The sequence below is a fragment of the Thermobia domestica genome, chromosome 9 (assembly GCF_964235325.1).
Source record: "Thermobia domestica chromosome 9, izTheDome1.hap1.1, whole genome shotgun sequence".
Classification (NCBI taxonomy): Eukaryota; Metazoa; Arthropoda; class Insecta; order Zygentoma; family Lepismatidae; genus Thermobia; species Thermobia domestica.
This window is the reverse complement of record NC_137462.1, coordinates 237673807-237817985: the sequence shown is the minus strand read 5'-3', so window position 1 is coordinate 237817985 and position 144179 is coordinate 237673807. Positions and strand designations below refer to the sequence as shown.

The 144179-nt window shown below is 35.2% G+C and overlaps 1 protein-coding gene across 1 annotated transcript; it reads left to right on the top strand.

The window, feature by feature from the left end:
- Window positions 1-80180: 80180 nt before the first annotated feature.
- Window positions 80181-125688, top strand: LOC145694238 (uncharacterized). The gene is made up of 3 exons (XM_081770343.1): window positions 80181-80319; window positions 103156-103365; window positions 121358-125688. The coding sequence occupies exons 1-3, from the start codon at window positions 80299-80301 to the stop codon at window positions 121559-121561; spliced, it is 435 nt and encodes a 144-aa protein (XP_081626469.1). The 5' UTR covers window positions 80181-80298; the 3' UTR covers window positions 121562-125688.
- The last annotated feature ends 18491 nt before the right edge of the window (window positions 125689-144179 follow it).

Below are 144179 nucleotides of genomic sequence, written 5' to 3'. Positions count from 1 at the left end.
CGGAATCGGAAAATTTACTTTCCGGAATTCGGAAAAATTCCGGAATTCAGAAAAATTCCGGAATTCGGAAAAATTCCGGAATTCAGAAAATATCCTGAATTCGGAAAAATTCCGGATTTCGGAAAAATTCCGACATTCGGAAAAAATCCGGAATTTAGAAAAAATCGGAATTTTTCCGAGATCCGGAATTTTTCCGATTTTACTTTCCGGATTGCGGAAAGTAAAAATTCTGGAATTGCCCATCCTTAGCTAGTAGCTGTTAAAAGGAAACACAATAATGAATAGGCTATATATACTGTATTAATTTCTTGTAGTTGGATATGTCTTTATCATTTACGTAGACAATTGCTACTGCAGTTATTTACTACTTCATGAGAAAGGTCTTATTTTCACACACAAAAAAGTCGCCGGTATGTCTCAAACATTATCGCGTTCCCACCTGCAGCTGCTCCAAAGGACTGCAAACTACTTTTTAACCAGGCGAAAGGCAGTGAAGGAAAATAAATCTCAACAAATGTTCTAATAACATTCGCTTATTGTCAACATACCTACAGTGAGCGCAGAAAGTGTTCGTACACCGTGCATACTTTATATTGAAAACAGCTAGCATGAGAACGGGAGGTGGAAAATGTATATATAACCAGAATTAAGACTACACATTCATACATTTTATTTCTATATACAAGAGAAAGGCCAAACAAACACAATCACTGTTTTGTTCAGAAGAAAAGAGAGAATTCCTTTTTTGTAAACGCAAAAAGTCACCGTACACTTCTGCTTGAATTAATGCTTATAAAGTATATTACGTTATTTAATATTTTGTGGGATTACCCTGTGCGTTAATGATTGTCTGTAGTCTTCGTGGCATTGATTTCACCTGTAGTAGTTCGTAGTTCTGTAGTTTCGGGACTGATTATGTCCCATTCTTCTTGAATAGCTTTTCTTAGGCCTTCTTTAGTAGACAAGCTGTGCCTTCTGATTCTTGTCTCCAGAACAGATCATAAATGTTCTATGGGGTTCATGTCTGGGGATTGGGGAGGTGTGCGAAGCTGTTTCAAGGTATGATAGAGTCAGGGGCGGATCCAGAGGGGGGCGATCGGAGCGATCGCCCCCCCCCCCACAAGAGGAAACTTTCTTATTTTATATATAAATAAACCCATCCATAACAAGTTTGGAGCTCTTAAAAGTAGCAGTATTACCGCCGACTGCCCCCCCCTAGAAGTCCGTCCAGGATCCGCCCCTGGCAAACCTTGCAGACAGGCCTCGTTTAACAGTACAAACAATAATTGCGATGTATAATGTTTCTATCACTGTGCGAAACCATAAAAAAAATAATTAAAAAAAAATAATAATAAAAGAACTGGAAGACCAAGAGTGTTGAGTGAACAAGGTAAACGTTACATTATTAGGGAAAGAAAAAAGGTTCCAAAAAGTAGTGCTGTGCAATTGGCAACGGATCTGGAAACACGCGGTGTTAAAGTATCAGCCAGTACAGTGCGGAATATTTGCAGGGTATCATGGTCGGATAGCCAGGAAAATGTTCTGGGTGAACAAGACAAATCGTATAAAGGGACTAAAGTTTGAAATAGAGTATAAAGATAAGGGATCAGGCTTCTTTCTGGAATAGGGTCATATATTCGGACGAAAGTAAATTTAATTTTATCGAGTCCAATGGGAGGCGTATGGTATGGCGCAAGGTGAATACAGAGATGAATCCACAAAATCTCGTCCCTAAAGTAAGACACGGAGGAGGGTCCTTGCTCGTCTGGGGTTGTATGAGTGCCTCAGGAGTGGGTCGTCTCCACCTTATCGATGGAGTGATGATCCACAAGGTGTATATTAACATATTAAAGGAATATCTCCATACTAGTGCGCAGAAGATGGTTCTTGAAAACAATTTATTGTTCAGCAAGACAACGACTCCAAACATACAGCGGAAAATACTCGACTGTGGCTACTCTATACAGGGGCGGATCCAGGACGGACTTCTGGGGAAGGGGCGGTCGGCAGTAATACTGCTACTTTTAAGAGCTCCAAACTTGTTATGGATGGGTTTATTTATATATAAAATAAGAAAGTTTCCTCTTGTGGGGGGGGCGATGGCCCCGATCGCCCCCCTCTGGATCTGCCTCTGAGGTTTGCTATCTTTCTCAAAGACTTACCCTTCTTATGCACTTTAATAATTACTTTTCTTGTCTCCTCATTTGTTTCTGTTCGGTTGCTTCCCATTTCGACAGCCCACCGTGCAGTTTTTTCACTCCTATTCACAACTAAACTCATTCTGTTACTCGTCATGCTATACAGAGGTGTATACTCAGGTGAACCCCAGTTGTAGTATCTTTGTTTCGTATTCGTACGTCAGGTGTACGATCACTTTTTGCGTCTACTCTATACATTTTCTACGGAATTTATTTACTTTCTGACCATTAAACTTGTCTTTGTGGTTCTTTATTGATATATTCATAAAGCTTAGTTTTCATTATTCATATTGTGTGTGTTATTACACTTCTTAAATTTTCTGTTTCTTTTTCGCAGGCATTCTCGTTTCAATAGCATAGGTGTACGAACACTTTCTGCGCTCACTGTATGTACAGTAAATACAAATTTATAATTTTTGACTTTACGAAGTATACAATGTCATCATCATAGGTATTCTGCCTTTATTGGCAGGTCACTTGCCGCAGCTGAGAACCTTCCATGCTCCACGGTCCTCCGGTAACCTTTTCGTCTTCGCGTATGATCTTTCTGTTTTAATATCATCCATTAATTGTAGTCTCCTTCGCCCCTCCCTCTCTTTCCCGGCACCATACCCTCTAGGATGTCCCTCATGATACAATCTCTTCTTAGGCAATGTCCCAACCAGTTTCTCTTCCTCTTCCTAATAATATCTAGAAGTGTTCTTTTCTCACCCACCATTTCTAACACTCTCTCATTCGTTTTCCGCTCGACCCAACTAATTCTTTCCATTCTTCTCCACACCCACATTTCGAAGGCTTCCAGTCGATTTTCGTCACCTTTACGTAATGTCCACGTTTCCGCCCCATACAGTACAACACTCCACACGAAGCATTTTATGAGTCTTTTTCTCAACCCTTTGTTCAAGGTCCCACAAAACAGACTTTTCTTTCTTTTAAAGGCTTCTTTCGCCATTCCTATCCTTGCTTTTATTTCACGTTCGCATTTCATGTCATTACTAAGAATTCTACCCAGGTATCGAAAACTATTCACTTGTTCTATTTTCTCCTCTCCTACTTTTATATTTGACACAGACCCCTTCGTTCCAATCACCATGGCTTTTGTCTTTCTAACATTTATTTTCATCCCATATTCTTCAAAGCCCTTTCTCATTTTTTCTAACATTTTATTGATTTTCTTTTCAGATTCTGCAACAAGCGCCATATCGTCTGCAAATCTTATACATCTAATCATTCTACCTCCTACCGAAATGCCATTATCATCATGTAGGCTCTTTTTCACTATCTCTTCTAGATAGACATTAAATAGTGTTGGCGAGAGGCAGCATCCTTGTCGAACTCCCCTTCCAATTGCACTCTCTTCCGTCAGTTCTTCCCCTATCCTAACACTTACTTGTTGGTTCATGTATAAGTTTCTTATTAGTCTTCTATCTTTCCATTCCAACCCTATCTTCGTTAGAACTCCCAACAACAATTCCCAATTCACGCGGTCAAAAGCCTTTTCAAGATCAATAAATATAACATACACCTCTTTCCCTTTTTCTATAAATCTTTCACCGATCGCCCTTAATAATCCAATTGCATCTCTTGTGCCCTTGCCTCTTCTGAGCCCGACCTGCTCCTCCTCAACCTCTTTATTTGTTCTTTCATATAACCTTCTGTTCAGTATTCGGAGCAGAATTTTAGCTGCATGAGATATGAGACTAATAGTTCTATAATGCTCACATCTGTTTGGGTTCGATTTCTTAGCCATCGGTATCATGATCGTTTTTAGAAAGTCTCTTGGCCATTCTCCTGTTTCATATATTTCATTGCATAGTCGCCACAATTCTTTCTTTCCCTTGTCTCCTATATTTTTAATGAATTCTATTGGTATGTTATCTATTCCTGTTGCCTTTCCATTCCTAATCTCGGATATAGCCTTTTCAAACTCATCCCGAAGAATACTAAATCCTTTATCATTATGTAATTGTTCAATAATCAACATAAGCAGGCATTCATTAATTTATATTAATATAATAATTAACAAAACTAATAAGCGGGTGATTGATGACTCAGTGGTAGAGTTTTCATCTATGGTATTCTAACCCAGGACATGTGGGTTTTCGATGGCTAATTTTGTGTTCGAAAATTTTCCCGGTGGTACTCTTGGTTCCCTTTCTTATATTTGTTCCATCGTCACTCATTAACGAATTTAGTTTATCAAAACTCTATAGCCATATATTCATTCTGTCCGTCAGTGAAACAAACAGTCTCAAGAACTATCTGATGGATTACCAATCAATTTTGGCCATGATGTACAGAGTCAATAGTTAAGAATCGAGTTCCCTGATGAATGTAATATTCAAACCGGAAGCGGTACGAATCAACCATTTCCGGTTTTAACGTTAATCATTATATAGTAAATATGGTAATAGATAGCGAGAAGCGGTTTCCAGTAATCGACATATATAACATTCGTGTAGATAGAATGTTACCCAGTTTGTGCATCGGCTGAAAATAATGAGCTTAGGTATTTAGAGAGCATTTTCCGCTTTAGAAAATGTGTGCTTGGTAAAGAATGTAGAGAATTAGCTGAGTCAGGCACGTAGCTAGAATATGGTAATAGGAAGGGGGGGGTCTGTCACGAAATACTGTGGTTATTTACCAGGGGCTCAATCATTCTAAACTATTTTATTGGCAACATATATTGGTTCGTTTAGCCAAGATTTCTAATGGGGGCATGATATGAAATACTGTGGTTACACACAAGAGGCTCGATCAATCTAAATATTTTACTGACAACATACCCATATTGATTGGTTAGGACAATAAAATGAGGATATATTAGTAAGTATTTTAATAAGAAGCTATGAAGAAATCTCGAGTAAAAGAATATAAAAAAAAAAGTATTGAAAAAGATATCGTCTTCCGAGGTCATTCGAACGGTGTCGAGAATTTTGCGTCTGGGAAATTTGCGCCCTACCTCAAGAACAGGGAAAATTGCGCCTGCGATGTACCTCCACCGGGAAGTTTGAGCCCTGCGAAATAAAAGAACCTATTGGAGCTTACGCATTTGCTCGGAGGGGCTGACATTACAGCATAAACAATCCTCCCCCCACAACCATGCCATTTGTGATTTATTTTCATTGTGGCTACATAAGGGGAGAATAAACTTCAATATAAGCCAAAAGAACACAACGGATCAACGCAATCACTGCTTCTTCCAGAGATGATTTTGGGGGAACACTGGCTTCCCCAGAGCTCTCAGAGTGCCCCCTCGGAGGAGACCAAAATAATACGTCTATAATATAATAATAAATAGAATAGTACCAGCAGTGACCCCCCTCCGGAATACTAAATGTGCCCCCGGTACATTTTTCCTGAAAGAACGACTGAACGCAATTGTGTGTTTGAAGTGTAATTCCAGCAAGTAAACACACTGTACATAGTTTTCTTGATAATATTACTGAACTGATTTTACATTCACTTTACATTTTCTTTTCTATATTTTGTGTCCTGAAAAGCCAAACAACTCGCAAGGATTGTGAACAGAGATATCTGGGTAGAGCCAAACAGCCTTTTGTAGATTAAATTATACTCTTTGATTATATTAATAAATAATTATATATCAGTCATTTATACGTTTATTGTAAATTTTGTAGTATAATGAAAAATTGTATTTGTATGGATTGCCCTTTAGTGAACTAAAATTGTATTTTTGTCATTTGTTCGGAATATTATAACGGATGGAGTAACTCACTGAGACGATGAGAGGCAAGCCTAGTTCAAGTGCGAGTGGAAGTTACTTTACACAATACAATAATAAGTTGAATTGTAGGGCGCTAACATCCCAGTGCAAATATATAGCCGGTGCATTTTCCCCTCTTTTTGGGGTAGGGCGCAAACATCCCAGTGCAAATATATTGCGAGCGCATTTTTTCCTATTTTTGTGGTAGGGCGCAAATTTCCCGGGCGCAAAATTCTCGCATTCAAGGAAAATATAATGTCCGTGAAGTTGACAAGCCACTTATGTCAGACTCCAATTTCGACTTTAAACGTCGCTAGTGCTACTTTAGTGTTCGATAGTGACGCAAATCGTTAGTACTCCAACTGCATGCCAACACGCCCACTTCTAAGAATCATCTCAAAAATGAGGTTAACCGTTAGAGCAAGTAAGTGCTCATTGGTGCCATTAACATTAACGTTAATGCCTCCATCGTACGGCCCTTTGAGTAATAATAACACCACGTTTTTTGCTAGTCTCAATGCGTCCCTATATTCTCGCGAACATTCTGACGTGCCCAAGTTAGTTACTTTTTCTTTTTTTGGGGGGGGGGAACTATTGTTTATCTGTTATTGTTTATTGTATATTGCTAGTCTGCAGAGTAGTCCTTACATTAATATGCCATTGTCCTTGATAATCATTGCGTATTTACAAGCAATTTGTTATTACTGTTAGAAAATATCAAAAAACAACAGATAAAATCTACTACTTAACGGTTCATATTTTTCTTTTACAGTACATAAACGATTAATAATAATAATAATAATAATAATAATAATAATAATAATAATAATAATAATAATAATAATAATAATAATAATAATAATAATAATAATAATAATAATAAGAAGAAGAAGAATATTCCAGCATAAAAGTTATCAATTGCATTACACTGGCAACAAGCGACGCATATTTTAACTTCATAAAAACTCGTTTCTCACGATTTTCTGGAAAACTACGTATGATAACATCTTCATTATGTCAAGTTGTTTATCTCAGTGTGATATATGTCTTACCTCTGGACAATATCACAGTAAAACAAAAATTAAATATTAGGAGTACATCGTACTTTTGGACTACATCTCTTAACCATGGGAAGATTGAGTAGTGTATACTTTAGGATGTAAGTTTCAGCTTAACTTGCATCATACATTCTTAGGATTACAAAAAGGAAATTTGTTCGTTTGCATTTGAACAAAATTCTTAGGATTACAAAAAGAAAAAATAATTTTTCCGAATTCCGGAATTTTTCCGAAATCCGGAATTTTTCCGAATTCCGGATTTTTTCCGAATTCCGGATTTTTTCTGAATTCCGGATTTTTTCCGAAAACCGGAATTTTTCCGAATTCCGGATTTTTTCCGAAATCCGGAATTTTTCCGAAATCCGGAATTTTTCCGAAATCCGGAATTTTTCTGAATTCCGGATTTTTTCCGAAATCCGAAATTTTCCGATTTTACTTTCCGGATTCCGGAAAGTAAAAATTCCGGAATTGGCCATCCCTATCGTACACTAACACCATCTGGTGCGATAAATACTCAACACCTTTCAAACTATCTGATGGATTATTTATAAATAGAAACAATTTAAGTTATGTGTTATGGGTACAGAGGTGACAGAGGTGAAACCAGGCCTGAATACAAACTGATGTTCTGGTAGTAGTAAATTATCAGTTAGATCCAATGATATGTTCGTTAAAGAAGTCTTAGGATGACCTTGCTTGATGTCTAATCAGGCTGATTTGTAATTGGTGCCTTTTAGAAACAGATAGTATGGTATCTCGACCTGTTGCCTTGCTGGGTGGCATTTACTTGATGATCTTGCACATTTCTTTTGAAGAAGTAATGAGTGATTCCGTGGTCGAAAGCCTGCAATTGTTTTATTTTACAGAGAAAGCAATGAACTAATGAAGTGTCCATACATTGTTATCATCGTATTTTTCACTATTGTTATTGAATTGCTCTTCAAGCATGTCAGCGAATACTTCTGCATATTCATCTGGGATAAAGTACTCGTACAGTCCTTGCTTTCCATTGAACTGCTGTGAGTACGCAAATGAATATTTCGATAGATTGCTTAGTAAGCGTACGTACTCGTAGTAAGGCGTTCCAAGTGGCCAACTCATTATCCCAAACGATGATCTTGATTTGCCGGAGTCTATTCTTGATTCTGGATGTCAGCAAGCTGTATAATGCTTTCAGTTGCGGGTGGTGTATGGTTTTACTTCCTTTCCTGGCGTTTAGTTGTATTATAAGTCGAGTCGGGACATATTTACTAGCGGAAAGAGAAGATGGATGAAGTGTAACTGTTGTAGAAATTGATAAGCGTTTTGAACGTTAGCAGTAAGTTCTAAAATCAAGGTGTTAGAAACTCTAGTCGTCGAAATCGGAGCTCGGAATTTAATGATGTCATATGGCGGAACTGCTCACAATTGCTGGTTTTCAGTGGCGGAAGATTTAATTCTAGTAGTGTATGAACATAATAATTTCCTGCTGTCACTTGATTTTAATCCTAATCTACTGCAGTGAAGGATGTAGATAGTTCCATAATGTTGAAGTTAGAGAAAATAATCATGTCAGCAATATCAAACCTTCCTACATCTTTCGAAAGTATGTTTGTTTTAGCAGAGTTGCAACTGTAAATTGGAAATGCAGCATGTAGTGGAGTACGCTCTTTTCTTGACTTTGCGACATTAATTTGCGTATTTGAAATTTAGCTCTCCGGCTATGCATTCGCGTTGTTTGATTTTCTTGATCTTGATTATATCTTCTGGACGGAATGTTGCAATCAGTAATTAGTAAACAGCAATGATGTTGAGTTCGGTGAAACAGGAGTGATTGTAGTTCTTTCTATGGTATGAAGTATAGATGTGGGTGTGGGTATGGAATTGCGATTATGAAAGATGACATTTCACAAAAATTACGGTCCCTTTTTTCGGTGCTGCCGATTGTGTGTATAATGACAGTTTCATATTTTGAATTTAAGATGTACTTTCAAGTGGATTTGTTTCACAAGTATGAAACCAATGCTTTTTTTCTGTGAGAAATTGTGCGAAAGTGTCTTTTTAGATTCCAAATTCCGCCATATCCATAGCGTATACTTAGATGGCGTACTGGTCTATTATTCTAACCGATCATCGATAATGTTTGTAATGGTATCCAATAGACTGAGAATTTAGTTACCGTGTTCGTGGCCGGACGGAGTATTTTCAATCAAGTACGTACTTTCTGCATAATACCCTGTGGATTGAAGCGTTTGAAGAAATCCAGAAATTATCTGATTCTCGAGGAGACCATGCTGTAGGTGTTCTCCGATGTAGTAAACGAGAGTTTGAGAGGAGTTGATTGGCATATAATGGGGAAGATGATGTTGTAATTGAGGCATATTTTACTGGAGCTGGAGCTCATAAAGGAAAATTGGATTGGATGCTTTGTTTAAGAAAGGACTTTGGTATTGACTCTGTTGTTCTATTTCACCAGCTTTAAACAAAAACTTAGATTCTCAGTTCGAATAGTACACCTTCATATATTTTGGATGTGTTCAAATATTTTGGATAGGATTTCGCTTTAACTTGGACATAGGTGCACTGATTTTGATTATGCTTTTCTTGTTTGAAAGAGCATGCTTCTCCAATGGTCCAGTGTAAGTTTTATCAAGATCTGATAATAGAATTTGGAGCTAGACCATGAGACTCCTCAACGGGGGACCCCCTTATTATTCCATATGTTCGCTCATAGCTTCGACATAAGTACATCGATTTTGAAGGACTTTATTTTTGAAAGCGTATAATTTGCCGTTGATCCCCTCTAAACGCTATAAGAATCTGATGATAGTCTTTTGAGCTAAACCATGAATCCGTTCTACCGCTGCCAGTGTTAATATCATAATCATCAATTTCTTCACACATAATCTCAACATAGATCTCTTGATATTGGTGGCCCATTCATTGTTTGAAAGACTACCCCTAAAAGGGAATCCCAAGTAAATATCGTTAGAATCTGATGATAGTCTTCGGTGCTAGACTATAAAACTCTTCAGCGACTAACAGAACTCTTTTAGTATCGTAATTATTCCGTGTATGTTCACTCATAACTTCGAGATAGTTGTGCTGATTTTGAATCTTTGTCGTGTTTGAAAGAGTATATTTCTTGATGGTCCTACTGAAATCTTATCAGGATATAATAGTAGTTTCCAGAACTACACTATCAAACTCATCAACAGCTGACAGTGGTAATACCGTAATTGAGTATCTTAACATATAATTCCGTAAATGCGTGCACCAATTTGCAAAATAAATATTTGTTTACGTATATTTCGCAGGCACATCCATTTTATTTGAAGCTAGCGTTCTATTTCTACTTTAAGTACGGATCTAAAATACTGTGATAACGAAAACCTAAAAAATAAATAAAACATCTTAAAGATATATATATATATTTACCGAGTTCAAAATAAAGCACTAAAAAGCATAAAATAACTGTAGAAAATAATAACAGAGATCAAAAAAGCGCTAAATAATAAAACAGGAAAGAACGAAAAAGCTTTGAAAGAAGAATTTCTTAATATATATATATAAACAAGTACTGAAAGCAGAAAAAATAAAAACTAAAGATTTTCAAGAAAATACTATCAATAATAGAATTATTTCTGTGTCAAGGCAAACAATCAATGTTTCATAAAACTATTATTTGATCTATAATTTTGTATTAGACAATAATATGTTTAGTTTACTACAGTTTTCAATCTTATATTCTCTAATATTCACAGGAGGAATCAAAAGTCCTTGCAACCTCTTATTAAATGAAAACGAATGTAGAAAGCTGTAATTGGTAATTGTAGCAACAAGTGAGGGCCAAGGGAACCATTATAGTGCGTGTGAGGGGAACGACCATTATCTTGCTGTACGCTATTTTGTATCTTCCTCCTAAAAACTTTAAATAGGAAGGGTGTTCTCTGATATATGAAACAGGGCTACAATCTGAAGAGAAATTCAATGGTGTAACCAAATATAACATAATTGTAATAACTATGAAGTTGTAATCACGTGGAAGTCAGATTTCCTCTAATAAAATGTGTATTGCTCTATTTATGTTTGCATACATGTCTAGCAATCTGCGTGAGCACGAATCAGTGTCTCAGATGTGATTTGTGCACATGCATCCTGTATCCGATGCTCCCTGCCTATACCATAATTTCCCTACATTAACCATTTTACACGAAGCTATCCATTTTGGGTTATCTGGAGATCAATAGCGAATATTTTCTTTATTTACCTCCAATGTGATATAAAAATTTACTTTATCGTTGCATAAAAATAGCATTGCATAGTTGAGGTCCTGGTGCAATTGTTCCACTGTGCACTCATAATATTATGCTCTTCGATCTGGGTCATCTATGGAAAGATGTTGCTGTAGCTGCAACTTGTAACACCCAGCAAATAGAGGTATGGCTGGCGTCGCATTCCAGTCATAATCAGCGTGGAGACTTAACAAACGATTTGAGCATTTCCATAGCTGTTCCTTTGTCAGTAGCACTTCTGGACACGTATGGCAAGATAGCCCCCCCACTTTAGAAAATTGAAACAATGACTACGTCATTCGTTTGTACTACGTTTGTACCGTTTGTACCGAAAATATTTTCGTTTGTACCATTTTCCTTATAGGGTTACTTGAGAGGTCAACTGGGGGGGGCTATCTTGGCGCCAAGATAGCCCCCCCGTATCACAGCACAAAAAATTGGAATATACCATTCGAAAGCAAATCGTTTGTACCGAAAAAAGTTTTGTTTGTACCCTGATAGTTTTCGAGAAACAGGGGATGACATTTGGGGGGGCTATCTTGGCGCCAAGATAGCCCCCCCGTATCACAGCACAAAAATTTGAAATACACCATTCGAAAGCAAATCGTTTGTACCGTTTGTACCGAAAAAAGTTTTGTTTGTACCCTGATAGTTTTCGAGGAACAGGGGATGACATTTGGGGGGGCTATCTTGGCGCCAAGATAGCCCCCCGTATCGCAGCACAAAAATTTGAAATACACCATTCGAAAGCAAATCGTTTGTACCGTTTGTACCGAAAAAAGTTTTGTTTGTACCCTGATAGTTTTCGAGAAACAGGGGATGACATTTTGGGCGGGGGGCTATCTTGGCGCCAAGATAGCCCCCCCGTATCACAGCACAAAAATTTGAAATACACCATTCGAAAGCAAATCGTTTGTACCGTTTGTACTAGGGATGGCCAATTCCGGAATTTTTACTTTCCGGAATCCGGAAAGTAAAATCGGAAAATTCCGGAATTCGGAAAAATTCCGGATTTCGGAAAAATTCCGGAATTCAGAAAAATTCCGGATTTCGGAAAAATTCCGGAATTCAGAAAAATTCCGGATTTCGGAAAAATTCCGGATTTCGGAAAAATTCCGGAATTCAGAAAAATTCCGGATTTCGGAAAAAATCCGGAATTCAGAAAAATTCCGGATTTCGGAAAAATTCCGGAATTCGGAAAAATTCCGGATTTCGGAAAAATTCCGGAATTCAGAAAAATTCCGGATTTCGGAAAAATTCCGGAATTCAGAAAAAATCGGATTTCGGAAAAATTCCGGAATTCAGAAAAAATCCGGATTTTAGAAAAAATCCGGAATTCGGAAAAAATCCGGATTTCGGAAAAATTCCGGAATTCAGAAAAATTCCGGAATTCGGAAAAATTATTTTTTCTTCTTGTAATCCTAAGAATTTTGTTCAAATGCAAACGAACAAATTTCCTTTTTGTAATCCTAAGAATGTATGATGCAAGTTAAGCTGAAACTTACATCCTAAAGTATACACTACTCAATCTTCCCATGGTTAATGAGATGTAGTCCAAAAGTACGATGCACTCCTAATATTTAATTTTTGTTTTACTGTGATATTGTCCCGAGGTAATACATATATCACACTGAGATAAACAACTTGACAGAATGAAGATATCATACGTAGTTTTCCAGAAAATCGTGAGAAACGAATTTTTATGAAGTTAAAATATGCGTCGCTTGTTGCCAGTGTGATGCAATTGATAACTTTTATGCTGGAATAGTCTTATTATTATTATTATTATTATTATTATTATTATTATTATTATTATTATTATTATTATTATTATTATTATTATTAATCGTTTGTGTACTGTAAAAGAAAAATATGAACAGTTAAGTAGTAGATTTTATCTGTTGTTTTTTGATATCTTCTAACAGTAATAACAAACTGCTTGTAAATACGCAATGATTATCAAGGACAATGGCATATTAATGTAAGGACTACTCTGCAGACTAGCAATAAACAATAAACAATAAACAATAACAGATAAGCAATAGTTCCAAAAAAAAAAAAAAGTAACTAACTTGGGCACGTCAGAATGTTCGCGAGAATATAGGGACCCATTGAGACTATACGTGGTGTAATTATTACTCAAAGGGCCGTACAATGGAGGCATTAACGTTAATGTTAATGGTACTAATGAGCACTTACTTGCTCTAACGGTTAACCTCATTTTTGAGATGATTCTTAGAAGTGGGCGTGTTGGCATGCAGTTAGAAGACATATCCATTATTTAAAAAGCATATATCCACTATTTATCTGTGGAGTGCTAACGATTTGCGTCACTATCGAACACTAACATAGCACTAGCGACGTTTAAAGTCGAAATTGGAGTCTGACATAAGTGGCTTGTCAACTTCACGGACATTATATTTCCCTTGAATGCGAGAATTTTGCGCCCAGGAAATTTGCGCCCTACCACAAAAATAGGAAAAAATGTGCTAGCAATATATTTGCACTGGGATGTTTGCGCCCTACCGCAAAAAGAGGGGAAAATGCGCCGGCTATATATTTGCACTGGGATGTTAGCGCCCTACAATTCAACTTATTTTTGTACTGTGTAAAGTAACTTCCACTCACACTTGAACTAGGCTTGCCTCTCATCGTCTCAGTGAGTTACTCCATCCGTTATAATATTCCGAACAAATGAAAAAAAAAATACAATTTTAGTTCACTGAAGGGCAATCCATACAAATACAATTTTTCATTATACTACAAAATTTACAATAAAACTATAAATGACTGATATATAATTATTTATTAATATAATCAAAGAGTATAATTTAATCTACAAAAGGCTGTTTGGCTCTACCCAGATATCTCTGTTCACAAACCTTGCGAGTTGTTTGGCTTTTTAGGACACAAAATATAGAAAAGAAAATGTAAAGTGAATGTAAAATCAGTTCAGTAATATTATCAAGAAAACTATGTACAGTGTGTTTACTTGCTGGAATTACACTTTAAACACACAATTGCGTTCAGTCGTTCTTTCAGAAAAAATGTTCCGGGGGGCACACTTAGTATTCCGGAGGGGGTCACTGCTGGTACTATTCTATTTATTATTATATTATAGACGTATTATTTTGGTCTCCTCCGAGGGGGCACTTTGAGAGCTCTGGGGAGGCCAGTGTTCCCCCAAAATCATCTCTGGAAGAATCAGTGATTGCGTTGATCCGTTGTGTTCTTTTGGCTTATATTGAAGTTTATTCTCCCCTTATATAACCACAATGAAAATAAATCACAAATGGCATGGTTGTGGGGGGAGGATTGTTTATGCTGTAATGTCAGCCCTTCCGAGCAAATGCGTAAGCTCGAATAGGTTCTTTTATTTCGCAGGGCTCAAACTTCCCGGTGGAGGTACATTGCAGGCGCAATTTTCCTTGTTCTTGAGGTAGGGCGCAAATTTCCCAGACGCAAAATTTCGACACCGTTCGAATGACCTCGGAAGACTATATTTTTTCAATACTTTTTTATAATTTTTTACTCGAGATATCTTCATAGCTTCTTATTAAAATACTTACTAATATATCCTCATTTTATTGTCCTAACCAATCAATATGGGTATGTTGTCAGTAAAATATTTAGATTCATCGAGCCTCTGGTGTGTAACCACAGTATTTCATATCATCCCTCCATTAGAAATCTTGGCTAAACGAACCAATATATGTTGCCAATAAAATAATTTAGAATGATTGAGCCCTTGGTAAATAACCACAGTATTTCGTGACAGACCCCCCCTTCCTATTACCATATTCTAGCTACGTGCCTGACTCAGCTAATTCTCTACATTCTTTACCAAGCACACATTTTCTAAAGCGGAAAATGCTCTCTAAATACCTAAGCTCATTATTTTCAGCATATGCACAAATTGGGTAACATTCTATCTACATGAATGTTATATATGTCGATTACTGAAAACCGTTTCTCGCTATCTATTACCATATTTACTATATAATGATTAACGTTAAAACCGGAAATGGTTGATTTGTACCGCTTCCGGTTTGAATATTACATTCATCAGGGAACTCGATTCTTAACTATTGACTCTGTACATCGTGGCCAAAATTGATGGTAATCCATCAGATAGTACTTGAGACTGTTTGTTTCACTGACGGACAGAATGAATATATGGCTATAGAGTTTTGATAAACTAAATTCCTTAATGAGTGATGATGGAACAAATATAAGAAAGGGAACCAAGAGTAGGCCTACCACCGGAAAAATTTTCGAACACAAAATTAGCCATCGAAAACCTACATGTCCTGGGTTAGAATACCATAGATGAAAACTCTACCACTGAGTCATCAATCACCCGCTTATTAGTTTTATTAATTATTATATTAATATAAATTAATGAATGCCTGCTTATGTTAATTATTGAACAATTACATTGTATACTTCGTAAAGTCAAAAATTATAAATTTGTATTTACTGTACATACAGTGAGCGCAGAAAGTGTTCGTACACCTATGCTATTGAAACGAAAATGCTTGCGAAAAAGAAACAGAAAATTTAAGAAGTGTAATAACACACACAATATGAATAATGAAAACTAAGCTTCTATATCAATAAAGAACCACGAAGACAAGTTTAATGGTCAGAAAGTAAATAAATTCCGTAGAAAGTGTATAGAGTAGACGCAAAAAGAGATCGTACACCTGACGTACGAATACGAAACAAAGATACTAGTGCTGTCGAAATCGGTTTTTGAAAAAAGTGAAATTTCATAAAACCGAAATGTCGGTTTTGAAAATCGGTTTTGCGGTTTCGGTTTTGAAAACCGCTTTTTCGGTTTCGGTTTTGAAAACCGCTTTTTCGGTTTCGGTTTTGAAAACCGCATTTGCGGTTTCGGTTTTGAAAACCGCTTTTGCGGTTTCGGTTTTAAAAACCGCTTTTGCGGTTTCGGTTTCCAAAACCGCAAATGTCACAAAAATTCGACAGCACTAATAACAAGTAACGACAAGAAAACAGCAAAGAATCTTTCCCCACTCCGGCAGTCACAGTTACGAGATGGAGGGTAATTTCCCTCGGCGTAGGGAAAAAATGATCAAAATTTGCAGAAGGAAAAGAAGGTATTTTTTAAAACAATGTTTTAAAGTGTAGAAAAATTCTTGGTGAATATACTTTTACAATTGGCAGAATAAAAAAAATAAGTTGCAATTTCTCAAAGAGGCACGGCTATCGTTATTGGGAAGTAAAAAGATACAGAGTAAAATATGATCGGTGTTTCCTTCACGTATAAACTACTGCAGGTGTCTGGGACTTGCGATAAGAAGCCAGTCAACACATGCAAAACCACAACATTCACATTTATCGGAGTGGCAACAAATCAACAATAAAATTGTGTATTGAGATAGAGATTTTCTTTCTTTCTTTTCTCTTTCTTTTTTATTAAGAAAGGGAAGTGGTGCCTTTTTGTTAACAAAAGAAAGAGTGGCAGTACTATTTTTAAAAACAAGGGGAAAGAGTAATAATAATAATGTGTGTGAACCTGGCAGAACCCATTTTCGGAAATTGAAAATAAAACATGTAGATCGTTTGTTCATCGTTTGTTCACGATTGTTCACATAAAATTTTCGTTTGTTCACAACTTATAAACATTTTATACGAAAAACAAAATGGGCGGTGCCAACTTCACGCAGCAGAACCCATTTTCAGAAATCGAAAATAAACCATGCAGATCGTTTGTTCATCGTTTGTTCACGATTGTTCACATAAAATTTTCGTTTGTTCACGATTTATAAACAATTTATACGAAAAACAAAATGGGCGGTGCCAACTTCACGCAGCTGAACCCATTTTCAGAAATCGAAAATAAACCATGCAGATCGTTTGTTCATCGTTTGTTCACGATTGTTCACATAAAATTTTCGTTTGTTCACGATTTATAAACAATTTATACGAAAAACAAAATGGGCGGTGCCAACTTCACGTACCTGAAAATTATTGGAAATCGAAAATTAACCATGCAGATCGTTTGTTTATCGTTTGTTCACGATTGTTCACATAAAATTTTCGTTTGTTCACGATTTATAAACAATTTATACGAAAAACAAAATGGGCGGTGCCAACTTCACGCAGCAGAACCCATTTTCAGAAATCGAAAATAAACCATGCAGATCGTTTGTTCATCGTTTGTTCACGATTGTTCACATAAAATTTTCGTTTGTTCACGATTTATAAACAATTTATACGAAAAACAAAATGGGCGGTGCCAACTTCACGCAGCAGAACCCATTTTCAGAAATCGAAAATAAACCATGCAGATCGTTTGTTCATCGTTTGTTCACGATTGTTCATATAAAATTTTCGTTTGTTCACGATTTATAAACAATTTATACGAAAAACAAAATGGGCGGTGCCAACTTCACGCAGCAGAACCCATTTTCAGAAATCGAAAATAAACCATGCAGATCGTTTGTTCATCGTTTGTTCACGATTGTTCACATAAAATTTTCGTTTGTTCACGATTTATAAACAATTTATACGAAAAACAAAATGGGCGGTGCCAACTTCACGTACCTGAAAATTATTGGAAATCGAAAATAAACCATGCAGATCGTTTGTTTATCGTTTGTTCACGATTATTCACATAAAATTTTCGTTTGTTCACGATTTATAAACAATTTATACGAAAAACAAAATGGGCGGTGCCAACTTCACGTATCTGAAAATTATTGGAAATCGAAAATAAACCATGCAGATCGTTTGTTCATCATTTGTTCACGATTGTTCACATAAAATTTTCGTTTGTTCACGATTTGTAAAGAATTTATACGAAAATCAAAATGGGCGGTGCCAACTTCACGCAGCAGAACCCATTTTCAGAAATCGAAAAAAAACCATGCAGATCGTTTGTTCATCGTTTGTTCACGATTGTTCACATAAAATTTTCGTTTGTTCACGATTTATAAACAATTTATACGAAAAACAAAATGGGCGGTGCCAACTTCACGTACCTGAAAATTATCGCAAATCGAAAATTAACCATGCAGATCGTTTGTTCATCGTTTGTTCACGATTGTTCACAAAAAATTTTCGTTTGTTCACGATTTATAAACAATTTATACGAAAAACAAAATGGGCGGTGCCAACTTCACGCAGCAGAACCCATTTTCAGAAATCGAAAATAAACCATGCAGATCGTTTGTTCATCGTTTGTTCACGATTGTTCACATAAAATTTTCGTTTGTTCACGATTTATAAACAATTTATACGAAAAACAAAATGGGCGGTGCCAACTTCACGCAGCAGAACCCATTTTCAGAAATCGAAAATAAACCATGCAGATCGTTTGTTCATCGTTTGTTCACGATTGTTCACATAAAATTTTCGTTTGTTCACGATTTATAAACAATTTATACGAAAAACAAAATGGGCGGTGCCAACTTCACGTACCTGAAAATTATTGGAAATCGAAAATTAACCATGCAGATCGTTTGTTCATCGTTTGTTCACGATTGTTCACAAAAATTTTCGTTTGTTCACGATTTATAAACAATTTATACGAAAAACAAAATGGGCGGTGCCAACTTCACGTACCTGAAAATTATCGCAAATCGAAAATTAGCCATGCAGATCGTTTGTTCATCGTTTGTTTACGATTGTTCACATAAAATTTTCGTTTGTTCACGATTTATAAACAATTTATACGAAAAACAAAATGGGCGGTGCCAACTTCACGCAGCAGAACCCATTTTCAGAAATCGAAAATAAACCATGCAGATCGTTTGTTCATCGTTTGTTCACGATTGTTCACATAAAATTTTCGTTTGTTCACGATTTATAAACAATTTATACGAAAAACAAAATGGGCGGTGCCAAGTTCACGCAGCAGAACCCATTTTCAGAAATCGAAAATAAACCATGCAGATAGTTTGTTCATCGTTTGTTCACGATTGTTCACATAAAATTTTCGTTTGTTCACGATTTATAAACAATTTATACGAAAAACAAAATGGGCGGTGCCAACTTCACGTATCTGAAAATTATCGCAAATCGAAAATTAACCATGTAGATCGTTTGTTCACGATTGTTCACAAAAAATTTTCGTTTGTTCACGATTTATAAACAATTTATACGAAAAAGAAAATGGGCGGTGCCAACTTCACGTACCTGAAAATTATCGCAAATCGAAAATTAACCATGCAGATCGTTTGTTCATCGTTTGTTCACGATTGTTCACAAAAAAGTTTCGTTTGTTCACGATTTATAAAGAATTTATACGAAAAACAAAATGGGCGGTGCCAAGTTCACGCAGCAGAACCCATTTTCAGAAATCGAAAATAAACCATGCAGATCGTTTGTTCATCGTTTGTTCACGATTGTTCACATAAAATTTTCGTTTGTTCACGATTTATAAACAATTTATACGAAAAACAAAATGGGCGGTGCCAACTTCACGCAGCAGAACCCATTTTCAGAAATCGAAAATAAACCATGCAGATCGTTTGTTCATCGTTTGTTCACGATTGTTCACATAAAATTTTCGTTTGTTCACGATTTATAAACAATTTATACGAAAAACAAAATGGGCGGTGCCAACTTCACGTACCTGAAAATTATTGGAAATCGAAAATTAACCATGCAGATCGTTTGTTCATCGTTTGTTCACGATTGTTCACAAAAATTTTCGTTTGTTCACGATTTATAAACAATTTATACGAAAAACAAAATGGGCGGTGCCAACTTCACGTACCTGAAAATTATCGCAAATCGAAAATTAGCCATGCAGATCGTTTGTTCATCGTTTGTTTACGATTGTTCACATAAAATTTTCGTTTGTTCACGATTTATAAACAATTTATACGAAAAACAAAATGGGCGGTGCCAACTTCACGCAGCAGAACCCATTTTCAGAAATCGAAAATAAACCATGCAGATCGTTTGTTCATCGTTTGTTCACGATTGTTCACATAAAATTTTCGTTTGTTCACGATTTATAAACAATTTATACGAAAAACAAAATGGGCGGTGCCAAGTTCACGCAGCAGAACCCATTTTCAGAAATCGAAAATAAACCATGCAGATAGTTTGTTCATCGTTTGTTCACGATTGTTCACATAAAATTTTCGTTTGTTCACGATTTATAAACAATTTATACGAAAAACAAAATGGGCGGTGCCAACTTCACGTATCTGAAAATTATCGCAAATCGAAAATTAACCATGTAGATCGTTTGTTCATCGTTTGTTCACGATTGTTCACAAAAAATTTTCGTTTGTTCACGATTTATAAACAATTTATACGAAAAAGAAAATGGGCGGTGCCAACTTCACGTACCTGAAAATTATCGCAAATCGAAAATTAACCATGCAGATCGTTTGTTCATCGTTTGTTCACGATTGTTCACAAAAAAGTTTCGTTTGTTCACGATTTATAAAGAATTTATACGAAAAACAAAATGGGCGGTGCCAAGTTCACGCAGCAGAACCCATTTTCAGAAATCGAAAATAAACCATGCAGATCGTTTGTTCATCGTTTGTTCACGATTGTTCATATAAAATTTTCGTTTGTTCACGATTTATAAGCAATTTATACGAAAAACAAAATGGGCGGTGCCAACTTCACGCAGCAGAACCCATTTTCAGAAATCGAAAATAAACCATGCAGATCGTTTGTTCATCGTTTGTTCACGATTGTTCACATAAAATTTTCGTTTGTTCACGATTTATAAACAATTTATACGAAAAACAAAATGGGCGGTGCCAACTTCACGCAGCAGAACCCATTTTCAGAAATCGAAAATAAACCATGCAGATCGTTTGTTCATCGTTTGTTCACGATTGTTCATATAAAATTTTCGTTTGTTCACGATTTATAAGCAATTTATACGAAAAACAAAATGGGCGGTGCCAACTTCACGCAGCAGAACCCATTTTCAGAAATCGAAAATAAACCATGCAGATCGTTTGTTCATCGTTTGTTCACGATTGTTCACATAAAATTTTCGTTTGTTCACGATTTATAAACAATTTATACGAAAAACAAAATGGGCGGTGCCAACTTCACGTACCTGAAAATTATTGGAAATCGAAAATAAACCATGCAGATCGTTTGTTTATCGTTTGTTCACGATTATTCACATAAAATTTTCGTTTGTTCACGATTTATAAACAATTTATACGAAAAACAAAATGGGCGGTGCCAACTTCACGTACCTGAAAATTATTGGAAATCGAAAATTAACCATGCAGATCGTTTGTTCATCGTTTGTTCACGATTGTTCACAAAAAATTTTCGTTTGTTCACGATTTATAAACAATTTATACGAAAAACAAAATGGGCGGTGCCAACTTCACGCAGCAGAACCCATTTTCAGAAATCGAAAATAAACCATGCAGATCGTTTGTTCATCGTTTGTTCACGATTGTTCACATAAAATTTTCGTTTGTTCACGATTTATAAACAATTTATACGAAAAACAAAATGGACGGTGCCAACTTCACGCAGCAGAACCCATTTTCAGAAATCGAAAATAAACCATGCAGATCGTTTGTTCATCGTTTGTTCACGATTGTTCACATAAAATTTTCGTTTGTTCACGATTTATAAACAATTTATACGAAAAACAAAATGGGCGGTGCCAACTTCACGTACCTGAAAATTATTGGAAATCGAAAATTAACCATGCAGATCGTTTGTTCATCGTTTGTTCACGATTGTTCACAAAAAATTTTCGTTTGTTCACGATTTATAAACAATTTATACGAAAAACAAAATGGGCGGTGCCAACTTCACGCAGCAGAACCCATTTTCAGAAATCGAAAATAAACCATGCAGATCGTTTGTTCATCGTTTGTTCACGATTGTTCACATAAAATTTTCGTTTGTTCACGATTTATAAACAATTTATACGAAAAACAAAATGGGCGGTGCCAACTTCACGCAGCAGAACCCATTTTCAGAAATCGAAAATAAACCATGCAGATAGTTTGTTCATTGTTTGTTCACGATTGTTCACATAAAATTTTCGTTTGTTCACGATTTATAAACAATTTATACGAAAAACAAAATGGGCGGTGCCAACTTCACGTATCTGAAAATTATCGCAAATCGAAAATTAACCATGCAGATCGTTTGTTCATCGTTTGTTCACGATTGTTCACAAAAAATTTTCGTTTGTTCACGATTTATAAACAATTTATACGAAAAACAAAATGGGCGGTGCCAACTTCACGTACCTGAAAATTATCGCAAATCGAAAATTAACCATGCAGATCGTTTGTTCATCGTTTGTTCACGATTGTTCACAAAAAAGTTTCGTTTGTTCACGATTTATAAAGAATTTATACGAAAAACAAAATGGGCGGTGCCAACTTCACGTACCTGAAAATTATTGGAAATCGAAAATTAACCATGCAGATCGTTTGTTCATCGTTTGTTCACGATTGTTCACAAAAAATTTTCGTTTGTTCACGATTTATAAACAATTTATACGAAAAACAAAATGGGCGGTGCCAACTTCACGCAGCAGAACCCATTTTCAGAAATCGAAAATAAACCATGCAGATCGTTTGTTCATCGTTTGTTCACGATTGTTCACATAAAATTTTCGTTTGTTCACGATTTATAAACAATTTATACGAAAAACAAAATGGGCGGTGCCAACTTCACGCAGCAGAACCCATTTTCAGAAATCGAAAATAAACCATGCAGATCGTTTGTTCATCGTTTGTTCACGATTGTTCATATAAAATTTTCGTTTGTTCACGATTTATAAGCAATTTATACGAAAAACAAAATGGGCGGTGCCAACTTCACGCAGCAGAACCCATTTTCAGAAATCGAAAATAAACCATGCAGATCGTTTGTTCATCGTTTGTTCACGATTGTTCACATAAAATTTTCGTTTGTTCACGATTTATAAACAATTTATACGAAAAACAAAATGGGCGGTGCCAACTTCACGTACCTGAAAATTATTGGAAATCGAAAATAAACCATGCAGATCGTTTGTTTATCGTTTGTTCACGATTATTCACATAAAATTTTCGTTTGTTCACGATTTATAAACAATTTATACGAAAAACAAAATGGGCGGTGCCAACTTCACGTACCTGAAAATTATTGGAAATCGAAAATAAACCATGCAGATCGTTTGTTCATCGTTTGTTCACGATTGTTCACATAAAATTTTCGTTTGTTCACGATTTGTAAAGAATTTATACCAAAATCAAAATGGGCGGTTCCAACTTCACGCAGCAGAACCCATTTTCAGAAATCGAAAAAAAAAAACCATGCAGATCGTTTGTTCATCGTTTGTTCACGATTGTTCACATAAAATTTTCGTTTGTTCACGATTTATAAACAATTTATACGAAAAACAAAATGGGCGGTGCCAACTTCACGTACCTGAAAATTATTGGAAATCGAAAATTAACCATGCAGATCGTTTGTTCGTCGTTTGTTCACGATTGTTCACAAAAATTTTCGTTTGTTCACGATTTATAAACAATTTATACGAAAAACAAAATGGGCGGTGCCAACTTCACGTACCTGAAAATTATTGGAAATCGAAAATAAACCATGCAGATCGTTTGTTTATCGTTTGTTCACGATTATTCACATAAAATTTTCGTTTGTTCACGATTTATAAACAATTTATACGAAAAACAAAATGGGCGGTGCCAACTTCACGTACCTGAAAATTATTGGAAATCGAAAATAAACCATGCAGATCGTTTGTTCATCGTTTGTTCACGATTGTTCACATAAAATTTTCGTTTGTTCACGATTTGTAAAGAATTTATACCAAAATCAAAATGGGCGGTGCCAACTTCACGCAGCAGAACCCATTTTCAGAAATCGAAAAAAAAAACCATGCAGATCGTTTGTTCATCGTTTGTTCACGATTGTTCACATAAAATTTTCGTTTGTTCACGATTTATAAACAATTTATACGAAAAACAAAATGGGCGGTGCCAACTTCACGTACCTGAAAATTATTGGAAATCGAAAATTAACCATGCAGATCGTTTGTTCGTCGTTTGTTCACGATTGTTCACAAAAATTTTCGTTTGTTCACGATTTATAAGCAATTTATACGAAAATCAAAATGGGCAATGCCAACTTCACGTACCTGAAAATTATTGGAAATCGAAAATAAACCATGTAGATCGCTTGTTGATCGTTTGTTCAAGATTGTTAACTTAAAGTTCTTTTTTTGTAGGGAAATTTTCTATGAGCGAAATTCACTCAAGCAAACTTTACGTACGGGGTATAGGCATAGTTGTTTGTCCTCGAAGCAGGCCCGGAACTAGACGGAGGGCTAGGAGGAGCCTGGCCCAGACCTAAATTTTTGGCTGCAACACGTAAGAATGATATTAGCTTAAATCACTTATACAATGCCTTATCTTTAATTTGGCAGCAGAACGAAGTTTGTATCTCAGTTCCGTGATGAGATATTACCGCATAAGCATAAGTAGTCGTAGTTGCGTGGCCGCCATATTGATGACGTAATTTCAGGCGGTTGCCCACGTGGGACTTTTTAGGACTTTTGTGTGGAGTATCAGGGGAGTCCATAGAATGTGTTGAAATGAAAATTTGATTTCTCATTTTTTTTCCGTCTCCAGCCCTAATTTTCCTACACTATAACGGATTTTGTACCTCAAGAATTTCTGTAGCCCACTGTACACAGAACCTATCTACATAAGGCTAATTTTCTTTGAAATTTTACTCCATTTCTCTAAGATTTCCTGACCAAAATATTTATTATTCATGACTGAAAATCACAATAATTATTTTATTAATAGCCAAATCTCAGTTCATGTTCAGTAAGGACCAGTAAAAAATTTAACTTACGTCAAGTTGGCGACCACACTTGTAGCCACCACACTAATATTAACAAATCTTTTTGTGCTCAATTTGTGCTAATTTATGCTGCAGTTATCAGAATTTGTGCTACAATAGTTACGGAACTAAGTGAAAAAGAAAGTTGGTCGCCAATTTGATGTCAAGATAGCGACCACATTGTGAAAAACAATTCATACCATAGAGATATTAACAAATAATTTTGTGCTCAATTTGTGCTGATTCATCCAGCAGTTATTAACATTTTTTTGCTGCAATAATTACAAAAGGAAGAAAAAACAAAACAGGTTGGTCGCCAAACTGACGACCAGTTAGCTACCACATCGCGGAAAAACAATCCCAAACGCACTATACCAACAACTTATTTCGTGCTCAATTTGTGCTAATATATCTGCAAATTTTCGAATGTGTCCCGCAATAGTTACACAATAAAATAGAAAAGAAAGTTGGTGGCCAAATTGACGTCAAGTTAGCGACCACATTGTGAAAACCAACCCCTACAGTACAGATATTAACAAAAAAATTTTGTGCTCAATTTATGCTGGTTTATGCTGCAGTTATTAGAAGTTTTTGCTGCAATAATTACAGAATGAAGAAAAAACGAAACCGGTCGGACACCAAGATGACGTCCGGCTAGGAAGGGAAATATTAAAATTTCAGCACCACCCATTCTACACTTGAAAGATGAAATTAATGCTTCCGATGGAAGTGTCTCCCGATGCTTGTATTTGTGCAGCACAAAGCAGAATTTGTGCTCGCACAGTTAATTAGATACAAGGTATTAATAAAAAGTAGAGGGAAATATTAAAATTTCAGCGACCACCCTTTCTACACTTGAAAGAGGAAATTAATGCTTCCGATGTAAGTGTCTCCCGATGCTTGTATTTGTGCAGCACAAAGCAGAATTTGTGCTCGCACAGTTAATTAGATACAACGCATTAATAAAAAGTAGAGGGAAGTATACAATTTCTGCGACCACCTTTCTACACTTGAAAGAGGAAATTAATGCTTGCGATGTAAGTGTCTTCCGATGCTTGTATTTGTGCAGCACACAGCAGAATTTGAGCTCGCAAAGTCAATTAGATACAAAGCATTAATAAAAATAGAATGAAATATTAAAATTTCTGCGACCACCTTTCTACACTTGAAAGAGAAAATTAATGCTTGCGATGGAAGTGTCTTCCGATGCTTGTATTTGTGCAGCACTAAGCTGAATTTTTGCTCGCACAGTTAATTAGATACAAGGCATTAATAAAAAGTAGAGGGAAATATTAAAATTTAAGCGACAACCCTTTCTACACTTGGAGGAAATTAATGCTTGCGATGCATCGAGAGACACTTCCATCACAGTGGCGACCAACCTGTTTTGTTTTTTCTTCATTTTGTAATTATTGCAGCAAAAAATGTTCATAACTGAAGTCTCATATAGCTTCGATGCTGAAACTAAAATATATTAGTATCCCCTAAAAATTATTTTAATTTGATTTGAGTTCAGCATCCCTTTCAGCATCGAAGCTATATGAGACTTGGATCTACAGCTTAATGTGGGATCCCAACCACATAAGCTCCCGCCGGCAATCGAACCCGGGTCTCCCACGCCAAAGTCGCATATACTAACCGAATAGCCACGAGGAGCTCCAGGAAAAAGGCGAATGTGTATTGTATTGAATTGTCAATAATACTCAAATATAATCTTGTTCGCTTTCTTTTACTGCGGAGCTCCCTCGTGGCTAAGCGGTAAGCGTACGTGCCTTTTGCATGGGACACCCGTGTTCAATTTCCGGCGGTAGCTCATGTAGTTCGGATCCCACGTAAAGCCACAGGTCCAAATCTCACGTAGCCTCGCTGCTGAAAAGGATGCTGAACTCAAATCAAATTAAAATAATTTTTAGGGGATACTAATATATTTTCATTATTGCTATTATTATTTCGAATATAACTTCCAGTAGACCCGCGTAGCGTAGCCACTAATGCTCTCGTCTTCGATGCGTGCGGTCCCAGGTTCGATTCCTGGTGAGGCACTCGGTAGAAAAAGCTTTTCCAGGCCAGCAATCCACAATGAGGGTTTCCTGGGTTTTCCCATTCACACCAGGCAAACGCCGGGGTAGTCCTATCTTACAGATTCCTTTCTTCCTTCCCTTTCTCCGGGTAGTGTGCTCGTCGAGGGACGTCATCCTTCTTACGTAATGAGCTAAATGGCCAAAGCCCAGAAATCTAAATCCTACATCCCTAAATATAACTTCCCTTTTCCACTTCGAAATCCAATGAGAAGTTAGTTATCTTACAGTGCAATTAGAATTTTAACCGAATTCTTGCACAAAGAACGTAAGAATCTGCACTGGGTAATATTTTCCTTCTCTTTTTGTGTTACATTGTTTTTTGTATGTATTGTCATCGGTGATTTCAAATTTGAAATCCGTTTTCCTGTAATGCTAGAGTTTTCATGCAATTTCAAACTTGTAATCTTTCCGGAGAAACTTTGGCATGTTGCGTAAATGTTTTTACTTCTGTGTCAGTAGTTTATCAATTTGTACTGTAATCTGAAGTAATCCTGTCATTGCTCTCAACAGCCAAAACCAACAACTACTAGTAGTAGTACTATAATAATAATAATAATAATAATAATAATAATAATAATAATAATAATAATAATAATAATAATAATAATAATAATAATAATATCAACAATGGTTAAAGTAATTTATTGACGTTAACTAGGAAGAATAATCTTTTAAGACGTGCCTGAAGTTGGCCCCCTCACTTCTCCCAAATTACACCAAACGTCGCACATCGTTAGTGCATCGTTAGTGCACTAAGAACTAACGTTAGTGCTATCGATTTTACGAGTTATTGAAGATTTTGGTGCAAGGCCTAACTTCATATTAAATTAATTCTCCCGCCCATCGTTATGAAGACAGATTTTCACCAAACTTATCACACCGTTAGTGCATCATTAGTGCACTAAAACGCACTAAGAACTAACGTTAATGTTACCATATTTTGGGATTTATTTGAGATTTTTGGTGGAGGTCAACTTCAGAAATATTACATTGCATACAAATTGATGTAGAAACATGGGGTTAATTTCAATTGTTAGACCATCGTTAGTACACTTAAACGCACTAAACAATGTTAGTGTTACCACATTTTGGATTTTTTGCAAGATTTTTGGTGGGGCACACCTTCAGAATTATCAATTCCATACAAACTGTTAGTGTTTTCTAGAAGCACTAACAGTAAGAATGCACTAACGAATTGCACTAAATTTTTCGTTATCGCTTGAAGTGGGACAAGTTCAAGCTGACCACCAAAAATATTTTACTTGTAGCACCTACACTAATGAAGCACTAACGTTAGGGGTTGGTGCACAAAGAAGCACTAACGATTGCACCAGAAGAGATCATTATTGCCTTGAATTTTGCGAAAATTTGATGCAGTGAAAAATTCACCATAAATTTCTTATGTGAGTTTCGTGTCATGTAATTCGTCATAACTACACTAATAGTGAAGCATTAACGAACTTTAGTGTTTTCTAGGACCACTATTTCCTTTAGTACTTAAAGTTGGAACCAAGTTCACGCTGGCCCCCAAAGGTTTTCTAACTGTAGCACTTACACCCATCAAGTACTAGCGATAGGTGTTGGCGCAGTAAGAATCACTAAGGATGCACTAACGAATGGCACTAATTTTTTCGTTAGTGCTTGAAGTAGCTGGGGCAGCGTAAACTTGGCCTCCCAAAAGGTTTCTATTTGTAACACGTACACTAATGAAGAACTAACTTTAGTCGTTGATGCACTAAGAAGCACTAACGATTCACTAACGATTGACATTAAATTATCGTTAGTGCATCATGTGGGGGCCAAGTTCGTGGACGTCGTTAATACTTCATTAGTGTAGGTGCTACCAGTGAAAATCGTTTGTGGGAACAATTTCACGCTGGCCCAGCCTCTTAAAGCACTAACGAAAAAATTAGTGCCATTCGTTAATGCATCGTTAGTGCTCCTAGATATCACTAGCAGTTTTGATAGTGCTTCACTATTAATGCAGTTATGGCCAATTACATATTATGAAACTCTCAAAAGAAATTTATGGGATATTTTTCATTGCGCAAATTTCCGCCAAATTCAAAAGCACTAATGACCTCTTCTAGTGCAATCGTTAGTGCATCGTTAGTACTTCTTTGTGCACAAACTCCTAACGTTAGTGCTTTATTAGTGTAGGTGCTACAAGGAAAATATCTTTGGTAGTCAGCGTGAACCCGATCCCCACTTCAAGCATTCACGAAACAATTAATGCTATTCATTAGTATAAAAAATTAGTGCTATTATACATCGTTAGTACTTGTAGAAAACACTAACAGTTTGTATGAAATTTGATATTTCTGAAGTTGTACCCCAACCAAAAATCTTGAATAAATCCCAAAATGTGATAACACTAACGTTAGTGCTTACTGCGTGTACTAACGATGAACTAACGGTTGCTGTTAACCCCAAGCTCCTACGTATATTTGTATGGAATGTGATATTTCATATCCCTCCTCCAAATCTTAAATAAATCCCAAAATATGGTAACAAAAACGTTAGTGCTTAGTGCGTTTAAGTGCACAAATGATACACTGGCGGTTGCCGTTAACTCCATGTTTCTACGTTAATTTGTATGGAATGTGATATTTCATATCCCTCACTCCAAATCTTAAATACATCCCAAAATATGGTAACAATAACGTTAGTGCTTAGTGCGTTTTAGTATAATAATGATGCACTAACGATGTGATAGGTTTGGTGCAGATCTGTCTGCATATTGATGGGTATTCAATCTTAAATAAAAAAAACTCTGCAATAACTCGTAAAGTGCGATAGCACTAATGATAGTTCTTGCACTAACGTCCATTAACGATACACTAACGATGTGCGACATTTGGCGTAGTTTGAGAGAAGTGGGGAGGCCAACTTCAGACCCCCGTGAAGTTAGCGACCAAAAGTTTAATAAATCGATATTTTTTTTAGAGTTCTGAGTAGCACTCAAAGAGTTCTAGAGTTCTTGCTAGGTCAGACCAATAGTTCTGGGTAAATAAAGATTTTATAGCGATTTTAAAGTTTCGCTGCTAACTTCACGGAAAACCAAAAATCTTAAAATATAAATATATACATACATTTTTTTTAGAGTTCTGAATAGCAAAGAGTTCTTGCTAGGTCAGACCAATAGTTCTGGGTAAATAAAGATTTTATAGCGATTTTAAAGTTTCGGTGCTAACTTCACGGAAAACCAAAAATCTTAAAATATCTATATATTTTTAAAGTTCTGAGTAGCACTCAAAGAGTTCTAGAGTTCTTGCTAGGTTAGACCAATAGTTCTGGGTAAATAAAGATTTTATACCGATTTGAAAGTTTCGCTGGTAACTTCACGGAAAACCAAAAATCTTAAAATATAAATATATACATACATTTTTTTTTTTTAGAGTTCTGAATAGCAAAGAGTTCTTGCTAGGTTAGACCAATAGTTCTGGGTAAATAAAGATTTTATAGCGATTTTAAAGTTTCGGTGCTAACTTCACGCAACACCAAAAATCTTAAAATGTCTATATTTTTTTAGAGTTCTGAGTAGCACTCAAAGAGTTCTAGAGTTCTTGCTAGGTTAGACCAATAGTTCTGCGTAAATAAAGATTTTATAGCGATTTTAAAGTTTCGGTGCTAACTTCACGCAAAACCGAAAATCTTAAAATGTCTATATAAGAGAGTATAAAAAGTTAACGGACTGATTTCATTTTGTTAGAATAAAAAATAATTAAATTTTCATTGGGCTTAATTCAACCATTCTTCAGTGTAGTATGTAAAAATATTTTTAGACAACACTACTTGCATTTAATATGCGATAATTTTGTATAAAAATAATAATTGTACCTTTTACTAGAATGAGATAATTTCTAAGGCGGAACTATGTGGACCACTTGATGGTCACCTTAAGCTACTACTTCCGCTACGTATACAATTTCAGCTGAAAACAATTTATTTTATTATATTCTCAATGTAAATTTCATTTTTTTATATAAAAGGAATAAACAATAAACTGAAACAATATATATAGTATTTTTTATGGTATTTGCTGCAGAGTTCTTGTTGACATTGTTAAACACAAGGATTATTGTTGACATTGTTAACAAAAAAAGTCGGGCGGAAAAATTTCTTTTTTAAAATTATAAACAGGTCACAAAATATACGATAATGCCCATTAGTCAATACTCGAAGATTATGCTGTTTCCTATCCGGGAATGGTTAACTTTTTATTTTATAGCAACTTAAATCAACAACTGAGGAGCTTGTTTCTAAAATGTACTATATCACAGTTAGGAATTTTTAAAGGAAATAGAAAAAACAAATATGATCATTAAATTTTGCTGTAGAATGGTGATTCAGTTTCATGTAGGTAGAATATTTTACAATTTATTTTTATGATACATAATTCGGTGAATACATGTAATTAGTAATACTTAATAAAATATTTAAAATTTTAGAAATTATGGATATGGTACCTTCTGGTTTTATATGTGGATGTAGTACATTTTGGTACTGTACATTTTGGTGCTGGGTAAGACAAGGTGACCAGACGTCCCGTTTTAGCCGGGACAGTCCCTTTTCTCTAACCGTTGCCCCGTTTTTTCTGATTCTCGAACGGGGCGCCTAAATGTCCCATTTTTAAGTAAAAATGACCTAGGTGTCCCGTAATTATTATTCAAAATATAAATCGTAAATGGAAATTCTACTCTCTTCCGTACCAACACTCGTTGCCAAGGTTGAGTCGTGTGTAGAACTTCTGAATTTTGAAATGGGAATTGAGTATTCGTGGTTCAAGTGGGAATTCTGAGTGTTCAAGTAGTTAAAAGAATTGTTGGGTAGAACTTGCAATCGGGAACCATTATTTGTTGTGTGGTACACGTAAAGTTAGAAACGGTGTGTTATCACTCTTATTTGTGTATTTTGTAAATTGAGAACACTGCTGAGTCCCAAAATGCAATCTGGAAGTCAGATATCCCTCGTCCCCCGTAACCGATTCGTATGTGTCCCGTTTTCGGAAGTGAAAATTCTGGTCACCTTGGGGTAAGAGTTCCGAGTAGCACTCGTAAAGTTCTACAGGGTTCTGTTGGTAGAATGGTTAAATATTTATTTCTAACAATTTAAATTAACAATTTATGCGCCACTCGCAAACAGACTCTGAACAAGGTGATAGAACTCTTTTATTTCGCAATGAAATAGAGTTCCGATGAGAGTTCTCACTAGCACTACTCAAGCTCTATTAAAACATTCTATAAGAATTTAGATTAACAATTTATGGGACGCTCGCAAGCCGACTGTGAGCAAGGTGTTAGAACTCTTTTATTTCGTGATGAAATAGAGTTCTGATGAGAGTTTTGAGTAGCACTTGTCGATTCCTATGTTTTGGGTAACATTGTTTAAATTTTATTAGGCACGTGTTATATACTTGTTAATCATTTGCACCGAATGCATGTGTGGTAAGTACATTACGACGAAACATTTATTGGTCTAACCTAGCAAGAACTCTAGAACTCTTTGAGTGCTACTCAGAACTCTAAAAAGTATAGACATTTTAAGATTTTTGGTTTTCCGTGAAGTTAGCAGCGAAACTTTAAAATCGCTATAAAATCTTTATTTACCCAGAACTATTGATCTAACCTACCAAGAACTCTTAGAACTCTTTGAGTGCTACTCAGAACTCTAAAAAAATTTAGACATTTTAAGATTTTTGGTGTTGCGTGAAGTTAGTAGCGAAACTTTAAAATCGCTATAAAATCTTTATTTACCCAGAACTATTGGTCTAACCTAGCAAGAACCCTAGAACACTTTGAGTGCTACTCAGAACTCTAAAAAAATATTGATTTATTAAACTTTTGGTCGCTAACTTCACTGGGGTCAATTACCGGCACGTTCTTTTACCTTGTCAAATGCATCTCATATTTGCCAGATGGTGATTGTTGTTTTTATTTTCTCAAATAACTTTTAACAGGACTAAATGATGTAATTAAAAATATATGGTTTCACAAGAACTGAGAAAGTTGTTTAATTTTTTCTTCTTAAATATGATTCGTCTGTATACGTTCTTAACACACTCATTTTCCAGTCTTCCAATTGGATCACGGCTTCTTCAACTAAATACAGATGCATAACTAAGCCTGATGTCTTCTGCTACATATGTGGCTGTATCAAACTTCCCGTCAAAACCGGAATCTGGTTTGTCAAAGTTTATATATAAAAATAATTTTAAATTCTCCTGGAGACTTTATTTGCAACATCCACCATATTTCTAGGTACGTGAAGATGTTACTATCCATTCTCTTTTTGGTATGAATTGTTTATAAATCGTGAACAAACGAAAATTTTATGTGAACAATCATGAACAAACGATCTGCATGGTTAATTTTCGATTTCCAATAATTTTCAGGTACGTGAAGTTGGCACCGCCCATTTTGTTTTTCGTATAAATTGTTTATAAATCGTGAACAAACGAAAATTTTATGTGAACAATCGTGAACAAACGATGAACAAACGATCTGCATGGTTTATTTTCGATTTCTGAAAATGGGTTCTGCTGCGTGAAGTTGGCACCGCCCATTTTGTTTTTCGTATAAATTGTTTATAAATCGTGAACAAACGAAAATTTTTTGTGAACAATCGTGAACAAACGATGAACAAACGATCTGCATGGTTTATTTTCGATTTCTGAAAATGGGTTCTGCTGCGTGAAGTTGGCACCGCCCATTTTGTTTTTCGTATAAATTGTTTATAAATCGTGAACAAACGAAAATTTCATATGAACAATCGTGAACAAACGACGAACAAACGATCTGCATGGTTTATTTTCGATTTCTGAAAATGGGTTCTGCTGCGTGAAGTTGGCACCGCCCATTTTGTTTTTCGTATAAATTGTTTATAAATCGTGAACAAACGAAAATTTTTTGTGAACAATCGTGAACAAACGACGAACAAACGATCTGCATGGTTAATTTTCGATTTCCAATAATTTTCAGGTACGTGAAGTTGGCACCGCCCATTTTGTTTTTCGTATAAATTGTTTATAAATCGTGAACAAACGAAAATTTTATGTGAACAATCGTGAACAAACGATGAACAAACTATCTGCATGGTTTATTTTCGATTTCTGCAAATGGGTTCTGCTGCGTGAAGTTGGCACCGCCCATTTTGTTTTTCGTATAAATTGTTTATAAATCGTGAACAAACGAAAATTTCATGTGAACAATCGTGAACAAACGATGAACAAACGATCTGCATGGTTTATTTTCGATTTCCAATAATTTTCAGGTACGTGAAGTTGGCACCGCCCATTTTGTTTTTCGTATAAATTGTTTATAAATCGTGAACAAACGAAAATTTTTGTGAACAATCGTGAACAAACGATGAACAAACGATCTGCATGGTTAATTTTCGATTTCCAATAATTTTCAGGTACGTGAAGTTGGCACCGCCCATTTTGTTTTTCGTATAAATTGTTTATAAATCGTGAACAAACGAAAATTTTATGTGAACAATCGTGAACAAACGATGAACAAACGATCTGCATGGTTTATTTTCGATTTCTGAAAATGGGTTCTGCTGCGTGAAGTTGGCACCGCCCATTTTGTTTTTCGTATAAATTGTTTATAAATCGTGAACAAACGAAAATTTTATGTGAACAATCGTGAACAAACGATGAAGAAACGATCTGCATGGTTTATTTTCGATTTCTGAAAATGGGTTCTGCTGCGTGAAGTTGGCACCGCCCATTTTGTTTTTCGTATAAATTGTTTATAAATCGTGAACAAACGAAAATTTCATATGAACAATCGTGAACAAACGACGAACAAACGATCTGCATGGTTTATTTTCGATTTCTGAAAATGGGTTCTGCTGCGTGAAGTTGGCACCGCCCATTTTGTTTTTCGTATAAATTGTTTATAAATCGTGAACAAACGAAAATTTTTTGTGAACAATCGTGAACAAACGACGAACAAACGATCTGCATGGTTAATTTTCGATTTCCAATAATTTTCAGGTACGTGAAGTTGGCACCGCCCATTTTGTTTTTCGTATAAATTGTTTATAAATCGTGAACAAACGAAAATTTTATGTGAACAATCGTGAACAAACGATGAACAAACTATCTGCATGGTTTATTTTCGATTTCTGCAAATGGGTTCTGCTGCGTGAAGTTGGCACCGCCCATTTTGTTTTTCGTATAAATTGTTTATAAATCGTGAACAAACGAAAATTTCATGTGAACAATCGTGAACAAACGATGAACAAACGATCTGCATGGTTTATTTTCGATTTCCAATAATTTTCAGGTACGTGAAGTTGGCACCGCCCATTTTGTTTTTCGTATAAATTGTTTATAAATCGTGAACAAACGAAAATTTTTGTGAACAATCGTGAACAAACGATGAACAAACGATCTGCATGGTTAATTTTCGATTTCCAATAATTTTCAGGTACGTGAAGTTGGCACCGCCCATTTTGTTTTTCGTATAAATTGTTTATAAATCGTGAACAAACGAAAATTTTATGTGAACAATCGTGAACAAACGATGAACAAACGATCTGCATGGTTTATTTTCGATTTCTGAAAATGGGTTCTGCTGCGTGAAGTTGGCACCGCCCATTTTGTTTTTCGTATAAATTGTTTATAAATCGTGAACAAACGAAAATTTTTGTGAACAATCGTGAACAAACGATGAACAAACGATCTGCATGGTTAATTTTCGATTTCCAATAATTTTCAGGTACGTGAAGTTGGCACCGCCCATTTTGTTTTTCGTATAAATTGTTTATAAATCGTGAACAAACGAAAATTTTATGTGAACAATCGTGAACAAACGATGAAGAAACGATCTGCATGGTTTATTTTCGATTTCTGAAAATGGGTTCTGCTGCGTGAAGTTGGCACCGCCCATTTTGTTTTTCCTATAAATTGTTTATAAATCGTGAACAAACGAAAATTTTATGTGAACAATCGTGAACAAACGATGAACAAACGATCTGCATGGTTTATTTTCCATTTCTGAAAATGGATTCTGCTGCGTGAAGTTGGCACCGCCCATTTTGTTTTTTCTATAAATTGTTTATAAATCGTGAACAAACGAAAATTTTTTGTGAAAAATCGTGAACAAACGATGAACAAACGATCTGCATGGTTAATTTTCGATTTGCGATAATTTTCAGGTACGTGAAGTTGGCACCGCCCATTTTGTTTTTCGTATAAATTGTTTATAAATCGTGAACAAACGAAAATTTTATGTGAACAATCGTGAACAAACGATGAACAAACTATCTGCATGGTTTATTTTCGATTTCTGAAAATGGGTTCTGCTGCGTGAAGTTGGCACCGCCCATTTTGTTTTTCGTTTAAATTGTTTATAAATCGTGAACAAACGAAACTTTTTTGTGAACAATCGTGAACAAACGATGAACAAACGATCTGCATGGTTAATTTTCGATTTGCGATAATTTTCAGGTACGTGAACAGCACCGCCCATTTTGTTTTTCGTATAAATTGTTTATAAATCGTGAACAAACGAAACTTTTTTGTGAACAATCGTGAACAAACGATGAACAAACGATCTGCATGGTTAATTTTCGATTTGCGATAATTTTCAGGTACGTGAAGTTAGCACCGCCCATTTTGTTTTTCGTATAAATTGTTTATAAATCGTGAACAAACGAAAATTTTATGTGAACAATCGTGAACAAACGATGAACAAACTATCTGCATGGTTTATTTTCGATTTCTGCAAATGGGTTCTGCTGCGTGAAGTTGGCACCGCCCATTTTGTTTTTCGTATAAATTGTTTATAAATCGTGAACAAACGAAAATTTCATGTGAACAATCGTGAACAAACGATGAACAAACGATCTGCATGGTTTATTTTCGATTTCCAATAATTTTCAGGTACGTGAAGTTGGCACCGCCCATTTTGTTTTTCGTATAAATATTTTATAATTCGTGAACAAACGAAAATTGTATGTGAACAATCGTGAACAAACGATGAACAAACGATCTGCATGGTTTATTTTCGATTTCTGAAAATGGGTTCTGCTGCGTGAAGTTGGCACCGCCCATTTTGTTTTTCGTATAAATTGTTTATAAATCGTGAACAAACGAAAATTTTATGTGAACAATCGTGAACAAACGATGAACAAACGATCTGCATGGTTTATTTTCGATTTCTGAAAATGGGTTCTGCTGCGTGAAGTTGGCACCGCCCATTTTGTTTTTCGTATAAATTGTTTATAAATCGTGAACAAACGAAAATTTTATGTGAACAATCGTGAACAAACGATAAACAAACGATCTGCATGGTTTATTTTCGATTTCCAATAATTTTCAGGTACGTGAAGTTGGCACCGCCCATTTTGTTTTTCGTATAAATTGTTTATAAATCGTGAACAAACGAAAATTTTATGTGAACAATCGTGAACAAACGATGAACAAACGATCTGCATGGTTTATTTTCGATTTCTGAAAATGGGTTCTGCTGCGTGAAGTTGGCACCGCCCATTTTGTTTTTCCTATAAATTGTTTATAAATCGTGAACAAACGAAAATTTTATGTGAACAATCGTGAACAAAGGATGAACAAACGATCTGCATGGTTTATTTTCGATTTCTTAAAATGGGTTCTGCTGCGTGAAGTTGGCACCGCCCATTTTGTTTTTCGAATAAATTGTTTATAAATCGTGAACAAACGAAAATTTTATGTGAACAATCGTGAACAAACGATGAACAAACGATCTGCATGGTTTATTTTCGATTTCTGAAAATGGGTTCTGCTGCGTGAAGTTGGCACCGCCCATTTTGTTTTTCATATAAATTGTTTATAAATCGTGAACAAACGAAAATTTTATGTGAACAATCGTGAACAAACGATGAACAAACGATCTGCATGGTTTATTTTCGATTTCTGAAAATGGGTTCTGCTGCGTGAAGTTGGCACCGCCCATTTTGTTTTTCGTATAAATTGTTTATAAATCGTGAACAAACGAAAATTTTATGTGAACAATCGTGAACAAACGATGAACAAACGATCTGCATGGTTTATTTTCGATTTCTGAAAATGGGTTCTGCTGCGTGAAGTTGGCACCGCCCATTTTGTTTTTCGTATAAATTGTTTATAAATCGTGAACAAACGAAACTTTTATGTGAACAATCGTGAACAAACGATGAACAAACGATCTGCATGGTTTATTTTCGATTTCTGAAAATGGGTTCTGCTGCGTGAAGTTGGCACCGCCCATTTTGTTTTTCCTATAAATTGTTTATAAATCGTGAACAAACGAAAATTTTATGTGAACAATCGTGAACAAACGATGAACAAACGATCTGCATGGTTTATTTTCGATTTCTGAAAATGGGTTCTGCTGCGTGAAGTTGGCACCGCCCATTTTGTTTTTCGTATAAATTGTTTATAAATCGTGAACAAACGAAAATTTTATGTGAACAATCGTGAACAAACGATGAACAAACGATCTGCATGGTTTATTTTCGATTTCTGAAAATGGGTTCTGCTGCGTGAAGTTGGCACCGCCCATTTTGTTTTTCGTATAAAATGTTTATAAATTGTGAACAAACGAAAATTTTATGTGAACAATCGTGAACAAACGATGAACAAACGATCTACATGTTTTATTTTCAATTTCCGAAAATGGGTTCTGCCAGGTTCACACACATATAATAATAATATAAAAGATGTCAGTCTAAGTGGATGATATTTCAAATTGAATTTCATGAGTTGCATGTGTACTGATCTTAAATAGGGATATACCTTATTTTTATTGAGCTTAGTGTTGGCTTATTACCCTAGTTTAGCGGGTACCACCCGATTTTCAGGTTCTATATTCGTCCCCCGCTTAAACATATCTTAATCACTAAAAACCACCTGCTTTTTGGGATTGGAGAAAAATCTACAGGACTTAGTTAATAAAGTGTTTGTATGGTATATTCAACGTAAACCGGTACACCTCTGACAATCTCAATCGCGATTGAGTTAAATTTGGACTCGCGCTCAGGCTCAGGCTCTGGGCTATCTGAGCAGTGCGCGTGTGCAGAATCATTTGTTAATAAGAGATCTGCTCTAATGCACAATGGTTTTCTTTGTGTAGTTCATGTGTTTTTAATGTAATGTATTGGAGGTTCTATACGAATGAATATTCGTTTGTAGATGTAACAAAATACTTGAATTATTCATGCCTTCACAAGCTACAAAGAATGCCGAACGACAATTTCAAGTGTAACTTTAAAGACTCTTATAGAAGCGAATTTACGGTTCTTAGCCAGGGCAGAACTCAGTTTGAAGCAACATATTATGTCCTGTGAGATATATAAAGGTAACCAAGAAAGTTCTGTCGCTTTTTGTGAAGGTCTGTGTTCAATTGACCCTCCAGCTAGAATGAACCGGGACACCATCCTACGCTTTGGATGGGAAACACTATTGCATCCGCCAGACTGTCCGGACATTGTACCGTCCTGTTATCACCTGTTCCTTTCCTTGAACACTTACTTTAGAGGACTCCAGTTCAACTCCGTAGTAGAGGTGCTAAATGCACTTGATACCTTCTTCGCTTCACGGCAAACCAAGTTCTACAGCGAAGGAATCCATGCGCATCCCGAACGTTGGCAGAAGGTCATTGATACTGATGGGTACTATTTTTGATCTTCCAGGTACGTCTTAGGTGACATATCGATGCTCTAAGTGATAGTTCAAAAAGCGACAGAACTTTCTTCGTTACTTGTATACATATTTCATAAAACTACTGTATAAGTTCTAGTATCTCGAGTTCGGGAAGTCGGAATGTCAAAATTCGTTCAGATTCGAGTTCCTCGTGGTTTAGTTTACAAAATATATAAAAATCAGTTGGGGTCTAGTTTGCTTCCGTGTTCATTTTATGTTCGAATATCTCGAGTTCCGAAATTCGGAATGTCAAAATTCCTTCAGATACGTGTTCCTTGTGGTCTACTTTACAAAATATATAAAAATCAGGTGGGGTCCAGTTTGCTTCCATGGTCAATTTATGTTCGAATATCTCGAGTTCCGACATTCGAAATGTCAAAATTTCTTCAGATTCGTGTTCCTTGTGATCTAATTTACAGCATATATGAAAATCAGGTGGGGTCCAGTTTGCTTCCCTGCAGCCGAAAAGTACATTGGAAGTGTCATCAAAGAAATAACTTTAAAAAAAAAAAGGTACTAAGGATCGCAGGTCAGTATTTGTAACACAGAAGTTAACATCAATACTTACGGTTTAGAACCCCTCACTTTTCTGATTTTAAAATATGGTAACACTAATTTAGCTGTGATTTGTACAACCATCGAACTATCTCTTTCGCACTGTACTGCACATATTACCATAATAGCCTTAGAGCAAATAAAAAAAAGTTAAAACACATATAAATCAATGCATTTGTCTCGATCGATAGATGCTTTCACAATTGTTAAAAGGTGTAATTAAAAACAACAAACAATGTTTCTGCTTTGAAAAGGACAATCCCTTATAAAACCGCAAACACGGTTTCGGGCGGTTTTCACTTTCGAAAAGAGTTTTGCGGTTTCAGTTTCGAAAACCGCATTTGCGGTTTCGGTTTTGAAAACCGCTTTTGCGGTTTCGGTTTTGAAAACCGCTTTTGCGGTTTCGGTTTTGAAAACCGCATTTGCGGTTTCGGTTTTGAAAACCGCATTTGCGGTTTTCGGTTTTCAGAAAACCGGTTTTCTCAAAAACCGAAAACCGCAAATGTCACAAAAATTCAACAGCACTAAAAGATACCACAACTGGGGTTCACTAGTATTCACCTGATTATACACCTCTGTTTATAGCATGACGAATAACAGAATGAGTTTAGTTGTGAATAGGAGTGAAAAAACTGCACGGTGGGCTGTAAAACTGGGAAGCAACCGAACAGAAACAAATGAGGAGACAAGAAAAGTAATTATTAAATTGCATAAGAAGGGTAAATCTTTGAGAAAGATAGCAAACCTTGCAGACAGACCTCGTTCAACAGTACAAACAATAATTGCGATGTATAATGTTTCTATCACTATGCGAAAAAAAAAAAAAAAAACAACTGGAAGACCAAGAGTGTTGAGTGAACAAGATAAACGTTACATTATTAGGGAAAGAAAAAAGGTTCCGAAAAGTAGTGCTGTGCAATTGGCAACGGATCTGGAAACACGCGGTGTTAAAGTATCAGCCAGTACAGTGCGGAATATTTGCAGGGTATCATGCTCGGATAGCCAGGAAAATGTTATGGGTGAACAAGACAAATCGTATAAAGAGACTAAAGTTTGAAAAAGAGTATAAAGATAAGGGATCAGGCTTCTTTCTGGAATAGGGTCATATTTTCGGACGAAAGTAAATTTAATCTTATCGAATGCAATGGGAGGCGTATGGTATGACGCAAGGTGAATACAGAGATGAATCCTCAAAATCTCGTCCCTAAAGTAAGACACGGAGGAGGGTCCGTGCTCGTCTGGGGTTGTATGAGTGCCTCAGGAGTGGGTCGTCTCCACTTTATCGATGGAGTGATGATCCACAAAGTGTATATTAACATATTAAAGGAAAATCTCCATACTAGTGCGCAGAAAACAATTTATTGTTCAGCAAGGCAACAACTCCAAACATACAGTGGAAAATACTCGATTGTGGCTACTCTATAATACCTTGAAACAGCTTCGCACACCTCCCCAATCCCCAGACATGAACCCCATAGAACATCTATGGTCTGTTCTGGTGACAAGAATCAGAAGGCACAGCTTCTCTACTAAAGAAGGCCTGAGAAAAGCTATTCAAGAAGAATGGGACATAATCAGTCCCGAAGCTACTAACTAACTAACTAACTCTATGGCCTATGGAACCCGGAGGTTCAATGCCGCGTTCACAAAAGCTCTCCACTGACTTCTATAGTCCCGAAGCTACAGAACTACGAACTACTACAGGTGAAATCAATGCCACGAAGACTACAGACAATCATTAACGCACAGGGTAATCCCACAAAATAATAAATAACGTAATATACTTTATAAGCATTAATTCAATCATAAGTGTACGGTGACTTTTTGCGTTTACAAAAAAGGAATTCTCTCTTTTCTTCTGAGCAAAACAGTGATTGTCTTTGTTTGGCCTTTCTCTTGTATATAGAAATAAAATGTATGAATGTGTAGTCTTAATTCTGGTTATATATATATTTTCCACCTCCCGTTCTCATGCTAGCTGTTTTCAATATAAAGTATGCATGGTGTACGAGCACCTTCTGCGCTCACTGTAGGTATGTTGACAATAAGCGAATGTTATTAGAATATTTGTTGAGATTTCTTTTCCTTCACTGCCTTTCGCCTGATTAAAAAGTAGTTTGCAGTGCTTTGGAGCAGCTGCAGGTGGGAACGCGATAATGTTTGAGACATACCGGCGACTTTTTTGTGTGTGAAAATAAGACCTCATAAAGCAGTAAATAACTGCAGTAGCAATAGCAATTGTCTACGTAAGTGATAAAGACATATCCAACTACTGTACAAGAAACTAATACAGTATATATATTCATTATTGTGTTTCTCTTTTAACAGCTACTAGCTAGGGATAGCCAATTCCAGAATTTTTACTTTCCGGAATCCGGAAAGTAAAATCGGAAAAATTCCGGATCTCGGAAAAATTCCGGAATTTTTCCGAAATCCGGAATTTTTCTGAATTCCGGATTTTTTCTGAATTCCGGATTTTTTCCGAATTCCGGAATTTTTCCGAAATCCGGAATTTTTCCGAATTCCGGAATTTTTCCGAATTCCGGAATTTTTCCGAATTCCGGATTTTTTCTGAATTCCGGAATTTTTCCGAAATCCGGAATTTTTCCGAATTCCGGAAAGTAAATTTTCCGATTCCGGAAAACAAAATTTCCGGAATCCGGATTCCGGAAAATTTTGGCCATCCCTAGTTTGTACCGAAAAATGTTTTGTTTGTACCCTGATAGTTTTCAAGAAAGAGTGGATAGCATTTGGGAGGCTATCTTGTACAAGATAGGCCCCCTAATATGTACTTTTTCCATGCCCATTAATAAGTATTATGTGCCTATTCATGTGAATTTATGTGTATTTAGAACTCTTGTTGTACATATTCAAATAATAATAAAAAAAAAGGACTTGTTGGGAATAACGCAACGTTAAAATTGAATCGGCGAGTAGGAAAACAATGTGAGTTCAAAATAAGCCATTTTGAGTTAAAGGCGAAAATAACACTAAATATGTAGAACTACACGTTGTAATGAAGAGCAGTACAATTTGGAAGACCTCGCACGTTATTGCAGATTGCTATAATGTCGACTGTACATTTGTGACATTAACAAACGAAAGTTCTTTCTTCAAATATCTCAAAATGCGTTTTGTGGACTAGTACTGTTTTTCCGCTCAACGATTCAATTAAATTTTCTCTGTTTGTGCCCTTTTCCGTAAAGAAATACCGTAAAAAGAATAACAAAGTGTGTACAAATTCAGAAAGAAACTGGATTTACAGAAATAATCTTAAACAAAGAAAACTAAAAGATGAAATGTTTGCTCACCTAAACTGCGTCCTTCCACGTTTCAGCTTTACACCAACTGAAGAAATTAACTGTTTACATCTGTCACATTAACGGCTCGAGAAGTTTGCCGCTTTCATAGACAATAGACGAAAGCAAATAGGCCATTGCTGAATAATACGTATTTACTTAAGGAAAAGAGCAGAAATAGAGAAAATTTAATTGAATCGGTGAGTGGAAAACCACTACTTTAGTCCACAAAACGCATTTTGAGATATTTGAAAAAATAACTTTCTTTTGTTAATGCCACAAATGTACAGTCGACATTATAGCATTCTGTTATAACGTGCAAGGTCTTGCAAATTGCACTGCTCTTCATTACAACTTGTAGTTCTATATCTTTAGTGTTATTTTTGGCTTTACTTCAAAATGATTTACTTTGGACTCACACTGTTTTCCCACTCGTGGATTCAATTCTAACGTTGAGTTATTACTGAAAAACTCATTTTTTATTTTGATATGCACAACCAGAATTCTAAACACATCAATTCACATGGATAAACATATAATACTTATTAATGGACATGGAAAAACTACACATTAAGGGGCCTATCTTGCGTACAAGATAGCCCTCAAATTTCATCTCCTGCTTCTCGAAAACTAACAGGGTACAAACAAAACTTTTTTCGGTACAAACGGTACAAACGATTTGCTTTCGAATGGTGTATTTCAAATTTTTGTGCTGTGATACGGGGAAGCTATCTTGGCGCCAATTTAGCCCCCCGCCCCAAATATCATCCCATGTTTCTGGAAAACTATCAGGGTACAAACAAAACTTTTTTCGGTACAAACGGTACAAACGATTTGCTTTAGAATGGTGTATTCCAATTTTTTGTGCTGAGATACGGGGGGGGGGCTATCTTGGCGCCAAGATAGCCCCCCGCCCCAAATGTCATCCCCTGTTCCTCGAAAACTATCAGGGTACAAACAAAACTTTTTTCGGTACAAACGGTACAAACGATTTGCTTTCGAATGGTGTATTTAAAATTTTTGTGCTGTGATACGGGGGGCTATCTTGGCGCCAAGATAGCCCCCCAAATGTCATCCCCTGTTTCTCGAAAACTATCAGGGTACAAATAAAACTTTTCTCGGTACAAACGGTACAAACGATTTGATTTCGAATGGTATATTCCAATTTTTTGTGCTGTGATACGAGGGGGCTATCTTGGCGCCAAGATAGCCCCCCCAGTTGACCTCTCAAGTAACCCTATAAGGAAAATGGTACAAACGAAAATATTTTCGGTACCAACGTAGTACAAACGAATGACGTAGTCATTGTTTCAATTTTCTAAAGTGGGGGGGCTATCTTGCCATACGTCTTCTGGACTTACCTCAGTGTGACCTGTCCTCGACTACACCTGTTTCTTCGAAATTGGTGCCACTCCAACGTGCGAAACTGGAGCATGTTGAGGGTGATTTTCACCGAAATCACGAACTACAGAACGGGTACTTTTATCAATCCATACTTTGACGATGCGATCAGTTTTGACTAATGGCATAGTTCAGCACCTGGAAATAAGAGATAAATTTGAGTTTCGTGTGATTATAACTTCAAAGTTATTACGGGTATATTAAATCTCAATACACAACTAAGTTTCTCTTAAAATTCTAGCCCCGTTTAATATATCACATGACCGTCGTTCTATTTAAACTTTTGCAGCAAGATTCAACATAGTGGGCAGCAAGATGGGATGTTCACCTGAAACACACCATAAAAGTTCAGTCTCGGTCTAACGTGTCTATAATTACTAATTTGGTCCATCTACATTCGCTTAAATTTTATTAGAGTTGCTAAGGGAATTTTGACTCCCTAGTACATATATTCTTTCTTTAAAAGATCTTGTGTGAACCTTCTTGACAGTTGCAACAATGCATCAAATCAATGCAGTTCTTATCGCTGCAGTTGTTAAGTGCTATTATGGAAATTTGACACGTTCAATATATAACTGAATCAAGTCCGTTTTGCTCCTTTTGGACATATTTCATTTTTAAGATCTCTTCTGAAGCTTTTTTCAAAACATAGAATATTCATGTCCAGATACTGTAAATAACTTCTACAATTTAGAAAATAGTGTTAACTTTTACATGTAGAATACTTAAGCAAATTGTACAAAGTTGATGTCTCTTTTTCGCACAACTTTGGTAATTGAATTTGAGTCTCTTGTGCTCTGAACGCTCCATTTAAGACAATGAGGAAAATCATTGTGAGTGTCCTATTCTCGGATAGAGGAAACAATAGAAATTTTCGAGGCTGAAATTTTCCAATTGTACTGCTTGTTCATAACACGTCTTTAATTTAAACACGATATTACATCACGCTGTAAGATATCCTGTATAAGCCATGGGTTTGTACTATGTCGTCGCCTGAGATTTAACACCGCGTATCTCCAATTTTGGCGAATTTGAGTTTTTGATACCATTAGAATCAGCATATGATGGCGCACAATCTGATTACGTAATACACCTATATCACGACAAATGGTTCTGTTATTCCCTTAAAATTAATACCGCGTATAATGAGGCTAAAGCTACTTATCAAACAGTTTTTTGTCTCTCCTGTAAATTTGTTGAAATGTTACTTACGCGGTGTTGAATCTCAGGCGACGATGTACGACATTCCTGCAAATATGCAATCAGAAGAAAGTAGAGTAACTTCTTTCGGAAGGGCTATAAAGTGATGTTTCTGTGCTAAACAGTTGGAAATGCCTTTACTTAACCGAGTTGAGCAGTTATCTGAAACAAGTTGTTCATATAGATCACTTACGTTAGATACAGTTGCTATGTTCCAGCCACATCATATATATATATATATATACATTAAACTGAAGCCTTAAGAAAAGGAGTGAATTTTTCATTTTGTATATATAAAAATATACTAATCTGTTTTTCATAAATACTTCATAACAATTTGAAACCATATATCAGTATTTAAAACTTTGTTCAATAACAAAGCAAATCCTTACAAAAAGCTCTTTTGGATTAGTTTTTCTTCTTCCTTTTACAATGAAAGAGATAAAAGGCAACTAAGTGGAGTACAGAAAAGGTAAAAACAAAAGGCTTCAAGCTAAAGAAGTTCCTCTTTGAAGGATTATTCATCTCAAACAAAGAAATCTTTTGCTTCATCCATCCTTTATGTTTCTCATATCCCCCATTCAAAATGTCTCATATTACTTAAAGTAACTTGTAAGCAGTTGCCTGAAATGTTTGTCCATAATATATGGCTATGTAAACAGCAAAGCCATATATTTTGGACATGTTAGAATACTTAGTGTATATCATTTTTATTAAATAAATTAAATAGCCACAATACTTCAGTAATAATAAAGAAGCAATAGTAGAACATAATATGCATGTTCAACTAGTGTTCATTCTTTGTTTCTACGAGAACAATACTTTACCACAGAAAAGATGTATGACTACTTTTTACGTCAATCATACTGTAAGTGAAAATTGCAACACCAAGAAAGACAAGTATGAGAAATTAAATCTATATTACTATACACAATTAGTACAAAAATATTACATAGGAAATATGTCCAACAATAAAATGATGAACATACGATTTTAAAATAAACAAAACATTAATGTAGGCTTCTCAATTAACACATTCCCTTGTTAAAATATAATGTTCACAAAACAAGCCCAAATGTTTTATTCCATCGATTTTGACGAAAGCTGCTTCGTTGACATATTTTATCGAAAGCATGAATCCCTGGCTATATTTTCCTTTTAAACAGGGAAAATCTCTGGGGCTTTTGATACCATATGATATATCATAGTTCATTATCTAACGAAACAAAAATTATCATTAACTTGTATAGCTGTAATTAGAGCCTCTAACCATGACTTTCCAACTACAAGTTATCTTGGAGCAAAGCTGTCAAGGCTTTTATTAACAGTATTGGCTTCTTCACTTAACGTCACGCACAGTTGCTCGATCGAAAGTTAACTATACGTTTGCTTGAGGTGGCTAATTTTTCTTAAATAATAATAACAATAATTTCACCTTTCTGTTCTGAACAGACACGCTCATACTTTGTGAGTAATAAGCTGCGCAATGTTCATCCTTCGCACAGGAAAATAATAATAATAATAATAATAAAAGGAAAACATTTAAGATGAAACGAAATACATGGAAGTTAGTCGAGATCGTAATACAGCAAATCACGGATGCGCAAAAATATCAAATAATACTGTTGATAAAGTGCATACTTTAAAATATCTAGGATCAATATTAAGGGACGAAAACCACACTCACGAAGAAATTAAATGTTGACTAAAAGCTGGGAATTCTTGTTATCATTCAGTTCGAAGTCTCTTGTCCTCGCGAATACTGTCGAGGAATTTGAAGCTTAAAATGTATACGATACGTAAAACGATAATCTTGTATGTTATTCTCCATGGTTGCGAAACATGGCCGCTTAGTCTGAGGGAAGAATGTAGACTGAAAGGATTTGAGAACAAGATCCTGAGACAAATATTCGGACCCAAGAGGAACGGGAATGGGGGAATGGTGGATACTGCATAACGAGAAACTACATAATTTATACGGTTTACCAAATGTTGTTAGGATGATCAAATCTAGGAGGTTCAGATGGGCAGGTCATGTAGTCAGGATGGAAGAAAGTAGGAATGTTTTCAAAGTCTTAACTAGAAGACCAATTGGAAAACGACCATTAGGAAAAATGGATCTCGCAGAAATAGGAATACCAAGTAGAAACTGGATCCAATTGACTAAAGATAGAAGTGAGTGGAGAGCTTTTGCGAATGCGACATTGAACCTTCAGGCCCCATAGACAATAGAGTTAGTTATTAGTTTTTATTTAAGCCTTCTTCCCGCATTGGGCACGCATTTCAATCACATTGTGATGATAAAAACCCGTTAAATGCTCCACTTTTGGGATAAATTTTGTACTCTTCCATTCTATTAGAATGTTCCTTTAATCAAAGTAACATCATGAAAACTCTGCTTGAGGTAGATGGTATGTTCCAAAATTCATTTAAAACGGTTCAACCATTTCTCTGTGGTGTGATTACAATTAACAAAAAACATTGAATTTAGTGTGGCGAAAGCGATTACAAGAATCATTCTCTTCCCCATTAAAAGCAGAATTTTTGGAAACTCCGGAATATCTGTACACATATCGTTGTATTCGACTAAATCTTGGCCGTAATGGTATCGGGGTTTTCACCTATGAGTTTAGCGACCCTAAAAACAATTAATTTGAGAGTAATCTCTGTCATTTTTATTGTTGTTTTTACAATTTCTCATGTCCCATCACAATGAGGGTTGAACTTGTTCTTATACAGCATCTGGAGTATCACTATTCATCTCAGCGACCCTGAAAACTACGTACTCGACACTAACATGGTCGTTTCCGAATGTTTCTGTCATCCTTCCCATCCCTATCCTAAAAAAGTCTCGCTCCATGCCAAAAGGGGCTGAACTTGGACTTAAACAGTATCGAGAGTATCACTATTCATCTCAGTGGCCTAGAAAAGTATGTATTCGATAGTAATAGTGGACGCTTTTGTTTATTTTATATGTCATCTTCTTCCCGCTTTCACCTATAGGGATGCTAGGAGTGTCTTACCTGACAATATTTTATACAGATTGTAAGACATACGTGTACTACGATTGGTTGAGATTGCTGCAGGTGTTCCAGAGTTATGGAACATACATATACACATAAACACAAACACACACACACACACACACACATATATATATATATATATATATGTGTGTGTGTGTGTGTGTGTGTGTGTGTGTGTGTGTGTGGTGTTTGGGACATTTTAGACTTTTACGTGCATAACAGAAAAGAAGTTTCTCAGAATTATTTGCTTAACCGAAGATCGTTCGGAAAGTAAGTTCTGTTTGGTAATAAAAAATAATTCGAGTACAGATAAAGAAAGCAATTGATTGCACAAAAATCAATAACACTTATACAAAATAAATATCAATTCCCATAGTTCCAGTAATTTTCCAGGCATTTTTCATAGCGTGGTATAAGTTTATGTATTCCTGCGTCATAGAATGTTGCCACCTGTGTTGTCAACCATGTGGGAACATGTTTTTTTTTTAATTCTTCATCGTTGTTAAAGCGCTTATCACGAAGGAAATACTTCAGACGCAGAAAGAGATGATAGTCGCTAGAAGTGTGGTCAAGACTACACGGAGGATGACAAGAAACGTCCCAGCCGAGCTTTCAAGGAGTGTTTAGTTAGGTCTACATTCGCAGTGTGTGGTCGGGAGTTGTCGTGTTCTGCATTGCACAGCACAGTTTCTTAAGCATCTCGTAATAAACATCTTTATTAATTGTTGTACCTCGTGGTACAAATTCAATCAGTAAAATGCCTTGTCTGTCCTCAAACTCTGTGCACATGACTTTTCGAGGTGTCAAGAATTGCTTTTGTTTAACCTTTGTGGGGGACGAAGTGTGCCTACATTCCATGGATTGCCGTTTCGTTTCAGAATTGTCATAAGCAACCCAAATTTCATCCCCCGTGAATATCTGCAATAAAAAGCTCTCGCCATCATCATGATAACGTGTCAAAAAATCAAGTGCACTGCCCATTCGTTGTTCTTTTGTGTTCTTCAGTAAGAAGTTTAGGCACCCAACGTGAGCAAAGTTTACGACAACCCAGTTTTTCAGTAACAATCTCGTAAAGTACTGTTCGTGAAATTTGTGGAAATTCAAGACTAAGAGCATTAATCGTAAACTTACTGTTGTTCTTAATCCTTTCTTCGACTGCACTCACTAGGTCATCAGAAACCACAGGTGGACGCTAATATCACTCTTCGTCATGTACTTGATCACGCCCTTCCTTAAATTGTCAGACCCATCTTCTCACCATTAAATCATTTATTTCATTTTCTCCGTAAACCTCGCAGAGCTGTCGATGAATATCACTTGGTTTTACGTTTTTCGCATTCAGAAAACGAATCACAGATCTAATTTCACAAGCGGCGGGATTTTTTAATCAACTTTGCGATTGTAAACAATCACTACGAACGACACCTAACACAGGGTGATCTCAAAATGACTTCATTTCGTTCTGCTTGGATCAGAGTAACTAGTGCGCATGAGCGAAACTGCGGAGAAAAATTGAAACGACACTTACTATACGAACTTCCTATCGTATATATATATATATATATATATATATATATATAGATAGATAGATAGATAGATAGATAGATATACAGAGAGAGTTAAGTGAACGTATTTTCAATTTAATTTAAAGGACTGTAATATGGTCTCCCATAAAACTAGTATCTATAGGCCTACATATGTTTTGCCGTCATCGTATAGAAATATTAAACCTTCTCTTCCCCTTAAAGTACGCGTTTTAATCAAATGAGTTATGGAAACCTAAGTCAAGACAAATACTAACTATTCTCAAACACTCATTTAAAACCGTTCAGGCTTTTCTCTGCTCAGATCCAACCGATAATTTCGATTACATTTTCGTCCCCCATTTAATTTTCCTAAAATACAGGGACTACATCTGTGCAACGATAAGAAAATATAATACGGGTATTTTAAAAGAGGATAAAATTACAACTTTTGAATTAAATAGTAAACTACTTTCAATTCACTGGTGAAAACGAAATATACAAAGGGAGCCATTTACCTTGATACAATTTTGTAATGTTTAAAGTAACAGAGAAAATAGTGAAATTTTGTATAATGAACATGAAGGGTGTGAGGCAAGAACATGGTAACCCACAATTTTGCAATTACTGCAGTTTCCAGTATCTGATAGAGAGCAACGCATACCACTTCGGTTAACCTTGTCCGTTTAATCCTTCATGTATAGTCTTCTGTGAAAAATCAGCTTTCCGACTTTGAAAATGAATTGTGTAGCAGAAAACCTCTAATCTCTTAAGATAATAAAATTGTGGGTTAACATGTTCTTGCCTCACAGCCTTCAAGTAGTGGTAGGGAGACATTGTCTGGCACACTATGTTACCACAGGATTGTGTTAAAAACCAAACACTATTCACGTCAGAATATTACATATTTCAATTGTGCATATGAAACGAAAACGAACCATACGAAGGAGTACCATTCAGTTCCATACCATATACCTTGCTTAAATCCTTGGAGGCTACCATGAGCTAAGGGGACTCCTAATTACGATCTGAACCTCTGGATGCTGCTATGAGCTAAGGAGGTTACCTAAGTACCGTAACCCGAAGTCGCTGCAAGGTGCTCTGAAGGCTACTATGAGCTAAAGGGGATCCCATATAGAACATTTCCTTCCGTCACCTCTCTTGTTATAAGGAAGATTTTGATATATTCTCTTTGTAGATACAAATATTGTTTTGTAATATTTTTATAAAATAAATTTACGTGAAGGGCTAAAATCTCAGACTGTTACTGTCTCTACCTAATGGATATGACTCATTCCCGTTTAGATTATTTCCGTTTTTCTCCAACAAGATATATATCATTTTCTCAATCCCATCTTAGATCAGGTCAAATGGGTATTCCCGTTTAGTCTACACTCACTCGACAAGGTATATTTAGTGTCTGAGGGATTCTTTTTTCTTTTTCTTTTCTTTTTCTTTCTTTTCTTTTTTTCTTTTTCTTTTCTTTTTTTTTTTACAAAGATTTATGAACAAGTTTATTTCTCAACGTCAGGAACATCTCTGACGTGTTTGACTGTGACGTACCTTCCCATTACTGGAATGGGAGAGCCAAGTACATGCCGTCTCATTAGTAGTTCCAAAGATCACCATTTCAAAAATGTTCTTTTAAAAGTGACTTTCCTTGAAAATGCTAAATTTACTTTTCAGATATACTTTTTACTAGCTAAAAACAGTCATTGTAAAAAGATTCATTAATATCCATTTTTCAACATAAGCAAAAGCAGGAATAAGTAGGGAAAGTGGGTTACACTTCTAACAAAGAACGACGATTCTTAGGATTCGTATAATACTTACAAATAGAATTCACAAGAGACCTTTATTAAAATATAACCTTCATAATATGCTCTACTACGTCACTATTTATAATATGTAATGCTCACAAGTATCTTTACCTCAACAAATTTTAAGTTTCCAAATGTAAGCAGCAGTAGCGGCTCGTGGTCTGTACTACTATGAGCAAAATAAATGACGCGTCTCTTTATTTTGAAGTTTTTTGAAAATATCTCCGTTTTCTTTATATGTTCGAAATTTCGGAAGGTTTCCCCAGCAGGACAGGTTAATAACAAACCCGTTTTTAATATTTGTGTTAGATATTAGCTTAAAATAAAGAAATTAGAAGCAAAAAACATTAAATCGACAGAAATCTCGAGAATTACCAACTCTGCTAAAGTGGGAAATTTTCAAGAACGCGAGGGAATTCTGCAGTTCAACACGAAGCAGCGACATCTATGTCATTGAGAGAAGCGTGGATTAGATCTACAAACGAAAATTTTAACGAAATATTTCTAGTATGTCTTATTATATGCATTATCAGCGAACTCCAAATATATGAATCTATGCTAAGTATTAACGTATAGATAGTGCAAATAGTGGAAATTACCTATGGAAAAAGACGAATTGTTAGCCCAATCGTAATGAAAAATCGTCTTTACTGTAGAACAGGTTCAGCTTACGTAAGAAAGCAAATAGCTCAGTTAGATAAAGCAACGAGTTTGTATACCGAAGGTAGACGGTTCGAATCCCGTGGAAGTACTGTTGTCATTTTTATCACTAAGGTTATTTTATTTATTTTTTATTTGGGAAAGAATCAAAATGTAACATATGTGTAAAACTCATGATGATACCAAAAAAAAAAAAAGTTTGGATATTTTGATAACAGATTTCCCTATTAAATGTTTAATTTTCTCTATAAATATTTGTCTTAAATTGAAATTGTTTTGAATTTACTACATAAGCAAAGTTGCCCGAAGGAGGAGAGCTCAAGTAATAGATATTCTACGTAAAAGCAATTTATTGTAGAATGATGATGCTTCTTACCTTCAGCACATAATCTTAACGTTAGAGAGTCAGAGAGAGAAAAATCCTGTTTTTCCTCCCCTATGACCACTCATCTTAAAGCTCTATCTATAATGATTCGTGTCACATAATTTCGGCTCTCCAAAGACATTCATATTTATTATTATTATTATTATTATTATTATTATTATTATTATTATTATTATTATTATTATTATTATTATTATTATTATTATTCCTGAATATGAGCCAGAGCCCACTCTGAAAAGTTGCATCTGGCGTTCTGAGTGAAAGTTCTATGGGACTATTAGAAAAATATATTCCCGTTTCCACGCTGATGGTAGAATTTCTTAAACAGTTATTGAATTACGTTCGAAAGCTAGGCGTAAATAGCGCCCCCGCAACAATGTGGCGTGGGGACCGCACAAGCTGCAAGGCCAAAAAATATACAGAAAGTACGCCGGGGCGGAGCAGGCCAAATTTTCACACGGGCCAAGTGACTTTTTGGCGTCCTTCCCCTAGTAGTAGCCTATATTTTACATTTTATCATAGTGTTTTTAATAGTTTAAACCAGGAGCGTCATTTCAGATTTTGCTTTGGGGGGGGGGCAAGACCTCTTGATATAAGTAAAATTTCGCGTTTTTCACTGATTTACTACTATTCTAATGATAAAATCTATATACATCTCAAACTCAGGGGGGGGGCAAATGCCCCTCCCTGCCCTCCCTAAATGACGCCCCTGTTTTAAACCCATTTTCAAAAAGAAATCCATTATCTAGGAAAACTTCACAAAGAATATGGCCCGCTATAAACAATACCAACTCCATCCCCTCTGGTCTAGTGGCTAGCACACCTGCCCTCTGTGGTACCGGGTCCAATTCCCGTTGGATTACTGTTGAACGATAAAAGTGGTTCGGATTCCACTATAATTAGTATCCACATCTCCCTTGCCCATTAAGGCATAACCGTGGAACGCTAAACTCAAGCAAACAAACAAACAATACTTAATTCCCGGCACTCTTTATTCTACATGCCATCTCTCAATTTTTCGATACAGCCCCCTTAGTACTATGAAACTCTCTTCTTCCATAGTGAAATGTAAAAAGATCATATAATTGCCACTACTTTACAAGAATATAAACCAAAAACGTCAGTAGAAAGCACATTGTAAAATTTACTTTTTGAGGCTCGTTTTGGTGCCCTTCTTTCTCTGGCACCCCGGGCAGTCGCCCGGCCCTTAGTCCGCCCTTGAAAGTACGGACGCATAACTAAGGACTGCGGAGGAGAGGTTAACCTTCATGTTATGCCACTGGTTTGACGTGTTTGAAATGTTCAGTAAGTGATCGGTTAGTGAAATAATTTCGACGGTTACTGATGTTTAAAGTTTAGGTAAGACAAAGCTACCTAATCAAATACATTTGATATCGCGATGTCACAATTTGATTTTTCCTCACATAAAAAAGATAAAAACAATAGTAATAAAAACCCTTACTCGTACTGGGCTCCTAACTAACTAACAACCTAATTCTTACAGTCTAGTTGCTCTGACCAACTGAGTTTCGATTTCTTACGCGAAAGAAGTCTGTTATATTAAGAGGCATGCTTTTCATTATCAAAACTGTTCGAAGTAATACGAACATGGCTTAAGAACAGAGACGGAACTGAATTACCACTCGATTGACCTTGAGGGCAAATCACCAAAGCGTAGCTATAAACGTAAGTTCCAGCATGCATTTCTCTGGAGTTGCGTTCAGTATTCCTATCTGCCAGTCATGCTTGTTCGTAGGAGTAATATGTTACAAACCTAACCTTTCGATAGAGCACAATGACAGAGAATCAGAGGAAAGAAACTCTTGCCATTGTGAACGTGGGATACCACACTGTGCAATAAAACTGACGCGTCTCCTTGAAGTGATATTTCATCGAAAATAACTCGTTTTCCTTTATATAGTCTATCCGAAGTTTTTGAGGGTTTCAAAATGAGGAAATGTTACTGACAAACAAGAACGCATTTAGGGGTGGGTCTAGGGGGTCCGGACCCCCTCTGAAACCCCAACTTTTCTGTAAATTTAGCCTAATTTTGGGGATTATCTTTTAAAATTTTATTATAATTTATCCTAATATTGAAGTCGGACCCCTCCCGAAATAAATTACTGCATACGTGTCTCTGACAATTTTCAATATATTCGTTAAATAATAAAGTAAAATAATTAAATTAGGAGCAAAAAGCTTTAACACGGGCTAACTTTTGTCTACTGCCAATATTGCTAGAAGGGATATTAATAGCAAAAACTGCTAGTCAATGCTAAACCTTGGAACGTCATCCCGAACAAGTCTATTATTAAGAACTACATATGAAACATGTTATTAAAACTTATCCAGCTTTTATCTGGTATGAAATTATTATATACACCAAAATCCACTCTCCTAAAATGTGTATCTAAACAATGTACGAAGCAATGAAAATTTTTTATTGAAATATTTGGGCAGGAAACTCTAACAGCCAGCCATTTTATTTAAATCGTAATAAACCCCGTAACCGTACGTTAACGTGAGGACAAAGCTTGGTCCATTGGTAAATTGTTTGAAGAATAAAAACTCAATGTTCGTAGGTTCGAATCTATCCAGTCACCACAACATTTTATTCTTATGTGTAAATATGAAATAAGAAAAAAATGTATAACCGTTAAGTCAAAACTTCAACCAAGTCTGAAGAGAACAATACTAAAATAGTAACACAATGACGTCAACCAAAAATTATTTCATGTAGCGTTTGGACGAAATTACAGCTGTTAACAATTGCAGAAATAAAAACAGACTGATAGCTGTAATGCAATCTAGACTTCTGAATGCATTTACTTCCTGAAAACTTCCGTCTCGTCATTGGTATGCCGTTAATCATTGTAAAACCTTTCAATTGGAAGTGAAATGACACAAACTAAAACAGTTTTAAATCAATAAATAATGTCTATGTGTAAAAGTAGGTGTCTTTTATCTGTAGTTCTGAGTTCCTTTTACTTTGAAGTGACAAATGAGAGAAGAAAGTATGGTGTTCGAAAAAAAAAATCAAATTTGAGATTTCAACGAATTTACACGTATTATAGCCCCTAACACCGAAAAAGTTATTTTTCGATACATGTCTATCTGTTCGTCCGTCCGTTCGCTACACTTTTCTGTGCACTCGCCTAGAGGCCATACCGTTCAACTTATCTGCACCAAATTTTAGTTTAAGATTTTCATAGTATTTCCTATAGTTTTTTTTATTTCCCTCCTACTCCCAAAACAAGGGTAGTTTCCTGTACGATGAAAATAGAAAAAAGATATTTTCTCATAACTGGCTCTAACGATCTTGTTTTCTTTCTTTTTTTATAAATCAATATTTAATTAGCAACCCTATTTTGTGGTATAAGGCATTTATCTGAGAAAAATCTACAAGGGGTAGTTTATACTAAGGGGGTGAGTTTTTTCTCAGTGATTTTCTCAAAATGGACTCAAATGTTTTCGTTCATATTTCATAAATAAAGATTTCATTAATAACTTATCAATATGGCATAACTCGTTTGTCCTAAAAAAATGCGAGGGGTAGTTTATTCTTGGTGGAGTGTTGTCTGGGCGATTTTCTCAAAAACGACTCAAAAGAGTTTATTCATATTTCAAAAATAAATATTTCGTTAATAACCGAACAATATGGCAAAACTCATTTGTCCTGAAAAAATATGCGAGGGGTAGTTTACTCTTGAGGGTGTTTTTCCTCCACGGTTTTCTCAAAAATGAGTCAAGCAATTTTGTTCGTACTCAGAAATAAATATTTCATTAAAAACCTAGTAATATGGAATAACTCGCTTACCATGAAAGAATCCTCAAGAGATAGTTTATTCGGGGAGTTATTTTTCCCTCACGATTTTCTCAAAAATTACTCGGACAATTTTATTTATAATTCATAAATAAGTATTTCATTAATAACCCTATATTTTAGTATAAGTCATTTCTATGAAAAACAATTACAACGGATAGTTTATTTTTGGGGTCAAGGTTATTTCCCCGACAATTTTCTCGAACGACAGGCGAGTTTCTTCAAATTTCGCAAATAAATATTTCATTAATAACCAAAAGTATATCTTAACTCATTGTTCGAAACAATTCACAAGAGGTAGGTTACTCTTGACGTGTTCTTTTTGAACGACTTTCCCAAAGTGACTCATTTGATTTTTTCATATTTCATAAACAATGATTGCATTGATTGGTCTATTATATGTCTAATGAAAATGTGCTCAAAGTGTGAGTTAGTTTTGTAGTGTGGATTTTCTTCAATCGAAGTTTTTTATTCGATAATCTGACATTCGATGTATTCGAATAATACGATAACTTTATTCGTATTATCCAAATACACACTTCAGTAACAACTGCGGCCTAACACAGTTAAGAAATTGAATTGAAAAAGTTTAGTGCGGTGGCCCTGTAATTGAATATTTTTTGAGAAACTCCCTAGCTTTTTGTGGTAAACTTAGTCTTTTCTTTTTCGAGCGACAAAAGAGAGAAGAAAATATAGTGATTGTGAAAATAATATCAAATTCAGATTTCAACGGATTTACATGTTTCATGGCGTCTACATACCGAAAATGTGACTTTTCGACACCCGTCCTTCCGGTCCGTCCGTTCGGCACACTTTTATATGCACTCGCCTAGAGGCCATACCGTTCAACTTATCTACACCAAATTTTAAACTTAGGGTTTACTTAGTATTCTTACAGGAGCTTTTCCATTTTTTCCTACCACCTAAAATAAGTGTGGTTTACAAACAGCCGAAAATCGAAAAACGCTATTTTCTCAAAAATGGTTTTAACAATTTTGTTTATTTTTCATCAATCAATATTTAATTAACAACCCTATATTGCAGTATCAGATATTTCTCTTAGAAAAATTTACAAGGGGTAGTTTATTCTTGGAGGTGACTTTTTCTCGACGATTTTCTCAGAAAAGACCCTGGCGAATTTTGTACACACTTCATAAATAAATATTTGACCTTACAACATGGTATAAGTCAATTGACCTGAAAAATATATTAGTAGTAGTTTATTCTTGGACTTGAATTTATTCTCAGTGAGTTTCTCAAACACGACCAGTTGGCAACCCTGTATCTCGACAACGAAGCTGAATTCGAAAACTGCAAGAGGACCATTTGTCTCCTTTTGATGTCACGAATCACCTCCCGAAGTTTGTGGACATCTTTCAGGTTCACCCTTAATGAAGCTTCTTTTCGAAAAGTTAACTATTAACTTTAGGCATTGTTTATCTTTTTTTAAATCACAAATGTCGTTATTAATTTTAAGGCAGAGAACTACTTCTGAGAGAATAGATCTTGAAAGATAATATTAAAACTTAGACTTTTGTTTTCGAGACATTCCAGACAAGACGAGACATTTTACAAGCTATCTCGTGTCCAAAACATTTGCCTCGTATTATCTTGGATGTCACAAAGCGCGTCTTGTCTCTTTCTCGAGACATGTCTTATCTCGTGCGCATTCGTTAACACTTGGAGAGGATTATCTTTCTACTCAAAGCATTATTTTTATAATGGTTGCATATTTATGATAATTGCTGTCCACATAAATTACAGTTCTTTCAGTTGAATTAATTTTTGTTATTATTATTATTGAAATTGCAATATCTAGTTTAACGTTGGTCGATTGTGCACCTACGCTAAGGGAGAATGATGATGAATGAAATGGTGAAATGAAGAAAGTGGGAGGAAAATGGAAAATCTCAAGAAAACACATACCCATGCACACGGTATTTGTCCACCTCAAATTTCACTTGGCGCGAAGTGGAATCGAGCCACGGACCCCATGCACCAAAGGTGAATGCTCTATTATTATTATTATTATTATTATTATTATTATTATTATTATTATTATTATTAATAATAATAATAATAATAATAATAATAATAATAATAATAATAATAATAATAATAATAATAATAATTGTAGCGAGCTCAACGGGTTTCAACCGTTCGACTTAACCAACGTTTGGATGCCTATTCGTTCGTCGGCTCCATGAGAACTTCTCATAAAAGACATTTCATTTTAATGAAACTAGTAAGTGCCTTCTTTTAGCTCTGCGAAGTAACTATTGCTTGGAATATGAATCTGCAAAACATAAGAGGTAAAATTAACCAAATGGTGCAAGTTTCCACTTATATATACAAAACAATTTTGCAATATCAACTACGTGAATCTTGTCCCATAAAGAAGCCGAAACCCCTACACCGAAGAGCCCTCCGAGATTTGATCATTGTCCACACGGACTGAAATTGTCATTTGAAGCCAAGGCTTTAATATGAAGCCAATAATTTCTTTAAAATAGACGGAAAATTCGGAAGTTATAAGCATTTTCATATTTTTGCCTTTTCTTATAAGGGAGCCGTAGCCCCCTATACTGAAGAGCCCCCCCCCCCCCCGGAGATTTGATCATTGTCCACTCGGACTGAATTTGTCATTTGGAACCAACACTTTAATACGAAGCAAAATATTTCTTTAAAATAGACGAAAAATTCGAAAGTTACAAACATGTTAATAATTTTGCCTTTTCTCATAAGGGGGCCGTATTAGCCTACACTGAAGAGCCCCACGAGATTTGATGATTGACCACTTGGACTGAAATTCTCATTTGAAACCACAACTTTTAATATGAAGCCAAAAATTAAACTTTTACATCAATTTAAACTGACTGGGTTCCGGTTCCCCCCACTATTGTTTAGTTTAGTTAAGTGGTAATTTGTGACAGCTTCACATCATCAAAAGAATGTTTCACTTCAACTCCCCTCCCCCAGGAGTTCGTGCTGGATCCACCACTGGAATCAATAGACACTCTTCCTATTCTTTTTGTCACCCTTGATTGTGTAGGGGCTCCCTCGTACAAATAAAGAAGCGGTAATATTACAATCAAGGGGCGCTATATATTAGGTATTTTTTTAGTTACCTACCCCTAACCGCACAGGGCCATCTTTCGTAGAATAAAAAATATTACGTGATATTCCAATCATGAAAGGGGAGAGGATGCTGTAAATATATTTCTTATTCATTTTGTCTGTCCTGCTTATCAAAAATTACTTTCTGTTGGAAGGGTACTGAAATGAGAGGGGCAAAATAAAAAGTCGTACCCCCTCCTACATGGTTGCTTAAATAAGTACTAAAGAAAGCATTTTAAACTAAGATATTTAAGATTTAAACTAGGAAACTAAGATATCCTTACATTATGTAAGGATGGCATATTCAGGATTATTATTATTATTATTATTATTATTATTATTATTATTATTATTATTATTATTATTATTATTATTATTATTATTATTATTATTATTATTATTATTATTTGAATGTTTTTGGAGCACCGAAATTTTGTGAGACGAACAATGATATGTAGAGGTTTAAGATGGGTGGTCATAGAGGAGGAAAAACCAGGATTTTTCTCTGTCTGACTCTCTAACGTAAAGATTATGTGCTGAAGGTAAGAAGCATCATTATTCTACAATAGGTTGCTTTTACGTAGAATATCAATTACTTGAGTTCTCCTCCTTCGGTCTACTTACCTTATGTAGTAAATTCAAAACAATTTCAGGGGGGCGCGGTGGCTCAGTGGTAGAGCGTTCACCTCTGGTGCTTGGGGTCCCGGGTTCGATCCCAGCCTCCGCCAAGTGAACTTTGTGGTGGACAAACACCGTGCTCGTGGGTTTTCTCGGGGTTCTCCCGTTTCCTCCCACTTTCTTCATTCCACCATTTCACTCATCTCTCATCATCACCGTCTCCTTTAGCCTAACCGGCATAACCGTTGGACGTAAAACTTTAAGATTTCATTTCTTTTCATTTCAAAACAATTTCAATTCAATACAAATACATTGTAAAACTTTTCCGTAATTAAACATCTAGGGAAAATTAAACATTTAATAGGGAAATCTGTTATCAAAATATCCAAACACGTAGATAGAAGAGTATCTAGTGAGAAATATTGTAAAACTTTATAAAATTCTCCAAATTAGAATTAACATTTACTGGGAAACATTCGTTATGCGCCAGCGAGCATATGGTGAACAGTGAGCACAGGGGAAATAATTACGAAACTGTTTGCAAACAAAATTAGGGACGCTAATGCAAGTGCGACAACGGCATTTTTTCTTTTTTTTTTGGTATCGTCATGAGTTTTACACATACGTTACAATTTAATTCTTTCCCACATAAAAAAATAAATAAAATAACCGTAGTGTATAGATAAAAATGACAACGGCACTTCCATGGGATCGAACCCGCTACCTTCAGCATACAGACTCATTGCTTTAACTAACTGAGCTATTTGTTTTTTTACGTGAACTGAGCCTGTTCCGGTAAAGACGATATTTCATTACGATCGTCCTACCAATTCGTCCTTTTCCATAGATAATTTCCACTATTTGCTCTATCTTTATGTTAATACTTAGCATATATTCATATATTTGGAGTTTGCAGATAATGCATATAATAAGGCATACTAGAAATATTCGTTAAAAGTTTAGTTTGTAGATTTAATCCACATTTCTCTCAATGACATAGATGTCGCTGCTTCGTGTTGAAATGCAGAATTCCCTCGTGTTCTTGAAAATTTCCCACTTTAGCAGAGTTGGTAATTCTCGAGATTTCTGTCGATTTAATGTTTTTTGCTTCTAATTTCTTTATTTTAAGCTAATATCTAACACAAATATTAAAAACGGGTTTGTTATTAACCTGTCCTGCTGGGGAAACCTTCCGAAATTTCGAACATATAAAGAAAACGGAGATATTTTCAAAAAACTTCAAAATAAAGAGACGCGTCATTTATTTTGCTCATGGTAGTACAAACACCGGTTGCAATGTTGCAATATCAAAGATATGTAGGTACGCGCAAGTGTTCCCCTCCCCCAGCATTCTTGAGTCTTATCCAAGAAATATTCAGGAAATATGAAGAGGAAAGTCTTTTAAGCTCTATTTGTATATTATTGATTACATTATTTCTCTAATATTAATTTAATATATAAGCTATTTCCTTTTTTTCAAACAACCACTATCAATGTACGTTTATACACTATTTATATACAAAACCTCTACACTCATGTTATTGAACACGTGATAAATCGAATATATAGTATGTGCTGTAAGCCATGAATGATGGCGTTAATCCGAAAAGAAAGAAAGAAAAAAAAAAAAAGCAAAATTGCAAGCACGCAGTTAAACAAAATTATTTAATTATATAAACTATGCATTATTTTAGAATGGAAGGCCTTCCTTCGATCTTTCGGGCTTCAAAATTTTCTATGACTTTATTTAAATCTGAAATAATCCTGCTCGCCAAGTTTCTCTGAATAGAAAGCATCGCTACTGCAAATATTTTCCGCTTTATTTTCTTTAGGGTCCAGAAACACCTCTCTCCTTCGACAATATGCATTTTGTTAGCATTTCTTTGTATAAATATACGGAACAAAAAGTCCATTTTCAGGAACCACGTATTTTTTTGTCTGTAAAGAAGCATGAAATCTAAGATGTTTTCCTTTGAAAATAATAATAAAAAAAAATAGTTTAACATTCCAGGAAATCCGGCTAAAGAAGACAGATGAGTATTGGAAGTGAATGATTTGATATTAATTTATGCTCTCCGCCGGAAATCGAACACGGAATCATGTGCACGAAAGGCACAGAGCTAGGAATTAGACCAGTAGTAAGACATTTTCTTCTTGGAGACTCGATTGACCCCCCCCCCCCCCCGAAAATAGGATTTTTTAAAAATAAATCTTATCCCAAGAATTGTCACCTTTGTATTATAAATGTTAAATAAAATCTATTGACTTCGAACGACCGTCCCCCAAACTTTCAGCCTGGATCCGTCCCTGCTACCACCAGACTTATATTTGTTCTTTGCGAGTTTATGTTTTGTGAATAACTTCTTTCTTTCACGCGTCTGTGTCTTCCTCACCCTATCAATTGAGTCAAGCGCTGCTAAGCGGAGGAATTCGTAACTATTACAGAGCTGACCAGTTGCGGAAAAAAATGCAACCGTAAGGGACCAATACGGGAAGATAGGAGCGATGCAAGAATAAATCCACTTCCCCATGTTAAGAGATAGGAGCTCGCTGCCATATGCTCAATGTTACTGCTTCCGGTGGCAATGTTCGCTGCCACTGGAAAGGTAAATCTCTCTCTTTCTTTCCGTTTTTTAATTGACTTTTTTTAGAAATGCATCAATACTGTTTTGCGTTCAAGAGCAAAGGTTTATTTTTTACTGATACACTACTTTAACACTTAAAAATATTTTTAGTATTAAAAAAAATATCCGGTTGCACAACCATGCAACATATAGTTCCAGCCGCCACTGGTAAGCAGTATGAACTGAATCTACATCCTGTATTAAGTCAATGTCGCCTAACTCAAATCTAGATTTTAACGTATTGATGCTGTTATCAACAAGTTTATGCCTTCGACTTGTGTTCAACTTCAAGGAGCTGATACATCTTTCATTTTCAGCTTGCTCTTGCTCCAGTAACTGAAGAAGAGTATATACACTTGGATGCTCCTTAGTTAGTCTTCGGTACAATTTGGAATGCCATTCTTCCATGACATTGATGGTCTTATCTTCTGAGTCATAGTGACCCTATAAAGTTACTGGAAATGGAATGAATAAATTAGATCATTCTAAGTAGCACGTCAAAAGAGGAGTAGAGCAGAGAAACCCATTACAAGAATTGAAGGGCTCGGGACGAGATAGTGCTTCACAATTGTCCAAGCTAGCCTCACTTAATATTACATATATTTTATACATTTAAACTCATTCAACTACAAGTTTATTAAAGAAGAAAGATATATTCTTCCTTAATAATATGATTTTCAGACAAAAAAATAAATAAAACATGAAATTGTTACTTATGGCAGTTTTTGAAAACTTAATTCCCATGTATCTCGCAATTATCTAAATTCTTTTTGATTTTGTCGGCGCAATCGATAACTCGTCATATACACTATTATTAGCTATACAAATTAAAAAATAATAGATACCAAAGCTTACAAATTACATAGATAAGAAATTAAACACTGAACTATACTCACGGTGTAAATCATTTGTCTTATCCATCCAAGCCTCTACCATAGTCTTGTTTTGTACTTTCAGTGCAGTTTCCTCCATGAGCAGAAATATATCTTCAATGTGTTAAAAAGCAGCTAGTGGCATAGCCGCAGTGCGACGAATCCATGTCCTAACCTCCTTATCTTCTCATTAGATTGTGGATAATCCCAACTCCTGAACTTTCCTCCACATACATTGTGCATAATGGAAAAGAAAAAAATATCCACGTACAACGGTATTTGGTAAAGTTATGATGAATTGCTGTTATTGCTGTCCGCTCAAAGTCTATTGTTATTTTAGTCGGAATAAAGTCAAAGCAATTCTCTGTTGCTCTTTCGTTAATTAAATGAAGTTGTCTGTAATAGTCTTCCTTCTTTTGGCTGGGAATCAAGCAAAACAAGAATGGAAAGAGGTGCCCCAAGTACTTACTATGTAAAGTATACTGACTAAACAGACGCTCGACAGCTTTAAATGTCCCATCCGTGAAAATTGCATTTGCGCACACGAGTTTTCGTAGTTTGTCTGTGGATCCAGAAACCTATAAAGAGTACATATAATTAGTAAAAGTAAATAACAGAAAATATTAAAACAGTAGCTTGTAAAACAATGACTTCATTTAATATGTTTTTAAAAGAAACTATCAGCTTTGGAAAATTATTATTATATCAGGAACAAAGAAACACTGACTGGCCAAAGCACTATCTTGTTAAATAATTAAAACTTGCATGAAAATTTAAATCTCGCACCGAGATTTTCCTCAGATACACTGAGCGAACGGACAATCTGATATTTTATTGGCCACAGGCCCTACCAATCCGCCAATCACAATCCTCCATTTGTTTACTTCCAGAAGTGACCTATTAACAATCCCAGCCAATTTAAGCTAAAATAAAGCTAAAATGAGTAATTTAAATACGCAAATAACGTAATAAGCCATTTGAAACATAATTAATTCATTATTAAGCTGTGTAAATATCGGAAAACGCAGTTTCCTGAAAAATCGATATTGCATTACGGAATCTAGTTTACGTATGCATACGTAAAAATAGAATTAAAAAAAATGTTTACTTGACCTACAAATAAGTGATCTGACCCAACACTATCATTAATTAGAAAGAATTCTCTCCTTTCAGTCTGCCTCCATCTGCCTTCCAAAACAAAGAGAATCAAGTGCTTGTGGAAGTTGTGACCGATGCGTACTTCGGTCATTGTATAATGTGTGTCTAATCACATCCAGGGGCGGATCCAGGACGGACTTCTGGGGGGGCGGTGGGTTGTAATACTGCTACTTAGAGCTACTTTTAAGAGCTCCAAACTCTGGGATGGGTTTTATTTATATATATAAAATTAAAATAAACTTTCCTCTTCTGGGGGGGGCAATCACCCCGATCGCCCCCCTGGATCCGCCACTGATCACAACAAACAATGGGGTTTTACATCTTGTCATGAAACACCAGAGATTTGATGAAGTAAAGTGAATATTTCGACCCAGTCTCTGCGTTTAGTAAAAACAGATTTAGAAAACACCCTAGGTATGTAAAAAGCATGTCCCCCACTTTGGAGTTAGTTATAATAAATCTAGCAAAGATACGAAATTAAAAATCTAATCTCGATTATTCTTGTCATACGGATATTACATGCTGGGGGCGCCGGTATCTCTCTAACGGACATTGCAATATATATATATATATATATATATATATATATATATATATATATATATATATATATATATATATATATATATATATATATAGATAGATAGATAGATAGATAGATAGATAGATAGATAGATAGATAGATACTGTGGTAAAAATTACAGTTGAAAAAAAGTAATATATTTTAAATATTTTTATATAAGTTAAAAAACAAAAAAATTATTTATTTTTTTATTTTCATTGAGTTAGAAGATACCAGAAGTTTTTACCTAATAGTAAAATTTTAAATATTATTTTATGCTACGTGACTTCTGTAGGTAAGTCGGTTACAACAAAAATAGGTTAAAAAGAATTTAACCACAGTTACACAATTAATATAAAAAACTGCCGTAAATTTGCTTTGGGGCCAGTTGGTACAGTGGAGAGGTAAGGCAGTTGTTTTTAAAAAGTTTCCATCATTTAAAACATAAAAATGGATTTCTCCCGCCCATCAAAAGTTAAATCTTCTGGTCTCTTCTGCCAAATAATATTGTAAGTACCTATTCTTTTACTTATTTTATAATATGAATAAATGTTAAATTGTAATTTTTAATAAAAAGATGTTTAAAATTCTTACCGTATAATAAAATATGTTTTCCATCTAATTTTCACTTTTGTAAATATTTAATTAATTAGCTTACACTTTTGTTACCACCATCAATTAATTATTAATTTTATAACTTCATTTAATTTGTTTTATCATATTTCAATAAGTAAATATTCAATTAATTAGATTTCACTTTTGTTACCACCATTAATTAATTATTAATTTTATAACTTCATTTAATTGGTCTTATCATATATTTCAATAAATCATTGTAAATATACTAGCAACCCTTTTTTCATAATTTAAATTCATGTTCCATAATTTAACTAAATGTGTATCTTATTTAGCAGTGACAGGCATTTTAGTTAGCCAATGCTCTTGCCAAAATAATTTGTTTACATTTGCTAATAACGTTATAGCTAACAAATATTACACCCCCCCCCCCCAGAAAAAGTACACCACAATAGATAGGCCTATATTGTACAGTTTACGTAAACTAAATATCAATAGGTGAAATATATCAATGATTTTTCTGCTTCTTCTAAGCAATAACAGTTTTGTAACTACAGTTTTGGTTTCGTTTCGCGTTCCTTGTAGACACGTTGGACAGTTCACTTTGACACACCAGAACAACTACAGATTTCCATCGGTGACCCCGAACACACGGCCTCTCATTTTGGTATTCTCGTTCTTTTACTTCGACCAATACAAGCTGTTTCTATACAACCGACTGGCATATTCGCTCTGATTAGTCGTAATGGTAATTCATCAGTGATAATAGGCCATTTAATTACGTGTTGCCAGTGGAATCCAATTTATAATGATCGCAACGATACTACTTTTCCTCTTTTGTCCGGCGTCTTAATTTATTCCGATTTTTCTTTAGTTTATTTATTTAACAATTGAGGGGGTGAGCGCCATAGTAGTCTAACCCACATTTTTTGAAAATGGAGAAAAATCAAGTTAAACACATGTGGTTTTTTGTACAATGTATATATGTACAATGTATGACACATTCAACCACTTGTGGTTGCTTTAGATATATTGTACAAAAAGCACGTGTGTTTAACTTGATTTTTCTTCATTTTCAAAAAAATGTGGATTAGACCACTGTTGCGCTCACCACCTCAGTTGGAATATTAAGTGCTTTGCAAACTGTCTGTCAAGCAAGCCTACAAAGTGTAATATAAAAAAGACTTTCTATGGTCGTCTTTCAGAAATATACAGTAATCAGAGTTTTGATTCATTTGAATTATGACACACATACTCCATTCTGAACTCAGAATTGTTAAAATTGAAAACAAACATGAATTACTAAAGCTATAATGTAGTTTGAAGTATAACCTGAATCTCAGTTTACAGGTCGAATGGAGAAAGTTACTTGTTTCACTTTGGTAGAGGTCAGATAATGTCAGGCAAAGCGAAGGTTATGAAGAAACAAAAAGTCAAACCATATTGTTTTATAATGCTGAACTATTATTTGCCTTCAGGTAATTGTAGCGTTCAATATGTGGATCTTCTTGAGCCTGAGTTTCTTTCTTTTTTAAATTAAAACCATTATTATATGGCTGATAATCTCAGTCATGCAATGTTTCCAACTATATTAAGATTTCATGAACGCCTCCAGTGTACGGGGAAAGGCTATAAATTAAATATTTCTGTATAGAAACATTTTTCCGTTTTCTTGTTTCGCTTTTGATATTCTGATTTGTTCTTAGTGTTTTGTTGCGGAAGAAACCAAATTTTATATGACCAATCTCTGTTTTATTAAAGAAATATATTCGATGTTGGAAGACGGTTGAGAATTGATCTATTTTCGTTTAACTAATGTAGCGTCTGAGGACATAGTTTTCACTCCTTCAACATAATTTTTAATTACACAATCATCCAGGTGGAATGGTTAAACAAATAATACTAAATCATACCCTGCCTTCAATTAACAGGTGAACCAGGGTCACACACACGGGAATGGTCCACCGCATTCGGACCCCCTCCTCAAATTTTTCTAAAGTCAGACATTTGTGCCGCTTGAATGTCAAGTTGCCTCAGTAAAAGATTGATATTTTTCAGGATAAAAATTAGGGGTTGAACACCCCATGAACTTTGGTTATATTTCTGGTATGTCGACAATCAAAACCGTAACTAACTAAAATAACTAACTCTATGGTCTATGGAATCCGAAGATTCAATGCACGTTCACAAAAGCCCTCCACTGACGTCTGTCCTTAGCCAACTGGACCCAGTTTCTATTTTGTATTCCTATTTCTGCGAGATTCATCTTAATATTATCCTCCACTTGCGCCTACCTCTATCTAATGGTCTTTTTGTGATTGGATTTCCAATTAAGACTTTGAAAGCGTTCCTATGTTTGACATGAGCTTTTGAACTGAATAATAATATGAATTTGATGCTTTTAGTCGACATTTAAATTTCTTCGTGAAAATGGTTTTGGTCTGTTAATATCGATCCTAGATATTTGTAACTACTAAGTTTATTGTCTTATAATTTACTGTTTACAAAAATATTATAACAAAGGTACTTCGTAAATGAAGGCATTGGCCAATTTTCCACTTTTCGGAATTAGTCCACTTGGCATCCAAGCGGTCCATTTGTACAATTCTTGAGACGGGAAAAATATGGTTGTCTATCTGAGAAGTGGTTAATATACCTTAAAGATTTGATCTTACACTACATCTACATTCTTCCTTTCTGTATAAAAGCAATTTAGTGTCATACTTTTTCCTTAGAATACGGGTGACAGTACTTAAAAATTACTTTTTGTCGGGTATAGAATAATAACAGTTCAATACTACATAGACATAGCGCCTATACTGACTGCAACGATTCATGAAGTCTTTACATCAATCATAGAATTATTTTGTTTCATGTGTGGCATATCGGAAAATTTCATTGCAATTTCTGGAGCTGCCTTCCGAATGTACACCTGATAAAAGGTCAAACATCATATGTGTACCAACAATGTTGCCAAATGTTGAAGACATGATGAACAAGTTTCTGAAAAACAGCAGTTAAATAACTGCAATATGAACGGTAAAAATCATTCGAATGAAATATAACAACGATAACAATAAAAATAAACAAACCAAAACAGCAATCCAACACTGTACCCTCAGGAGATGTTCTCGATAAAGCTCCAGACACAACACTGCCGGAATTTATGGATGGGAGTTGAAAACTGGAATTAACCCTTTCGTTCTGTTGGATGGTGGGATTGGTAGATCTAGGTCAAACTTCAGGACTCTTTGCGATCACTATAGTAGTTGTGCCACTCCTCCGAATTTCAAACATCTCTCTATAAAAATGTCTGAATGCATACCTGAAGTACACTAAACTAATAATACATAATCCATCATTATTAGTTACACTAAGTTCAAAGTATTCATGTACAGCAGGGGTGTGCAACTTGGAACAGTAGGCGGGCCAATCACAGAGCACTAAATGGCATCGCGGGCCTCACTGTAGGTATATCATTTTTACGACAATTGAATAGTATAGTATTAAATGATGGAACATGTTCATCGTAATTTACAACACAAAAAACACAAAACAACTGTTGTACTGGTAACCAAAATATTTACTCACTAAAGAGGAGCAGAATAATGTATTTAGAACTTTGTCGGTACATCTAGCAATCCTTATACCGAGGGAAATTTCCCCCAAGTACCTGTGCTTGCCAAGTGCTTGTCTTCAGGGCGTTCTCACGTTTCGCACTGTGCGACCGATGGAAAATTTCCAGTTCACTCTTAACAGGTTTTGTAAAAACGAAAAATTATAATAATTATTGTTTTCAATAACTGACTAGTGGGCCAGAAGACAGGGTACGTGGGCCGCATATGGCCCGCGGGTCGGCTGTTGCACACAGCTGATGTGCAGTATACCTTTGCAACAACAACCTCTATAGCTTGTGTTTTCTTTATATATAAATGAAGAAACAACAATGAATTTGTAGTTCTTTTACATAAAAGAATAAACTCAGTAAAACAAAATTATGTACAATAATGATGTGGATATTTGTCATGGTTTTTCTTAATTTTTATATAAGCAATAGTACATCAAAATCAGAACCTTGCGACAACCAAAGTATTTATTATATTTATTAGTTTACCAAGGAACAAATGTTGGTCTGATTTTTTTTGTACGTTTACGACTGCTATGTTTATTTGCATATTAAAATAGCAATATTACTCGAATGATCTCTAGTAATTCTTTCTGAGAAAGTGATGAAATGTGGGAATTTACATTATAACTCTTATATGAACAATCTCAGAATTCAGCGACTATGAATAAAGGTCTAAATTTAGAACAAAATATTGTCAGAGCAGTTTCTGCTGAAGATATGTTGGACTACATAAAGTTAAGTACAAGTTTATGAATCGTCGGTCACGGCTTTGGAGGATCATCTTTCTCAACATGTCTTTAATCAGGATGAAAGTAGGTAAGTACTACTTACTAGTTTCAATGAATTTTTTGAAATTGGACAATCTGATAATAAACTCTTGTCTCTAAATTTATCAGATTTATCTTGCATATAAAATAACATTAAGAAATTATATATGTAGTACTTGTAACGCGTGTTAAGGTATTTTTAAAAATATCCAACATGTCGTCATGCAGCAGGCCGTAAATACAAAGCACCTCCCCCCCCCACACACACACACATTTAATAATCGTAGTATTCTTAATAGAATAATAGACTGCACATTCATTTAATAAAATTCCAGGAATTAACCTCAAAAATGCAATACAGCTGTAAGAGAATTCGGTTAACCTTAAACCTATTATAATAAACCGCAATTTGATTATTTCTAGGAAGATCTAATTCAGAATAATGATAATGTCCCAGTAAGCTTCTATTGGAATACTTCTATATACTTCACAAAGATAACCATAGACAATTACACTCAAAACTCAACAGAATGGATGTATATCTAAATTCAATAGTAACAAAATACACGCTTACCGAATAGCAGGTACATTTTAAAATACCACATTTGACTTGCTACATTTGGCTTCCAATTTCTTTTCTGTTTTTTTTTTTTTTTCAGAACTAATATTAAAGCCACACTTTGACTGTTTCTTACAATACTCGCTATTATTTGCTATTAACCACAATAAGGATAAGAACTTCAATTCCGAATGCAATTTATTCCAATTACAATGATTTGAGAAACTATAAAGATAACCAAGAAAGTTCTGTCGCTTTTTGTGGAGGTCTGAATTCAATTGGCCCTCACACCGTGAGTTGAATGGGAATGCAGATAAGTCAAAGATCAGTTCTTGGTGTGGATATAACTAACATACTAACTGGTTCCGGCAGTTCAGTTACACCGTGAATTTGCATAAGGACAGAGTGAGCATGTGACCTCCACCGAGCGTTATATAAGGGTGTGTATGCTAAGCGAGTTCAAACGGTGTCAAACGCCGCTGTAGCAGGGCGGAAAATATGCCAGGCCATTGGTGAGGGTGTCGTGACTACGCAGACAGTCCAGCGGTGGTTTAACAAATTTAAGGACGGTGACGAAATACTCGAAGAAGCACTACGTGCCGGAAGAACAATACATGTACAAAATGAAGATCGTGAGACAGCAATTGAGACGAACAGTGGCCAGACATGTGAGGAACTGGGACTACAATTCACTGTGAGTGGGGAAACCATTCGGCAGCACTTTCATCAACTTGGGAAGCACTACAAGTTGGGTCGATGGGTTTCACATGGTTTGATTTCGGGCCAGAAGGCAACGCGAGCAGACACCTGTGTTTCTTTGCTGTTTCGTCTGAGGAAGAAGCCATTTCTGGACAGGGTGTTGACATGTGATGAGAAGTGGGTCCTGTACGAATCTCCACGGCACCGTCATCATTGGTTAGCATGCTATGAACCGGTTCCCAAACAGCCGAAACCAGCACTGCAACAGAAGAAGATCCTCCTGTGTGTTTAGTGGACTGCTCGTGGCACCGTGCATCGGGAATTGCTACCAGCTGGTGAGACCATCAACGCAACTGTGTACTTTCAGCAGTTAAGCCGTGTTCAAGAAAAACTCAAAACTCTGGAACCGGCTTCTGAATCGCAAAGGTGTCCGTCTGTTACAGGACAACGCTAAGTCTCACGTTGCTAAAATGTCTGTACACCATTGTATCCGCTATACTCCCCGGATATTACACCGTCCGAATATCACATGTTTCATTCCTTGGACAATCACCTTAGAGGACGCCAGTTCAAATCCGTAGTAAAGGTCTAAAATGCACTTGATACCGTCTTCGTTTCACGGCCACCAAGTCCTTTCACGATGGAATCCATGGCCTTCCAGAACGTTGGGAGAAGGTCGTCTATACTGATGGGGACTATTTTTGATCTTCCAGGTACGTCTTATGTTACATATTGATGTTCGAAGGTGGTGTGGTGAAAAACGACAGAACGTTCTTGGTACCTTCATAACAGAAGTCAGATTTTAGTGGTTTGATGACTAGTCCGAAAGTGGCAATATCCATTTTCTCTTCATTCAGTTCGAATTCTTATTACATACTTGGCGCTACTAGTATGAACAACGTGTTAAGAGATTTTTTCTTTTTTCTTTTTTTTTTTTTTACAAATATTATCCTCAATTCATTACACATTATATTGTGCTATTGTGCTAATTCACCAATAGAAGTTCCATATATATATATATATATATATATATATATATATATATATATATATATATATTTCAATAGCTTTTTCCAATCAATAGAACTTATCGAAATTGTGCAATTTTTACCGATCCCCTTCTACAGGGTGATTTTTTTAAAACTCACGGATTTCATTTGAGTCTAGAGTTTCTAACTAAAGTCCGATTTTCAAGCAGTTTGTGGCAAATGATCAAGGGAGGATGGGAGATTTATGGGACTATGTTCACTAGTTTAAATTCATCCGGGGTAATATCGATCACACCTCAGGAAAAGCACTGCATTTTCACCAGTGTACCTTCTAATTGGAATGAAGTGTGGTGCGGTGCGGTGTAAAGATTTGAGTTTTCTTCGTTAGATGGCAACCTCGCCAAAAGAAACAGGAAACTGGGCCGCTGTATTGGGAATTATGTTGCACTGTTCTGTGTTACTGTGTGAGTATGATAAGGGCATAGTGAGAATAATGTACTCTTTGAAACAAGATGAGTTTATCGTTAAAAGTTTTGGGAAACGGAATCTGTTGTTGCTATGCGAAGGACATTCGGAAACAAATGTTCCTCTCGTTCTGCCCCAGATAGGAACATAATGTGGTCGCTAGTGAATGAATTGGAAGAAACAGGATTGCTTCTGAGTGAGACAGGGAAGCATCAGACCCCGCATGCGGCTGTTGTGGAAGATGTTAGTTATCGACTCCTTAGTCGCCAAGAAATCTCTTCGTCGTTTGACGCAAGAAGGCGACTATAGCTACTCAACATGTGATTTGTGGGTGTTACCACTAACACTTAATTTGTATTCTCACTAACATGTAATTTGTATTCTGCAATTTCGCTTCAAAAATCCAAAACCTCATTCCAATTGTAAGGTACACTGGCGAAAATTTTCTATTTTTCTTGAGGCGTGATCGATATCACCCCGGATGAATTTAAACCAGTAAACATAGTCACGTAAATCTCCCATCCTTTCTTGATCATTTGCCCATGAAAATCGGACTTGAGTTAGAAATTCTAGACATAAATGAAATCCGTGAGTTTAAAAAAATCACCCTTTATAAACAATATACGCTAGTAATTGGTTAGCACTGTGAATATTTTCTATTAAGTTCTAAATACAGTAAACTTCCCTTAATACGAACTCGCTTAAGGGCCGCGGTGGCTCAGTGGTAGAACGTTCACCTCTGGTGCACGGGGTCCCTGGTTCGATCCTAGCTCGCGCCAAATGAACTTTGTGGTGGACAAACACCGTGTGCGTGGGTTTTCTCTGGGTTCTCCCGTTTCCTCCCACCTTTTTCATTCCACCATTTCATTCATTTCTCATCATCACCTTCTCCTTTAGCCTAACCGGCATAACTATGGGACGTAAAATTCAAAGATTTCAAAGATTTTTACGAACTCGCTTCAGCTGATACTCGGTTAACATGAACAAAATTTCAGTCCCTGCAGCGACGTACGTTATCTTATAGGAAGTTTTATCAGGTAATAGGAACTTCGGTTAGCACGAATCACGAACTCATTTTTAGTCCGTTGCGTCATTAGAGGTTTTCATTTAACAGGAACTTTCAAGAATTCTTTCGTTTTTTCTCCAGCTCAGTGCTTTTCAGATTTTTATCTACATCAGTTTTTGCAATACAGAAAACTACCTAGTAAAGAAAACTAGTTAGTAAATAAGAGAGAAACTAGAAAACTCTGGAGTTAGTTTTGAGGAGTTTGTTGGTGCAGATAATGATGTTGCCGTGTGTGCTCTAGTGGAATCTAGTGTACAAACAATTATGTGTGAGTTGCAAGAAATGTCATCAGAATAAAGTGAGGAGGGCATCATTCCGCCTACAAGTCAGGAAGCATTACACTCCTTGGACATTTCAGTACGTTTTACTTCAACATCCGAAGTGATCGCGAGTTTTGCGAAAACCATGAGTACAGTTGGCCATGAAGTTAGAAGACATTTTTGTTCCCTTATGAGACATCGCAATATACAGGAATTTTTCACCAGGAAATGATCTCTGAGCACATTTTTTGAAGTTACAGTATAATTAAAATATTATTGTAATGTATTTTTCTCAAGTGGATTTTCTATTATGTTACAAACTGATGCCATAAAGAGGATTGAAGTATACGGTAACATAAACCCTCTTTTTAACCTTCCAAGATAAGAGGATACAGGTACTGTAGTGTTTTCTATGACGACATGCATAATATACTGTAAAGCGTATGTATGAAAAACAATATTCCAAAAACAAAATTTGGATTCTTTGGTTAACACGTTTTTTTGTTGTTGTTGTTGTTGTTGTTGTTAAGCACGAACTCTTGATTTCCGGCCCCTTGAGATTCGTGTTAATGGGATTTACTGTATATTAATTTTATTTTTTGGTATTTTAATATAGCTATATAATGAACTAACTAGACTAATCAATCCTCTTCTGTTCACGGGAAGAGGATAGTTAATTATAATTTAATATTTAGTTAATCTTCAACGTACGTTTAAAAAAAAAAATAAGATTAACAGTGCGTGTACCAGCACTATTAGCATTTCCTTTTCGTTATCAAGAGATCCTATATTTCAATCCTCGAGCCAAAACATGCTTTTTCCTCTCTGTTTCAATACTTAAAAGTTGCCAACTTGAGGGATATGAAGAAACAATATGGAGACGGCAGCCACTGAAACACTGTATCTTATAAGCCAGGGTTTCTCAACCTTTTCCACCAGCGTACCACCAAAGCACAATATTAATCAATATTGCCGTAAGTTGTACGTACCGCTAACAGTGACTGCCTTACCACCAGTGGTACGCGTACCACAGGTGGAGAACCCCTGCTATAAGCTAAAAGAAATGATGCTGTATATGGGTTATAAACATGTCATTTGAAACCAAACATTGGATTATTTATGAAGGGCTTGTATTGCATTTGACCAACAAATTGAACATAGAATTCCAAGTATGTAAGAAGGTCGTTAACCTATATATATTAGAGTTGAGTTTAATGTGCAAGCCGAACCAGATGAGCTGCCGCCGGGAATCGAACCTCAGTCTAACTCGCCAAAGGCGCGTGTGATAACCGCTTAGCCACGGAGGAGCTCACCTATATATTTGAGTAATGAGGAAAAGGTACCTGGTCTTAGCCAGCACTCAATGAAATAAAACGAAATGAAATATTTAAATTTAACGTCATATGATTATGCCCTTTAGCCTAAGACAAGTGAATGATGATGCAAGAATTTGTGAAATAAGAAAGTGGGAGAAGACGGGAGTACCTCGAAAAAACCCACGGGCACGATGTTGTCCACCACAAACTTACTTGGCCGGGGATCGAGCCAGGGATCCCATACATCAGCAGCAAGCGCTCTACCACTGAGCCACCGTAGCCACCTAGGCAGCACTAAAAATTAGAGGAGGAAATTGCAATATTGCAGACAATGGTTCAAGCCATCATGTATTAAAGAGATTTTCTAGTGCAGAATAGCGAAAATGTTGGGAGGCGAGTTTTCTACTGTGAATTTGAATACAATTCTTAAACATTACATTGTTTCAAAAATTCCCTGGATTTTTTAAATATATTTCCAGTGGAAGATTGTGTGATGTCCAGCGTTATGTATACAATAGTGTCTATAATCTCAGAATAACTGAGCACATTCTCCGCGGCATAATTAAGAAGTAAATTTTCTTTAATAAAGAAATGATGTAATCGTATAGATAATAGTTAAATTCGTTCAGATCAAATAGTGAAAAAGTATATTAAGAACATGTAGTATGTTTGAGTCAGTCATTATGGCATTGGGTTGCGCAAATACTGCTAAAACTGATTCAGGAAGCTCTGTAGATCATTGATAATAAACAATGATAATAAACAATTATTTTTCTCTCATCACTACGTGTGAAACTGCTTCAACTGATAAATCTTTTTTTTTTCCCTTTTCTTATCGCGATCTAAAGAGAAAGACATAATAATTTTTCCTTACTGTGTTAATCTTATAAAGTAATTTTTCCCAATGGACTTCCTATGTGAATAAATATTTGTAATTTCTTAGGAACGTATTTCGCATCTGATTTTGTTATTATCATACACAAGTTACGTTATTCTTTTGTTTTCTATTGGATATGAAATAAAACTTCGCACAATATTTTATTCTTGCAATACGAATTAAATCGAATATTATATTCCTCACTGGTTTCTATACCTCTACGGAATTATCTTCTCGGAATTAAAGTTCAGATTATTATTATTATTATTATTATTATTATTATTATTATTATTATTATTATTATTATTATTATTATTATTATTATTATTATTATTATTATTATTATTATTATTAAATACTTTCTTGAATTCATAAAAGCGAGTCCTACTGAAGTAATTTAATTAAGTTAGTATTTTTCTCAGTTAAGTTTTCAATTGTTTGGGCTTCAGTTGAGAATATATTCCATTTATTTAACTGCTATTCTGTTGCCGTACTAAGCATTAGTGTCATAAGTCTTTGTAACAATGTATTCTCGATTTATTACTTAAATCTCTTTAGACCTCTCCGATGGCCTAATGGATAGCGCATGAATCTTTGATGCGCTCGGTCCCGAGTTCGATTCCAGGTGGGAGAGCACAAAAGGTAATTTCAATCAATCACTTCCATTAATCAACCGTCTCCTTTAGCCTAAGGGACATAATCGTGGAACGTTTAAGTAAAATTTCGTTTCATTTATTTATGTAACCCTATTGTTGAGCCGTTATCCTCACTCTTTTATAAAAGCGATAATATTACGATCATTTGAGCGTATATTTAGACTAGTTAGAAGCCATAGTTAAACATAAGTAATTTTAAAATGTGGTTTGTGAATGTTGTGCTGAATATTGACAATGACTAGTTTTTATTTTCAAGTGTTCGTGTATTGGTATGATTATAGAATAAAAAGTTATTCCGAAATTGCATATAACTTCTCACTGGTTGGGAAATATAAATTAAGGAAGATATAAACTAAATTAAAAAGAACCAAAAAAAAATAAGTGTATGCTTTCATGAACACTTGAGTCCTTAAGAGAGGAGAACAAAATTATGTTTGAATTTGACAAACCAAATAGCAAAGGATCTGAATGTATCTATATAGTTGTGAAAGTCTGTAAATTGCACTCATTGGCAAATTAGATTAATGCGAACTTAAGAACTGAAGCTTTTCTACGAATCAATGTTGACTTTGGTTGCAATATTCATAAACCAAAATTGCTATTGTCTAAGGCCTCTTTACATGTTGAATTGCAATTTCCATGATTATTCCTTCAGCTTTAAAAAGATTGATTTTGAACTTAAATCAAAACCAATACCATAAATAGAAAACATATCGTCGCATGAGAACCAGAGAAACGTAACTCCAAAAATGCTGTTTTCGTTTTCTTCATGTTTGAACATAATTTTTGTACCTCAATTACCATCTTATTAAAAACACATCTTTCGAAGAAAATAATATTTTTGTCCTCTCGCCTGTAAACCTACGAAAATGGAGTTATGTTCCTCTGGTTCTCATGCGACAATATTTGCTTTAACGTTTAATGTTAACTAAAAGTTATGTTAAAAGAAACGTAAAGTAAAAATTGCTCCCCTTTCGGGACAGGCCATGACAGCCCATTACTTTATGTGCAACTAATGTTTTCAGCAATACTCTTTGAACTCTGTTACTTCCCAGATATGCACATTTTAAAGAGCCTGAACATAAATATCAAAGCCTCATTGGCACAACGGTAAAACGAGACAAGTTCCCCATCTCCACCGTAACAGCTCTATCGTCAGGTAGATGGATTACCGACTACACTACCGCGATGTATGGAATCATTAGAAGTAAGTCCTATTTTACGTTCGGTATACATGAAAATTACTTACATTTGTACACACTACTTAGACTATAAAAAAATACAGAATAATCCACTTTCTCTGACTCGGTAACTTAATCTCTTTTCTAAACAAATGATTTATATAATATTCACTTTTTGTAGTGCGTTGTTCTTAAACTTAACTCATGGTAGATATAATGAAACAAATTTGATGTTTACTATACCGAAATGCTGATTGGACTTCACTATTCTGCATTTGTAAACTCTTACTTTCCGTGAAAACAGAGAAATCAACACGCAAGTCTTAATTAGGAGCTGACATTTGCACTGGATGAATTATTTGTGAAGTAATTTGACATGACTGTAATCGCTGGAGGGTTATTGAAGAGTTTTCGCTCATAAGAAAGTGAAAATGAATCTAATAACAACAACAACAACAAATACGTCTCCAAACTTTCATAGTATTTTTATTGCGAAAAAAAATCATTCAGTCTCTTTGTTAACGAGTGCTTTCCGCTTTGTTCCTTTTTTCCCCTTCCCCTTCTACGACCAATCGGAAAGCACGATGTTAGCTTTTACCTTTGGAACTTGATGTTCGTAAGAGGAAAGGTACTGGGTAGGAAGTACATGGGTTATACACACAGATGCTAAGCAGCATCATGACTTGAACAAAAATCGCTGCCGGAAGATCGAGGTCAAAACGAGACTACTTGCTATTTGGTATCTTACCAAACACTTTGACGCATCATGAATTGGATTACTGTCCAGGTAAATATCAATATTTATTTTTAGATTTCATATAAGTATGTATATAGAAATTATGCATGGAATATTATAAATAGTGATTATTTATAGAAATAATTAGTGAATGAGATATTGTTAGCTAAATTTGTGTTGGATAGGTTTAATTCTAATTAATACTCATCATTATCATAAATATTCTGCCATTACTGGCAGGTCACGTGCTGCAACTGAGAAGCTTCCATGCCCCACGGTCTTCTGCTAACTTCTTCGCCTTCACGTACGGTTTTTCTGTTCAGATATCGTCCATTAATTAGTGTTCTTCAGCCCCTCCCTCTCTTTCCTTCCACCATACTCTCTAGAATGCCCCTAATGATAAAATTCCTTCTAAGCCAATGTCCCAACAAGTTTCTTTTCCTCTTCTTAATAACATTTAAAATTGTTCTTTTTCCCCACCATTTCTAACACTCTCTCATTCGTTTTCCCCTCGACCAAGCTAATTCTCTCCATTCTTCTCCACACCCACATTTCAAAAGCTTTCAGTCGTTTTTCATCACTTTTGTTTAATGTCCATGTTTCTGACTTATACAGTACAATCTCAACACAAAGCGTTTTATGAGTCTTTCTTTCAACTCTTTATTCAAGGTCCCACAAAATAGTATTTTCTTCCTTCTAAAGGCTTCTTTCTCCATTCCTATTGATACTTTTATTAGCTTTTATTCTATTGAAATTTATTGTTCTATTTTTTACAAGTGGAAGTTTAAAAGCTGTCTCTGAACGAAAAGTTTCATATTCAGATTCCGATAACTTTAAATTCTCCGCTAGCTTAATGGTTAGATTGAGAAACTCGGATTCCATCATCAGTATAATATTGCATGTGGTTGAGATTCCATATTACATTACAGTTCTGCGTTTGACATTGCTCGTGTGTTGACAAGGGACATTGAGTTTTAAACAAACAAGCGATTGACATAGTTTTAACGTGCAAAGTATCTAAGATGGAATGTCCAATTTAGAGCAGAGGAATTTCCAGTCACAAAGCGTCTAATGAGAATGCAGGACGTTCGTGGTTGCAGGACTGTAGTTGTTTTATGAACGACACATTGATTTATTTTGTGATCTCCTAGTGCCATGACGCAGTTGGATAGATGCTTTAATCAAGGGTAAATTTGCTGAAAAGCAATAAAGCAATAATGACGATAGGGCTTGCGATATCCCCACCACACTCACACTATACTTAAAATCACACAGCTATTCAGCTTATATCCCTCTTGACTTCATGTAAGAGATTTGAGTTTCTTTACTTAATCCCTAAATATACGTATTTCGTAAACTCGTATTTCGAAGTATAACAACATGAAAACAATGGACAAAGATCTTAATTTAACCTTCGTGTTTCATGAGAACTCGTCCTGGGCTACGATTCTTGTTTCAAGACACGACTGTTTGGGGGGATTAACACTATTTATTTTCTCTTTGTCCTAGACTTTAACGTTTCTTGGGTAGAAACAATTGAAGGGATGACAGCAACAGCCGAACAATGAAGTTGCTCATGACAAGATCAACAAAAACTTGACATTTCCAAAATTTGAATTACATAACGAAATGTGCAAAAATGATTACATGTCGCAACCTTGGTATTCACACTGCTGTGTGTGAAAATTGCAATACCAAAAGGGACAACTATGAGTGGAACAAAATTTAGACAACAGATTCACTACATCGCTATGGAAAAATATTTACATAATAAAACTTCAACTGATCAAAGCAGTATATATATTTTAAAATTATATATTTGTATTACAGTCAGAGATGTGCATCTACGCGTAAAAAACGATAGTTTACGTTTACGTGTCAACTATGCGTAGACAATGTAAACAACGTAGACTATGAAGAATATGTCAACAACACGTAATTTAATATGGCATGGTGGACAATAAAGGAGCTTTATTTTGTCGTTACCTTGCGAAATTGCGTACAAAATAAAATGCCTAGACCAGCGAATAGTGACTTTGGAATACTTAGTTTCGTCTTGATGAAGGAAAATGAAAAATAAGCATTTTGTAAAATATGCAAGAAAAAAATGGCAAATACAGCAGCTTCAAGACTGAAAGCCCACAGGTGAGAATTAGTTTTGTAAATTTCATTATAAAAGCAGTGCTCGAAGTGGAAAATCTAAGGAAGTGGTATGTGCAGAGCAGAGTAAACATACAGATTAGATAATTCCCTCTATTTTTTATATGTTAGTCGTTTCCCTAATCTTTCCTGCACCGAAGCAAAACAACTGAATGAGGAAATATGAACAAACGAGCAACGAAATTCTTCCTTACATTTGATAGTGGTTGTCTACGTAGTCTACACGGGAAAAGGTGTAATGTAGATTACGTATAGATTACAGTAGACAATCGCGTAGACGTAAAATTATAGTTTACGGCACATCACTGGTTACAGTTACAGGCTATAACATAGCCTTCCTCAGATCTGTAACAATCTTAATATATATATATATATATATATATATATATATATATATATATATATATATATATATATATATATATATACTGCTTTGGTCAGTTGGAGTTTTATTAGTAATCTTGAATTTTCCAAAGCTACTATGAAACATATTTACAATTGCAGTACTGTACATGTGGACCCGCGTAGCGTAATTGCTAACGCTCTCATCTTTGGCGTGAACGGTCTCGGGTTCGATTCTCGGTGGGGACACTCGGTAGACAACAGCTTTTTCAGCCCAGCTATTATGAGTGAGGTTTTCCTGGGCTTTCTTCATTCACACCAGGCAAGTGCCGCGATGGTTCCTACCCTCCTCAATCCACTCTTCCTTTCCTTTCCTCGGTTAGTGTAATCCCCGAGGTACGACATGCATGACGAGTTAACATGTCTATAAATGCCGAAAGTCTAGAAATCTAATACCTAACCCTAACCCTAACGCAGTACTGAACAACACCTCTATCCTTAATAAATCAACATGGCATGGATCCTTCACGAGCTGCAATCAGAGCCTCTATAATCGCATCAGGGAATCAAACAACCCAGATCAGGGGATATTTCAACACCAAACATCCATGCAGATTATGAAGTATCATCACGAAGAAAATAGTACAAACGTACAATATTTTAAAGTTAAAAGTCATTATGTATTTCCAGAATAATGCTTATTCTTTTGCCACACATAAATTTCTAACTCTTAGCCTTGAGTAGATTTCTAGTACGGATAAACAAGATAATTCCTTTTGTCGTAATAAAATTCATTTTACTTAACACTTTGCAGTCATACTACAACCATTTAGTAGATGTTAAAATAAAGTATTACGAGACTAAGTCTATTCCACGTAAACTAATAGGTAATGAAAACAAATTATCCTACTCCCCATCACTTTGCGACTACAAAGAGGGGAAAAGGTCGCTGATCATGTCAGGAAGGGAAAAAGTTTTAAGATACAGTATCTTGAAAAAATTAAATTTCCACTCTTTCGTCGCTTCTGTTTTCAGTCACTATCAATAACCGCTACCAACAACAACTACAGGGTGTCCAATATACAATGCAATCTGGAGTTTGGGAAAGTAGTACTTTTGAACCTGAAGCGATACACAAATAATGGTTATACCAAAATGAAGCCTTGTTCATGCATATATTTTTAAATTAGAAAGCAACGATTGAAGTACACTAGGAACCACACAATGCTGCCAGATGTAACCGAAGGTGTAAATTATTATTTATTTATTTATTTTTTTTTTTACAAAACATGTAAATTGACTCATAACTCATCCGTATGGATGTTCTGTCATTAATTTTCAGTTTGTTTAGTTGTAGTAGCTTGGAAACTATGGAGCAGAAAAAAGAATTTTTCATTTCCACCGATAACTAATCGTATGAGGCTTGTGTAAGAGGTAACTAGGGAAATCGTAGTTTTCATAAATTAACACTCTAAATTGGAAACCCTGCTGATGTTTCAGTGCATCAAAAGGTTTGTTAAGGATCTGTCTACCTTATGGAATTCCTAAAAACAATGAAAAACAAACTTTGAAATTATCATGATAAAATTTTTACTTACATGCACCCGGCAACACTGCTATTCATTTCTATGGGGATATTTAAAGCAAAACCCTGTAAACCCAGGCCCGAAGACAGCCCGGCCCAATCCGGATGGATCTGTATTCTGTGCCCGGCTCGATCCGACCAGGCCCGGCCCGAATCTCGAGCCGGGCAGAGAACGGGCCGAACCCTAAACTGGCGGGCACAAACAAGCCGGGCTCTAAACGGGGCGGGAGTAACCGGCCTGAAAACAACCAAGTTGATAAGTCAAGTCAATCCTTCAACATGCAATTTAAAGTGAGAATTGTGTCGTCATAATATTGCAATGTCTATTTGTCCTTCTCGAATGGGAAAATCGTGTGAAAAGTACCCAAGGTTTGTTTTCTATATCCCTATTCTGTCTGTCCATTTGTTATCTGTGCTTGCTCTGCCCAGCCATGTTTGATATACAATAATAGAGCTCATGGACGTAAAAGTCTTATACTACACTCATTAGTGCATTACGAGTAACAGAGAAGATATGTAAAACTGCTACACCGTATGTGATACTAATACTACAACTACTACTGCTAATACTACCATTACTATTACGATTACGAATGCTAGTGCTAATTCCACTATTGCTGCCACTGTTACTACTATTACTATTACCACTACTACTTCTACTCATTACTATTCTAATACGACAGCGAATACCACTCACTACTGCTATTACTAGTAATACGAAAACAAAAGAATGCAAACGACATCTTTGAGTTTTACGTCCCACAGATATGCCGGCTAGGCTGAAGGAGATGGTGATAATGAAAAATAAATGAAATGGTGGAATGAATAAAGTAGGAGGAAACGGGAGAACGCCGAGAACACCCCCACACGGTGTTTGTCCACCACAAAGTTCATTTGGCGAGAGCTGGGATCGAACCAGGGACCCCATCCACCAGAAGTGAACGCTCAACCACTGAGCCACCGTTCCAGAAACACCTAATCGACCCTGGCGTCTTAGTAATTTATTTCATCATTATATTTTGTTATATTTGTAGAATCACACTATTAACAATACAGGAACATGTAACACCATTTGGTATTTGCCTTGCTAATTGAACATTACTACAAACTGCATTGATCTTATGAGCACGCCAGTTCACGGTTTTGGCCTCCGTGGTCTTATGGTAGCGTACCAAATTCTACTTAGTAGGTCAAGTACTTGATTTTATCATATATTCTTTAGGTAACTACGGCTCAGGCCATATCGATGATGACGGGATGAATTGGTGGAATGAAAACAGTGGGAGGAAACGGGACCACCCAGAAAACTCCCACGCACACGGTGTTTGTTCACCACAAAGCTCACATAGCACGAGCAGGGATTGATCCGACGACCTCTAGCACCAGATGTGAATGGTTTTCCTACTGAGCTACCGTTGTCCCTCGTAGATCAGTTCACATTCTACGCAGCCCGGCCATAATAACTAGTATTTCTCCGTTTTCTTCTGTACTTAGAAGGTAAATTCAGTATTGCCAGACATTTCAACTCTGACACGAAGTCGTAATAGTAATACTAGAAGTAGTAGTAGTACTAGTAGGAATAGTAATAGTAGTAGTATTACAGTACTTTGCAGTATTGAATAAAGAGTCAGTTTCCCAAACACATTACGATTAACATAGGGTGACCGTACGAACACGGCAAAGGCAGGGTTAGTGGAGGACTTAAAAAAAAAAAAAAAAAAGACGACAACATTACTTTCCGATCCTTCTTTCAGAGTGTCCGGGCCGAGCCGGCTTGGCCCGGAAATACATGTGCCCGTTCGGCCCTATAGCATTTGTGTCCGGCCCGGTTAGGGTCCGGTCCAGTTTCATATTACTTGAAACGGGCAGGGCAGGGCCGAGCCAAACCGGGAGCGCCCGGTCCGTGCAGGGCTCTGATTCAAAGCAAGAGGTATACAAGAACAATTCTCGAACTATTCAAGACCTGGACACGAACATTCGCAGTGCTATTGAGAACACTAACACTTCTAATCTTCGTAAAGTTACTGCCAACCTGGTGAAACGTGTGAACTAGTGTTTGAATCAAAACAGATGACACTCACAGCATCCGCTGTAGAGCTGGTAACTCATTTCTGATAGTAGCAGTGTTGCCGGGTGCATGTAAGTAAACGTTTTATCATGATAATTTTACAGTTTGTTTTTCATTGTTTTCAGGGATTGCATAATGTAGACAGATCCTTAACACACCTTTTGATGCACTGAAACATCAGCAAAGTTGCCAATTGAGAGTGTTAATTTATGAAAACTTCGATTTCCCTAGTTACCTCTTACACAGGCCTCATCCGATTAGTTATCGGTGGAAATAAAAAAAAAATCTTTTTTCTGCTCCATAGTTTCCAAGCTACTACAACTAAACAAACTGAAAATTAATGACAGAACATCCATACGTATGAGTTATGAGTCAATTTACAAAAAAATGCAAAAAAAAAAAAAAAAAATGATTTACATCTTCAGTTACATCTGGCAACACTGTGTGGTTCTTAGTGTACTTCAATCGTTGCTTCCTAATTTAAAAAATATATGTATGAACAAGGCTTCATTTTGGTGTAACCATTATTCGTGTATCACTTCAGGTTCAAAAGTTCTACTATCCCAAACTCCGGGTTGCATTGTATATTGGACACTTGTATATTTAACTTTTTATATTTTAAGAAAATGTTGATCATCACTTATGTATTAAAGAGTTAATTTTTGTCGTATTTTTAATTTGATTTTTTTAAAATTAAGAATTCAATCGACACAAATTTAACTCCAATGGTTCTTTTATTTAAGAGTCAGAGATGTTGAGAGACAAACCAATTATGTCGTGGTTATGCTTTTGTGAAAGTAGTCTTTTATGACTGCAAAATCTAATATATAGAGTATTGAATATATGGTAATCGAATAGGCTATATAGAATATTGATATGTGAAAAATATGGAGTGAATTTTTCGTCTTTAGCAAAGTAAGAATTCATAATATCTTGTAGGTGAAAGTGAAAGCAAAAAGTTTAGTGTGAAAATGTCTATTTGTTAGGGGATTACACAAGACGTTTCTTCTGCATTGCTTTTGCTAATCATTTCAGTTTTATCTCTTATTATGTTGATGCTTTGATACTACCCACAGAAGCTATCTTTGATTTACAGAACATTTTCAATTCCCAACTCTCTCATCGTTGGATATTCCACCATTAGCTAGTCACCAACTTCCAAATGAATAACAAATATTCAATTAAATTTACAATTATACTAAAAGATGGCTCCTATCTCGCTAATACACATTGATGTAAATAAAGTCTTTTAAAATATGTAAGGCTATTATGGAAGTTTTAATCAATTCTTTAGACATATTTAGATACATTCTATACCTTCGTGTGCGGAGTTAATGGTGGAAAGAGGAACAACAGAATGCAGGTTTATTGTAGTGTGTGCGTGAGCGTGATGGAGAGAAAACTTTCTATTACCTTATCTCAAATGAACCACAGAAGTATGTGATCTTTAATTATGAGCAAGAAAAGGCGTTGGTGAGGGTACCGTGCCCCAAAGACTCCGGACAGAGCCTTTTGTAACCAATAACCTTTCAATATTTTATACAGCAAGGCTAACTCCTTGAGAATTGCTAACTTGCTTGTTGAGAACAAAGATTTTGCTCTGATATTCAATTCTCTTTTACATATTTTGATTATTTTCGTCTTTCTCCTTTTTGTTTTCTCGATTTCCACAAAACCACCCCAATCCGTTACAATAGATTTCTTTCTCCTATGCAAATCCATGTTTTCGATACCTATTTCACATCTTGCCTGCTGTTTGAATAGTCTTGTTTCCGTGCAATATGTTACAACATATTTGCTCTTAAAGATGGAAAAAAGTCTGGTTCTTTATTCCTTACTGGCTCAAATACTTTGCTTTTCAATATTTGGTAAGTCAAATTGTGGTTTCAATTTTCTTTAACATTTGAAAACTTCTCATTCAAATTAGTTATTGTCACATACTACGACAATTTACATATCTTCTTTCTCTTCAGAAAACATCCCTTTTTCGACGGTGCCTACAGAAATACATAATTATCACATTATGTATTGTGGATCACTGTTATAATAACGAGATTTGATTTGCTGTTTGCCTGGAGTTCGATCTTGATTTCATTTTGTAATTATTCTTATCTTAGTATGTTTCTATGTATTTCAATGTGTATCAAACAAACGAAAATAATTTTCCTGATTCACACGCAATCTTATTGTTTCAAACATTAAGATGAGTGTTTACATATACAAGCAGTAATACGACTTTCTACAGTAATAGGAATCGTTTCACGCATATAAACTTAATGCTGTAAGAATAAAACCCAACTCTTCTACATTCTGTTAAGAAAATTGATATCTGGTGGAAATTAGTATTTTATACTTAAGTCTTTCATGTACAATAACTCATTTAACAGTAAAATTTACATTTCTGTGTGGACATGTCGTCAATCTGTACCAAGTCGCCTACCATGGAGCCTTCATATAAGTCCATGAGAAATCGACACTTCCTGCTGGAAGATCGTTACGAACAAGGTACCGAAAAACCATATACCACATTTGTTCCACGAACAATATTTCAAGTGATAGTGCATGCCACTAAAGCAGTTGTACCTGTCTTCATCGAAGAAGGTCTTTTCTTTACGTTTCATGATATTTGCGTGTGCACATTGTCTTGCTGAAATATAGAATCCAGAGCTGTCTAAATCAGTTGTATGATCATGGACTCACATTGAACGGTCACTGTTAGGTTCAACCAAATACATAACAGCCGAAATAGCGTGTTGCACCAATAGCGTCCCTGCGTTCACACCCACTGTTCGTTCGTTATGACACTCTACAATGCACACTGGTAGATTGTGTCCAGAGCAGGACAATAGTATCTAACGTGAATGCAACCCCACTATAGGGTGGCTTCAAGCGGAATTTGTCCGAAAATATTAGCTCTGCCCTTTTAGCCTAAAGTGTTCATAGTTCTGGATTAATGAAAATTCGAAGGCTTGCACACCAGCAGTTCAGTCTTGAGCAGACGCAGTCGAACCGTTAACACAGACAATTTCACTCACGTCTGATGCTTCAATCTCGAGTTTACACTAAAGATGACGCTGTATGTTCTGACACGATCATGCAGCTAATGTGTCTGTCATCCTGTAATGTATAGATATTGTGCAGTCAACTGTCCGATTGACATTGTGCATGGTTCTCCTCCGTTCATTACCCTCACACATGCATCATTATCGAGGTGACATGCCTTGAATAGGCAACAATTTCGCATAACAATTGGCCGCCTTCTCTAGGCTGGCCATGTGCAATATTAGATTCAGTCATTATAAGTCACTCTGCTTACTTAGTTTCAGTTTTAGGTTTCTCACTTTTAAAAATCGCTGTCATATCAAGTTCTCGGTAGTCCAATGAATTAAGAAGGATGTGTATTTTATTATAAACTGGATTTATTGATCAAGGTACGAACCATTAACATAAAATTGAAATTATGTACATCTATATGCTATACCATATGTTCTGCCTCAGGGCCGTAATTTGGGGAGGCACAGGGGCAACTTCACCCCAGGAAAGACACCGCCGTTTGGGGAGGCCACTTTAAGACAAAATTGTCTTACTGCATATACGATAAGAACATGAAATTATAAATGAAGCATCGAACAGGTTCACTACATTACATAAACAGAACAGCACACAAAAGATAAATAAAACAAATGAGTCGTGGGCCCATTTCAGTAAAAAATGTCTACTATTAGAGGCCCTAGAAATAATATTTATACGTCTCGATTTGAGGTTTGTCAATATTCTTACTTTCATGTATGGAATTAATTTTCATGTATGGAATGGGTCCAAGGGAGTAACTAACGGCCCACAGATCTTAGCGTGCGCGAGGACCCACCGACTCCGTGGGGCCCATAAAGAGCAAGAGAAAGATGGAAAGAGGGGGTCCCAAGAATTAGGAAAACAACTTTCTCTAGGGGCCCGAATACGCGTATTAATGCTTGCCCCCCAGAAAAAAATCTAAGTTACGGCGCTGTTCTGCCTAAATTTTCAGATGTTGGAGATTCTAACAACACATCACTAACTGGAAACATGATCAATAATAGTTCAAGAATATAGCTATATTTTCAAACACCTAGTAACAATCGTCAATATTTTATATGCAGAACTATGATGTTCTTTATAGTAAACTTTACTTATTACTGGATTGCGGTTAGTGGAAAACAATGATTCATGCCTATCACTGCATACTAAGCACAGCAATGTTTAATGGGTAAGAACTGCAGGATTTCGGATCTTTCTTCGTTATTGCAAGTTTCTTGTTATTGCAAGTCCTTTGGAGTTTGAGCTACATACAAATAACCGAACAATTTTTTTTTCTTGTAACAGCCTAGGAAGCGTAACTAACACCTTTCTCGTCTAAATAATAATAATAATAATAATAATAATAATAATAATAATAATAATAATAATAATAATAATAATAATAATAATAATAATAATAATAATAATACAAAGAAGAAGAAGGATTTTTAAGGAAAAATTCCCCAATAGCATCCGTCGTGGATACATGATCTGTATTATTATAATCTAAAATATGTATTTGACTACCAACTAGTGCTCTCAAACGGGTCGGGTTACGGGTCGGGTCGGGTCAGACAGGTCAGCTCGGGTCAGGTTGTCGGGTCAGGCTACTCGGGTCGGGTCGGGTTGTCCGGTCGGGTCAGTCGGGTTATTCGGGTCGGGTTGTCGGGTCGGGTCAATCGGGTCAGCTTGGGTCGGGTTATCGGGTCAGTTCACTTTGGTCAACTGAGTTTAGGTTGAGCTTAAACTGGGCTGGAATCGAAAGCTGCTGTTTTTCACTAGCTGTCTAATTAAAAATAGCAATTTTCAGTTGATTTTATAGAAAACATAAATCTATTTTGAACACTTGCAGCTAGTGTTTTTATGGTAAATGCTTATTTTTGTACTTGCGTGTACTTTAATTTTTAAATGTGGAAGATTGATTTTACCAATATTAATATCTACGACAATATGGAATCTGGATTTAGAACAGCGTTTCGCAACCGGTGTGCCGCGAGGAAATGAAAACAAAATTCTTAATTATATAGCAACCAAATTGCAAGACAGGAAATATGTGTATTTGAATTTCACATTACTATGAACCTCTGCAAAGAAAAAAATACGGTAATTGTGATATTATATTGTACATACATTACTACCACATAGATTGTATTTCGAAAACAGAATTTTATTAATGTTGAAAAAATGTATTTATTATCATTGTTATGACTATTGTTGCTTCCTTATTGTTAAAGGTTATTTCGTAACTTGAGATTTCCTTTCGACAAAGAAACACTCATACAAATTACCGACATCTGTTTTAAAAGTACAAGAGATTTGTTTGTCGTTCGTTATTTAGTGATCTTCCTTAGTGAAATGTTGGATACAGTCTTCGAAAAAGAAAGTGTATTTTTAAAAGACTGAGTCCTATATTTCATTGGAATAGTTTTCTATTTTTGAATTTGAATGGAAAATAAGCATAATACTTTACGATGGAGGAAAATCAGTGATTGAGCTTTATTCTCTGTGACACAGTATTGCCATAGTCTGGAGCGGGCTGAAAAATAGTACCAAATTGGAACAAAAAGCGCTGAATTTATTATTGTATACCAGTGTAATACATGGCTCTATAACACGAAACTAAAAGACAGTTCTAGAACACCCCCCCTTCTCTTCCAAGAGTACAAATCAAGAAACTACTCTTTTTTAAAATTACTTTTCAAAGACATCCAAAAAGTAGGGCCTCGAAAAACCGTGGAAATAAATGAAACTTTTCTCACATGTGGGAAATACAACAGAGGTCGCAAATTAAAAGGGAAAACGCAGTGGCGGATCTACCTAGGTAGAAGGTAAAAACGGGGTCCAAGGAGAACCCAGGCTATGATAAGTAGTTAGACCTATATCATGAGTTTACTATAAACTTTCAAAAATATATACAGTATGTAATAGCTTAAATATTTTTTGTCACCTAAAAAAGTGGGGGGCTAGGCCTCGGGCACCAGGCTAGATCCGCCACTGGGAAAAAGGTTATCATCTTCGGTATGTATTTTCAGAAAATCAAACGCGCCTTTATTTCAAAGTGAAATAAACCGAAACGGCATTCTGGCCATATATGAAAGAAATATATAAAACGAGGAACAAATCAATCATCTCCGAGTTCGTGTGTAAACAGTACGTTAATAAAAAATAACAAAGTATAATTATCCACCTTATTCTCGCTTTTTTCAAGACCGAAGGAGGACAATAGACTGTAAGGAGAATATAAGATAAGTAAACTGACATTTGTAGAAAATGTAAAAGCGACCCAGAGTCCTGGAACCTTCCCTGAAAGACATCACAACACATTATTAATAATTTTAAGTCATAATGGTATGAGTAACGTGAAAGTAGGAAAAGTCTTACTGACACTTTTGAAAATGTGACAAGTATATGTTAAATGGTGCTGAATTGAATAGAATTGTACCAACTTTTTCACAAAAAGGGCTGAAAATGCCAGCATGGTACCAACGGGCCGATGAATGACAAAAAGGGCTGAATTTGGTACAATTGTACCAAGTGTGGCAACACTACTGTGACAAGGTCAGTAATCACAGAAAAAAAACACTACGGTCTATTTACAAATAACTACAACAACAATAATAATAATAATAATAATAATAATAATAATAATAATAATAATAATAATAATAATAATAATAATAATAATAATAATAATATCTATGAGTGTGCCGCGAGAATTCAAGTTACACCCGTAGTGTGCCGCAAGTTGAAAAGGGTTGGGAAACGCTGATTTAGAACAAAACTAGAAGTTGTTTAAGCAAGGCCAAAAGAAAGATTGGATATGGACGACCAAGCCCAAGCATGGCCGCGGTGGCTCAGTGGTAGAGAATTAATCTCTGGTGCATGGTGTCCATGGTTCGATACCAGCTTGTGCTAAGTGGGCTTTGTGGTGGAGAAACGCCGTGTAGTGGGTTTTTTCGGGGTTCTCCTGTTTCCTCCCACTTTCTTCATTCCACCATTTCATTCATTTCTCATGGTCACCGTATCCCTTAGCCTCGGTGCAGAATCGAGGTACCTTAAACTGAATATTTCATTTTATTTCACCAAGCCCAAGGACATCAATGCAAGAACAAGATAAAGATTGGATATGCAAGACGAAGTGCATAGTAATCTTCCTCTTGGCCTTGTTTTGGTGATCACCAAGTAGCGATGAGCGTATTTTCTTGCTTTCCGTATACAGTGAAACCTCTACTAACGGACACCTCTATAAAGCGGACACCTCTCATAACGGACATATTTTGTAATCCCCAAACACTGTAATAGGAAAAACCATGTTGACAAACCTCTCTAAAGCGGACACTCTCTAGTACGGACACGGACAGTCTTTTCTGTCTCTTATAGGTATTATTTACCTCCATATTACGGACACTTTCTCTAGAAACAAGTTGAAAAATACAGAAAAAGTACATTTTCAGAAATGCATACATATATCACCAAGGAAACATTGTAATAACATTTTTCCTTGTCAACTGGCTGTTCAGAAAACTCAGATGAAGCGTCTTTGTTTAACAACACCTTCATATCCTTTGCTTGCATTCCACTCCCACCCAACCTGTTTTAGAATCAAGTGATTGACAGTTGCCTGCCATTTGGGATGACACGTCATTTTACTGTTTTGCTGAAATCAAGCAGAACACATGTTTGGTAATTTTTGTTCACGTATTCGCATATTGTCTTAGTGCCTCTATTTGTAGACGGAAGCAATAAGGTGTAAGTTGTTGTGAGCTTTCGAAATGCCATGAGAAGCGCTAATGTTAAAATCGAATTGATTGAATTTTCGAAGAATACTGAGGTGTGCGAAGGATAGCTGAAAATTTTTGTATCGGTAAAACTCAAGCACCTGAGATCGTATAAAACCTAGACAAGTTAATAAAGTTGTGGTGTGAAAATGACAATGAAAATTGTGTCTCATTGCTTTGAACAAAGTTGGTGTGCAAGTGAATGTTTTTATAGAGTGCGGAATGAAAAAAAAATCCTGTGTTAGAGTCGATGCTAAAAGCTAAGAATTTAGAGGTAGCAACAGAAATAAATGTTTCAGATTTCAAGGTCTCGAACGAGTGGTTAGAGAAGTTTCGGATTAGACAAAATTTCTTTCAAAGCGATTTGTGGAGAATCCGCAGATATCGACATGCCCACAGTCATAGAACGGTTTGATAAATTACCTTCAATAGTTTGTAATTACATATCACCTTATCTACTAATTTACGTAAGAAAATATCGAAACCTCTCTAAGACGGACACCTCTCTATAGCGGACAATTTTTGATTCCCCACGGCTGTCCGCTTTAGAGAGGTTTCACTGTAGTATGAAAGACCATAATCAAAATCACACTTGGTCTTCATTTGTACCGATGAGGCGAGCATTATTGGCTCTTGTATAGCATGAAAAACCACCAAGACTACGAAATGCAGGACCAAGACTTGACTGCAAGACAAAGAATAAGACGTAGTATTGATGACCAAGACCCTGGGTGCGAATTGTTTGAATTTCATTTGTTGGGCTGAAAGCGATGAAATAAAATTAGTACATTATAATTAATTATCATACTGTACTTTTACATTTTAAATTACAAAATTCATATGTATCTTCTTACGTACAACTTTATATACTGTAAAATACGTTTTAATTACCGTGAAAGAAAAATCAAAGTGGCACCGGTCCCGGAATCATAAGAATCTATTTTGGAATGAAAGTTGAAGGGTTGGAAAAAATCACAGGTGTTCTCCTGTTTCCTCAACCCTTATCATTGTAGTTAAAAGATTTCCTTTTGTCTCCACCAAGAGACTCTTGCTACTGCCTTCCGAGAAGACTCCCTGCCGTCCGAGCAGGTGAGAACACTGACCTTGAAGAAAAATTTCGTCATACAGAACTAAAAATTCTCCCACGTCGGACATTGGTATCAGTTATAAAAAGAAATAACCAAACCTCAAAAGTGCCAAATATTCATTAAGATGCATATACATAGTACAAATTCTCCGCTTGATCTAGCTAATGGTTAACGTGTAAGACTTCGGTACACGTGGTGGGAGTGCATTTTGGCGTTCACCCAGTGTCGTGACCATAGTGCTCTCAAACGGTTCGGGTTGACCCGACCCGACCCGTGTCTCGACCCGACTCGGATCGGGTCAGCTCGGGTCGGGTTGTCGGGTCGGGTCAATCTGGTCAGCTCGAGTCGGGTTGTCGGGTCATGTCAATCAGGTCGGATCACGGTTCGGGTCAGTCAGGTCGGCTTGGGTCATCGGGTCGGGTCAGTCAATTCGGGTCACGGGTCGGGTCGGGTCAGTCTTCAACCCGACCCGACCCGTTGAGAGCACTACTACCAACAACACGGTCCATAAGAACTCCTTCGTGGCTACGAGGTTAGCGCATGCGCTTTTGGCGTGGGAGACCCGGGTTTGATTCTCAGTGGGTGCTCATGTGGTTCGGATTCCACATTAATTAGTAGGTCCACGTCTTATATAGCTTTGCTGCTGAATGGGACGTTAAATTGAAAATCAACTCAACACGCTCCATAACATATATGGCTCATAAATATAAATCAAGAAGTGTTTAACTAAAGCATTACAATCTATCATTGATTACTTGTTGATTTGGACTTTATATTCCCATTTAGCACCAAAGTTATATGAAAAGTGGACCCACATAAGCTCCAGCGGGAATCGAACCTTGGTCTCCAGCACGAAAGGTGTGTGCCCTAACCATATAGGAAGGGAGCTCAACAATGTTTCTTTTTTCTTTTTTCATGACATAATATCCAGCGAAATAAGATATTTCAATATATCAGTTCAAATTTATTAACTTTTGACAATTATTTTGTACAAAGCTAGAAAGCTTATTAAGGTTCCTATAGAGATACTTCATGCGGGAAATTCTGAAAAATTTTCTCATCATTCCTGACAGAAACACCGTACTGACAAGTAGATATGATCACTTTAGTCTGTTTAGTTGCAAATAATTATATAAGTGAAGGCATAATATGTTTTATTTTGCGTTAATTACAGTAGAATTAGAAACTTCTAAATAAATGTCAGAAATTAAAATAAAACGTAGCACTTTGGCCTCTATATTTGCAAAAGGATAATCAAATAAGCGGTAGAGACAGACTGAGATCAGAAAACAGTTTCTTCAACTGTTGGGGTCGAGAACCTTGTCAAACCGATAAGACCTTGAATTCGGATTTTCAAATATTTTAAATTTATATATTGCAATTATTAGTATTTATTTATTATTGAAAAATTTCTGCTAGTCCTGTAGTCACTGGAAAATGAACATTTTAATGAAAACGCATTGCTAATTATAGAGCATTTAATGAATTTGCTATCTTCTCATATTTAGTACAGAGGTCTGTTGTATTGGTACTGTCTTTAATTAAGCCTATTATATTGTAATGGTTGGAAATGCCTGCTGGCATTTTCTATTTGATTTAAGATTTTAGAAAAAATCTACATTATTATTCTGTTGGACATATTTCTGATCATCGTTAGAGTAAAGTGGGGGAATGGCGATCACTTAAGTGATAATGTGTGAGGAGAAAAACTACTAGTTGTAGAGTAGTAATTAATGTAAAAATATATTTATCAAACCTTTTGCTACAAACTACTGCTTCCGTATTGTAGCTCACAAGTAAGAGAAAGGTACAATATCGTTTGTTTTCGGAGGTTGCGTTTGATCGGACTTTCCCCGATTTGGGGGAAGTTCCTATCGCCTTTTAGTAAGTACACACACACACACACACACACACACACACACACAAAATGAACAAAACACAACGCGAAACAAAGTATCATCTTGTGATTAATAAACTTTTATGACTACCTAACGTAAAGAGTTCGTTATCTTTTACACGTTTTTGTAATTCAAATTGTTTTAAGATTATAATTAACATAGAAATAATTTTAAAATAGATACCATAAACATTTATGCTATTTCAGAAGTTTCTTTATGAGAAAAGAGTTTGCTCGTGTGTTCGTACTATTTGCAAAAGTCATAAATGTAATTCAAACTGTAATCACTTCCACTGCATTCCGCATGAACCCAATTATTGCATGCATTGCAGTTATACCAAAGTTCTTGATCTCACCCTCTATCACCGAATAAAACACAGATGTCACATTGATTATCTTCAACTTCAATTTCATGATTAATGTAGTCGAAGGACACCATTATCTTCAGAAGAGCTCGAGATTAAACGTTTCCTGCAGATTTTTTTCGATTTATTGCAACGTTATTTTCTGAACCTTTTACGTTCTTTCGTTACAACAATCGTCTTTTATGGGGATGATTGTTAATATTTCGGAACGCAATTTCGACTTTCTTTGCCGTGTGGAAGCACTGTTGTGTTCTACGTTCACAACAGGGAGAGGAACAATGTCATAAAAGGAACAAGACGCTTGCGGATCAATATTACTCGTTGTTTCGTTGTCATTGATTTCATGAGTGGGTGTAGTATGATTACCTTGTTTGGAAGAACCCACAGAACTATCTTGTTGGGAACAATCAGTTCGGCGTGAATGGTTCTGAGTTTCAGGTAGATCTTCTTTGTCAACAGTGGGCAAAACTCAGTTTCATCCATCTCGCTGTGTTCCTTAAGGCCAGAGGGGCCCCCGACCAGATATTATATGGACATTGCAAGCGTTTTGCTCAGTCATTCTACACCTACCAATATATCTGTTTCAATTACCGATTAAAAAGTGCTCAAACCATACTATGTAACAGCATACTATATAAAATTATTGACCTTAAAAATAAACGTTCATGTTAATGGTAGCAGGCAAATAGAAGGGGTGGTCTCAATTGGACCTGAGTCTCTCAAAATTGACACTGTTGCTATAGAAACTCCAAATAAAACTATTTCATGACACTGTGTTTAATCAATACCTCATTGCAGAGATAAATCCAATTTTATGTCTATTTGTATATTCCTGAGTCCTTAATTAGGCATTTTTCTGTTTCGGGTTGCAATCTGGTTGTCTGTAAACTTGATTTTTCTATTATTTAAATTTTTCTTCCCATAAAATTTCCTCCAAGCTATTGAGAAGAATAGGGCTTATATATGTAGTAGAAACTACGTACTACTATCACTCCGTACCCTAATTAAAAATATTCTATATATCGTAGGTTCATTATTACACATCGGGGCAATTCTGTTCACTTAAGTACAGGTCCGATCACCTCTGATCGAATTTACCCCGACTCGCCATCTTATATTAAACAAAGCCATGCAGGATAATCATTCAAATACACAGAGTGAAATATGCAGTGTTAATTTGCTAAAATAAACATATTATGGAATATTGTAGGGCTTTTGAGGCATAGAAAAATAACAAATACTTACTATTCAAAATAACCAGACCAATATTTACAAGGAAAAGCAAGAAAACACAAATGTAGAAATTACTTGCACAGAATAACAACAAACGTCCTTCTTCCTCTTTATGAGTACTTGACTCCCGCTAGAGGCGTGAACATAGTCGGGTTACCAGGTCATGTCACTGTTGAGTAATTCAATGATCGAAATTGCCCCACCGATCACCATTCCCCCACTTTACTCCACATTTATAAGTGTGTTTGTTATGAAATACTTGACAAATATTGAAACTGAAATGAAATGTAAATAAAAAGGATAATTGTGATTTTTCAGGAAGAAGTATATTTAAATTTATTATGATGTAATCATATTAAACTATTCTATTCTTCTTGGATATCAGAAGAAAAGTGTGTTTTCAAAGCTATTGATGGACACTGGCCGAAGATACTTCAATTTCCTTCCCCTTTGCTGTACGTATCTTTTACTTCCTTCGCTTTCTAAAGCTTTACTTCACAGACTATTACTCCACAGACTATTACAGTAATATATTCTACTCAATATGAAAAAGAAGTTAAAATCAATGCTGTAGATGATGCAGATCATTCCTCTTAAAACACATACTGAGATGTTTTAGTTCTAATTTTAGAATGTCAAACTATGCTATGCATAAGTGTCGGAAGTTTCATTTAACGGCTACCGGTATGTTCGTCCATCTGTCGTCAGGTACCAGAGCAAATATGGTAAGAGATATTTAGAAACAGTTCTTTGCAATCGATTCTGTGTTCCAAGAATAGGTTCCACCTTCTCTCCTAACTCTCTGTTCAAGCTGAAAGTGGTTCACATTAGTCATTTTCGCTTTGAACGTTTATTACTATAGTGCAAAACGTAAGAGATAGTGATAAGCTGTTTTCTGCAATTGATTCAGTATCTCAAGACAGCATGTAATTCTCACCCGCAACTTTACTGAAATCGAAAGTGGTTGAAACTTACTAGTAGGGTCTACAGTAAAACCCTCATTCAACGGACTGCTTATTAAACGGAAACTTGTCTTAAACGGAAATATTTCACGGTTCCTTCAATATAGGGGCAAAACACTTGTTCAATTCCCTTCATTAAGCGGAAACGGTGTTACGCGGACAACGGAAATCAAGAAGAGCCTTTTAATGAAAAAATCAGCTCCAGATTGCAGCATTTAGAAAGTTTTTAGACATCCACTGGGAGGTAAAATACATATTGTAATGTTTACGGGTAGAGTCAATGATAGACCGAGATTTATACCTTCACCAATTTTATTATAAAATTAAGTCCTTTGTGTCTACAAAGTTCAAATAACAAAGTTTCTCTATAATGACTAAGATTTGCAGGTTATAATGTTCTGTACGAGTAACCCCTTAGCTTCATAGCCTCCAGGGTTTAGGATAGGTTGCGATCAGTTGGTCGACTGATGCCAGGTCCCTCGGTGGTCCCTCTTTTATTTGTCCTCTTCGGGTCCTTTCGTGAGATCCGTCTCCTTTCGGCTTCCTCCGGTGTCTTCGGTGTTGACTTCTCGTCTAATTCATTGTTTGTAATCAATAATACGTACTGTATTAACATGTGCTTTTGTCGCGATGTGGGGATCCTTACAGTATATACAATGGACTATGTTATCAGCGAAACAAATAGTGATGTGCAAAGCGAAACAGACACAACGAATGTAGATGCCTTAATTGATAATTATACGGAAAATCTGAAAAGAGAAGACCAGGTAGAGGAAGAGGAGAAATATGGATTTAGCTAGAAGAAGAGTGTAGGCTAAAGACTTATCAAGATGCTGGGAAAAGTTTAAAGGACCTTTAATAATTTGCGTTACGTCAAAATGACACTGATATATTTAGTGTGGTGTCTCAGGTTGGATTGTTCTGTGAAAAGTGGAACAGCTATTCTGTAATGTGCACAGAAAACTCTTCTTGACTATGGGAATAAATAAAGTTAACGTGCGTACAGTATTTTTTCTGTTGATTGTAAGTTTTCATTATATTAACTTGTAGTAAAAATAAATACTGTAAATTGATTAAGGCATGTACAGCACATTATTTTATCTTGGTATGTCCATTATATACATGCATTTTTTCCTTTTTTGCATAGATCTACCTTTGTTAACCGGAAACCAATCTTTAACGGAATTTTTGCAAGTTCCGTAGGATTCCGCTAGAGACAAATTTTACTGTACTTTCGGTTTCAATACTGATTTCGATAGAGCAGAAGTAGCCCCGCGTAGCGTAGTTGCTAACGCTCTCACCTTTGGTGCGAGCAACGTCGAACTAATGTAAAAGCTTTTTTAGGCCAGCCATCCTGAGTGAGATTTTCCTGGGTGTTTTCGTTCCCACCAGGCAAATGCCAGGATGGTACCTAACGTAATGGTCCCAGGTCGCTTCCCTTCTTTCCCGTTCCTTTCTTTCTCCCCTATTTTCCCAGTGGTGTGATCGCCAACTGATATCGTCGTGAGCAGGTCAAAATTCCCACAGATAAAACTCCCACAATCAGAAAATGTCAAAATACCCACATAAACGGTCATAACTCCCACACAAATGGACAAATCTCCCAAATCCACGAACGGTCAGAACTCCCACAGCAAAACTCCCACACTCAGAAAATGTCAAAACGACCACACAAACGGTCATAACTCCCACACAAATGGACAAATTTCCCAAATCCACGAACGGTCATAACTCCCACAGCCAAAACTCCCACACAGGTAAGCGGTCATAACTCCCACACAAATGGACAAAACTCCCACACATAGCAACGGTCACAATCCCCACATAAATGGACAAATCTGCCACACAAATGGACAAAACTCCCACACACAGAAATTGTCACAACCGCCACACAAATGGCCAAAACTCCCACACTCAAGAAATGTCAAAACGCCCACAAAATCGGTCATGATTCCCACACAAATGGACAAATCTCCCAAATGCACGAACGCTCAAAACACACTTGGACTTCTTTTTATTATTTTCAGCGTGTGAAACTTACAAGACGCGCAACCAGGATCATTTGAAAGTGTGGGAGATTTGTCCGATTGTGTGGGAGTTTTGTCCATTTGTGTGGTGGTTGTGACAATTTCTGCGTGTGGAAGTTTTCTCCATTTGTGTGGGAGTTTTGTCCATTTATGTGAGAATTGTGACCGTTGCTATGTGTGGGTGTTTAGTCCATTTGTGTGGGAGTTTGACCGATTGTGTGTGCGTTTTGCCATTTTTTGAGTGTGGGAGTTTTGGCTGTGGGAGTTTTGACTAGACATGGCTATAGACGCTAGAAGGTCAAAAATCTCATTCCTAATTTTAATCCATAAAGCAAAAGCTGTAAGAGACATCAAGAAGCCGTTTTCTTTAATCGATTCAGGTTCCTAAGAATAGGTTTCATCTCCTCCGTTAACTTTCTATTTGAACCGGAAATGGTAGAAATAAGTTATTTCAGGTTTTAAGGTTGATCACTATAGAACAGAAACGTTAATAGATAGCGAAAAACGAATACTTGCGAACGATTCAGTGTCTCAAGAAACCATACTATTACCACCTACAACACTCTACTAAAACCGGAAGTGGTTGAAATTTACTAGTAGTTCCAGTTAATACCTGTTTCCATAGAGCATAAACGGTAAGGTAATTAGAAAAACGATTTCTTGATACAGATTTCGCGTCCCAAGAGTGGGCTTTGTCTCATCTTTTATTTGTCTGTTCAAACCGGAAGTTGTAAAGATATACGACTTTCATTTTATAACACTAATTGCATAGTGAATGAGGCACAAATATATAGCGATAAGCATATTTTTGATATGCATTAGTCGGTAATAATATGTTCCACCTCCATTTTATCCCTCTATTGCAAATGAAAGTTATAGACATCAATTACCACTTGCAGTTTCAATATTAATTTCCATAAAATGGAACCGATAAGGGACAGCGAATAATGAATTTTTTGATATAGATTTAGTTCCCGAGAAACAGACTTTATCCTTGATCTTATTCCTCTACTGCAATTAGTATAGTTATAGATGTACTACGCAAAATCACTTGATTTTTAATAGTATGATTTACTTGAGCAAGTCTAACCAAAGTTTACTCAAGCAGCTAACTGACCAGAAGATTGGCCTCGAACGCCATCGAACTAAGGCATGCTACGTAAAACTCTACATGTTATATTTCGAAACTAAATTTTGTACGATAAATGATCTGAAAATATCTCTCTGTTAAAGAGAATATCACACTATTATGAAACAAAATCTTTGTGTTTTATAAGCGGTCTATGCCTCTTAATGATTATATTAGTGGTATTTGTTTGTATTTGCAGATTCTGGTCGTTCACATGCTGTTTCTTGCTCCAGAAGTTATTTCCAGACGTAGCCGAGAGCTAACCAAAGTTTTTGGAGTTCATGGACGCAATGAACGGTCAGCGTTGTTAACTTTACAAAACTCAAACAGCATTGGAGAACAACAATCTATTCAGTTAATTCCAACTGGTCTTTCGGAGCCAACAGCGGATGAAGACAAATACGAAGACGTGAGTCACCATAAGGATTTTGAATCTTTAGCTTTATCTATTTATATACACTAACAGATTTTTAATTTAATTTATGTACACTTATTTCAAACTTACATGTCAAGATTAGTGTTATTTCTATATCTAAAGCTTTGATGTTCTGTGAGTATTGTTCTTCATAATATTTGCTTAATACTTCTGTAAGGATTATAAAATAAATGCATATATATTCTAGTTTTAGTCCTAATTATCTTGCTTGTTAGTGAACAGAATCGAAGTGAACACCTCTGTAGTCCTGCATTGTGTACACAACGATAGATATGTAGGATAAATGAAGTAGAAAAGTTCCTTACAAATGATTCGTATTATATATATTTATTCAAATTCTTGGACATCTTGTGCGTTGCAATATTTGTTGCATAGTACCAGTGGCGAATTTACGATTTTGTTTCGGGGGGGGGCTGCTAACTTTTTTGCCTGAAAATGTGAAAATTCTGCAAGATATTATATACCTTACTATAGTAAGTAATATTTCGGGGGACTTAAGCCCGGAAGCCCCCCAAAAATACGCGACTGCATAGTACAAAATCAGAGGGAGGGTTAATATTTAAAATTACACAATTTCTTCCTTGGACATTCACGTTTGATGGTAACCTCTCTAACATCATAATCTGAACTGCTGGTACTATCTTCCACTCTTCTAACTTACAGGTATTATCTGAATATTGTTGATGTCTCTCAAACGGATATAATACATAAAAAGAGCAAAGTATTGCCTTGTCATAGAATATAGAGGATTAACGATTTGAAGCTTTTTATTATACTTTCTTTCCTTTCACTTTCTCTTTCGTACCGTATAAATTCTATTTGGAGTGTGCTTATCCCCATCTACACTCCATTACAGCCAGAAACTCCGTAATTGACTAAAAGAGTTAATATGTGCTTTTAAAACTTAAGGATTCTGTTCTGCTACCGACCTCCTTAGACTGAAAATGTGAAATACTTCTCTGTCAGAGGACCTGCCTTCAACAGTTCTTTACCTTAACAAGTTTCATCATTCCAGAGAAGCGACTGGAATCCCGGAATAAAGTGATTTGAATACTCTAAAGAGCTCCCTTCTTTACGCTTACTCTGTCTGCCTCTAATTTGTTCCAGATATTAACACTTTGACTGGCCATGGCCATTTTTGAGGATGGACCGTGGCGCCAACGTACTTTTGCCTAATGGTCACCACCAGACCACGAAGAGATAATCAAGTAATACGTATCTAGAGACCTCAATATTCAATATTCCAAGTTTTATTTTTTAAACCAGATCTGGCTCCTGGCGGGAAAATATGCGTGAGCTACATATGTCTCACGGGGCCTCAGATGAACAAATTTAGGTATATGTCTAGGCCCTGTGAGCCATATGTGGCTCATGTGAAAAACAAGGAACTGAGCTGAGCTGATTGACACATTTTTATTAATAATACATTGTTGAATACCATTAAAATACATTTTTTTTTTTACAATTTTAATGGCATGCTACAATGTATTATTAATTAAAAAAGTGTCAATTTCCTTGTTTTTTATGTGAGCCACATATGGCTCACAGCGTCTAGAAGTAAATTGTTCCTCTGAGACCCCGTGAGCCATATGTGGCTCACGCATTTTTCCCCACCATGAGCCAGATCTTGTTGAAAAGCAAGGAATATTGAATATTGAGATTTCTAGATACGTATTATTTGAATATGCTAAATTCTAAAATGCAAAGTTCCACGGCTGAATAAAAACACAAACAACTTGCATTTTCGCATTTTCAGCAAGTTAACATTTTCAGATATTTCCATGGATATGAATGTATAATTTAAAAAGCTAAAGTATATGTAAAATAGTCACACACTTGACCCAAAATATCGTATTGAAAAAGAAGAAAAACCCTTTCGTAGGGCCTCATATAAGTGCCAAACAAACGCGTGAGCTATATATGGCTCACGGGGTCCCACGGTCAGTTTTAGCGTGAGCCATATATGGCTCACGGGGCCTCGCGGAGCAGTTTAGTGTGAGCCACATATGGCTGACATGCCGGTCAATGTGTTAAGGGTAGTTACTACAAGAGAGGAGTCATGGAAGAAAATGGTATTAAAGCTTTCCACTTGGAATTTTTTTCCGACTCAGAAGGTAATAATCAACCCTCATTATAGTTCTTTTCAAAGGTTTTCTGAAGATTGCGCTTACTGTGGTCTATGTTTATATCGCCGAACTTAACAGGGTTATTTCAATTTCATCAAAGCGTATTCTAATTCTCTAAGAGCCAAAAGAAATTATACTTTTATTTATTTCTCAGAATAGCTTATCAGTCAAAATTTCTTAAGCCTTTTTTTTTTTTTTTACGAAGGAAATTTTTTTCTATTGTTGTTACAACATAATTTTCATTTTCATGCGTTCAATAGTAGTTGCTAAGACAAAAAAGAGGATAACTTTTTCTCGCTAGCTTAGATAATCTAGATATCAACTCCCTAATCCACTTACCAACGGTTCTATTCGCGGTGGGAGCTCATGTGGTTCAGATTCCAAATTAATCAGTAGGTCCACGTCTCATATAGCCTCGCTGCTGAACGGGACGTTAAACTCAAAATCAACTCAACTCAACTCCCTTCCTCCGAGTCATCTACAAAAAAGTAATCGTCCATTTCCTCTTCATGGTCCTCACAATCCAACATTATACGCATTGTATCACTATTTAGGTATTTTACAAATTTACTAGTGGCCGGACGGTCCATTTTATAATCAGAACACTAAGGATCACAATAAAAAGAAAAACGATAACTGATTACAATGTAATCTAAATACAAAGACACGCCACTAGTATAACTTACAGAGGAACGTACGGCAGTTCTGAAAGACAACAAACATAACGGTATGGAAAACATAAGATATTTTTTAATCGACAGAAAAAGAACAAAAGCATCTGCATCTATCAACGCTTCAGCGGAACTGAGAGGAACTAACCATTAGTATGTGTAGCAAGGAACTAACCATTAGTATATGTATTCTCTATTTTATAACATCCTTGGTGTGTAGGTTCTGGGAACTGTTGAGGCAGGAACAGTGATGAAAATTTTCCGGAAAGTTTTGAAACGGAAAATTTTCCAGAAAATTTTCCGGGAAAATTTTCCGATTCATAAAAACATACTCCACTTATTCCTACATCGTTATTTAGTCGAGATGTGAGGTGGAAAATTTTCTTCTATCTTTTTCCGGAAAATTTTCCGTTCTTAACAAATATCAGTGATTAAGTAACAATTCGTGAGTATTCATAAAATTGATTGAATTCATATATAGAAATGTTAAAAAGTGAAAGGTCGTTTAAAGAATCTGAAAATTTTCATAGTTTAGACAATTTTCAAATTTTTCATGAACCGAAAAATTCTCTCTCATGTACAGGGATGAAAATTTTCCGGAAAATTTTTCTATTCATAAAAACATACTCCACTTATTCCTACATCGTTATTTAGTCGAGATGTGAGGTGGAAAATTTTCTTCTATCTTTTTCCGGAAAATTTTCCGTTCTTAACAAATATCAGTGATTAAGTAACAATTCGTGAGTATTCATAAAATTGATTGAATTCATATATAGAAATGTTAAAAAGTGAAAGGTCGTTTAAAGAATCTGAAAATTTTCATAGTTTAGACAATTTTCAAATTTTTCATGAACCGAAAAATTCTCTCTCATGTACAGGGATGAAAGTTTTCCGGAAAATTTTTCTATTCATAAAAACATACTCCACTTATTCCTACATCGTTGTTTAGTCGAGATGTTTGGTGGAAAATTTTCTTCTATCTTTTTCCGGAAAATTTTCCGTTCTTAACAAATATCAGTGATTAAGTAACAATTCGTGAATATTCATAAAATTGATTGAATTCATATATAGAAATGTTAAAAAGTGAAAGATCGTTTAAAGAATCTGAAAATTTTCATAGCTTAGACAATTTTCAAATTTTTCATAAATCGAAAACTTCTCTGTCCTGTACAGTGCTGAAAATTTTCCGATTCCTAAAAACATACTCCACTTATTCCTACATCCTTGCTTAGCCGTGATGTGAGGTGGAAAATTTTCTTCTATATTTTTCCGGAAAATTTTCCGTTAACAAATAGTGATCAAGTAACAATTCGTCAGTACTCATAAAATTGATTGAATTCATATATAGAAATGTTAAAAAGTGAAAGATCGCTTAAAGAATCTGAAAATTTCCATAGCTTAGACAATTTTCAGTACTATGTAGGAACAAGTGGAAAAATTTTTCAAGAATCAAAAAATTCTCTCTCCAGTACCGTGATGAAAAATTTTCCGGGAAATTTTCCGATTCATACAAACATACTCCACTTATTCCTACATCGTTGTTTAGCCGTGATGTGAGGTGGAAAATTTTCTTCTATATTTTTTAGGAAAATTTTCCGTTCTTAACAAATATCAGTGATCAAGTAACAATTCGTCAGTATTCATAAAATTGGTTGAATTCATATATAGAAATGTTAAAAAGTGAAAGATCGTTTAAAGAATCTGAAAATGTTCATGGCTTAGAAAATTTTCAGTACTATGTAGGAACAAGTGGAACAATTTTTCATGAATCGAATGAATAAGTGGAGTATGTTTTTATGAATCAGAAAATATTCATGACTTTTAATAAATTGAAATTTTAAATAATAGAGTGGAATATTTGTATTCTACGAACTGGATGTGTGTTCTCTGCACTTTGCATACACACACACACACACACAGAGAGAGAGAGAGAGAGAGAGAGAGAGAGAGAGAGAGAGAGAGAGGAGTTGAATTAAGTTGATTTTGAGTTTAACGTCCTTTTCAGCAGCGAGACTATATAAGACGGGACAACTGATTAACGTGAAATCCGAACTACATGAGCTTCCGCTGGGAATCGAAGCCAGGTTTTCCATGCCAAAGGCGCGTATGCTAACCACTTAGCAACGAAGGAACACGCAGAGCAAGAGAGAGAGAGAAACACTGTGTAAAATTTTATTTCCCAACTTTAAATATTAGAAAATTTTCCGGTTCCCGAAAGCGAATTGGAAAATTATAATTTGTTGCTGATTAACTTTCCTCTACTGAAATTCAATTTTGTAGCTCTATGTGTAGTTAAATATAGTGGAAAATTTTCCACATAACATCACTATACATATCCAAAATTGTCCGGCTTATGAAAAGTGTTTTCCACTTGTTTCTACATCGTGATGAAAATTTTCCGATCTATGAAAATTCCTTTCACTTGTTTCTACAGAGCAATAAAACTTTCCGATTCACAAAAGAGTTGTTTTACTTTTTGCTTCAAAATGATGAAAACTTTCCGACTCATAAAAAGTTCTTTAACTTTTCCATATAAGGCAGAAAATATTTCGATTCATGAAAAATGGTTTAACTTGTTCCTACATAGTATTGAAAATTGTCAGAGCCATGAAAATTTTCAGATTCTTTAAACGATCTTTCACTTTTCAACATTTCTATACATGAATTCAATCCATTTCGTGATTACTGAGGAATTCTTACTTGATTACTGATATTTTTTTACAACGGAAAATTTTCCGGAAAAATATAGCGGAAAATTTTCCGAAATGGAAAATTTTCCACCTCACATCACTAGGCAGGAAGGTATTGTCAGCAGCGGCCCCCAAAATCCAACATTGTAGCCACTATTACGACGCAAAAATGCCTATCGGTCAAATTGATCAATGTTTTCTTATAGGTGTTAGAAAAGGAAAATGAAGATTTCTTATAGGTGTTGCATCTGGTTTGCGTACTTTACATGCACTTAGCATCAAAAGATGTCTGAAATTAACTAGGTTAGGTTACTGAAAAGGCTTCTTCTAATTAAATGATATAATAATAATAATAATAATAATAATAATAATAATAATAATAATAATAATAATAATAATAATAATAATAATAATAATAATAATAATTCATGATATACCTATAGCAAAAATAAATAATAATTACCACGTATATCTAATTTCTACCTGGCAAGGATTTTCCCAATTCATAAATGAATATAATGCATATACATATTAAACATAATAAATTAATAGAGTTTCATAAAATCTTACAAAATGATTGGCACCCAGTCATTTTCACAGTCTGCATCCACTCTTACATTGCTAGCCTTTGACTTTAAATCTGATTTCCTGTATTCCTTAAATTCAGTGTCTATTAGAGCTTATAAAAGTAAATTTGTACTTCTAAGCTAAACGAAAATTAACAAATTACACGTATATCCGCAGTCAGGGCCAGCTTTAGGAGTTGCGAAGTCCAATTGGAAGACTTTATGGTTGACCCCAGGTTCCCTGATAAACTTGCACCAACGTTTGTACTACAATCATACATATATAAGTTTATTATAAGGTTTATGTTCCCGAAGTAGAACGAAAAGCAATCAAAATTTGTGCTTGAAAAGTGCCCTGAGTTGACAGATCAAACAGATATTTTATTTCTTCTTATACAAAATTAGATGTTGTGTTTAACTCATCAACAAGTAGGCCAAACTGCTTAATCTACAGACTTGGCATCGAACATTTCATAGGTTTTGTGACGTAAGGTACGGTACCACTAAAGAGAGATTTTTGGAAATTTGACATGGAAGGTGGGAATTGGAAGCTGCAATTATTATAATAAGATGTTCATATCTCGGAATCTTTCAAGCTTTGAGACATGAAATTCAGTATCTAGGCTTTTCATTTAAGATAATTAGAAACTAGTTTTAACAATTTTAACCTCGACTTACAACGAGGAGAAAGCGGATGGGGTTGTATCAGTAAGATGTCCATATTAGATCCTAGAGTTTGTGCTAGACTTCGAGCTGAGACGAATGTCATATAAAAGACGCGGACGGACAAATGCAGAAGGACTAACACTCAGTAACATGTAGAACCATATGAATATTTTAAGATATAATGACATACATGCAAGCCTACAAGAAACAAAATTTGAAAATTCCTTTTAGTAAAATTAGTGAGGTTATTGTAGAACAAGATATAACGACACAATGGATTGCAACTTATTTTAAAACTATCAATATAATAGTATGGGCCCCCTTATGCCTCATTCGAATCTGATTTTCTGAGGGATGTCACGCGATCTGATCACGTGGTACAAGGTCATAGGAGCTAATGTCCTCTTGATTTTGGCAAGCGTACTTTGGACCATCTCCTAGATTTTGGGATGGGTACATAGGATCATCTTCTTAAATTCTGGAAATTACTAAGTATAAAAGTTTGGTATGGTAATACAGGATCAACTTATGTACTTCTGCGAGTTTCGGTGGTCTTTTTAATTTCATTTTATGGTTACAAAATTGCCAAAAATTCAAATGTCGGAGGTTTTTGATAAGACTTTATCTTGTATAGTTATATGCATGAGTACAGGAAATATCTTCCTTCATAAGACATGGGGGTATTGATGCACTCTTTCCAAAATAGAGGATCGGGTACATTGGCCTATCTCTTAAATTTCGAAATTATCAAAAGATATATTGATAAAGGTTCTCAAGGATTTGGATATACTTCCGGTAAATTTGGTTGGTACTATTGGTTCACTTTTATCGATACAAAAGTGTCAAAATAACACTTTATATTTAGTAGCAATTTTAACTTTTGGCGGAAAAGTTGAGGATGAGGAGCGAATTTTGAATGCTTGATGTTCAGTGAAATAGATAGTAACATACTATCTTATCATATCAATGGAAGGTCCCGTTGTCTTTCATTGGGCATTAGTACTTGATACTCCCTTCTTAAAATTCAGGAGCTCTATGTTTGACCAACTCTTATTTCGGAATTTTCAAAAAAATATATATAAATTCCTAATTGCTTTTTTGGGCTTGGGTGTATATTTTTGTAAATTTGGATGGTCCATTCATAGATAAAGAGTAGCCAAAATTCAAATTTGAAAATTTTGACCTAATATATATCTTAACACTGAAACTTAGGGACAACGCGTTGTTTGCAAAGTGATTGATTGATCGATGCCTTTGACTAACTTCAAATTTCGGACTTGAAACCTTAATTTAGACTATGAATCTTCAGAAACAACTCTTAAAACCAATTGATATACAATAACATCCTTGAATCTCATTGAATCTTACGGTTTGTAGTTATAACTCATAATCTGAGGTCTTTTGTGATAAAAATAGGACTTAGAACATAAGGTCAATTATAAAAACCGATTGATACGCAATAACAACAATTTCACACACTCATCCATAGTCACAACTCATAGTCGAGTGTCATTAGTAAAAATATATGATTGGTGGAGTTGGTTGACCGACGACTTCTCAATTCTTGATTTAAATATTTTAAAATACTTTTGAAAACTTTTGTAATTATAAAATTTTTGACCATAATTTTAAATATTTAGAATTTCTGTTTAAAATGTTTCGAAACTTTTCGAAAAGTCTTGTATTACATTATTTCTGCTGGTCAATGATTGTTTCGCTAAAGAATGGAGTTGAATGTTTAATCACTGAAAGCTTTTGTAGTAACAGATAGGTAATTATTAATCTATATGATAAAATTGAAAGTGACGGTGTTTGGGCCTCCTAATCTCTCGAACCACTCGACCGATCTCGGTCAAATTTTCAACATTCATGAAGTTTGGGCCTAGGAGTGTTTTTACATATTCACTCTGATGGTGTATCTTAGGGTGGGAGAGGAGGGGAGATATAAGAAAATTAATAAAACTTAATAACTCTTGAACCATACGACCAATCCCCATCAAATTTTCAATATAGATGAGGTTCGTGCCTAGGATGGATTTTATTATTTCACTTTGACGGTTGATCTTAGCGGAGGGGGTGGCGAGGAGGGGAAATATATGAAAATGAATAAAACTTAATAACTCTTGAACCACTCGCCCGATCTCGATCAAACTTTCAGCATAGATAAGGTTCGGACCTGGAATGTTTTTGTCATTTCCCTTTTACGGTGCAAAGTAGGGAGGAGCAGTGGGGAGGTACATGTAAAAAAAAGTGAAAATAAAACTGACTGTCTTTGTGACTTCATCACGCTTAAACCACCCGACCGTTCTTAATCAAATTTTCAACATAGATGAGATTCGGACCTGGGGTGGTTTTTATTTTATCGTATTGATCTATTAACTTAGGGATGAGGAGCGGAGGGGAGACATTAAAAAATAAACAAAACTTAACTCTTGAACCAGCTGACCGATCTCGATTAAATTTTCGACATACATGAGATTCAGGACTAGAAATGGCTTTTTTTTTTACTTTGACTGTAAAACCTACGGAAGGGGAGGGGGAAATTTATATATAAAAATAAATAAAACAACTCTTGAACCACCCAACCGCTCTCGTTCAAATTTTCAACATAGACGACGTTCGGGCCTGGGATAATTTTTTATCATTTAAGTTTGACGGTGCAACGTAGAGGTGAGACAGGGGGATATATATGTTTTTAAAAAATCAAAATGAAAGTGACTGTCTTTGTGACTACATCACTCTTGAACCACCCGACCGATCTCGATCAAATTTCTGACATAGATAAGGTTCATGCCTGGGATAATATTTATCTATTTACTTTGATGATAGAACTTAGGGGAGGAGGAGAGAGGAGTTTAAAAATTAATAAAACTTAACTCTTGAACCAAAGGATCAATGTCGATTAAATTTTTAACCTAGATAAGGTTCGGGCCTGAGATTTTTTTTATCATTTCACTTTGACGGCCAGGGTCGTAACTAAGGACTCCGCCACAGAACCCGTATTGCGAGGGGCCCCAAGCCATCAGAGCGCCTCCAAATCGTGAAGTGGACGTAGAAAAGGGGCCCCACTCCATGCTGTCTGCGGGAAGGCCGCCAAACCTTTAGTTACACCACTGTTAACGGTATAATTTAAGGGAGGGGGAGGAAGAGGAGATACATAAAAATAAAAAAATCTTAATATTCTTGAACCACCGGACGGATATCGATCAAATTTCCAACTAAGATGAAGTTCGAACCTGAGATTGCTTTTGTCATATCACTTTGAGGATGTAACTTAAGGGAGGAGGAACAGGAGAGACATTTAAATATGATCGAAATTGACCGATATTAGTGACGAACCTATAGTTTTTGGGGTCGCTGAGATGTACAGTGACACTTGCGATGTTGTTTAAATCCAAATTCAGCCCAGCAGCTTGGAAGAGGGGGAGAGAAGATATACAGTGATCTAAAATGACCAATATTAGTGAGGAGTCTGTAGATTTTCAGATCGCTGAGATGAACAGTGACGCTTCTGATACCGTTTCAGTTCTAATTCAGCCCCCTGAAAATGACCGATATCAAGAGGCTTTAGTAATAGTAAAACGTGATCGACTAACGGAACGTATTACTATTTTTTCTTACTTTAACCCAGCAAACGAGTAATTGATGCTAGTATATAATATTAATAATTATCACACTTCAAAAGCTAGTTATAACTCATAGCCTAATGTCATTGTTGGAAATTATTCTTGGCACACTCTAATTGACTAATCACTTCGAAATTCCTGTTTAAATTTTTCGTTTTTTTTTTTTTTTTTTTTTTTTTTTTAATATTTAGTGTTAAACATTGTTTGAACATGGTTTGAAAAAATTGTCTTAGGCCCCTATAATGTTTTAGTTTGACATCTTGTTGGAAAATTCCTACAGCACTGAAAACTTTATAAATCTAATAAAGAGAACCGCTTCTAAAGAGTCAGAAAAGTTCAGATAAAAAGAATCTGTTAACAATGAACAGGAACCAATTAGATTTTCCGTAAACTAAGCTCTCATTGGACTGAACTAATTACTTACTTGACATCATTGAAAGCTGAAAGATTAAAAATATGTCCAAATTATTCACATTTCTTTTAAAAATCCTCGCTGAAAAGAAGTCATTGTTATTTCGTGTAGTTAATATTGTTAAAAGTTTTGCAGTTTCCTTAAATGGGTACATGATTCAGACCAACCCCTTCAGAATTTTGGCGTCATTCATTACCTTGCAGGAGGAAAAATTGTCAGAATATAAAATTTAATACGTTTTTATGTTCTAAAGTAAGGTTTTATGGTCTTATAAATACACTTGGTAAGGTGTATAAATTTAACCATTTTTAAAAGTTCAAACATGAAGATCACTAAGGGTTTTTCCTTAAATTAATTTAGTAATCGTAACTAGATCAATTTATGCCCTTAGACCATTAAGATGTGAAAAGGGTACATAAAGATTGAACCTTGAAACCAAATTTTAGAAGCTGGCCCTGATTCTTAGTCATTATAAGGTCAAAGAACTCCTGCCCAAGAAGAAGTCTTTTTACTCTTATTTTGCTTTGGTTCAATTCTGATTATTGTTGCTTAAATCTGATTCGTTAATTGTAGATATAAATTAAAATGTTATTGATGAACCATATCCACTGAGCGAGTCAACAAAATTTTGTCCAATTTTGGTTGTTATGAGGAAGGATTAAACAAGACTGAATGATTTGAGCGATTGTTATGTTAAGCTTTCAGTTGTGGCAGGTAAACGATTAGTTCAGTCCAATAACCCTTTATTTACAGAAAGCTTAATTATTTCTTGTACAGTGTAGACAGATTCTCTTTATCTAAAGCACCCCACATCTTTAGAAACAGTTCTTTGGTAGACTTGTAAAATTTCTTAATGAGCGCAAGAATTCTATAACTATTACACATAAAAAATGTTTGCACTATAATTTTTGAAACTAAAAATTCTCAAAAATATTTTGAAAAATTAAAAAGGAAATTTGAAAGCGATCAGTCAATCAGATTCTCCCGAGAATAACTTTCCAACAATGGTCTTAGGGTAAGGTGATGCCGATTTTTTCCTATTCATTTTCATTTTTCCTCCTCTAACGGGACGAAAATGCAAAAAAAAAAAAAAAAAAAAAAAAAAAAGTTTTAAATGAAATCTGGTAATATCACATACTGAATCAAGTTTCACATATTTCTTTTTCAAGAAACATTTTTTTTTTCTCGTGGACAGCGCACTAATTGGCTACTTTCTCCCTCCTTCTCTCTTTCTCTTCCCCGACACAAACATACAGTTCTATTAGATCAGTAAGTTTAAGAAAGCAGGGTTGCAGCTTTTATCTTTACCGCAAGTTACTCATATTAATTTGCTGCTTTGATTACTTCACTTGTGAACTGAATGCAATTGTTGTGGTTTAAAAATTGATGACCCTCAATGTGAAATAGCCAGCATAATAGTAACCACAGTAAGGCAATGAAAGAAAATAGGCAGTTAACAAGTGCAAACATGCATATCTTTACTGAAAACAAAGGTAAATCCAGATTGAGAATAGGTCGTCATAAAATGCAAATTTTCTGTTAAAATGAGTAACTTTATAGGAAATAGAAATATATTAGATATTAACTTCGGCTTGCGGAGTATTTCTGCACAATTTAGTAAAGCTGTATTTTTGTTACAAGTATAAAATTTCTTACAAGTAATCTTATTTTTGTTACATGTAATCTCAAACCACGATTACTGTTGTAACACGATGAAAATGAGTTAGTGTGTGTGAAAGAAGATTCAATTATATATTATTCTCCGCCAGTGATTTATTTCTGGACAGTGTAAAGAATCAGTTTGTTTGTGTGTGTGTGTGTTGTGTGTTTACAAGTGTAGCATTGATAGTAACAAAATATTACAAATGTTATACGAACTTGTATCCTCGAAAACAATATTAAGTTGTTTGTAAATAAAACATATACGCTCTAACTTATCTAGCACGCTCTTCTCGTCTATTCTACTCTACTTTACTGACCCAACCTAACCTATCATAATCTACCTTACTTACTCAATTTAAATACCACATTAACATAACCTACACTACTAACCCAACCTAACCCGACCCGTGACCCGAATTGACTGACCCGACCCGTGATCCGACCCGAGCTGACCCGAGTAGCCTGACCCGACAACCCGACCCGAGCTGACCCGACCCGTTTGAGAGCACTAGTAGACACACACGGGATCCAAAGTTCTCAGTAGATAAATATAGTTGCGTGTTTAAGATTTTTCTGGGGCGTGAGCTAGGCTTTTTAGATTTCTTTTTTAGGAAGTAAATTGTATCTCATTATTTCTTGTATCTAAATGTTAAATACGTGACTTTTACTGCCAACTCTGATTTGCCTCTGAACCAGGAAAATTGATCTCTAAACTCGACATAAAGACGCTGTTCTTTGAAGGATGATTTGAGATAGGATAATTCAAAGGGGAAGAATTAAAAAGTAAAATTTTGCTGTAACTATACTCTTAGACTATGAGTAATGACTACAGTTCAAAGTGTGAAAATTATTATTACATATTAATAGATTTCAAAAATTAGCTATCAGATTTCAAATCAATATGCTCATTATTGACTAACAATTCTAAAGGTCTCAAGTACTCTACCAACGACCTTAGACTGTAAGTCCTAACTACAATCCTAAGTTTGAAAATCCTTTCAAAATAAAAATAAAACAAGTAGTAGAAAAATATTAAAACTAAAAATGTCAAATTCTAAAAAGAATTAAACAAATATTTAAAAATGTCTAGTTTTTCAAAAATATATATAAGAATAACTTTCCACTAACCTTAGATTATCAGCGCAACTATAATTCTAAGCTTCAAATATTCTCAAACTAACAATGTTTTACATAGTGTTTTAACATACCACAAAGTTGCTTGCTATAAATCTTGTACCCCAGTGGTGATGAGTTTAAAACTTGCAACGTATCAAAAGGAAAGTGTCATTTATATATGAAATGGTACTCAGAATCAAGTATTTGTTTACATCCTAAAAACAACAAATTACACTGTTCATTAGTAAGAATGTTCCTGAATGGTTTTTACAAAATCGATTGAGAAATTCAAATTGAAGAAGTAGGTTGAGGAGTGTTGACATCATCGATTGTTTTCCGCTAAATTCAGTGGTTTTACTTCTCGAATAGCTTAAATTCTCTGTCAAGACATAATGGATGTTTAATTATGCAATACAAAATGTATTGCTATTTTCCTGTAATATTTACGCCTCACACCAGAATTTAAGAATGCCTTCAAAATATAAAGTCATTGTAAGTCCCAAAGGAAAGAGGGTTTTGTGTGCAAAGCTATTTTTATTACCATTGCCGATGTGACTTCCTTCTTTTTGAACTCTAGAGTTGCCAATGAAGTTTTAATAAATAGGATCTAATATATGTTTGATTCTAGATAACTACAGAACTGCAAAATGAAATGTGTTATATCCCAAATATAAAACGATAACAAAGCTTCTCATCTTGAAACCGTGAAATTTGTTGCGAATAAGAAATACTTTCTCGAGCTGATTTAATGAAATACTTGAATTTTGGTTTTTTATTGACCTGTAGTTTTATATATAAGTATTCATCGATATTTAGTAGAAACAGACTATAAAGAGTCTACTTGTATTTATTCACGATGTTTAATATATAATCAGATTATTTTACAATAAAAATCTTGGTACTAATAATGAATGAATGAAAGGAAATCGTGGAATGCAAGTCACATATTTAAAGTATAAACCCAGTATTCACCTAGAGATATTGAAAAAAATACAGAAAGCCCTCATTACAATAGCTGGATGCTAAGCTGGAACCTTCTAAAGTCTAGTAAAAAGCTAGTCGTTCATATCTAGTCCGACATGAAAATATGAATAATAAAATTTCAGTTATTTGATAAGTACACATGATGCAAATGTGAAATTAGTTGAGTTGATTTTCAGTTTAACGTCCCTTTCAGGAGCGGGACTATATGAGACGTGGACCTACTGATTAGCGTGGAGTCCGAACCACATGCGCTCCCGCCGGGAATCGAACCCATGTTTCCCACGCCACAGGTGCATATGCTAACCGCTTAGCCACGAAGGAGCTCTAAATGTGAAATTAGAAGTGCAAACTTTCTGTGTGAAATAACATAATTTTGTATAGTATAATTTTGTTAATAATAAGTTATCACAATCGATAATAGTTTTCTAGTCCTTAGAGCAAGAGCTTTCTCCTTACTTTTCTTGTTTCACATTACAAATTAACAGTCTGTGTTACCCCTCTGATTTGGTGTCCTTCTTTGATCGATATCACTCAAAGCTAACTTCTTGTAAGTTTCAGAACTGATACCGATTCTGGTAAGTGCATTTATCCACTACGGTGAGTTTCTAGGAAACGCATGGAGACTGATGTTTGAACAATCTCTTGTTAATAATAGGTGTCTTATGATCTCTCTCTCTCTCTCTCTCTCTCTCTCTCTCTATATATATATATATATATATATATATATATATATATATAGTGGTGCTATTCAACCGGTTCGCACTAGTTCGCTAGAACCGGTTGTTAAAATATTTCCAGTTCGCAGAACCGTTTGTTATACCCAAATATAATAGTAAATTTTAACCAATTATATCCAGGAACAGTAAGTTTTAGTTTAACTATCTATGTTTTTAGAAATTCTTACAGCAACAGAGTTAAACTTATGATTTTATAAGCGTTTATTTCTTAATGTCCAATGCTCAGATATATCAAAAATGAGAATTGGAATCACATGAGTGTAGTGGTGATAGTTATTTATATTTGAAACGCAAAAACACCATTATCAACAATTGTTGATCCATTGCTGGATTAAGGTCTTTCCAATACTTTTTTGACAACCATCTATCTTGGATAATTCACAGTGATATATAATTTCGTCACACAATCTTGTATTAGGATGCTGTTAGGACTCTACTTCTCATTTGCGGTATATACAGTAAAAAATTTGCTTTTGTCTAACTTCTATGGTTTGTTTCCTAAGAGAACTATATCTGTCTCCCCACCTATCCATTATTTCTCTTTCTTTCTCTCTCTCAAAAGAAGACAAAAAGTACACGACGCAGAATTCGATAACATGCGAGAGGACTATGTCAGGAATCACCTCTCGGAATTTGTGCAATCTTTCAGGTTTATTTAGCTCTCAATGCCGATTTGATCGAGCGATATCAGTGTTAAATAATGGGAGAAAATACTTGTGATATTATCCAATACTTGAAGATTTCTTGTACTTACATAAGGTATCAGGCCTCCTGTAACACAACATACGTGAAATCTACACACAGCTACTCATCAGTGAACAATTCACGATACGTTTCGCTCACCAGTCTTTCTTATTTAATGCAGACTATCAGTGCTTTCGCGTATTGCTTCCTTGCTAATAACATGGAATTTATTTATTTATTTCGGAAAAACAACAGGCAAATGCCTAATTACAGTTTTCCCTTATTGTAAAGTGTATTTGATACACTTTAAAATACATATATAATAACATACTAATATGACCTCAATTCTATTATAATACACTCTAAGATACACATATAATAAAATAATAATATGAAAGTAAAGTATACGTTAAAATACAAATAGCACGATATACAGGATACAACAAATTTATGTAGAATGAAAATTTTGTTTGTAACTAAAAATATCTACATCTGGGTGTTCTTGTGACATCTTATTATACAACATACACATTTTTCTGATAACAAGTTCTTAAGTAGTTAGTCTTTCTATTTTGCTTAGAATATTCTCATATTCCAGTAGAGCTTTTTCTATTTTGTTTTTATAACCGTCAACCACAACAATCTTATCAGATGGAAACACAAATAAAGCATTGTAAACCGTAGAGACCAAAACTAAAATCAATGTGAAAATTCAAAGCACTACATCACATCATATTAATAGCAATAATATTAATAGCAATAATACTTCTCCAGGTGTATTAACATAAAACGTTCCCAATATGGTTTTAAAGTACAAGGATTTAAAATGCAAATAAAATATAATACACATTTTGAGTGCTATAGTGCTTACGCACTCAGAGTTGAAATGAATAGCCCAATCTGGCTTCTTTTGATGCACTGAGCCCAAAAGAGTTGAAATGTTTAGATATTTTTGTATCCAAAGGAATAACTTACAAGTCAGAATATAGCAGAAGTTGATATAATTACTTCATAAGACATGGATAGATATGGTCACTACAATTCTTAGCCATTGAACAAGCTGAGTTAGCCTAAATTTTAGCGTCTATTTTCAACACTGATGATACAAGTGAGAATTGACAAACAACATAAGCCACAGTTATTCGAACTACAGCATCATAACAGTATGTACTTCTACTGGAAAGTAGTTTTATAATTTTAGTATTAGTCCTGTAATAAATATTACCAGAAACACACAGGATCTAGTGATCGCAAGGTGAATGTATAATAAATGAAGTTTTGGTGTTAGATAAGAGACCTTTGTTGGAAACTTAAGATTCACAATGGTGTATAAGAAGAAAATTAAAAGGAAATTGAATGAAAACTTCTCTGTGTTTCCAAGTGAATAGATTATATATTTAAAACCTTATAATAAATATTTGTAGGATGGAGATCCAGAACGGAACAAGCTTTATAAAAAGTTAGATCTGGAAGGATAATCTTAGGATGATACTGAAGTTTATTCAAGCATTTTTTAAAGTTTAAATGTGTGCGAATTATTGCTAAAATATTTCTTTATCCATTAAAATAGAAACTTGATTACTATACATAAATCATTAAAAATTATTCGCACACATTTAAACTTCAAAAAATGCTTGAGTAAACTTCAGTATCATCCTGAGATTATCCTTTTATATCTAAGTTTTTATAAAGCTTGTTCCGTTCTGGATCTCAATCCTACAAATATTTATTATAAGGTTTTAAATATATCATATAATCTATTCACTTGGAAACATAGAGAAATTTACATTCAATTTCCTTTTAAATTTTCTTCTTAAACATAGAACTATAAGAAAAAAGCAGTTGAAAAATTTCAACAATAGTTTTAGATCTGAATCAAAATAGACTGAAAATTGTTTCCAAGGATACAAATATTTTGGATATATAATCCATTTCCTTATGTCTACTATAGGGAAATATACTTGTACATTTTGCTATATTGTTTTCTACCATTTGTCAATTAATTATTTATTGTTTCTTACTTAGGCTTATCCTAAATACGACTACGCTTATGGTGTCAAGGATTATAAAGGAAATAACTTCGGACATATGGAATCTCGTGATGGTTATAAAACATGGGGACGGTACTATGTTAGACTTCCAGATGGCCGACTTGAAACTGTGATATACTGGGCAGATGACTCTGGATTCCATGCAGAAGTAATATATGAAGGTGAAATCTCTCATTAAGGAAATCTTAGTAATTTCTATTTGACAGCAATAATGCATAAACTAACCTCAATTATACCAAAGGTAACCGTATATTGTTATAAACTTTACTCTATTTAGAAGTTGATCAATGCAATTAGACAAAAATGGTTCAAACTCCGGACGTTTACGATAACAAGTTGAAAATTGCTGAAGACATTTAGAATGTGGTCCTAAATAACTTACTTAAATTCTTTAAAAAATTCCTTTTGGGGAAATGGAGATGTAATATCATCAAGATAACTACTGACAAAATTTATCCCTAAAATTATAAAATGTCTCTTCTCGACACTTCAAAATTGAAATTTTATTATTCCTTAGTTCATTTCGCAGATAATATGAGAAGTTGTTATTTATGACGATCACTTATCATTCACTATTAGAGGTTTCCAATACAATGACTTAAAATATGTTTATTTTAAATTCATACTTTAAGGTTTAATTTCACTTACCTTTGAAACGAATTCATACACAGGAAAATACCCTGAAATAATTGTCATTTGCCTTTTCAAAAGTTTTCCAATGAGCCGAAAACTAGGGATGGCCAGAACCGGTTCCTGGTGGAACCGGTTTTCGGATCTGAACGGATCCGGTTCTAGAAGATCCGGTTCCAGAACCGGTTCTTCGGATCCAGGTCTAGAACCGCTTCTTCGGATCCACGTCTAGAACCGGTTCTTCGGATCCAGGTCTGAAACCGAAACTTTGTGACCATCCTTACGCTAAACCCGAGCTGCTGGCAGGCTGTGAACAGTATGCTAGATGAAATGGTGGAAGCGACAGGCAGGCGCCCAGGCGGCGGCAGCTTGTCTCATTTTTCTAAATAAACTGGGTAACTGGCAAACTTGGCTAAACAGGCAAACTGGCCAACTCATTTGGCTAAACGTCCACTGGTGGACCAAAATTTTTTTCTGGGGGCACAAGCGCATGGTCCTCTTTGCATTTTTTAAAGGTGAATTTTGTGCCTCCTTTACGGGTCTTTGGGGGCTTTCGGATCCAGGTCTGGAACCGGTTCCTAAGATCCGGTTCTGGAACCGGGTTTTCAGATTCAGATCTGCAACCGATTCCTAAGATCCGGTTCTGGAACTGGGTTATCAGATCCAGATCTGGAACCGGTTCTTAAGATCCAGTTCTGGAACCGGGTTTTCGGATCCATGTCTGGAACCGGTTCCTAAGATCCGGTTCTGGAACCGGGTTTTCGGATCCAGGTCCGGAACTGGCTCTGAAAACCGGATCTCCGAGAACCGGATTTACTACTTTTAAAAATAAGGACGTCATAATCACTTATGACGCTGCAAATGGCAGTAAACAATATTTGTATTACGAGTAACAGCTACAATATTCGGAATAATTTGTGCCGTATTTTTCCATAAATAGATGTAAAACATACAGTATAACTTAGGGGATCTTCTTCAGAGATAAACCGGAAACTTAAGTTTTCAATACAGAAAATATTTATATATTTGGTAGTTCAATCAGTTTCACTGGACATAAATCAAATGTTGACTTAAAGGACTGCGCTGTCACTGCTCTCGTGTATTGATAGTGCTTAATTTCATTTAGGTTGCTATCAATATCGACACCGCGAGAATCGAGAAGGATGATCCAGCGTTTGCAATTTCTTTGTAAGTTGCCTCTGATGTGGCAAATACATTTACACGTTTTATTAAAAGAGCGATTTCTCGACTTTTTCCTTTCTGAACGACATAGAAGTTGTACCCCATCCAGTAGTGGCATTGATGAAAAGAATATTAGAAAATAAAGCAGCTGCAAGTTCCTTTTGTAAACTTTGTGACGATTTTCTATATTTTCAAGTATAGGCACCCAAACTCCAACATCTAAATCAGATTGTGCAGTCAGCCGAATTAGTATCCTCTCCCACAAGAACTGATAATACTCTTTTCGCGCTGCGGTCACTGGTGTTAAAATCGTCAAATCGTCTCCGTTATAAAAAAGTTCAAATTATGCCAATATCCGCTGATTGAATATAATTTCTTAGAAGTTCTATAGATCTTTTGTTGAGACATTTTCGAGAAACAATACTTAGGATACAATTGATGGTCTGAAATCGTCGGTTATTTCCTCAGTAGGTAATTTCTTATCCGTTCGCCTCTTATGCTTTACATCTTTTGAGTTAAACTTCAGTAGCCATTAAGAATGGCTCGGTATCCGTGGTGTTACAAATATAGTTCACACACTGAACCATTTGACAAAAGTTAGCTGGGGCTATTCAATTCGGATTCTGCAGTAGAAATATTCATCTTCGGCACAGGACTACGCACATGTAAGATTTCGTCGGTGTGATACATCTGGTACACCTAGTGTGGAAAGTTACATGTAAACCCAGTCTTGATATGGTCAGCATTGCCAAACGTAAACTGTACGACATATTAGTCACCTTATACAATGAACATACTTCGAATGTTGAGAACATTTAAGCAAGAACTTTATACCGAAACCTCAGGACACTCCAACGACTAACCGAAGAATAAATTAGCTCCTTAGATAGCTGTTATTATATTAACTATCAGATTCAAATAGCGTGTTTTGGAGAAAGTTGACTTTAAATTTTTCGGTTCTTTGATACCTTATTGTTATCTCGTAAAGTTTCATGTACGAAACATAAGTCTTTGCAGCAGCAGGATCAATCTCATTATTTATTTCACTAACATTCTTTCGCGCTATTTTTCAGATCTTTTCATTGTTATCAAACTCAAATAATTTATTCAATCAATATTATGAGAAGGTAATTCAGACTCGGATTCCTGAATTTGTATGCAATACAAATAAGCGGCTCGGACGAACATAATGATAAGCGACTCTTCCGAAGAAAAAAATGAATTATTAGATAGAATGGGTTGTCATCTAACAACAAAAGAGTACGCAGCTAGTTTAACTTCGGCAATGTACTTGTAGGTGGCAAGTGAAACTTGTTTAGTATATGTCATTGCACTGAATTGCATAAGAATGGTCAACCTTCTCTTTTAGTTTACTCGAAAGTTAGAAATTGTGACATACTAATATGTTTTCCAAAGTCTCTCAAATATCCTTCTCACAAAACGAACATCGTTGTTTGAAGTCGGAATTTGGAAACAATGATCGCACACTTCTTTTGATTAGTTCTTCAATTTTGTTCGAGGTCTGTCCTAAATCGAAATAACGTGTTAAGTGACAATTTTCACTACAACTACTTAGGAATACTGCTACCTTTTGTTCCATTGCACAAAATACATTACGTGAATTCCATCTGCACGTCCTATATCCAATTCACTATCACAAAATTATACAGATTAGAAAGGCACTTTGAGCTCCTTTGTGGTTATATGGGTATCGTCTACGCATGTAGCGCAGGAGACCCAGGTTCGATTGCCAGTAGGATACCACATGGTTCGCATCCCACCTTGAGCTGTTGATCCACGTTTGATAATGCCTAGGTGCTGAAAGGAATCCTAAATTCCTAAATCAACCAATCCAATAAAGACGGTTCCTGCGTTAAAAAAAAAAAAACACCGTTGCTATTACATTACGGATTCGAAAAGTATTTAAATCACTTAAATATTCCATATACAACATAATCTAAGCTAAAATGTTCAGCACGTATCATACTCTTAACGTGTATGAGTGGAAAGAAACTTTCTTGAAAAGTATAATTAAATCTCCTTTCAGGTTTCTACTTTCATATTGTTTGAATCAAGAATATTTTATTTTTCGGGACCCGGACACTTTTATTTGTTCTACATAGACAATATGTATTCACATCAGTCTATTAAAGGCAACAAAAGCAATTGCTTCCACCAAGTTTGACCACTTCCGGTTTAGAGTCACAATTTACTTTCCGAGGCCTGGACATTTCTAATAATTCAGTGTATATACAACACGCACATCAATCTATTCACGATGAGGAAAGAAATCATTGACATCAATTTTGACTACTTCTGTACATTCACTCCTGGTTTAGAGTCACAATTTACTTTCTTGAGCTAGGATATTTCTAATGATCCTTTATGCATAATATTGAGATCAGTCGATTCAGGGTGGAGAAATCGCTTTAAACTAATCCTGACCACTTTCGGAAAGTCACTTTCGGTTTAATCACAATTAACTTTCTGGAGCCTGGGCATGTCTAGTGGTTATATATATATATATATATATATATATATATATATATATATATATATATATATATATATATACATCAATCGATTCCGGGTGACGAAAGAAATTGATTTATACTAATCATGTCTACTTTTGGAAAGTCCGTTCCGGTTTAGAGTCAAATTTTACTTTCAAGACCCTGTGAATTTCTAGCTACCATATGTAGGAAAAATCAACATCGATCAATTCAAGGTGAAGAAAGAAATTGATTGACGCCAATTGTAGTCACTTCCGTAACATGATCTCTGATTTAAAGCCGTAATTAAGTTTCCATACCTTAAGTATTTCTAGTGACCCTAAGAAAGAAATTGAAACCAATTGTATTCAGTTCCGTGAGATCATTTTTGGATTAGTTACCATTTACCATTTACATTACAATGCGCATATCAATCGATTCAGGGGACGAAAGGATTTGAATGACAAAAATATTGATCAATGAGTTTAGAATCGCAATTTCCTTTTTGATACGTTGGCATTTCTGGTGAACCTATATATTCAATATTTAAATTAATAGATTCAGAATGACGAAGCAAATTGGTTGTTACCAATCTTAGCAATTTAGAATCAAAATTCAAGTTTTGACGCTCGGGCATTTCTATCTAATAATTCCATGTAGAGTCTTGTTCAAAAAATATTATCCACCGACCTAACTTTAGAAGGTCATATCTTTAGGAAACTTAAATACCTCAACTTTAAATAAAATCTGTATTGATAATAGAAAATTCACATTTGTTCACTTCCAACCATACATTAGAGTACGGATGATTTCAAAGAGAAGTAAGTTTTCAGGTTTTAAAAACAAGACTGTACATCAATCGATTTAGGATGACGAAGATAATCCATTAATACCAATTTTGGGTACTTCCCTTAAGTCACATTTTGTTTAGAGTCACAATATACTTTTCTCGACCTGAGTATTTCTATGACTCTGTACAAATAATATGTGCGTCAATCGTTTCAGATTGACTAAACGAACGATTTGTATCAATTGCATCCACTTTTAAAAATTCACTTCCGGTTTAGTCAAATTTCTTTCCGATATATGAGCATTTGTACTAATTTTATGTAGAAAATATGAAAAACAATCGATTGAGAGTGGCGAAACGCATCTATTGATATGATTCTTTTCTAGAAAGTCACTTTCGTTTGAATACATTTTGCTTCCTGGGGCCCGTTGCTTTCTAATGATCCTATAAAGACAATATACGAAAATTAATGTCGTGCAGTCCTTCAAGTACTCCATGCCAACGTCAGTATTTGTTTCAATAGTTCGAAACTTTAACCTTGACAAACCTATAACTTAAGTTTATGAGAGATTTTAAAATTCTCTGTACAAATAGTTAAAGTATTCGTTTCAATTAAGAAAGTACGCTCGAACATTGATCATTATTTTCCATCGATAATATACTACTAATACCGCAAGAAAAAGTTATTTGGAATTGGATGTAAATTTTATTCAAGTAATTTTTGTTAAAACAAAAATAAATAAATAAAATAATTCGGTATTTTATCACGAAATTCGTTGCTAAAACTCTTTCTCAACCTCTCCTCTTTTTCTTTGTTTAGTAATATGCATTATTATTATTATTCATGGTATAGAAAAGAATGGGGAGAATTAGTTGGGTCGAACGGAAAACAAATGAGAGGGTTTTAGAAATAGTTGGGGAGGAAAGAACAATTTTAGATATTATTAATAAGAGGAAGAGAAACTGGTTTTGACATTGGCTAAGAAGGAACTGTATCATGAGGGACATGTTAGAGAAGTGCTATTCAAACTTTTTTTTCTAGCGTACCCTTAGACACAGTTTGCCATCCAATTGTATACCCCTGAAGCTGTTTAAAACAAATCGAAATGAACCTATTAAACGTAATACACCTGTTCTGATGATTAAAAATGGGGACAAATAGAGACCCAATAAAAGGATAATCAGTGTCTCAATCAAAAGACTATTTACAGGGGGATAAACTTCACATTCAAAAGATTAACGTGGAAAATTAAAAAAAAATCAAGTATGATCAATAAATATTAGAAATATACTTATTTTAGGATTACGTACCGCCAGAAAAATCTTCACGTACCCCCGGTTGAATAGCACTGTGCTAGAGGGTATGGTGGCATGAAAGAGAGGGAGGGGGTGAAGAAAGCTACAATTAGTGAACGATATCAAAACAGAAAAATCACGCATGAAAACAAAGATGTTTACGGAAGACTGTGGAGCATGCAAGCTTTTTAAATGCGGCAAGTAACCTCGCAGTAATGGCAGAAACCCTATGATGATGATAATAAGCATGATGATGATTTCTTCAGGATATTTTCCCGTATATAAATTCGTTTCAAAATTGTATAGAGTTATATCTTAAAGGACAAACAGAGAATCCCTTTCACTTTATGACATCATATATGAATATTGCGATAGTGATCATTATAAATCTGGCAAGTACATTATGCTCTGTTTGAATGAAACAAAACGATTTTTAATCTTTCAATATCGAGAAAATATGTCGTTTTAAAATGCATGGGATAAATTCTGTAGATGATTACTTTGATGATTTCACATCTCGGATTTCCCAAACATGAATTTTTGGGACTTTGAGTATTTTGTTTGACAATACTCTAAATATCCATACCAATTTTCAGCTTGTTATAAAATTCCAGGTTAAAATCTAAGTGCATTAGACTAATAACATGCAGAAATCAACATAATTAATTTGATAGATTTTAGTTACTGTCTTACATGAATATATTTTTTTTTGTTTCTTTAAGTTGAGCGTCACTTTTTAGCCCCTAGGCTATATGAGATGTAGACCTACAATTTAAGGTAGAGTTCGAACCACCGTATTGCATTGAATGCACTCCTGACACCCAGGATCCCAAGCACAAAAGGCGCATGTTCTAATCACTAGATCAAAGGAAAAGACGCAAGATAGATATCAGAACATCTGTATTTTTAGTAGTGGAAGTGTGTAAAGTGGTACATTCTTATCTAGTCTTAAAAATTTACTGTTTTCTTCACAGTTTATATTTAACTTCGATAATAATTGTTTGCTTTTTGGTTGGTACCAAGACAATTTTGAAACATTAATACAATAAATTTAAAAGTCATAACAATGAAATTGTACTGTAATGCAATCTAATTTACATTAAATCTAATAATTTCATTAAGTCATCAAATGAGTGACTGAATTAAACGATGTATCAAATGATTTCTGTATATGTAATAGCATGTTATTAATCACCTAAATATAATTTAATTAATGTTAAGGAGTAATATTTTTAAAAAACTCAAATCTAAGTTGCTTCCCTAGAACGTTCCTAGTTTTCCTTCAAAAATTTTCTAATTTACACTGAATTACTTCCAATAATGCAGCACAATATATTAGTTGGATTTTTAGCAGAAGAGCACACAAATGTATTTAGTTATGTGAATAATAATATGTTTATTTTCGTGTATGGGTTCAAAATTGTAACATAAACATGTACTCAAACACCTAGTTATATATATATGTGAAGTACTATATATTAAACATTCAAAAAATTTAAATTAAGACATATATATTTAAACTTAACATCGTAAGTGGATATATTGATATTTTAAGTAGTTGAAGACCATAGAGAAGAAGTTAGAAGAGTAAACTTTTCTTCATTCTGAGAAAATTGAATTTTAAAATTTTTTAAACAACTGTTTACTTAATATATAGCGGGAATAAAAAAAAATATTGATTGTATATAACGTGTGTACTTTTTGTCTATAATATTGCGAGATTCAGCTCCTCAAAGCGCACACACTGTAACTAAATTTATAACTAAATTTCGACCAAAACATGACATTTCACCTTTCTTTCCTGTGATCTTCAATTATTAGTCAATAATTTGTATGTTTATGCAAATATATTGCAGTAATATGTATCTGTAAAAGACAAAGGAATCTCTCGTGTTATGTAATAAGCAAATGTCCTTTGGCATGGGAGACCTGGGTTCAATTTCTAGTTAGAACTAAAGAGTTTCTGGTACTATGATAAGCAGTAGGTGTACGTCTCATACAGTAACAGACGTTAACATTTAGCCAAACAAACAATAAAAGGGAAAATCAGTGACTTAGTTGTCACCAAACGTTTGAAACAATTGGCCAAAAATACTTGTAATTTTGTACAGGCATTCTCCTTAGAAAGTAAACTGTGAATAATGTAAAGTTATGCGAAATTTAACTTTGAGTGCAAAAATGAGATTTAAATATTTCTCATTATTAATATTACATACTTTTGTCTGCATTGCTAGATGTAGAGCAATGACATTTTGTATGGCAGCTTCTTTAAACACAAAATGCAATTAACACATTTACTAGTATGAATTTTAAATAATCAACTCTGAAGAGTTAAGGAAGTTTGAGATTTCTTTTTTTTTTTTTTTTTTTTTTTTTTTTAAAAAAAACATTTTTATTCAAACGTTCAGATATACCGACAGTAAACTGATATACTGGACTTTGACTACAGGAAAGCGAACCTGGAATTTATTTGCACGAATGTATTATGGGCGATGTAGAGAAAGAGACGCAATTAAGAACCTTCAAAATTAACTACGTAGGTGGTACTCGGATGCATTTAGTAATGTTCATTGCTAAAACTAAAATAGAATTTAATTCTACTTACTAGTAATTTATAATCAAGTATATTTCCAGAATCAAGTAATGAACGGCAGAATTAAATTACTTGTACCGTCTGTATTACAGACACTAAATTACAGACATACAAGTATAATTAGTAATTACTAACGTAAGTAGCGAAGTAATAAAGTTGATTATTTTCATTTCTGATTTGTTCAAAATATTACCACACTAACTAGTAAGAAAACGAATATATACATCTTAGGGAACATTTTTATTTTGAACAAATCAGAAATGAAAATAATCAACTTTATTACTTCGCTACTTACGTTAGTAATTACTAATTATACTTGTATGTCTGTAATTTAATTTAAGAAAATCAAATTTTGTGAACATTTTTCTTGTTCTTCTACTAACAAAATATTCTTTAAAAAGATAATAAGGAAAACTTTTAATAGTGACAAAATAAGAACAAAGGAAGTTTATAAAACTCACACCTTTTACATGAAATGTAGAGAATTACTTTTATTAACATATATTTACACACAGTCATTTATATCCATCCATATTTCTTCTTAATGTTGTCCAGTGACATTGCGACTTTGTAGGAAAGATCTGAAAAAGATTACGAAAATAGACTTTTCTCTTATATAATACTTCAGTAATGTATAATATGTGGATTTATTGAATCAGGATGATATTCAGTTTTCTTTTATAAAAATGCTAAACCTTCACAACGTACCTTGCAATATGAGTACTCATAACTGATAAAAGTAATCAAACCATACATTTGTTAGTTATAGCCAGTTCCTTCATATACAGATAGTTATATATAACTCAATTTTGTAATTGTTGCTATGGATATGATGTTAAGTTTGTATTGTATTTTATTGTTATTGTTATCTCATTGTTACATACTTCTATAAATTGTTTATTTTAACATAAATAAACTCGTTAAAACCTAGGAACTTAAGTGTAACTTGTAACTGTATACGGTACTTGTGTGAACACCTTCTCAATTCCTTCACATGAACTGTACAGTATATATATATATATATATATATATATATATATATATATATATATTATATATATACATATATATATATATATATATATATATATATATATATATATATAACTTTCGATGTAATGTGTTACAAAATTATTCTAATATGAAAATATTAGCAATGTCGTTCCAAATTCTACATAATTTGAAGAACACTATTTCAAACAATGCTCGTGGTTACAGAAAGACTGCTACGTAAGTTATTGAACAGACTGACTAAAGGAAATCAAGTTTTGTGATGGCTTAGTAGGGGGAGTTATCTTCGTTGTATATGTATTATATCAAAGAACGTCCGAGTGATCGATGCCTCTGATAAGTAACAATTAATAGATCTGCTACCGCTATTATTATAAATATTCTTCAATTGCTGACAACTCACATGAACAAATTGAGAATATTCTTACGTTATGATATAGAATTAATGTGCGTGAAACTAACAGAATCCATTTCCAGATATCGAAAATAAACCATGCAGATCATTTGTTCACGATTGCTCACATAAAACTTCTGTTTGTTCACGATTTATAAACAACTTAGAAACAAAATGGTCGGTGCGAACTTCACACTCTTAAAAATAAAAAAATAAAAACTTTCGGAAATCGAAAATAAACCGTGCAGATATTTCTCTCATTGTTTGTTCACGACTGCTTACATAAAAGTTTCGTACGTTCATGATTTATAAACAATTTATATGAAAAAGTGGGCTAATTTCACGTACTTGAAAAAAATCCGGAAATTGAAAATAAACCATGCATATATTCTCTTAGTCGCTTTACCATGATCGTTCACATAAAATTTACGTTTGTTCACGATTCGTAAACAATTTATACAAAAAACAAACTGACCGGTGTCTAGTTCACGTCCCTGAAAATTTCGGGAGAGGAAAATAAACCATGCAGGATATTTGTTAATCGTTTGTTCACAATAGTTCACGAGAAAAATTCGTTTTTTCACGATTCATAAACAATGTATACGAAAAACAAAATGGCTGGTGCTAAATTCAAGTACCTGAAAAATCTCGGAAATCGAAAATAAACCATGTATATCATTTCCTTATTGTGAGTTTAGTTTTTCGGCTTAATTTTCTTAGGCCGAAGAATTTGGAGAACGTCCTAATTTTTTTTTTCATTTTGCACAATAAAATATTTCATTATCAACTACAGCATAACATGATTTACTTTAAGGAATAAGAGAGACAAAGTTACTGCCGTGGTTTGTATCTTCATCATATTCATTTATTGAATAAATTGTTTAAAAGAATCATCCAGATACGAAATTTTATATTAATAAAAGTGAATGAAAGGAAAAAAGAACTACGTGATATGAGTTGTTCTACTTAAAGTTGGCAGCATTTATTTTGTTTTTGATATTAATTGTTTACAAAGCAAATGTATGAAATATAAACAAAATCGTTAGAGACGATTTTGACAAATCGAATTTTTTTACCCTTCTGTTTTGGAGTTAAGAAAATTCAGATCTGAAACTAGGTTCTCTTTCATCGACCTGGTAGCGAGCATTTCTTATTTTAATAAAATGTAATTTTGAATAAATTTTTGCAAAAACATCTGGAAGTGTATTTTATGTGAACAATCGTGAACAAACATATTATGGTTTATTTGTAGATTTTCAAATTATGCTATAGATATATGTATGTGTCGGAAGTTTTTAAGGATGCCTATGTCCGTTCGTTCGTCCTCTTGCCGTCCGTCCGTCTGTCTGCAAACATTTATAAGAGCACAAGCGATAACAGATATCGAGAAGCGGTTTCTGCAATCGATTCAGCGTCCCAAGAATAGGTTTCAACTACGTTGAAAATCTATTCAGAAAGAAAATGGTAGAATAAAATATTTCCGGCTTTATCCTTGAGCATCATAGAACAGAAAGGGCAATAAATACCTACAAACGCTTTTTGCAATCGATTCAATGTAACAAAGGATCATACCTTCACTAGCCCCAGCATTCCACGAATACTGCAAGAGGTTGAAATTTTCTACTACCCCTGGTTTCAACATTGACTTCCATAGAACTAAAACGGTAAAAGTTATCAACAAGTATTTTCCTTTTTCTTTTTGTAATCGATTTGGCATCCCAATAATAGGTTCCATCGCCTTCGTTAAAAACCTATTGGGATTTGGATATTTTGAAAGACAACCAGTTACTGCATTTATCCTAGGATTTTCGTTCGTACCTCATTCTCTTTAGGATAAAGAAACCTAAAGCAACCTTCCTAACGGTATCATTAATATTTCCGTATCGTATACTGAAAAAGGAAATTGTTAAATGAGCGTTTTGAAATAATGCACAAGCAAGACATATTTAACATATGATATAATGTGTTACAAAATTATTCTATGAAAATGTAAGCATTTTCAATTAAGTGCATTATCAATTATTAGAGTTAAAGACTCTTTTTAAAATGGGTCGCCATAAGGAGAGATGTTCTACAACAGAGCTTCTCTGTAATATGTATTCAGGTGAGTCCTTCATTTAATATTTTTAAAGTAAATTTTCGGCATACACAAATCATTTTACTCGAGCACTGCAGATTCCACCAAATTGTAACATGATTTATGTAATCTTACACAATCAATAGCGAGGAAAGGTGTTAATGCCAACCTGACGTTTGGATCCCCTGAAAGATTTTTCGATGATTATATCGATAGGTATTCATATTTAGGATAAAAATTTGAAACGAAGGTGCGGATGTTGAAGTTATCTGCGGAGCAGAAAGGGCAGTTTAGGGATCGTTGCTTAATGTTTCTTGTTAAATTCTTAAATTAGCTGCAACAAAGGCTCCCTCAAAATATAGACATTCTTCGGAAAATCACAGTGATATCTGTAGAGAATATATTGTGTGTTCTGAAAGATCTACTGATTCTACTTGCAGAAATATTAATACGGCCAGCAGACATAATTTCTTACATTCAAGTTCAGTGGACGAATATGACAGCTGTTAACGGGTCGGAAGCTAATAAGGAAGTTGAAGATCTAAAAATTGCCTAAAAAGGGCCTATAAAAAGACCTAAAAAAAATTTAAAAGGACCTAAACACTGGAGAAAAGGACTTAAAAATAAGACTCGATTTAGTTAGAATTACTCATTTAATTAGTATAATACTCAAGAAATACAAGTTTTTGGTAGGTTAAAGACCTCTCCTTCTACAAACAGAAGTACAAACTAAAATAAGAAAGCTTCCCCCCCCCTTTCTGGAGGATATTATTACGCCTCCTTATCTGACTTGTGATTGTTGCAAGTCTGGTCTTATCAGTTCAGTCGTTGAAGAATGTCCTATCTTTTGAATTTTCTTTACTAAAGAAAAGATGTTTAAGAGGTGGTGGCGATTGGAGTTAATGACCACTAAATTTTTGTCGAAAAATGAAGTGCAAAAAAGGACGTTAAGACCTATGAAAAGCTTGAAAAAGAACAAAGAAATGCCGAAAAAGGCAAAAAAGGACAGATAAAATCCACTATTTTCTGGCCTACAATAACCCAAAATGAACATATAGGCCTATTATGTTAAGCCTCGTCTTCGGGCACTCGTAAGAAAGAGGATTTTTCCTCAACTTCCGGGCCCAATAATAATACTATCTCCTTCTGGAGTGAAGTAGCAAAATATAAAGTCATAAGTGGACACAATCCTTTTGTTGAACTTTCTAAATTCGCTCTTATGCTCCTTTCTCTTCCTTGTCTAACGCTGGGGTTGAGCGTTTATTTATTAAATCAAGATAGTGAAATCAAAGAAAATGAATAGGATGAGCTTGGAAACACCCAATGCAATCATGACGATTCGTGTGGACCTACAGAGAAATAAAAAGTTTTCTAAGAATTATGGCCTGCCAAAAGAAGTACTACTTAAAATTGGAACAATGGTAGCCTCTACAAAGGTACAACCAATCCACAATGCAACGATGTTGCATCAAGTTTCACCGCTTAGGCTATCTGTGACGTCATCAATGATGACTTATTGCAATGCGATTGATAATGATGGCGGTTGACTTTCACAAATCAAGTGAGTTGTTGACAGATTTTTATTGTAATTTAAAATCATATATGTTACCTCTTAGCCTCCAGTGAACTAAGTTCAACATTTCAAATGTTACTATAATTCACTTATAATCCTACGCACATACATAAAAAATCTAAAATGTGGGTTACAGGTCAGCAGTTCAAGCCCTATCTATTTTTGAGTACAAAGACTTAATTCTGAACGCCATCTAGCCTTATTTTACTTGAGAAGTTGTTAGCAGAACTACAGTACTTGTGATCCCTTTATCCCCTCCTTATTATTCTACCATACCTTCTATGCTATCCTTCTGTGTACAATTTCTACTCACACAATGTCTGAATCAGTTTCTATTATTGTTTTTAATTACATCCGATATACTTCATCCCTACTTTCGTATTCCTTGCACTTCCTCATTAGTTGTCCTCTCAGCCAGCCATTTTTCTCATCTTTCTGCTCACACGCATTTCGAAAGCTTCCAGTCGGCGTTTTTGTCTTTTGAATAGTGTACATATTTCTGCCCCGTAAAATATAATACTCATCTTAAGTGTTCCATGAGTTTTCCTTAACTGTACTAATTAAATGATACTTTCGTCATTCTTATCTTTACTTTTATTTCATATCCACACTTTATGCTCTTACTAATAACACTTTCTAGGTAACACAATCTTGTCACCCTTATCGATTATTGATATATTAAAGTCTTGCTGAAATGACCTTTTTTTAAACGAAGAGATTAGATTTATGAAAAATACTTGAACCCCCACCTCTTGTAATTCAAATTTCAATTGAAAAGGTTAATTTTTAAAGTTCCGGTAAGATAATTTATTTTTGACAAGAATTTTAAACTTCAATATCCCCTTTGGATATACCCGTTAATCAATGTGCCATGATGAAGTCCTTCTGACAGATTAGCCGTTTTCCGTGATTCAATCAAAACGGTGCGTCCACTTATTTGTAATGAGGAGTTTGTATTCAGAAGTCGAGGAGCTAGTCAAATACTAGATTTTGCACACTAATTCCAACTTAAATTTTAAAAGCGTTCCTTTTCTCTTTATTCTGGCTACATGGCCTGCCAACTTGAGCCTCCTAGACTTGATGGCCTAAACATATTTGGTAAACGGAATAAATAATGCAGTTACTCATTATGAAGTTTTCGCTATTCCTCTATCCCGTTTGTCTTGGGATCCTCAGTATTTTGGTTTCAAAAATTTTTAGTCTGTTTTCTTCCCTTAGAGTAAGTAGCCTTATTTCGCAACCATACAGTGCACCAAGGCATGATTATCATTTTATGTATTTTAAGCTTCAAATTGCTCGACATAATTCGCAAAGACAAAAGATTTTAAATTAAGTAATAGCACGAATTTCGTGCTATCATTCACATTTAATTTCTTCGTGGATATGGGTTGGTCTGTTAATATTGATCCTGGATGTTGGGAAGAATCCGCTTTGTCGAAAGTATTATTTGATATTTTGGTGTGTTAATGATTTACAGTATTACGATTCCGGCGAATTTCCATATATTTAGTTTCTTTGCATTTACTTTTAAACTCATGTCCCTGCAAGTGTTTAATAAAGCCACGGCATTTCTTTATATTGTTCTCCTATCAGATTTATATCATCAGCTTACGCCGTAACCTGGTGAATACCATTCAAATCTAGGCTCCGCTTGCAATTTTTCATTTTCCTTATTGGGTACACTAGAAAAAAAAAGTTGAATAACAATGGCAACAACACATTCCATTTCAGGACATTCTAGACGTGAAAGCTCTTGGACAAGTATTTTCCTATTCGGTCTTTACTTTAGGATTCATTTAAATACGTCTTAATAAATATAACTTACTTTTCTCGGTATTCGAAATTCTGTAAATATGTAGTACAATGTTTCCCTCTCAACTGAGTCGTAGGATTTCTAAAATCAATAAATAATTGAGGTACCGATATGATGTATTCCAATTTCTTTCCAAGTATTTGTTGAATGGTAAATATCTGGTCGATAGTTGATTGATTTCACCTAAACCGCATTGAAATCTCCAATAATTTCATCTGTGTATAGAGTCAATCTTTCTAATAGAAGTTTGAGAGATTTTGTAGAATGTTGACAGATGAGAGATGCCTTGATAATTATTACAATCAGTTTTGTCACCATTTTAGTGAATGGGAAAATTGATTTATTCCCTCTACTCTTGTGGTAGTTCCTCCTTGTTCCAGATAAAGTGAATGAGTTTGTGTGTCTTTTTCTACAATTTTCTCTCCTGCAGCTAAAATTAACTTAACTGGAATTTCGTCCTTACCCGGAGATTTGTGTTTCTTTAATTCCCTTATAGTAATTTCTATTCCTGTTCGGTTAGGCTCTGGAATACATGGCTCTGCTGCAAGTTCGCCGATCCTGGGGGAACCGAGAGGGCCCTCCCAAAACTTATGTGGGCCCCTTTTGTATTTATGAATATACAATATTTGGCATAATTTGAGTGCAATTTGTCATAAAATCTCCATATATATATATTCTGCATCTGAATGGGCCCCCCAAATTTTCAGAGAAATCGGCACCCTTGCTCTGCTGTGGCATTTCCTTTTCTTCTTGAATATCAGTTTTTGCTGTGTGTTAAGCAAATCGTCAAAGAAATCTTCCCATTAATTACAACTGCAATCTATGTTAATGAGAATTGTTCCGTCAGTTTTCTTTAATATATAAGCGCAAGGTCAAAAGCCTTTCTTAAATTCATCGATGCTTTAATACATGTGCCGAGTGTTTTTGATTTTACTATTCTCTTCAAGTTCATTAGTTTATCTTTTGAACAATCACTTTTTTCACAATGCTTTGTTTTATGTTTGTTACTAGCTTCTTTTTTGTTAAACTGTAGGCAGGGTCAGATTTAACGTTTTGCCGCCCTTCAACCCAACGTACAAAATTTTATAACAATAAAAAATAAAAATATCTTATTTTTATTCTTAAATTTATTTTAATATCTTTGTATACCACGTGTAACAAATGTCCTGAGTCATATGCTGTCTTCATTATGAGTAAAGATATGTAAAAATAGGAAAAGAGCAAAGTTATTAGGAACATGTCTTCAATCTAAAATGATAGAATTTTTTAAAATTGCATCAGTGTTTGGGTTTCACATTGGTAAAGCGCCCAGTATTAGTTGAAATTGCAACGTTGCAAGTTCGAACTGACACACAATCTGGCAAATAAAATCCGAAAAATAAACACACTGCTGAACAAGACTGCAATTATTTAATAGAAACACATTTACACGTGACGTTTCGATCTTCTAGCCAAGATCCTCATCAGACGTACACTCAAGTTCGTCTTCTGCAAGTCCGAGAGATTGCTCGAACGGAACAGATCACACAAGAATGATATGGGGAACGTGCACATTGTACATTGTTGTGTAGGGGAAACTAAAACATCCCGAATTAATTCTCCAACAATTCTGTATTGCGAGTATAGTGATGGCCCGAGAGAACAGCCTGCTGAACTGGAAAAACTGCTTTTAAACATTGGACGCACTATCATTGTGAAGTCAAAATGGCTGGTGCGATTGAAGGAAAAATCCACCATTTTACATTGAAACTAACCTATTTCCAACGATTTTCTCTCTAACCATTTTTCTTATAACAGTGATAGCCAATATCCCTGGACTTTTGTTCCATCCGGTATATTATAATGAATTTTGGTATGGCGTGGTTATGTTGCGTACATACTCAAAATATTTGTACAAAGGCTCACCGTACACCAACATCACAGTGTTACACGCCCTTCTCCAAGCACCTATCTACTGCAAGTACTGCATTAAAATTCCACTCAACTTAAAACCACCAATGATTCAAACAACGGACTCGATAAGAAATTATTACTTGAAGGGTACTTACTTTTATTTTAATCGTGTTCATTATCATTAAAAAATTAGTATTTTTATTCAACTTTCTCATTTGTTTCGTCTTGCTTATTAAGTTCTCGCCCAACATGCGCTCGTAAGAACGTTGCGCCCCTAGGCCCAGCTCCAGTGGCATTGCCTATAGGTCTTATCTTACAGAACCTGGTTTATCATAAAGAAAGTAAACACAAAGCAATCAATCATTCAACCCAAAAGACCCAAATTCGATGCAGTAAGATGCACTGAAGACTGACTTTTATTTCTTTCCTTCATTTCAATCAAATGAAAGAAATTATGCATCAGACTCTACACTTCACCCCTATCCCTCTTTTGTGACACAGGAATGAAATATAAATTTTTAATCCAAGGACTTTGAATCACATCGCCCTACCTCCTACAGCTAATCATGGAAAGGAAGTATCATGCATTCACTTCTTTGAGTTTTATGGCGGCAAGTTCACGGAAGTGGGAGCAGAAATATACGTGGTTCCAATAATATGCCTTCATAAGCACCACATATTTTTTTCTCTGCACATTTTTACATACAAACTGAAACATCAGAAGAAAGACGAATTAATACTGTAAGTGGAAATGAAAAGTTAATATTTCGAGGAGGTAGTTGCTCCCTCCGCCCTCTCCATGGATCCCTACTTAACTCAGAGGTATAAGATTTTAAATGAAATATAATCTTGATTTTTCATTTTATTGTAGAATTAATACTACTTCCCATGCTTAAAAATGAATCAAATCTATTTTACTATCCAAATGATAACACTTTGAATTTATGTAGGATAAATACAATAACTACCCCTCACACGGAAGAACCTTTTAATTTGTAGGCCTGTCAAAAACTTAGTAAAGTTTAGAGGGTGAAAATTAATTATATGTAGAATTGCATAAAGTTAACATTTCACTGTTTGCTTTTAAGGTACTTCACTACACCGAAATTAAACTAATTTTAGTGTTTTTCTGTAATATCTTCAAAACAAATAAAAATATTCGAAAAGCAGAAACGTAGTGAACTAGATTATACGATTTTTCATGTGATACCATTATCACAACTCATCTATCTACTTTCGATTTGCAACTGTAGATAGATTTAGCATTTTTTGCGGGTTCTGTAAATAGCAGCATAGCAAAAGCTGATAGGTGAATTGTGGTAAAGGTAACACATGCAAAATCGTATTGTCTAGTTCACTACGTTTCTGTTTTTCCCATATTTTTATTTGTTTTGAAGATATTACAGAAACACTCTAAAATTAGCGGTAGCTTAATTTCGCAGTAGTGAAAGCTCTTAAGTGCCTCAAATTGAAAAGACTAGCTAGAATTGACTGTTTTGTGACTATGAATTGTTTCAATGTACATTTACTCCACCAGTTTGTACTGAAAGACAGTTTTATTCTGCACACACACACACACACACACACACACACACACACACACACACACACACACACACACACATACATACATACATACATATATATATACTCATTTTGCCCGATACTTCGCACCTCTGGTTAGTTAGAAGAGATGTTTAATAATATGATGTATGATTTGTTATTAGTATATATGCTTTCAAGTTAAGTCTGCGTCAAGTTAAAAAAAATGTCCTTGTCCTTTCCACTTATAGGAAAATTAAACGAATAACTTTAAAGATACTTTTTCATGCCACAGATGAAATACTGAAAGCAACAAGAGAAAAAATTAAAACAGTTTTCTGGTTATGACTTTTGCTAATTGAAACTGTCAGAGAATTAATGGGTCAAATAAATAACTTTAAAAAAAAATATCTTACTTTGTTTTCTATTTTCAAAAGATTCACCACAACACAAGAGCAAAATATCAGTTATCGATTTAGAGACATACGGTATTTATTTATTTTTTAAGTGGGTATCTCATAGTTACTTTCTAAGATTCGGAAAAACTTTGTTGTGCCCATGTAGTTTTAAACGGCATTCATTCAAATTTATAAAGAAATACAAACAACTTGTTTCTGGTCACTTTAAAGTTTAATAGCACAAGAAATATGTTACCACAATAGAGTTAAAGAGGATCAGCTGTTTTATCTCGACATATCTCCTTAGACTTAGGTGGTAATATAGAGAATATTCTGTTATACTTTTTAGGAGAAAGGAATTCTGCTCTTACATGCTAATCATGCCCTTAGATTCAAATTATTCTATTAATAACAAAAGATATTAAAACTTAAAATTGTCATAATATGCTGAAGAATGTTTTCTTTAACCCCTTACCGCATGCCGTGCCATATATGGCACATACCCTTTTTTTACTTTAGCTTTTTTGTGATTTATCAAAGGCATCAAATGACTGTTTTGTCTGACATATCCTTTTTTTACTTTAGCTTTTTCGTGATTTATCAAAGGCATCAAATGACTGTTTTGTCTGCTCTGTGAGATATTGACGTGTATGAATAAGAGATTTTAGTGTCATTTGACATATTCTTTGTGAGTTGTAAATGTGTCATATATGGCACTTACTTATTTCTCGTCGGAATTAAGTGAAAAATCTAAAATTCAAATTTTAATTCATTTTTCAGGTTTCGATATGAGGATTTCCAATACTGATTATATTTTTTTCGCTAAAAGAAAACAAATCATGCAGAAAGAGGTTAAATTATTGTTGAATAGAAATTAATATTTCGATTGCGACATACAAACATACTCTTTCTAACCTACCATTTAGAGATAAATAAGGTTAGAAATGATCATCAAATGGTCTGGTAAAACTTATTGTTTGATGTCCATGATTTGGAGATAACCCTAGTAAAAAAAGAAAAAAAAAGGAAAAGAAAAAAGCAAACTTTTTCTCTAACATACTAGTGAAAATGCCTGATTCTAGTAGGACTTTTCCCGTAGAACTCAAATATCTAATCAGTTTTTCTCCATCACCCACCAGTTTCAGGTGATACCACCCAGAGTTGGCGTGGGTCAATGAAAACTTGACCCACGACCCACTGACCCACCACCCACCGTGACTCACGACCCACTGACCCACCACCCACCGTGACCCACCACCCACCATGAACCACTCTCATCCACTTTGACCTACTCTGACTCACCAAAATCCATCGTCATCAACTCTGAACACGATCCACGGCCTCTTCTGAACTGACTAAAGAGTTTATACTTGTAATGAAACAAGACTGTGAAATTGTCACTAATCGGAGTTTGAATTTCTAGTCAATCGCTCGAGCACACTCTGTTACAATAACGATGGATCTGTATCATCTCTCTATCACCATACAACATCTTTTCCATATCGACCATGTCAGTTGGCAATGTCGACCCATGTAGAACAGAAGCTTCATCTACCACGCCTTCGATAGGGAATCTTCTGAATAAATTATCAATTAAAGCCTGATAAACTGATGATTTCTTATTTGTTTATAAATTTAATTTTTGTAATTACACATGAAGGTTTGATACCATTACCAAGTTTCCTCCCCCGTCTAGAAAGCGAAAGGGAACGAGGTTCCTGGAAAGTGTTCAGAGGTGAATTTCCCTCCTTCTTCCCCTTCAATTACCACACTGCTGTTTGCCATGTGCCAAATTACAATGAATTTCAATTAAATTATCATAACATAATTATTTCCTTGCTGAATTATCAATACTTTTCAGTGGAAAAAAGGATGAAATTTAAAAGTTCCAAATCAAAGTAAGTAGACCAACGTAAAGGGGAAAAAGTGTAAAATTTTCCACACAATTATGCGTACAATCCAAACTTAAAATTTCCGTGTAATTAAGCTTACAGTACAAATTTTATGCCTATTTTTCTCACAACTTTATGGGTTGATTGCCCTGTGCTGTAAGCGCTCCATATAATAAACATAAGCTTCAGGAATTATTATAACAGAAAGCAATGGATATATGAAGCCAAGCACTGTATTTTTTGTTTCTGATTTTTTTTCTTAAATAACATCGATCGTTTTCGATCATTTTTACTAGGGATGAGCACGAGTCGAGATGAAACTCGACTCGACTCGAAACTCGACTCGAATTCGAGTCGAGTTTTGAGCCGTGTCAAAGGTAGTTTTCTCGAGTCGAGTTTCGAGCCGAGTTACTGTTTTTGAGATCGAGTTTCTAGTCGAGTCGAGTTTGATACATGGCTCACTCGTTTAGCTCGTTTTAGCTCGATTTGAAATCATGGCCTGATTAAACTGGAAAGCGAAAGCCATGAGAAATGTAAGCCGTACTGTGGAATACTTTTAGTGTTGCTCACGAGAGGGGACACTGCTTGCATCTCATCTCGTCTCGATAACGAGACCACAATAGATTTTTTTAAAAATAAAAGGACAGCCTCAAATGTCGTGAGCACCAATATATGTATATCCTGTAGTTTTTACCATCAAGGATGAGACCTGCACGGTCGTATTTCTGAACCTAAGCAGAAGCCCAACCCGGATAGTGATGTCAACGGGCTCGGCTCGGTTCACAGAGAAAACAGCTCGAGCCAGCTCGGTTGGGATGAGCCATCGGCTCGGCTCAATTGAGCCGATGGCCTGAGCCAACTCGTTCGGGATGAGCCACCGAATTGGTTCGGTTTGGCTCAGGTGAGCTATCGGTTTTTGCCGTCTCGGTTAGGTGAGGTGTTGACTCGTCTCATTTCTCCGTTCGGATCGATAGTAGATGAGCTGTGAGCCGAGCCACTCGATCCGTTGACAATCCTAAACCAGGGCGGAGCACAGCGGTGATTCAGATAACTGCTAACTCCACAACAGCAAAATAACAGGGTTGCCGGGGTATTCTAAGATGGGTATAGGTCTATACATGATGTGCCTCATGTAACCCTTTTTTAATCAAATTGATGTGGGTATTAATTTATCTCCTGGTATACACCTTTATGCTATAGCCGTGTTGAAGCAGCTCTCA

Excerpts from the sequence above, each read along its gene's own strand:
- LOC145694238 (XM_081770343.1), top strand. The coding sequence starts at position 80,299 with ATGAATTGGATTACTGTCCAG. Across the intron at positions 80,320-103,155 it reads TGAATTGGATTACTGTCCAG|ATTCTGGTCGTTCACATGCT; the intron begins GTAAATATCAAT and ends TTGTATTTGCAG. Across the intron at positions 103,366-121,357 it reads ATGAAGACAAATACGAAGAC|GCTTATCCTAAATACGACTA; the intron begins GTGAGTCACCAT and ends TTTCTTACTTAG.